This window comes from Mytilus californianus, unplaced genomic scaffold, assembly GCF_021869535.1.
Source record: "Mytilus californianus isolate M0D057914Y unplaced genomic scaffold, xbMytCali1.0.p SCAF_8, whole genome shotgun sequence".
In the NCBI taxonomy this organism is placed as follows: domain Eukaryota; kingdom Metazoa; phylum Mollusca; class Bivalvia; order Mytilida; family Mytilidae; genus Mytilus; species Mytilus californianus.
The window spans coordinates 21,739,423-21,861,875 of record NW_026262734.1 but is presented as its reverse complement, the minus strand read 5'-3'; the positions used below and the strand labels follow the sequence as shown (position 1 = coordinate 21,861,875).

At 32.3% G+C, this 122,453-nt stretch overlaps 4 protein-coding genes across 4 annotated transcripts; 2 read left to right on the top strand and 2 right to left on the bottom strand.

The window, feature by feature from the left end:
* The first annotated feature begins 6,697 nt into the window (after window positions 1-6,697).
* LOC127711810 (4-hydroxyphenylpyruvate dioxygenase-like) lies at window positions 6,698-41,646 on the top strand. Its single transcript, XM_052217964.1, has 12 exons — window positions 6,698-6,740; window positions 6,834-6,860; window positions 14,274-14,336; window positions 18,613-18,763; window positions 20,964-21,046; window positions 22,180-22,373; window positions 23,134-23,211; window positions 24,297-24,459; window positions 25,171-25,242; window positions 25,947-26,063; window positions 27,604-27,726; window positions 37,810-41,646. Exons 1-12 carry the CDS (start codon window positions 6,738-6,740, stop codon window positions 37,882-37,884), a joined length of 1,149 nt encoding a protein of 382 aa, XP_052073924.1. The 5' UTR covers window positions 6,698-6,737; the 3' UTR covers window positions 37,885-41,646.
* On the bottom strand, window positions 35,141-37,475 carry LOC127711814 (uncharacterized). The gene is made up of 2 exons (XM_052217969.1): window positions 36,697-37,475; window positions 35,141-36,127 (listed from the first exon to the last, which is right to left on the bottom strand). Exons 1-2 carry the CDS (start codon window positions 36,779-36,781, stop codon window positions 35,613-35,615), a joined length of 600 nt encoding a protein of 199 aa, XP_052073929.1. The 5' UTR covers window positions 36,782-37,475; the 3' UTR covers window positions 35,141-35,612.
* Window positions 41,647-49,095: 7,449 nt separating the features above from the next.
* LOC127711809 (BTB/POZ domain-containing protein 6-like) lies at window positions 49,096-52,949 on the bottom strand. Its single transcript, XM_052217963.1, has 2 exons — window positions 52,703-52,949; window positions 49,096-50,376 (listed from the first exon to the last, which is right to left on the bottom strand). The coding sequence occupies exons 1-2, from the start codon at window positions 52,891-52,893 to the stop codon at window positions 49,302-49,304; spliced, it is 1,266 nt and encodes a 421-aa protein (XP_052073923.1). The 5' UTR covers window positions 52,894-52,949; the 3' UTR covers window positions 49,096-49,301.
* Window positions 52,950-112,400: 59,451 nt separating this feature from the next.
* On the top strand, window positions 112,401-121,072 carry LOC127711945 (serine-enriched protein-like). The gene is made up of 5 exons (XM_052218102.1): window positions 112,401-112,425; window positions 113,050-113,236; window positions 113,582-113,832; window positions 114,207-114,364; window positions 120,910-121,072. Exons 1-5 carry the CDS (start codon window positions 112,401-112,403, stop codon window positions 121,045-121,047), a joined length of 759 nt encoding a protein of 252 aa, XP_052074062.1. The 3' UTR covers window positions 121,048-121,072.
* Window positions 121,073-122,453: the final 1,381 nt, after the last annotated feature.

Below are 122,453 nucleotides of genomic sequence, written 5' to 3'. Positions count from 1 at the left end.
ATTTGGTATGCAGTTATATAAGCATTGAAACATCTTATTTCTAAGGAGATTATTTTGCTTCTCTCCCACAGTAATAGTCGACTTAAAACTTTTAATTAGTTTTACATGTATAAGTTTGTGATTATGTCAATTGAAAGGGAACTATATAAGTGGTATGTCAATGATACTTGGTATACAGATGTATAAGCATTGACAAATCTCAGTTCCATAGAGATTGTTCAGCTCCAGTCTCAGTCATGATTTATTGACTGAATGTTTTGCATTATTTACATGTGATTTGTGATTAGATCAGTTTAAGATGGAGTGACTTATATCTGATATTTGGTATGCAGTTGTATTGGCATTTGCAAGTCTCATTTTCATAGATATTATTTGGTCCCACTTCCTTATCATGGTTCATGGACTTTGAAACTTTCACAGTTTAACAAGGAACCAATTGATAAGTCAATGGTGTTGGGTATGCAGTTTCATAAGCATTAGCATTTCCATGGTGTTTTTATTTTGCCCTGAACCGTCAGTCATGGTTCATTGCATAGATAAGTTTAAATATTGCAATTTAATTTCAACATTTGCATTATACAACCAAAAAACGCAAGACATATCTCTGTGTCGTCAGTTTATATTTCCATCTCTTGGTATCTTTCAACATGTTTTGAGTTTTAAATGTCACAGAAACTTCTTTGCTAGTTTAAACAAGACTTGAAACAAATGATACTTAGGAATTACATGACAGAAAGGTTCATTGGACTTGCTGATTACCTGATTGGCTGCCAAGTCTTTAAATAGATCTAGAATTCTAAAATGATCTAGTTTATATAAAGGCTCATCAGATACAAAACACAGGGATACAGATCTAGAAGTGGATGCTCCTGATATAAAACTTCATAATCCAGACTGAAGAAGAATGAGTTAATCCATATTTTGTATCGTTTGCCTAATGGTCTGGTTTAATCTGGCATATGAACATTATCTTGATTCCATTTTTAAGGGTATGTGTACATTATTTGTTTTCAAATTAATTTGACAGTTTTTATGTGTAATAAGGACAATTAATTCTCTTATGGTTATTGCCTGTGGTCTATTTCTCACATAAAGAGATATATTTTGTATCACATTGCATGGATTGGGATAAGAAAAAGGTTAACAAAAAATTTGTTAATTTGAGTGGCTTATCCTGCACCATTTGGTCATCATTTAGGTTCCATGATTTGGTCTGTTCTCGGTCAGATTCTCTAGGTCTACAATGTATGGTGTACAGAATGATTGTAATGTGAATAAATTGTCTGATGAGATACATCTGACCTTTTTTTGAAGTGTGGTCAACATTAAGTTTTTATAGACTGCAAAACTTTTGCCATATTATAATGGTGTGGATATGTCGTCATTGTGGTCTGTAGACATATGTTTTCCAGACAATAACTGGAGTACTGTATAAGTGTATAGATCTCAAAGAAATAAAACCACAAGGTCCCATACCATAAAAGGAAGGTATGAATTGAATTTGGGGTTATTGCCCTAACAGTTTAGGAATAAAGGTTAAAAAAAAAGATTTTCTGGGGTTTCCAGACCATAACTTGAGAATAAATCCATGGATTTCTATGAAACTATTATACAAGATTTCAAACCAAAAAGGGAAAGTCGGAATTGATTTTGGTGATTATGGCCCAAACTGTTTATGAATTAGGAACCAAACAAACACCAATACTATGTATACATTATTTGTTTCTTGACCAATTTCAATTTCGATGAGAATCATGTATTCTTTGGGTTCTTTAATATGCTGAATCTGTTACCATGTTTGTGTATTTCTGTTTTCGAATTGGTTCACATGAATTCAGGTCCAAAGGGTCCAAAATTAATCTTAAGTTTGATTTAAACCCAAAATTGAATTCTTTGGGTTTTTTTATATAATCAAACTGTGTATTTAGATATTGGGCCCATTATCAAATTGGTTCACATTGAGGTCCAAATGGTCCAAAATTAAACTTTGTTTGATTTAAACCAAAATTTTAATTCTTGTGGTTCTTTGATATGCTGAATCTACTGGTAACTGTGATCTGTATTTAGATTTTGGATTTTTAGCCCTGTTAACAAACTAGTTCAAATTGAGGTCCAAAGGGTCCAAAATCAAAAAATTAAAAATTGAATTTTTTGAGTTCTTTGAAATGCTGATTCTAACTTATTTTAGATTTTGGATATTAGGGTATAGGTAAATGTATTTTTGAATTCTTAGACCACATTCATTTGGAGTCCGAAACCTATGCTGTGTCAAATATTTTATCACAATCCAAATTGAGAGCTGTATCAAGCTTGAATATTGTGTTCATACTAGCCCCAATTGTTCATGGTTCAACCTCTGTGGTTGTAACAAACTGTGCCCTGCAGTGCATTTTATTATGATTAGGTCAGAACTATAGTGAGTGTATAAAATGATTGTAAGGTGTAGTATGGTTTATATTTGCATCTGACAGAGTTTATCTGAAATTGACCTTATATTCATGGGTCAATGATAATGTAAATGTTCTGTTATACCTAGATTAAAACCTGCATTTTTGGTCTTTCAACATAGAATTCAATTTTCATCAGTTTCCAGCCTGTCTGTTTAGTACAAAGCAGGGTTAATATTCATATAAGATTCACATGTTCTCATTCTTAATATGCATATTAATTTGCAGTTGAACTTAAGCAGCCAATGCCCATCCATCATCAGTTACACGGGCAAGACATTTCCCTGTGAGCATTCCTGATCATTCCTGACCAAGTCATAAAGCCATTTGGGTGTAGCATTCTAATGTTTTCATTGGATATGACGATCACGTGTTTCAAATGTTATTTTACGTATCTGACGCCTTTTTTCTATTTTTACGTATATTGACGCTGTGTTTCTATTTAGGCAGTAACCATTTTCGGGAGGGGGGTGGGGGCTATTGATTTTTTTTGGAAAAAAAAGTTTGTTTCCAGTTTTTGGAGAAAAAAATAATTTGTTTATGACCCTGAGAAAAAAAAATTTTTGTTTCACCCTCAGCTGCCACTATATGTAATGCTAAAATTGAAAGAAAAAAATTGTTTTCCACTTGTCGCCAAAAAAATAGATTGTTTTTCGCCAAAGTTTGTCCGGAAAAAAAATACATAGCCCCCCCCCCCTTAAAATTGAAAGAAAAAAAAATTGTTTTCGACTTGTCGCCAAAAAAATAGATTGTTTTTCGCCAAAGTTTGTCCGGAAAAAAAATCCATAGCCAACCCCCCCTAAAATTGAAAGAAAAAAAATTGTTTTAGACTTGTCGCCCAAAAAATAGATTGTTTTTCGCCAAAGTTTGTCCGGAAAAAAAATCCATAGCCCCCCCCCCCCCCCCCCCCCCCCCCTCCTAAAATTGAAAGAAAAAAAAATTGTTTTCGACTTGTCGCCAAAAAAATAGATTGTTTTTTGCCAAAGTTTGTCCGGAAAAAAAATCCATAGCCAACCCCCCCTAAAATTGAAAGAAAAAAAATTGTTTTTGACTTGTCGCCCAAAAAATTGATTGTTTTTCGCCAAAGTTTGTCCGGGAAAAAAATCCATAGCCCCGCATAGCGGATTATTTTAAAGTGTGCACCACATTTTTTATGTTATATCGAATAGACAGAAAAAATTTTACAGTCATTTCCTATAATTTCATTCTAAATTCCATTTTAAACCAGAGTAAACCATAAAAACACGTTGATGACGTCAGGGTCACATGACAAAATTATGTCTATGAGCTGATAAACATAACAACGTCAGCCAATCAGAAGAAGTGTTACAACAAAAATTAAATTATATAACCCTAAATCCCCACTGTCCTTCAAAACAATAAACATACAACTTGAATATTTTATCTTGTATGTATATATATATACAAGTCTAAATTGAAAACAACGTTCAAACCTATGATTGCGTTGGATAAAAACCGCAATTTGTATACGTGTGCATGCAAAACAAATTTCTTGTTAGAGGGGTCTAAATACAGCACAAATAACATTTTCCAAAACATCAAAAAAGTGAAAAAGTATATTTTAAGAAAACGCATTTGACTAACAGGTCGAACAACAAATGTTCTTAAACCCTGCTGACTGCCATTGGCGATTGCCAAATAAACGGATCACCCGGTGTAATAAATGGATCTTAATTATAAATTTAATACCAAACAGAAAACAATAAACTTGCGGAAAAGATGGTATACCGCAAACAAAAGGTGCAAAGAATTTTTGTACACCATATCCGGATTTCGACAATTAATGTCTCTTCAGTGATGTTAGGATATATATATTTATTTACTTTCCATATCTGATCCTAATAACGTGGCGCATTCTTTTCTGATCAGTTTTTTTTTATGTTTTGACAAAGTGCTGATGTATTTTAACTAGGAGTTGTAAGCAATATAAAAAATTAATGCTTTCGTCTTACAAAATATGTCACGTCACTCGCACTGATGTCTCTTCAGTCTTCTAACTTATCAAATAACACTAAAGCTTTGAAATATAATGAATAAAAGGAGATATGGCCGTATACTTTACAAGACAACAACCCGATGACAAAAATATCCGAAAAAGAAATTTATAAGCCTAAATAGGAATTATTTCCAATGGAAGAACTATTACTGTAATAGTATAATAAAAGTTTATATTTAATTCAACAGGAATTTATTAACGGCAAAATGCCCATACAACCTAAATGAAAAATATGTGTATAAAGACCAACATACAGGTTTCAGTCTATGGAAGAAGCGAATCGATAAAAACGTTTCTTATAATAAATAGCGACATTGTCTTATATCAACGAGTTGCATTGTGGGAAATTTCAGACGAATGTTAACATTTGTATGAAAAACTGAAGATTTCTCGGTATAAAGTAATGAATATTTTCTTAAAACAGGTCGACATTTAACACAAAGTTATTGTGAAACTGCCTATTCTAGAAGTGGCGTGAATCAGATGTGGATACTAAAAAATTCCAAAGATCTTTTAGAGTACATACAATCTAAGACTCTCTCATCTTACAATAGTATTAAAACATTTGACTTTTCTACACTTTACACAAGTATTCCCCATTCCAAACTAAAAGACAAATTGAAAGAGTTGGTATTACTTTGTTTCATTAAAAAGAATGGCGAACGTAGATACAAGTATCTTGTCTTGGGGAGGGATAAATCCTACTTTGTAAAGAATCACTAGTTACTCTGATTCAAACAAAAAATTCTCTGAAACTGACATTATCAAGATGCTTGATTTCTTGATTGACAACATATTTGTTACGTTTGGAGGACGTGTTTTTCAACAGACTGTCGGAATTCCAATGGGAACCAATTGTGCCCCTCTTCTTGCCGACTTGTTTCTTTATTATTATGAGGCTGACTTCATACAGGAACTTCTTAGGAAGAAAGATAAGAAGTTAGCAATATCCTTTAACTCTACGTTCCGCTATATAAATGATGTTCTCTCACTAAATAATACAAAATTTGGTGACTATGTTGAACGAATCTATCCCATCGAACTAGAGATAAAGGATACTACAGATACAGTTAAGTCTGCCTCATATCTTGACTTACATCTAGAAATTGACAATGAGGGTCGGTTGAAAACAAAACTTTACGACAAAAGAGATGATTTCAGCGCAAGTTCCCAATTGTGAACTTTCCATTTCTATGTAGCAACATTCCAGCAGCGCCTGCCGATGATACGGAGTATATATCTCCCAATTGATACGATATTCCCGGGCTTGTATTTCCTATCATGAGTTCCTTGATAGAGGATTGCTGCTCACAAGGAAGCTATTAAGCCAAGAGTTCCAAATGGTGAAGTTGGAATCTTGAAATTTTACGGACGCCATCACGAGTTGGTTGACCGTTATGGAATAACCGTTTCACCGATGATATCGGATATGTTCCTTATGTCGTAACTACAATACCCTTCCCTTTTCACGAATGTGACTTACCGAATTATACTATTTACCGGATTTGTAATAACATAAGCAACACGACGGGTGCCACATGTGGAGCAGGATCTGCTTACCCTTCCGGAGCACCTGAGATCACCCCCAGTTTTTGGTGGGGTTCGTGTTGCTTAGTCTTAAGTTTTCTATGTTGTGTCATCTGTACTATTATTTGTCTGTTTGTCTTTTTATTTTTGGCCATGGCGTTGTCAGTTTGTTTTTGATCTATGAGTTTGACTGTCCCTCTGGTATCTTTCGTCCCTCTTTTAACACGACATACGTCTGCTGTATAATTTCCATGAATTGTGTAATATAATAACAAGCAAGGTGTATTAATACGAGAAAATTGAATTGTTGATTAAATGAAACATGAGCACAATTGAAATTTAAAAAAACAACGGCAGATCTATAAAATACGCAAAAAGATTTCACAAAGATCAGTGTAAAGTACTGATGTATTATCATGTATAGATACTGTAGACTCGAACAACCCAATGAAAAGCTTGAAAGAAAATTTCCGTCACTTTCAAAAAGATAAAAATAAAAAGACCCCGGTTTTTTGTTATTGCCTTTTTGTGGAAGATACTACAATGATAAAACAAGCTTTTCCAGAAAGCTTACACTTTTCCCGTTCGGAGGTGTGTAATGATTCTAAATATTGATTGGTTTGTCTTTGTGCCAACAGCCAATCAAAACTCAGGTTACATTTGCGACTTATTTATGGGTGTGTTATTGATCTTCGCTTCGATTGGTCAATTCGTTCCATGTCAGCCGAGGAGATTACTGAAGAAAAATGGTAGGTTATGTTTTTGTCAGTTATTTTCCCAATCTACAGAATGTCATAAAAATCAACCTGAATTTTCTGTTAAAGTAATGTTTTATTTTTCAGACGTCATACACAGATAAAGGTCCAAAGGTAAGTAAAAAAACATACTTGTAAAGTTTTGTTGTTTTTATCAAGGTCACACAGCACTGCTTAATTTACATCATTAATAATTGTTGTTTATAACCCTAAATTCAATACAAAAAAACATTTTTGCTGCGCAATTAACGTATGTATGATAGTTGACCATTAATCTACAGACTTTGTATTTGAATATCAAAATTATGCAATAGTTTGGAACAAATGAATTATAATGGAACTTCAGCATGTTCAGTTGACAGCAGTAGGGACAAATTATCCAAATAGGATTATCATAAACATGATAAATGTAATCTAGGAATAGTGCTGAAAAGGTCATGAAAGTTGCTTTAGAAATTTATTATCTCCCTAATTTACAAAGGTACATGGTACCTGAGACCTATGATACATTGTATTATCATGATTATACATGTAAATTTCTGGGGCCTCAGTCGTGTGGTTCATAGCCAAGTGTACAAATTATTTAGTACAGAAAAAGCACTTAACAAAGTATAATGCCAGTATAAAAGACTACTAAAACTGGTGAATAAATAAAGCAATGGTTATTTAGGATGCATATTTTCTTTTTTTCGCAGGAAATTATAAGTAGTTATTTGAAAAAAAGGTTTTTTACACAATGTTACTGTCGTAATAACTGTGATTTAAAGGAAGGATCATTCCTCTAAAGTATGAGGGTTCAATAACGATAGTAGACATGGTAGATATAAAAATAAAAAGATGTAGTATGACTGCCAATGAGACAACTCTTCACCAGAGACCAAATGACATAGATGTTAACAACTACAGGTCACCATACAGCCTTCAACAATGAGCAAAACCCATACTGCATAGAAAGCTATAAATGACCTGACAAATGTAAAAACAACTCGAACAAGTCAACTAACGCCTAATTTAGGGGGGGGGGGGGGGGGGGGGGGGGGGGGTAGGAGGGTTTCTGATCCCGAAATCCTGGGCTTAAAAACATGGAATCCCGAGGTCCTGAATTTAAAAAAATTTAAATCCCGACATCCCGAAATTCGAAAAAAGAATTCCCGGATCCCGAAAGGATCAATCCTGAAATCCCGAGCTCAAAAACACCCGATCCCGGAGTCCCGATAAAGGTCCTACCCCCCTATTTATGTACAAAATAATGAGCGTAAACAAATATGAAATACAGCATCAAAAGACAATCACTGAATTACAGGCTCCTGACTTGGCATAGGCATATACAGAATGGGGCTAGTTAGCCTTGTTTTTTGTGCTACACCCTCCCCCTAGCCTGGGACAGTTGTGTAACAGTACGACATAAGAGCAATTTATATTGGCTTCACTCATCAGATCAATACAAAGCACATAAAAATCCTATCACACACACAAAAGACACAAAGTACAGATCTGAGAGTATTGGCAGTTAACTGAAAGCTAGTTCAAAGCCAATAACAACTAATGAATAATCATGTGTCTACATGGTCCAAGACTAGTATATCAATCAGTTCACATTCAACATCTAATGGATTTAGTGTAAAGACTTCGTAGACAGAGAACAAAACATGACCTTGTGCATGTTGTGCAATGGTATTAAATAATTTGTGGTAACGAAATCCTTGACCTATCACTGTAACATCACCGTCCAATACAGTGTTCGGAATCAGTGCCGATTAAGTATTTTTAAAACAGTTATGCCCTTGGAAAAATTAATTATATTGGAAAAAGCATTGTATTTGCTCTCAAGCATTTGTCAAGCCTTCATTTCTCTAAGATGTTTGTAAAAAGAACAAAACAAAAGAAATTTTTCTTAGTTATTGTCCTTGGATAGATAAAATATGTGCATCGCAGGGTACATTAGAACTCTCTTCTTTTATATTTTTATTAAATTTGATTTAAAGATTTAAAATAACTTCCTTTGGGTATTAATTTTGACAGGATATTTAGAAAATTCTTGATGATCATGATGATTATTTAACGAAAAAAAATAATATCAAGATAATTGTAAGTGTCATTGAATTTATTAATTAAATGCAATTTAGACGGGTCTTTACTGAGTTTGGCTATAATCTGTGATTAATAACAGTACAAGAACAAGTCTACTATTAAAGGGATGTAATTGGGGCCCATAGGAATATAAAATGCAACCTGAAAAACTTTATTGCTGAAACATAGGTAAATGTTGTCAAGGAGAAAATTTACAGCTTCAATTATCTGATCACACCACCAATAAGAACCCATATACCATGTATACAGGAATATTCACAAAAGTGAAGCTAAATCAGTTCAAAGGTGCAACATAAGCAGGAGGTACAAATCCTGTTGCTAACCAAAATGTGATAGATTCCGGTATAAATTTAAATGCATTTTAGTTTGCTATAAAAAAACAGTCTGAGTTCTTTAATCAGTGTCACTGTGAAAACAGTTTGGAAGATTAAACGCATCTTGAATACTATCTATTTCCACATAAAAGACTGCTTAAATTACCACAGGGTGTAATAGAGAAGTACTTTCAAGAAGCTCATAGATTCAAATTATGAAAAGTGACCTTTCCAATCAGTTTCCAAATATAGGTGATACTTTTATAATATTAAATCATACCTACATTAAGGTCAGAAACTACATTGAAATGCAGTTGTATGGTGTGTATACACATAATATGTTATTATACAATGTATTAAAATTTACAACTTAGTAGTTAGTGATATAACAAGTAACCAAATTTGACAAAAATCAAAACGGTTGTTACAATGTTATGATTTTTTTTTATCTTTGATGTTGTTTTGTCTCATTAGCCCCCCTCCCCCTATGTTTTATTTATGTTTCATGGTATAGTATCAATAATATTACATTGCTACACCATCCATACATGCCATATGTACTATACACTACAATTCTACACATTTGAGGTTACCATGACATACTTGTTTGATAAAGAGCAGCAAAACAGCTGTTTGTCATGAAGGTTATAGGTACATAAATGAGCCATAAAGGTCAATATAAATAAATATCGGTACAAATTTTTCCTTTTTTTTGTAAAAGGTAATCTGGTATAACACAGTGGGAATGTTTACACAATAATATGACATTAACAGCTCACTGAGATTTTATTTTGCACCAAAACAGCAATGCTATCTATAGCAATATTACATTCAACAGCTGCAACTGTCATAACTTTTGTAACACTTTACTTTCCTGTTGGGATATTGTTCCTTACTATGTCAGCCATTCAGTTGAGGTTTGTTCCAAACTGATGCAATGTTAATTTTGGAATTCAAATACAAATATTGTAGCTTAATGATCTACTATTATAAATTCATGAATTGTGTAGGAAAAAAAAGTTGTATACAACAGATTTATAAACATGTTCAGACGTCATCAAATCTGTTGCTTAAATTTTAAAGCTGTCTCAAGGGAAAACAGAGATGGCTTGCTTATGGAAGCATGTTAAATCTATAATCTCCATTGAAATAAGATGTGCCAATTAAGGCCACATCAACTGCATACCAAATATCCTAGACCTAGCGTAAGTGGCTCCCTTTAAACTCACCTAATCACAAACTTTAACAAATTGTTGATACCGCAGCTCCACACAGCACACCTATGTCTCTTTTTTTTACTTTGTCAAGTGAGGCTAAAACTGAGATAAAGTTAAGTAGATATAAGAAGACGTGGTATGAGTGCCAATGAGACAACTCTCCATCCAAGTCACAATTTATAAAAGTAAACCATTATAGGTCAAAGTTCGGTCTTCAACACGGAGCCTTGGCTCAGCAAGCTATAAAGGGCCCCAAAAATTACTAGTGTAAAACCATTCAAACGGGAAAACCAACGGTCTGGTCTAATCTATATAAAAAAGTATCTATATTCTATATAACTTTATTACGATTTTTTCAGTGTAGTATTGAAATATGAAAATGTGTGTTCTTACCCCAAAAAGACCAAAATGATACCAAAATAAGTAAAGTAAGACATGAACATGATGATGGTATATTTTTCTTTGTATATTTTGATAATGCAAAATGGACTTTGTGTCAAAATATTAAAGAAAAATCAACAAGAGAACTTTCCTGTATCGTATGACCTTGATCACACTGTTTTTCATATTTCAAATAAGGACTAGAAATGTGCCATCTTTAGAGAAAATTAAAAAAATGTTTAACTTCCTATTTTGATAATTAGCACTTTCACTTTTGCAACATCCAAGTAGTTTCATTTTGCATAAATTATTGCCATGATTTCACAGGATACAAGCTCTAACACTGTGTCTCAGATTTCTTGTAACATATCCTCTATTATATTTAATTACAGAATATTGCATCAATCTGTTTTAGTTGTAATGACCTTAAAAGTCACAAATATTCAAATTGATTTTTAACTGGACCTTTAATAAAACATCTGAGACACAGTTTCTCAACATATTTTATGATCGTTTTGATAAAATAAACATACAATTACATGTTGCAACGATTCCCTAGTATCACTGAGTCTTTTGCATGTGAAGTAAAATGCTTATTTGAAACAGGAAGGTATAAAATGTGGTTGCTTTATCAATTCTGCTTTAAGTCAGTGATTCTTGGCTATCTCATCTATATTATGGTACTTCATTTGTGTTTATATCTTTTAAAATGACAAATGTATAGCTATTTAAATGCAAACACCCCAAATTTACCTGAATTACTCAATAAGACTGTTGTGTTGTATGACTATAGTGTTTTCTTACATGTACAATATGGTGACATGATAAACATTGATAAAGTTATATGTCAATGATTTTTGTAACTAGCTTGTTTACAATCTTAATGAAAGTACAAATTTTGAACATTTTAATCATCATGACATCTTTCACATTTGGTCTACTTATCATTGATGTTTGTCTTTAGTTATAGTTTTTAGCTCACCAGGTCCAAAGTGCCATGTGAGCTTATGCCATCACTTGGCGTCCTCCGTCCTCGTCCTCGTCGTAAACTATTACAAGAATCTTCTCCTCTGAAACTACTGGGCAAAATACCTTCAAACTTTAACTGAATGTTCCTTAGGGTATCTAGTTTATAAATTTTATCTGAAGTTTTGATCTATCAACAAACATGGCCGCTGTTGCTAAAATTAGAACATAGTGGTCAAATGCAGTTTTTGGCTTATATCTCAAAAACTAAAGCAGTTAGAGCAAACATGAAATGAGTTAAAGGGATGAATAGGTCAAGATCTTTCTGCTATGAAATGTTCAGGCCGATTGGAGAACCCATTGTTGGGTTACTGTCAGAAGTAGTTTATTTTTAGGAAATTTTACAGTTTTTATACGACCGCAAAAATTAAAATTTTTTGGTCATATATTGGCATTGGTATCACGTTGTCGTCGGCGTTGTCGTCGTCAGCGTCGTCCGAAGACAGATGGTTTCCAGATAATAACTTTAGTATAAGTAAATAGAAATCAATAAAATTTTAACACAAGGTTTATAACCACTAAAGGAAGGTTGGGATTGATTTTTGGGGTTATGGTACCAACTGTTTAGGAATTAGGGGCCAAAAAAGGGGCCCAAATAAGCATTTTTGTAGTTTCCAGACAATAACTTGTGTTAAAGTGTATGGATCTCTCTGAAACTATACCACAAGTTTCCATATTACAAAGGGATGGTAAGGATTGACTTTGGGGGGTTATGGCTCAAACCAATTAGTAATTAGGGGCAAAAGAGGGGAAAAACAAGGGTTTTTCTGGTTAAAGGACAATTGAGACATTTAAAAGCAGTGTAAGGGAGGTAATCCAAATCAATTAAAAGAACACTGTTTGAGTACCTCCCTTACACTGCTTGTAAATTATGTATTAAGAAATGATGATTGTCTTGAGGTGATTAGCTGTCAATTTATTTTTAGCAGTTACTATTAATTAATATTCATTTTAGCCATGACTATGTATGTCATTTTATATTTTGAAACTTTTATGATGTATTTAAATGGGTAGTTATGGTTGCAAGCTCCATTAGAAATTTGAATTGAGATACTGACCATATCTTGAGGGAAACATTTTTTTTTGGGGGTTAATATTCAACAGTATAGTGTATTGCACAAAAGCAAAAAACCGGGGTAAATTTTTTTTTTTTTTGGGGGGGGGGGTCAATTAGCAACAGCATTGTGTATTGCACAAAAGTAAAATATGAATATAAATTCAAATCATATAACCAATTTGAAGTTCTTTGACTACAGTTATTCTGTGTCAGCAACCTATTATGTGTCAAAAATTTAGTTACAATCCAAATTCAGACCTGTATCAAGCGTGAATTTTGTGTCCATTTTGGCCCCAACTTTTCAGGGTTGGACATCTGCGGTCGTATCCAGCTGCGCTCAGCGAGGCAATTTATTGGTTATTATCTTTTAAATTATAGTAGATAGAAAGAAAGTGTAAAATGAGAAAAATGTTCAGCTAAGTAAGATCTACAAAAAGGTCAGCATGATCAAATTATCAATTGACCCCTAAAGGAGTTATTGCCCTTGAAACACAATTTTTTACATTTTTTTGTGCGTCACTTACTTTTTCAAAAATCTTCTCCTCTGAAACTACTTGGCCAAATACTTGCAAACTTTAACTGACTGTTCCTTAGGGTATCTTGTTTATAAATTGTTTCCAAAGTTTTGCTCCATCAACAAACATTGCCACCATTGCTAAAAACACATGAAACAGAAAATAGGGGACAAATGCAGTTTTTGGCTTATATCTCACAAACTAAAGCAGTTAGAGCAAAAGTGACAGGATTATTGAATAGATTATTATAAGATCTATCTGCAACAAAATGTTCAGACCAATTTGCCAGCCTGTTGTTGGGTTATTGTACGAAATAGTTTTTTGGGAGAAATTATAGTTTTGGTTATTGCCATTGAAAGATTATTTTTTTTACAATTTTCTTTTTCTCTGAAATATTTCAAGAGAGATAAATGAACTTATTATGAGATATGGGATCCTTGAGTGAATTGACTCACATTTCTATCCAATAATCTCAAAATGCTAGATACTATCCATGTCCACTCTTGTTTGAAATTATACCTGGACTTTCTATTCAGTATTTAGCTTAGAAATTATATCTAAATATAATGCATTGTAAAACATGGCTGCTATTGCCAAGAAAGAACATAGTAGTAAAATGAAGTTTTCATTTTTTTGTCTCTTAAGCACCAAGGACAAAACTTACAGAATAAATATGATCAACAACTTAAAATCTATCTGCAGTGAGATTGCAGACAAATCATTTTTTTTTATTTTGAAGCAAATATGACCAAAACAAAGAATTTTTAAGCAAACACCGATATACATTAAACATGTTAAAAAGTTCAGGTGAGCGATTCAGGCTCTTGAGAGCTAGCCTCTTGTTTACTTTTTCATATAGTTGTTTTGAGGTCAAATGAAGGTGAGGCTCACAATATTTACAATGATGTTCATGTTTTCTATTTCAGCCAGAATCTGGGAAATTTCTTAGCTTTGCCCATGTAACGTTCTGGGTTGGAAATGCAAAACAGGTTGGTAAACAACTCAATTAAGAAAACAGGAGCTATGTTGGATAGAAATTAACCTTATGTAAATGAATATCAATACATCTGTTATTCAGGTTGAAAAACTCTCTACAGAAAGTCTGTAACTGTTAGAAAATTGGGTTGTATAAGAACTCTACGAAACAGACCAAAATCAGCTGTTATTTGTATTTGAATGTTCTAAAATCAATCAAAGTCTTATACATGTACTTGTATACGTGCACTTGCATAAGGTCAATTTCTATCTGATGTAGCTCACATATTATGTAGTATAATAATCTCTGTGTCAGAGAATTAATTATTATTACATGTATTATGTAGAGATTTTAATTTGACAGGTTAATAAAATTGAGAATGGAAATGGGGAATGTTTTGACAGTATTACATGAATCTGTGATGAAATGATTTGTCCTCAACAAATTCTATGGTATTTAAGGCAAATCATGGTACATATTCATGCAGTATTGATAAATTGTGCATATAATCCTCTTTGCAAGTCCTCGTTTTATTTAGAGTTGCTTCTTTTTGTCGAGCCTTCGACTTTTGTCGAAAAAGCAAGAACTTAGCGATCCTACATTCCGTCCGCGTCGTTGTCGTGGTCGTTGGCGGCGTCCACAAATATTCACTCTGTGGTTAAAGTTTTTGAAATTTTAATAACTTTCTTAAACTATCCTGGATTTGTACCAAACTTGGAAAGAAGCTTGTTTATGATTAAAAGCTAGTATCTAGAAGGAAATTTTGTTAAAATTTTGTTTGATTTTTTCCGTATTTTACTTATAAATGGACTTTGTTTTTCTTCCAGTTAACATTACATACAGTCTGCAGTTTAAGTTTTTAAAACATTTATTAGATTCATGAACTATCCTGGATTTTTACCAAACTTGGACAGAAGCTACTAACAATCAAAAGATAGTATAGAGAGGAATATTTTTATTTATTTTTTTCCTCATTTTTGTTGAGCCTGCGATTAACAGCAAAAGTAGGCGAGACACTGGGTTCCGCGGAACCCTTACGAATTTTTTTAGCTTACTTTGGCCACTAAAACATACAGAAATTCGGGGAATACAAAAAGAACTGCATTTAAATTTTTCATTTTGAATTTTCTTGTATGCCATCGACAGAAGGCTTATATAGGACTTCTTGGTTGCATTCAATATATGTTAAGCTTTATTAAAATTTTCACTAGTGAAACATTGTTAATATTCATGATAATTGAGAAATATTCTTACCAGCAAAGTATCAAAATATATGTTGACACGTATATGGTTCAAGAATGATGATGAATTATGTCCTTTTTTATTTTCAAAAAGTACAAATGTATCATTGTCTCTGTCAGCTCATATCATCTGTAAGAAGTACAGACATCCTTGTCCATGGTAACATTCCTTTTGTTTCTGTCAGCTCATGTCATCTGTAAGAAGTAGGGACATCCTTGTCCATTGTAACATTCCTTTTGTCTCTGTCAGCTCATGTCATCTGTAAGAAGTAGGGACATCCTTGTCCATGGTAACATTCCTTTTGTCTCTGTCAGCTCATGTCATCTGTAAGAAGTGGGGACATCCTTGTCCATGGTAACATTTCTTTTGTCTCTGTCAGCTCATGTCATTTGTAAGAAGTTAAGGGACATCCTTGTCCATGGTAACAGTCCTTTTGTCTCTGTCAGCTCATGTCATCTGTAAGAAGTAGGGACATCCTTGTCCATGGTAACATTCCTTTTGTCTCTGTCAGCTCATATCATCTGTAAGAACATGAAGAAATAGGGACATCCTTGTCCATGGTAACAGTCATTTTGTCTCTGTCAGCTCATGTCATCTGTAAGAAGTAGGGACATCCTTGTCCATGGTAACATTCCTTTTGTCTCTGTCAGCTCATGTCATCTGTAAGAAGTAGGGACTTCATTAGCTCATATCATCTGTAAGAAGTAGGGACATCCTGGTCCATGGTAACAGTCCTTTTGTCTCTGTCAGCTCATGTCATCTGTAAGAAGTAGGGACATCATTGTAAGTAGTAGGGACATCCTTGTCCATGGTAACATTCCTTTTGTCTCTGTCAGCTCATGTCATCTGTAAGAAGTAGGGACATCCTTGTCCATGGTAACATCCCTTTTGTCTCTGTCAGCTCATGTCATCTGTAAGAAGTAGGGACATCCTTGTCCATGGTAACATTCCTTTTGTCTCTGTCAGCTCATATCATCTGTAAGAAGTAGGGACATCCTTGTCCATGGTAACATTCCTTTTGTCTCTGTCAGCTCATGTCATCTGTAAGAAGTAGGGACATCCTTGTAAGTAGTAGGGACATCCTTGTCCATGGTAACATTCCTTTTGTCTCTGTCAGCTCATGTCATCTGTAAGAAGTAGGGACATCCTTGTCCATGCTAACATTCCTTTTGTCTCTGTCAGCTCATGTCATCTGTAAGAAGTAGGGACATCCTTGTTCGTGGTAACATTCCTTTTGTCTCTGTCAGCTCATGTCATCTGTAAGAAGTAGGGACATCCTTGTCCGTGGTAACATTCCTTTTGTCTCTGTCAGCTCATGTCATCTGTAAGAAGTAGGGACATCCTTGTCCATGGTAACATTCCTTTTGTCTCTGTCAGCTCATGTCATCTGTAAGAAGTAGGGACATCCTTGTCCATGGTAACATTCCTTTTGTCTCTGTCAGCTCATGTCATCTGTAAGAAGTAGGGACATCCTTGTCCATGGTAACATTCCTTTTGTCTCTGTCAGCTCATGTCATCTGAAAGAAGTAGGGACATCCTTGTCCATGGTAACATTCCTTTTGTCTCTGTCAGCTCATATCATCTGTAAGAACATGAAGAAATAGGGACATCCTTGTCCATGGTAACAGTCATTTTGTCTCTGTCAGCTCATGTCATCTGTAAGAAGTAGGGACATCCTTGTCCATGGTAACATTCCTTTTGTCTCTGTCAGCTCATGTCATCTGTAAGAAGTAGGGACATCCTTGTCCATGCTAACATTCCTTTTGTCTCTGTCAGCTCATGTCATCTGTAAGAAGTAGGGACATCCTTGTCCATGGTAACATTCCTTTTGTCTCTGTCAGCTCATGTCATCTGTAAGAAGTAGGGACATCCTTGTCCGTGGTAACATTCCTTTTGTCTCTGTCAGCTCATGTCATCTGTAAGAAGTAGGGACATCCTTGTCCATGGTAACATTCCTTTTGTCTCTGTCAGCTCATGTCATCTGTAAGAAGTAGGGACATCCTTGTCCGTGGTAACATTCCTTTTTGTCTCTGTCAGCTCATGTCATCTGTAAGAAGTAGGGACATCCTTGTCCATGGTAACATTCCTTTTGTCTCTGTCAGCTCATGTCATGGTAACATTCCTTTTCAATACCAACTTATTTTTATATCCTGTCAACTTAATAGAAATGGTTGAAATGAAATTTTAAGGATGATATATCATGTATATATGTAGAAAATGTCCACAAGCATGTAAGTTTTAAATGTTGATTTAACATTTTTAACTGCTCTAGTAACTCCGAAATATACTGTCAGACTATATCGACAATATGTAAGAAATTCAGAAAGGGCATTAATTCTTGGGAATTTTTTTTTTTATGCAGATATACTAAGAAGGGTCTTATTATAATTTTTATATTTGTTTCAGGAACAGAAACATCTGAAATAGTTGTAAGCTTTTATTTCATGGTTGGCACCACTAGAGAAAATACATGTTGTTTTCAATTTGTATAAGAAATGAATGTATCCAATGTAAAGTTTGTGATGAGCTCTTTTACATTGTTTTAGGTGTCAGACCACCAATTCAAAATCCCAATCTATTCAACCAAATTTTTGCAACTTTCACAGCTTTTTAAATATTTTACCTTAAGTTTAACTTCATAGAAACCAGGTATATCCTGAATTGTTCATGCATCACCTTTCTACATGCCAATTTTCAACCTATGTTTAAAGTCTTGTAGCGAGATACTAACGTATGGAAGACAAGTACTGCTAAAAATAACCCTTGGTATTCTGGAAATCTTAAATAAGTATACTATTAATCCTTAATCTTTAATGCAAACTCATGGACAAGTAAATTTTTGCTCAAAATGGTCTACATATATTTCTCCTTCAACAAAAGTTTCATTTCTGCAAATTTGTTTGTTAGTTTAAGTAAACAATGACATCAAAAGCACTATTATTTGTCAGGTGATATATGTTCTAAATTGAAGTGGGTGAATTGGTGGTCTGACACATAAAGACTGGTTACCATGGCTTCTTAATTCTAATCATATTCCTACTTTGTAGGCAGCCTCTTATTACTGTACCCGCATGGGATTTGAACCATTTGCTTACAAAGGGCTGGAGACAGGAAGTCGTGAAATTGCAGCACATGTTGTTAAACAGAATAAAATCATATTTGCCTTCCAGTCCATGCTGAATCCAGATGAACCAAAAGGTATTAAGAAATCTATGTTAAATGTACCAAATCAACTGCATTCAAACATTTCAAAGGATTTATCTTGATTAGCCCTCTTAGAACCCCTTAAATTCTCAAAGTTTGGGAGGTCAAAACATGCCTCAGCAATTTTTTTCTGGTTTATATATGCGAATAATTTTTGAATTAGAGATCATCTTTTTTTTTCTCAAGAACTAAACAAAGAAATCTACTGCACACAGATATTATGTAACTGCACCAGGCCAAAAATTGCTTCCTGGAGGCTTGTAAATAAGTATTTGGAAGATATATATATATATGCATGTAACAAACAAATGAGATTTTCATTGTTTATCAAATCATATATTAATGAACAGTAAAGATAACTATGAAGGACAGACAATTTACCATCTCTATTAGAAGAATGTAGTACAGATAAATTCAAGAAAAGAAGAAAATATGACTATTAATTATACTGTACAAAACATCGGAATGTGTAAAGGATATAACTCTACCTACAAAATAATTTACCTGTTCCAGTTGCATATAAGTGTTACCCCTGTATTTTTTGATTGAATGAGGGGTTACTATTTCTTGGTTTATTTATATGGATTTTAATCTAAATATGTAATAAATGTCATGATCTTTTTCTGAAAATAATTGTTGTACTATTGAATAATATTTTTAAATGTTTGACATTTATTTTTGTGGTTTGCTTGAACCCATGAACATGATGAAAACTACAAACAACAAATATTGGTCATGTTGGTAGGCTCTTTACCATGAAATTGGACAAATAAAATGGAATTCTCTGCAAATAAGTGGATAGCAACATAATCAAAAAGTTCATCAAAAGATTAAGTCCCTCTCTCATGTCTACATTTCCTAATGGACATGGAACCTAAGTATTTCAATAATTGAAGACATCAATCAGTTAGGAATATAAAAAAAAGTTGTAATAAGTTATTTTAATCATTATTATTATTTTTGGGTAACTGGAGAAAGTAAATTTATTTGTACCTAACCAAATGACAGCTCTGAGTCCAATGCATTACCTTTCAAAGTTACATTTTTAACAGTCAGGTCATCAACTTTGCCTGGAAAATTTGTCAAAGTAATTCTATCGTCAATTAAAAGAATCAGTCCTTTAATTTTATTTTATTATACCCCTGCTCAGAAGGATAGGGAGTCTACTGTTTTACCTCTGTCCATCTGTCTTTCCGTGAGTCCATCCTTTGAAATATTTGTAGTATTTTTATACGCCTGTCAAAATTTTTACGTATTATGGTATACAAATGTCTTCTGTCCGTCTGTCTGCCCGGCGTAAACATGTTGCACTGTAACTTGAGAACGACTAACCAAATTTCATGAAACTTAACATAGTTTTTTCTTATGATGGTCAAACGATCTGTATACTTTTTGGTGAAAATAAGATTAAAACTTTTTGAGTTACGGGACTTAGTAACTAAAATAGGTGTGTGTTTTTTTTCACATGTCGCACTGTATCTCAAAAACAATTTATGATTATTGCTTAAAACTTTACACACTTCTTAGTTATATTAATCTTAAGATCTGTATACTTTTTGGTGATGATTCAAAATTTTATTTTTGAGTTATTGAGTATTTTGTAAAAAAAGGGGGAGGGGTTTTTCACATGTCGCGCCGTATCTCAAAAACGATTTATGATTATTGCTTAAAATTTTACACATTTCTTAGTTATATTAATCTAAAGATCTGTATACTTTTTGGTTTTGATTCAAAATTTTATTTTAGAGATATTGGTTTTTTTTTTTAAAAGGGGGGTTTTCACATGTCACATTACAGTTTTCTCAGGAAATATGAATCGGAGCTTGAGTATAAAGCTACATGTATCAGTGTAACCCTTTCCACACCAATCACTTATCAACTTCCTGTTTACCAAATGTCTATAGCAAGGGTATCGTTATTGAGCAGTAGCTTACAGTGAGACTTGTTTTTGGCATAATTTAAAAACAGATAATAAGACCCTTATTGTTGTTCTAAAGAAAATATGATAGATGGTGTCTTTGTTGTTTACCATTGAGTGGAAAGAGGAGCAATGATGATGGGGAGGGGACAGGAGAAGGATTGATTTTTTGAGTTAGCCCACATAAATTATACAGATGTACTGTGAAAGTGTAGAAATTTTAACTGTATTAGTAACAGAGAAATTGTATAAATATTATGGTTCTATTTTTTCCAGAATTTGGTGCCCATCTTGTGAAGCATGGTGATGGTGTGAAGGATGTAGCTTTTGAAGTAGAAGATTTACCTGCTATTTTCAAAGTAAGATATCATAGGAGTACAAATGTATTACTTATTAGTGCCAGTCATTGTAAGAATCAGGCAATTTAGAAGAATTTTAAAACATGGTCGAAAAAAACCCACCAATATAACCATCCTATTTTGAAGTTATCCTCATCCTGAATTAGAAATTGTAGGTCTTTTATTTCTGTGTGTTGTAATTCAAGAAATCTCTAGATAACTTTTGGTTAGAATGATAGCAAATTATGGAGTTAGCTCCCTTTAATTCTTAATTTCTAGTGCATTCCAACCAAATTATAACTTACAATGCCAGAACAGTAAAAGGAAACTGATGTTATAGTTGTGCACCATTTTACATTTTGAAATTAATGTAATTATGAGTAGGTTTTTGTTTGTCGTGTTTTCACCACTGTCTGATTCTTGGGCGGATTGGCACTTTATAAGCTTTGCAAGTTACAGACAATTCATTTTTTTATGGATTCAAACATTTTTGTCAAATAAAGTTGAGTTTGAACTAGGAATGGTTGAAGGTGACTGAAAATCAGAATTAGTTATTCTGTTCAGCTTTCTAATTGGTCCTTTCCTTCGAAAAATTATTTCCCAAGTTGGAAATATAATGAATTTCTGAAACAAGTGCAACTATATGCAACATATGTTTTAGAAATGATCCAGTGGCTGTTATCTTGTTATTGTATATGTATAAAAAGTAATGTGTCATGGGTGCATGTATACATCAATAAAACAACGACACTAATAGTTTTCACCTTTTTAAATATTATAAAAACACAATAGACATGATAGAAAGCCAAACAAACCACACATTAATATCTAATTGTATAAGATTTTATCCAAGTTCTAACATAATGCATTTAAGATTGAGAGTTTTGTTAATATTTAGAAAACCTTAATTTTTTTGTGTTGTAAGGTTGCTGTCTAATTGTAAAAACTCATCAAAGATACCAGGCTTATAATTTGGTATACCAGACATGCATTTCGTCTACATAAGACAATTTATCTCATATCTTTTTTGTTCATGTTCTAATATTTGTCTAAACAGCAAATTTCTACCTGTTTTAACATATAATTTCTGTGACATTACATCATATCATTTGTATTCATTTGTTAACAATTAAGTTTTTCTTATATTGTTTTAGAGAGCTGTAGGCAGAGGTGCTTTAGTTGTGAAGGAGCCATGGGAAGAGAGTGATGAGAATGGCACTGTCAAGTTTGCTCAGGTCCAGACGTATGGAGATACTACCCATACATTGATAGACAAATCAAAGTACAAAGGATTATTCCTACCAGGATATCAACCAACCAAATTTAAAGACCCACTCAGTGATATGCTGTAAGTTCAATTGCACTATAGATAATAAGTTTGTTAACAAATTTTCTTTCAAGTCGTCAATGCTATTTTTACTTGACTGGGAGCTATTTGAAATTAAGGTTAAGTCATGAAACTAAAATTGCTGAGATAAAACCTGGGTTAATATGAATTTATTGTAAATAAAAAAAGCTCTTTAACATGTATAACTTGAAAAGAATTAGTTCCAATATCAATGAAATACCCTCTTGAATGGGTTTTACATATAATGTGTATTTTGTTTGATACTGCTTTGAACCTCAAAGAACTTTAACATCCAAAATCGATATCAATAGCACTCATAAAATGTTTCCTCAACAGAATAATTGTACAGCATTGGAAACCAAAACAGTAACAGAAAACCAGGATCAGGGAATCAGAAATCATAAGAAGAAGAAAAAAACGCAAATCCATGGCCAAAAGAAAAAATATGAACAGTCAAACAGTATGCCCACAAAGCACTACACAATACCCTAAAGATTGAGCAACCCAAACCATAAACATGACAAACAATAGCGTTGAACTCAAGGGTAAAGCAGATCCTGCTCCACTAGTGGCACAAGTGGATACTCTCATTTGGAAAGTTGTAGTTTACAGCATTTTTGTCAGCAAATGTGTTGGAATAATATAGAAAAAAATATATTAATGCATTGTATATATAATGGTTTTAGTTATCCAAAAAAAGACATGAAACTTTAAGGATAAATGTAGAGCACAATGATGCATAAATGTTTAATTTTTACAGACCTACAATTGGTTTAAACTTCATTGATCACATTGTTGGGAACCAGCCAGATGAGGAAATGGTACCAGTATCAGACTGGTATGTGTAAACATTGAATTTGTCAAAGCTAGGTGAAATTGTGCAGAGATTCAAACTTGTAGAAAATATCTTAGAGTCCTGATCATTGATAAGCATATCTTTGAAATTGTTTCTCAAATGTTATCAGTTAGTTTGTAGGAAAATAATGTTAAAGATATCGGTAACACTTGGAAAGAAAAGTACAAGCAGTGGAAACCGATATTTGACGTACCAAACTTATCTACTAAATGTTATACATTATTCGTTGTGTTTTATAATTATGAATAAAGCAAATTAGTTTTTTTCAGTACAATGCAATAACATGCAACCAAATTCTTTTTTTTTTTGGCAACACACTTGACAGACAACTAGTGAATATTTAAAATTTTTAAATCTGACATCTTTACGAAAAATAAAAAAAAACCTAACTGGAACTTTTAACCCTGAACATGCAATGATACTCGTCAAACAAATAAATATTACTTGTATTTTGGTATTATGCTATAGAAAAAAAGGTTACTTTTAAGGATTTTATTGATGCATAATTGATAAACATGGCAGACTTTGTTTCAGGGTTGTGAGTGAAAAGTCCAGTTAACACACACAAAAAAACTGCCGTAAAATAAATTTTCTGACTCATTATTCAATACAATGCTGTAGAAATAATATTTAAATAAAAAAAGATTAACAATGCTTACAGAACTATTTCGCCTGTGTAGCATGTGTAGAAATGCATACTCATAATGTTATGAAACATATTCATACAGGTATAAACTATTTGGTTGCCATGACGCTCACCAAAGAAATAAGACTTGCATAACATACAACATTGGAATTTTTTATGTTTGAAATTACTTGTATTGCTGGGTTTTTTGCTGCAAGCTTAATTTTTTTTTAAACTTGAATATATTTATACATATAGCCTAGATACTACACTTTACTGATTTAAAAGAAATGAATTAGCTTGTGAATGTCTGTAAGTTTGACTTCAAAGTGTTAGAACACTTGAAGAACTTATTTTGCAACACCAGTTCCATGAAAAATATTGAGGTCAAGCAGTGTAAGCGATTTCAACATAGATTTTTTTTTTGGTATTTATACAATAGGTATGAGAAAAATTTGATGTTCCATCGGTTCTGGTCTATTGATGATTCTCAATTGCACACAGAATATTCAGCATTAAGATCCATTGTTGTAACAAACTATGAAGAAACTATCAAAATGCCAATTAATGAACCAGCACCTGGTAAGAGGAAAAGTCAGATTCAGGTGAGTCCAATATAGGTTTAAGTTGAAGCATTTCAGAAAAAATTAGAAAAAGGGGCGTTTTATTTCGTATGAAAATGTGTAATAAACCTGAAAAAGAAAAATTCAGAATATTCTACAAGAAAAAATGGTTTTTAAATATTCAAAAAGAAAAATGGTAAATAAAAATATAAAAGAAAATAAAGAAATAGTGACGATCTATTTTGGTTTTACAATTGGATTGAGAAAACAAAAAAGCAGTTGTATATTCATATATTTTATTCATAATATTAATGTGTTCTCACTTTCTTTTTTAAATTTGATATTATTGAATCATATGCACATGACAAAATAAGGGGAGATAACTCAAAGTTTTTCTCTAACCATGATAGTCTCATGGTAAGCACACACCTTTTTGAGTTAAAGCAAGTAGTGGTCAGATTTAAGTAAGAATAATGTTTCCAAGTTGGATAACACTTGGTCTATTACACAGTATTTACCAAAGTCAAATCACAATTAATATATTCTTGTCCTTTAAATATGGAGCGTATCCAATAGATATTAAATATCCATCCATTTACAATGTACATTTCATGTGCATGTTTGGAAAGGAAAAAATGAATAAGAATTCCAAATTAAAAAAAAAAAACAAACAAAAACAAAAAACAATTATGGATTATGTTCTTGGTTTTGTGGTAATGCATGACTTTACCACTTAGCTACTTATGTTTTCAGGAATATGTGGACTTTTATGGAGGAGCAGGTGTACAGCATATTGCTATGCAGTCAGATGATATTATCAGTACAGTAAGTAATGTACCTTATCTTAAGGATCCTTAGATAAAACAGTAAGAAAAAAAAAAGTCATGTATCTATTGCAGTACTGTATATTAATGATATGCAAATAAGGCACCAAATACATAGAAAAAAACAAAATGTGTCCAAATTTTAACATGGATTTTTATACGACCGCAAAATAAAAAAATAAAAATTCTGCAATTAACCGAATTATGCAATAAAGCGGTATGCGATTAAGTGGAGTCTACAGTAGTAACCCTGACTGATAAAAGGCCCCAGGATAGGAAATAATTCAAAAGATAAACTGAATAGCCTAACTTAAGCTATTGACATTAAATAAAAAACTGATATGGTAGACAGCAACCAATGATAACCACTGGAATACAACCTCTAGGCTTGGTACAGGCAAACGAAGAATGTGGCAGGGTTAAACATCTTTGTATGCACTCAATCCTAATCTGTGACAATGCTGTACAAATACAAAATTAGAACATAGTGTAAAAATGTGTTTAAAAGGGTATTCCTTCATCAGAGTACAAAAATCAACTAACAAAATGATATTAGATGCAAATAATCAATCTGTATGCTTGCATGAAAACTGTTGATAGCATTGAAGGAAAGATATCTGTGATCCCAATAACACTTCAGTCTTTATTAGAAATGGAAATTATTATTTAAAATATGTTCACTGTTTAGAGTTTTGATTTTTATAGGTAACTAAGTTACGGGAGAGAGGGATGATGTTTTTAGACATACCAGATACTTACTACAAAAATCTCAGGGAAAGACTGAAGAAGTCAAAATGTAAAGTCAAGGAAAATTTAGATACAGTATGTATTACAATGATAGATTGAGTAGATACAGTATGTATTACAATGATAGATTGAGTAGATACAGTATGTATTACAATGATAATCATAGATTGAGTAGATACAGTATGTATTACAATGATAATCATAGATTGAGTAGATACAGTATGTATTACAATGATAATCATAGATTGAGTAGATACAGTATGTATTACAATGATAATCATAGATTGAGTAGATACAGTATGTATTACAATGATAGATTGAGGAATAATTGACCATTTGGGGTAGTTGGTTGAAATTTTCTTTCTAACTAAAAGTACCCTTAAAATGAAAATTCAGGAGCATTGCATTTGCGCCAATTTTTACAAAATCCAATCTTTCATTTGGACCAAAAAATAAAAACTACATTTGCGCCATTTTACAGGTAACATATTACGGAAAAATTTAAATATTCATTTCTATTTCGTGAATATTTTTTTTAGAATATTCCCCCTGTGTAATTAAGTGAGTTCATCATGCCTCATTTCTAATATAAAACTGAGAGTCACTAAGGTTTAAAATTATATAGTGTTCACGTGTCTGAAATTTCAAGATGGACATTGTCAATTCTGAGATAAACAGGCCGTTAGCTTTCTCAATTGAATTGTTTCATATTTTTCATGTTGGGACCGATTATAGCCGACAATACAGTATGGGTTTTTCTCATTGTTGAAGGCCGAACGGTTGCCTATAATTGCTTATATCCCCTTCATTTGAACTTAAGTGGATAGTTGTGTCATTGACACTTCCTTATTTTTATATAGAGGAAATAAGTCTCTATTTTTGACCACACAAATATAGGTTATCTAATGTACATTGTACATGAGTACATCCTGACCGTTACTTACAAGTCTTGTGCCAGAACAAACATTTGGTTTTACTTCAGGGTATAGTCCTAAGAACTTGTCAGTGTATAGTGCTTTCATTATGGTTATGATGACTGATTTCGGATGAATATGTTTTATTATGCAAACAAAAACTGTTTTAAAGTTATTATTAAAAGTTTCTTTTGAATAAATCTATTGTTTTATACTATTTACCTGTAATTACCTGTATTATTGGTGCAAATGAAATCTTTTATTTTGGCGAAAATGAAAGATTTTTTTGGCGCAAAAGCAAAGCACCGTTAAATTCATAATTATATCCTAATCCAAAAGAGGGGTATACTGGTTTACCTCTATCTACACAGGTTAAGTTCTTCTGTTTTATCAATGACAGTTTTATAAACGAAATTACATTACACTCAAAATTTATTTCTGATAGAAAAAAGTCAATTTCTGACAAAAACGTCATTAAAAATGTCCCATCTTGATTAATTTGATCGAAATTAAGAATTTAGTGTCATTAATTTGAATTCAAAGTCAGTCATGACTGAAATATTTTTCAGTTTCTTGACCCTTGAAACACATTGATAAAAGAGAAAAGAACAAATAATTCTCTGCTTATAGACTTAATTTTTTAAAAATGTTTTTGTCTCTTTTAAATTTCTTTAACAATATTTAATGCAATTTTTTTTCAGATACAAAAACTGAAGATTTTGATTGATTATGATGAGAATGGTTACTTGCTACAAATATTTACCAAGATTATGCAGGACAGACCCACATTGTTCTTAGAAGTTATACAGAGGAAAAACCATCAGGTATACAATAATTACACCTATCAACAGCAATAGTGTTATATTAAATGTTTTAGAAAATTTTGAGAATTTTTAGAAAAAAAACTGACAGTCGATAATCATACAAATTTTAAATACTTACTCCTCGCAACAAAGAAAATTGATAATCATACAAAAAAGTAAAACAGCAAAAATACTGAACTCCAAGGAAAATTCAAAACGGAAAGTCCTTTATCAAATGGCAAAATCAAAAGAAACACATCAAATGAATGGAAAACAACTGTCATATTCCTGACTTGGTACAGGCATTTCCTTATATAGAAAATGGTGGATTTAACCTGGTTTTATAGCTAGCTAAACCTCTCACTTGTATGAGAGTCGCATAAAATTCCAATATATTGACAACAATGTGTGAACAAAACAAACAGACATTGCACATTGTCAAATACCTTTTTTTCTTTATTTTCAGGGAAATTTTTTGTGTTTTTTTTTTAGTTTTGGGGAAAAAAATATTTTAATTTTTCAAATTTATTTTTCTAATTTTTTGTTTCCAAATTAATTTATTTTTTATTTTGCAATTTTAATTTTTTTTTTTCTAATTTTATTTCTTAATTATGGCAAAATTTTTATTTTTTGGAATTTTTGGCATAATTTTATTTGTCCCCAGGTGAACAAGGGTTGGGTGTTATTTACACCCGGGTAATAAACCAATCAGATTGCAGGATTTTTGCTGCATAAGAAATAAAAGACCATATCATGGCCGGACAATAAACTGAAGTGTATAATGGATTGAAAACACTTTAAAAAAGATCTTAAAGTGACAAAAAGAATGCTTCTCCACATGTTGCACCTCTGGTATGTTACTCATTGTAAAATCTGCAAAGAAATCAATTCTGGTCCCTTTATTTGTGGAAAATTTTGATGGTCTTTTTCATACAGATATTCTGTAAAATTGACCAAGTTAAGATTGCAACTGAATAACTTTCAAAGTGATGATTAACAAGATTTCCTCGATTGCAGCAAATTTTTAATCGAGGAATTCTTGTTAGGAATGTGTCAAAAAAGTTTTCTCCTCAAGAAAGACAATCCCAATAATAATCTTTTGCTGATAAATAATAATTTTGATTTTAGGTAAGTCAGTGATGAAAAAAAATAATTTGTAAGAAATATATACATGATTTAGTATAAATGTTTTAATCCATTGATTTTCACTTTGCTTGGATGGTGTATAAATCATCAGGTCCGGGAACACAGTTATCGTCCTTTGATTTTTCGTTTTCTACAAATATTGTCACTAGTGTGGACAGTGTATTACTTGCAATGTTTTTTCATACCCCTTCCAAATTTATTTCTTCATGTTTTATGCCTCAAATAGCAAGTAGGGTGATGAAATTACACTGTAACAAAATTTGGGTTATGAATTTTAAAGTAAAGTAGTGATTTGGTCCAACTGAAAAAGGTTAATCAAAGCACGAAAGCGCTGTAAAGGCAGTTAATTACAGGTTGTGTGTATTTTAAGTCCAGTTATATCATTATCTTGCATAGTACAGTGTACTTATCAGAGGTGGCTTTCAGTATTTAAGATTTAGAGTTCTCTAATGATATTGAATAAGTTTTATTAATGTCATATTCTGAGCACTATATGAAGGCGATTGTTCTCACTTGTTTATGAACAAAGCCAAACAAGTACAAAGTTGAAGAGCATTGAGGACCTAAAATTCCAAAAAGTTGTGCCAAATACGGCTAAGGTAATCTATTCCTTGGATAAGAAAATCCTTAGTTTTTATACAACCGCAAAAAAAATTTTGTGGTCGTATATTGGTATGACGTTGGCGTCGTCGTCGTCGTCCGGCGTCGTCGTCGTCCGAATACACATTAGTTTTCGCACTCTAACTTTAGTTTAAGTGAATGAATCTCAATGAAATTTTACCATAAGGTTCAATACCACAAAAGGAAGGTGGGGATTGATTTTGGGGGTTATGGTACCCACAGTTAAGGAATTAGGGGCCAAAAAGGGGCCAAAAATAAGCATTTTTGTAACTTCCAGACATAACTTGTGTGTAAGTGTATGGATCTCTCTGACATTGTACCACAAGGTTCCATATCACAAAGGGAATGCTGGGATTGATTTTGGGGGTAATTGCCTCCAAATTTTAGGAATAAGGGGCCAAAAAGGGGCAAAAATCAAGCATTTTTCTAGTTTCATGACAATAACTTGTGTGTAAGAGTATGGATCTCTCTGACATTGTATCACAAGGTTCCATATCACAAAGGGAATGCTGGGATTGATTTTGGGGGTAATTGCCTCCATATTTTAGGAATTAGGGGCCAAAAAGGGGCGAAAAACAAGCATTTTTCTAGTTTCATGACAATAACTTGTGTGTAAGTGTATGGATCTTTATGAAATTGTACTACAAGGTTCCATATCACAAAGGGAAAGCTGGAATTGAGTTTGGGGGTAATTGCCCAAAAAGTTTAGGAATAAGGGGCCAAAAAGGGGCAAAAAATAAGCATTTTTCTAGTTTCCAGACAATAACTTGTGTTCAAATGTATGGATCTCTCTGAAATTGTACTGCAAGGTACCATACCTCAAAGGGAAAACTGGGATTGATTTTTGGGGGTAATTCCCTCAAAATTTTAGTAATTAGGGGCCATAAAAGGGCAAAAAACAAGCATTTTTCTAGTTTCAGGACAATAACTTGTGTGTAAGTGTATGGATCTTTATGAAATTGTACTGCAAGGTTCCATATCACAAAGGGAAAGCTGGGTTTGAGTTTGGGGGTAATTGCCCTAAACGTTTAGGAATTTGGGGCCAAAAAACAAGCATTTTTCTAGTTTCAAGACAATAACTTGTGTTCAAGTGTATGGATCTCTCTGAAATTGTACTGCAAGGTACCATACCACAAAGGGAAAGCTGGGATTGAGTTTGGGCCAATGGGGTGATGAATCATAAGGGGGTTCAAAAAAATTTGGGGGATTTTTTTTTCTTTTTTTCATACATGTAAACCTCCCGACGGGAGTACAATAATCCCGTTTTCAGGGGTCTCCTCCCGACCTCGCGTTGAAGAGAAAAAAATCCTGTGTATGAAATCTGCCCAACATATCATCTCAGACATCTGGTGTAACTGACATCACCTGAAGTTATATTTTACCTGTAAATCAATTAACATGCATAATTATATGGCTTCACTTGTCAGCTTGGGTGTCAAACATACTGGTAATCAACGATTTTTACCTCAGGCTAACTGCCGTTGTGTAATAAAAACTTTGTGTATTTATTGGGTTACTTCCCCTGATTTATCCTGTTTTAAGTTACTTTCCTTTAAATAATGTAAATTTTTAAAAGAATATAAATAAAATATAAATTGAACAAATAATCATAAAAGGATGGTAATTAAATGATTTTAAATGTCTTAGGACAAATAAAAAAATAATAATTTGAAAATTATTTGAGGGTTCTATACTTTCTTTCAAGGCTTAAATTGAATTCATATAATAACTATGACCCATGTTAGAAATTTAAATGAGTTTCTGATTATTCAAATAAAATCTAACTGCAAATGCAGATAGGTAAACAAATGATCTGATTGCAATGTTTGTCCTATAGAATAATGATATATAAGATATGAATTGAAAAATTTAAAGAACATACTAAAAAAAAAGAATCTTAGATTGAACATGTAGAATATTAAGATAAAGAAACTTTATAAGTACAAGGGTACTATAAACATAATACATAATACATTCGGATTGAAAGTTGAAGAAAACACACTTTAAAAGACAATTTTTACAGCACACGGTTACATTTACGACAAACTTTATGTCGATTAAAAACCTCCTGATCTGAGTCCTAATCTCCTGACCAAAATTTTCCAATCTCCTGATCTGAGTTTCACAGTCCATCACATGTATGTTTTTTTCTTTAAAATTTTCCATTTTAAATTGGTTATTTCTGATGTACATGTATATATAAAAGCAAATAATAATGATATGGTTTGAATAGGTAAATTAAAAAATTTTAAGTTCTTAGACCACTTTCATTCTGTGTGAGAAACCTATGCTGTGTCAAATATTTAATTACAATCCAAATTCAGTGCTGTATCAAGCTTGAATGTTGTGTCCATACTTGCCCCAACTGTTCAGGGTTCGACCTCTGCGGTCGTATCAAGCTGCGCCCCAGCGGAGCATTTTATTTCATTGGCAATCATAACACATCTCCTTATTTATATAATGATCTATATTTAACGACCTCAGGTACCAAAAAAATGTATGTAACTAAACTATGATGGGAAACCTTTGACTTCTTTCTTTATATAAACTTTTGATTTGGTACCATAGAACTATGTAGAGTAAATGTACATTGCAACATGTCAACTCTTTCAACTCCAAGCAAAATTATATTTCCAAGCATAAAGTAATTTATGAATGAAATAAAATGCTCCGCTGGGGCGCAGCTTGATACAACCGCAGAGGTCGAACCCTGAACAGTTGGGGCAAGTATGAACACAACATTCAAGCTTGATTCAGCACTGAATTTGGATTGTAATTAAATATTTGACACAGCATAGGTTTCTGACACAGAATGAAAGTGGTCTAAGATACTTAAAAAAATTTAATTTACCTATTCAAACCATATCATTATTATTTGCTTTTATATATAAATCAGAAATAACCAATTTAAAATGGAAAATTTTAAAGAAAAAAAAGGAAAAAGAATCCCCCCCCCAAATTTGTTGAACCCCCTTATGATTCATCACCCCAAAACTTAATCCCAGCCTTCCCTTTGTGGTATGGTACCTTGCAGTACAATTTCAGAGAGATCCATCCACTTGAACACATGTTATTGTCTGGAAACTAGAAAAATGCTTGTTTTTTGGCCCCTTTTTGGTCCCAAATTCCTAAACGTTTAGGGCAATTACCCCCAAACTCAAACCCAGCTTTCCCTTTGTGATATGGAACCTTGTAGTACAATTTCATAAAGATCCATACACTTACACACAAGTTATTGCCATGAAACTAGAAAAATGCTTGTTTTTTGCCCCTTTTTTGCCCCTAATTCCTAAAATTTGGAGGCAATTACCCCCAAAATCAATCCCAGCATTCCCTTTGTGATATGGAACCATGTGATACAATGTCAGAGAGATCCATAGACTTACACACAAGTTATTGTCATGAAACTAAAAAAATGCTTGTTTTTTGCCCCTTTTTGGCCCCTAATTCCTAAAATTTGGAGGCAATTACCCCCAAAATCAATCCCAGCATTCCCTTTGTGGTATGGTACCTTGCAGTACAATTTCAGAGAGATCCATACACTTGAACACAAGTTATTGTCTGGAAACTAGAAAAATGCTTATTTTTGGCCCCTTATTCCTAAACTTTTTGGGCAATTACCCCCAAACTCAATTCCAGCTTTCCCTTTGTGATATGGAACCTTGTAGTACAATTTCATAAAGATCCATACACTTACACACAAGTTATTGCCATGAAACTAGAAAAATGCTTGTTTTTTGCCCCTTTTTGGCCCCTAATTCCTAAAATTTGGAGGCAATTACCCCCAAATTCAATCCCAGCATTCCCTTTGTGATATGGAACCTTGTGATACAATGTCAGAGAGATCCATAGACTTGCACACAAGTTAGTGTTATGAAACTAGTAAAATGCTTGTTTTTTGCCCCTTTTTGGCCCCCAATTCCTAAAATTTGGAGGCAATTACCCCCAAAAATCAATCCCAGCATTCCCTTTGTGATATGGAACCTTGTGGTACAATGTCAGAGAGATCCATACACTTACACACAAGTTATGTCTGGAAGTTACAAAAATGCTTATTTTTGGCCCCTTTTTGGCCCCTCATTCCTTAACTGTTGGTACCATAACCCCTAAAATCAATCCCCACTTTTCTTTTGTGGTATTGAACCTTATTTCAAAATTTCATTGAGATCCATTCACTTAAACTAAAGTTAAGAGTGCGGAAAACTAATGTGTCTTCGGACGACGACAACGTCATACCAATATACGACCACAAAAATTTTTTTGCGGTCGTATAAAAAGGAGTTCTTAATTAAGAAATAAACTGATTCGCTGAGCGCAGCTGGATACACCCGCAGAGGTACTACCCTGAACAGCTCGGGGAAAAAATGGACACAATATTCAAGCTTGATACAGGTCTGAATTTGGATTGTAATTAAATATTTGACATATTATAGTTTCTGAATAAATGTAGTCAATGAACTTGAAATCAGTTATATGAATTGAGTTTAAATTCAATTAAAGATTTCTTGCTGTTGTGCAATACACTGTGCTGTTGTGCAATACTTAATAAATCTGTTGCCAGACTATAAACAAATAAAGTTCAATTTCTTCTCTATGTCATATTTGAAATTTATGAAAATCAATAGGGAGATTACATCAATAGCTATAAATAATTCACCAAAGTTTCATGTGAACTGCTTAAAGCATTTTTGAGTTGTTGTCCAAAAACTGGAAAATCCCCCCTTTTTTAATGAATAAAACCCCATAACTCAGAAATGTAAAATCTAAAATTTATAAAATTCTAAAGGGAGCTTACGGATTGATAATTTAGTCTTAGATGCAAGATTTTTTTATCAGTTGTTAGTGGCTTTGAACTAGCTGTCAGTAACTGTGGGTACTCTCAGATTTGTACTTAGTGTCTTTTTGTTGTTTGGATGTACAACTACCCGACCACGTCCACTTGTATTTGTATTTATCCATCTGATGAGTTTAGCCTCTTTCAACTGATTTTTATAGTTCTTTCTTATATTGTACTGTTACACCACTGTCCCAGGTTAGGGGGAGGGTTGGGATCCCGCTAACATGTTTAAGCCCGCCACATTCTGTATGTACATGTATGTGCCTGTCCCAAGTCAGGAGCCTATAAAAGTGTAATTCAGTGGTTGTCGTTTGTTTATGTGTTGCATATTTGTTATATTTGTTCATTTTTTTACATAAAATAGGCCGTTAGTTTTCTTGTTTGAATTGTTTTACATTGTCATTTCTGGGCCTTTTATAGCTGACTGTGCGGTATGGGCTTTGCTCATTGTTGAAGGCCGTACTGTGACCTATAGCTGTTAATTTCTGTGTCATTTGGTCTCTTGTGCATGTGTGGAGAGTTGTCTCATTGGCAATCATACCACATCTTCTTTTTTATATTTACATCAACAGATATAAAAAATTCACCAAAGTCAAGGTGAGACAACAAAACTTAGTTGTAAGATCTCTGAAATTTTTTACAGGGTACGAGTTTTTCTCATTGTTGGAGATTGTACGGTGACAGTAACACCTGTAACTGCTTAAACCCATTTCTTATGCACTTTAGTTTGATAAACTCACTGAATATCATACCACATCTCCTTATTTTTATATGCATTACAATTTACATGTGCATGTAATTGTAAATATATATATATATATCAGAACAAAATTCATTGCGTCACTTTTATTTATGCATCCTTTGGCACAATACAAGTTCTAAAATTACACAACATAAAACAACTAAATGTTATTTCAGATGAAAGTTTTGTTTCAGTTCCATTCATAGGATTTATTAGAATTTTGTATGTTTTGCCAAGTCCAATTATTCGCTCTATGTGACATAGAGACATAGTTGACTAAACCACCAGGTGTCGAACATTCAAGAATTTTCAGTGTTTCTGTTTTTATTTGATGAAAAGGTTGCCTGAGCTCTAGGAGCTTTAGGTTTTATCACAGGATATTCTGTGCTGTCAATAATAATCCAAGTCGTAGGAAACTTTAATTTGAAGTTGGATGGTGAAAAATACCTGACTAAACCACTAGATAGCCAAGTGTTAGCCTCACACCACTGTTTAGACATAAAAACAATCCATGTATACACAATATTCTTAACACTAGATTCAATCTAGAATCTAGACAGTTCAAAGTTGGTTGTATGATGCCTCAATTTCATCAAAGTCATAAAAAAACTGATTTTCAACTGACACCATATCAATTTGAAAATATATGTATCTCAAACAATGTGCTGCTGGACCAAGTGTGGTCAAAACAAATAAAAATTTAGTATACAACTCTAAACTGGTATAAAAATGCATGGCTGTGTCACGTGTCTTCATTTCAAAATTCTCTGCTGAAAACATAGGCATTGATGGTGTTTGCGTAATTCCATCTGTGAAGCTCAACATTAGCTCGGCAGTTGGTGGTGGACAGTCATAAATCCTTTCTGCAGTATGAATGACTTCTTCAGGAAAACCAACTTTACAATCAAAACTTTCCTCTAGATTTCTACTACAATATTCATCAAGTTTAGTTCTTTTGTTTTCACAGGAAACTGCCCTGATTTTTCTTTTTGCGGACGATTCAGTCTCTTGCTTGGTCCAGGAAAATAGGCTGGGAATTGCAGTAGACTTAAGTCTCTGTATGGTGGGTTTGCGCCCTGAAAAAGGTTATAAAGCATTAGTTTTTTTATAATTAAATGAACTTCCATTAGCAATGTAAACTTTGTACTACCTGGCGAAATATTAACTAGATTTATTCATTACAATCTGGATAAAACTATGTTTGCCTGATTCAATGTATGTTATGTAAATCCAAAGGACAAACAATAAGAGACTTATGCAACAAACGTACATTGTTTGTACCAAAATAACTATAATATAGATGAGAGCATGTCATTGTTTTGTTCCTGTTAACATTGTCATTGATATTTTTCAAGAAAGTCTATGAGGCATAGCTTATGCATTCCTGTCATTACTACATTAGCATAATTACTGCTAAAATAATTCTCAGTATGATATACCTCTTGTAAGAAATCATTATAATTGTAGCAATCACCAAAAAATCTCAAACAGATCACATTGAATCGTAATCCAAAAAATTATGACGTCTTGAATTACCCACCCCCTTTTATTCTAAAACGATAATTGCGGTTGTAAACAGACTTTGGTTTATTCGCATGGCGATTACATATATAACTATATATTTCACAAGGAAATAGAGTTTTACCATGAATAGTTTCCTGCACGTAGTCTTTTTCAGTAAAACGTGCCTTGCAAACAACAGCTGATTGAGATGGACTCCACGATATCATCGTGTTCTCGTCCAATCTGCGTATGGGCCATGGCGTTGATCCAAGTTTTCCTTCTTTTTAAGTCATTTGGAAATGCATGTCCTCCTCTTAAATGACATCCAGGTACACAACAACAAGTACTTGGCATCGTTAATTAAAAATATAACTGAAATAGTTGCACAGTGCAGAAACCGGAAGTAGAGGAACAGGATCCGCTACCACGGCGCCACCTATTCAGGAACGATAATTTGCTACTTTATATAACTGCGAAAATAACGTTAGACGGGTTCACGTGCATAAACAGAAATGCGCTTTAAATTGTATAATATAATTCATGTTCAGTCGACCTTTAATTATTATATCAACGACTGAAATGATTTATAAACATCTAGATTGCAGATAACACTCGAAATTAACCCGAGCTCTTTCCACACGGAATTCAAATAATTCTAGTTTGTCAATCGGTTGACTGCTTATAATGCAAAATACTAATATATCAAAAGTTTTTAAAACTAACAAAACACAATAATCGTTTCTCTATTTCCCAATGTAAATGAAATGAAACAAAAAACATTTTATATCGCAATAAGAAGAGGAGAGAATTCAACATTTCCGGATCTACTTGGAGTCTAATGACCCCCCACGTAGATAAGTTGGATATCGCGGAAGGAAGGATTAACCCGGCAACTAGAAAGGCATTAAAGCACTGCCTTTAAAAATTAGTATGTCTGAAGCTGGCAAAAGAATTCAAGCCCCAAAAAATAAAATGTTCCATATTTTGAGTTAGATCTGATGAAGTTTTCTATAATTTTGATATAATTTGTTCCAATAGTAGTACACCACACTGTAAAAATATTATTGAGAAAGCACAGGTGCAATTTTTTAAATTTCATTTATTGTCAAAAAGAAATGCACTACGAAATTACCGTGTTCTCAGGTCTATCATGTAACCAAGACAACTGACCCTAGTGACAGATATGAATAATTCAGCAGCACTTAACTTCAATCTGTTATTTAAGAATTATATATACAACTTCTTTTTATTTTAGGGTTTTGGTGCTGGGAACTTCAAATCATTGTTTGAAGCCATAGAAATTGACCAAGCAGCGAGAGGCAACTTGTGATTTCATGGAGACCAGACAATCTTAACATTCCAGGGATTCTTGAATACACTTACATAACAGTCTGTTGTACCAGTGGAGCATTTAGAAATCTCAACATTGCATAGTACAAAATTGACATGAACCAGATTTTTTGTTTAAAAATTTATAGCTTAAAGACCATTTCATTTCATTGGAGGTTCTTATTACCGAAATACATTTACTGAAATTTAATCAAATTCAACCAAACAAGTTATCAAACATGCTATGCAATAATTCTGTTGTTCACTCCCTCAGGTTAATTCTCAGAAAAAAAAGTTATTGTTTTTGAGAAGATATTGTTTTCAGCTATTTTTAAATGATGCTTCTGTATGACAAATTATCCTAAGAGCTTTTTATTATCTATATTTATGTATTCAGATTTTATTCATAGTTTAAACCAAAGACTTTTCAGTATTTTGTCAACTTTATAAAAAAGGTGAAAACCATTTTCAATAAATCACCAATTTTCATAATTTTTTTTATCAAGAATTGGTTTGCATGTCCATTTTAAAAATTAAAACTTTAAACACAATCACATCAATAATTATTGAAGATTTGCTTGTTCATTGAGTTTTTTGTAACAAATCTTGAAATCCATTAAAATAAGTATTTCATGAATAAAGTTCAAGTGAAGTAAGAAACTGTGTGGTACTCTAAGTCCTTTGTTATATGTGCTAGTCATTTTATAAGTTAAACAAAATATTTGTCTACTTTGTATTTGCATTTGTTTTTATCTTATTTCAAACACTATTGCTTATTTTTGTTAACCCAAGCTGGTTATATGTCATGAATTAACAGCAGTATTATTTTTGTGTTTATTATATCACTATGTACTATGTACTTTTTTTATCACTGGTGACTTTTCTGAGACTCCTCCCCCGTCTTAATTATCTGTATAAAAAAGTAATGTCAAAGTAAGTAATTTTTGAATCAAGATTGCTATCTGTCAATTTATTGACTTATTGAAAGACTGTTTACATGCAATTTCTCTTCTGTAGCAGTAAAATAGTAAGTTATTGATAAGTTTTAACTCATTAAAATTTTATTAAAGAAAATGAAATCCATGAATTCCTATTTCCACAAATTAAAAAAAAAGTATTTACAGGATAAGGAAATCCATTGAAAATTTCGAGAAAGGTTAATAAATATACACTCCTCATAGGGCAGACATCTTAGGATAACATAATGTTGTTGTATTGAGGTAACATTAATTTCATGAACTGTAACAAGTATAGCAAGTATTGGTAAACTTCAAAGATCCCAGAAAATAAATCTCACATAACAATTCAGGATAAGATTTATAAAAAAACCTGTACTGTTGGCCTAGATCCCAGAAAATAAATCTCACAAAACAATTCATGGTTAAGGTTTATTTAAAAATCTGTATCTCTGGCCTAGATCCCAGGAATTTAATCTCACATAGCAATTCAGGGTAACATTTATTTAAAACCTGTAAACATGGTAATGGTAAAATTTGATCTGATGACTTCTGATGATTCTCTAAGATCTGTATGTGTTAAATGATGCTTAATTATTGGCCTGTTAGTCTTACTCCGTCAAGTCAGTGCAGCTGTATAAAAACTTGTGGATCATAAACAGATCAGGGTCCTCATTATCGTTGACTGTAAGAACACTGGCCTAAGATTAAATGATTTTTATGTATAATTGTTACAGTCCTATTGTTTTATTGTATATATTCCAATTTGAAATATATTTCAATATTAATTGAATTTAATTATCAATTTGTGTGCCAAAAGAAATTGCTTTGCATGAAAGGTGATAAAAATGTTGCTATTGTTTAAACAAAGAAAGAATGATATTCAATGTTGTGAAGGATTCAATCTCATTTACTTGTAAATATTGTGACAAGTTTTATTTTATTGTTATTTGAAATTTTATTTTAATTCTGAGTGATGATGGATTTATTCCCTCCCCTGTATTTTCTCTGTATACTGTTTGATATATGTGTGGTTTAGAATTATTGGGATATGAGATGGTTTCTATAGAAACAACAGCCCAATGGTAGGCAGCTTATAATGGTTGTATACAATTTTGAGTTTTGTTTACATGAAAACAACAGCTTTGCATGTGTGCGTAAATATCAAGAAAATAAGAATGGATGTACCCGTTTTTTTATCTGGGAAATGTTTGGTGAACAGATCATTCTCAACTAATAAATTTCTACTATTGAGTTTTTGAGTTCTCTCATAAAAGAATGATTTCTTCAAATGAGATAGATATAAATGATGGAGTTTAAAACAGTATAGAAATGTATAATGGTGACCTATATTTTGAATTCAATTTGAAAGAATAAACTTTTATAAATTTTAGAAAGGGCATTTTTTTGGAAAACATTTAACTTTTGTGCGCCATTTACATTATACATAAACAAAGTTTATTCAGGTATACCATTAATCACAATGTTTGATTTGGTGAAAGATATGTTTGATGATATATTTCATTGATTGCTTTTACAATATCCTGCACCAGGGTAATTTTGTGTATAACATTTGAATGAACCAATTCTTCATGTTATGGAAAAACTCATCAATTATACCAGGCTTATAATTTGAATGGTGTGATGAATATGTTCAGAATTAAATAGATTTGAAAACAGGTGATCCCCCCCCTTTTTTTTCAATAACTACTAATGGTATAAAGTAAATGACCCATAAATACTTCCTTTTAGAAGGGATTGGTTAGAACTATCTCTATTTAAAGAAAGATAATCATTTAATACTGCAAATTGAAAACTGTTAGAAAATTTAACAATTGTACACTCTTGGCTTTTAAATATTTGGCTTTGGGCGTTCCTGATGAAAGTACATCTAGAAAAATTCTTTGGATGCATGAAATTTATAAAGTGTTGTTTTCATGTTTTATTGAGATTACCTGTCTGTAGTAAATTAGGCAAATTTATATATTAATAATCAGAAAAATATTGGAAGAGGAATATAGGTGAATTTCATATTTACTCATGTTTCATACATTTTTGTTTTGCACAATTATATAGACAAGTTGATTGGTGTATAAGTAAAAGGACAGAAGGACAATTAAAATGAATTTGTTTAAAATTTTTTGAAAAATGGTTTTGATCAATGAAATTGTTGATACTTTAATTTTATGCATTTAGAATTTATGTTTATTACTAGGTGCTGTTATTTTTTGTTAAGTTTATGGGCTTTATGATGTTTTGATTTTCAGTAATAAAGGTTTGTTGTCATCTATACAGGTAATAGGCTGAATGACTTTTGTGATAAATTTGACACATTAATTTCTTTTAATGATAGTCAGTTTTAATATCATAATAATCAAGAAGGCCCTGAACTAAAAGACATGTTAACATTTCTCTGAATTTCAAAAGCAAATTCCTTTTATTTACAGTCCCTTTAAATGAGAACAAAGAACAGAATAGAGGCTGGAAACTGCATAGCACTATCTATTGTAAATAAAATCAATGCTCAGACGCTGATAAAAGGTATCATACATGTCATAAAAAGAGTTTATATTTTTACATATATTTCTGATCATCATAGTGCTTTTTATGCCGGATCAGACTTTGCTTGCAGTGCTTGCTTGTTAAGGAATTTTGAAGATCAATTTTGTTAAACAGATCTCATCATTATTTTGAATTTATATGTACATGTTTACTCAGTGACAAACAACTAGAGATTGTTCTATTTAGCATTTACATGTGGGTTTAGTACATATAGTTATTATACAATAAATAAATTTTGAAAACCAGCCTTTTCACTTTTTATATTGACCATATTTGGCTTTTATAAAATATACTTCTTGTATAGAGAAAGGCAATTTTTTATCTGAGTGATTTTTATTCCAAACATATTCAATAAGCTTCCATCACATCCAATTACCAAAGATATTTATATTAGCAACCTTCATACACAAAATTTACTCAATCCTGTCAACAATACTCAATTCAAAATATTAATATTATTCTTCTACCAACATGATACTAAGTTGCTAAGATTTGCCCCAAAAATATTTAACAAATTACTTATGTCTAGTTACCATCCAAATTACTCCATTATAAAGCTTCTGTATAAAATTAAATGAGCACAGTAATTTTACTAAAAGTATGGCATAAACAAGAGTGTGACATACAGACACACAATCAGAACCTACATCTATAATCATCCTCTCTCATTACTGTATAGACACATAAAAGTAACAGAAGCCTCAAATAAACAACAAAAAAGCTGTACCATTTAAATAAAAAGTTGTAGAACGCACACATTGCACATATGTTAACGGACTCATGTATTAGACAACTTTGTCCTGATGAGATAATAATCCAAGCCACATAGGAAATATGCAGCATAAATGCATGAACTAAGTTTAATGAAAATCATGAGAGGTATACAGATCCTCTGACTACTATTTTTGATGGAGTTTGAGAAACATAAAACAAAATGTAAGCCAGTAAGTTTACAACATGAAGTACAAATATTAAGAAAATATCTTATTTTCACTTTACAAAAGCTGAAATTGTCATAGATTCCATATCTTCAACCACTTATCTGAATAATTCAGTAAAGGTAAAAGTAAACTAGTATGGTAATTAGAACCAGCAGATTGGGTACATTTTGTATGAGAATCAAAATTCCAAATTGTAACCAGGCCTTACTTTTGTTGAAGTGGAAATATCAGATGTAACCAAATAAAGCATATACCTCAGTACAGCACCCTATAGTGATGATGATGATGGATGTCTGTTTAACATCTAGGGGCAAATTAAGTGCATATTCAGGAAGAGAACATAAACATGTAATATAAATATTAACCCTGCTCTGAACAAGACCGACATGCTGAGTTGGACTTTTGACGTCCTAGGTCACAAGGTAGCAGTCCACAGAAAGACCCTGTCACCCATTGTTAGAGCCGACCAGTCTTTGCTCTTACTCCTTAAAGCCACTTGCATAGCAGAGGAGCAGCAAATACCAATTTTAAAGTCTGGATTGACCATGCAAGAGTTTGAACATAAGACCTCTCGTGGTCGAGGAGAAAATGCTACCACAAGACCACCGAGGCAGTTTAGCACCCTCTAGTTGTTTACATCCTATAACCCTTTGGTCTCAGATAGATAGTTGTCTCATTAAAAATTTTAAAAAATCTTCTTATATTTATATTAGTTAATAGATATAAGAAGATGTGGTATGAGTGCCAATGAGACAACTCTCCATCCAAGTCACAATTTGTAAAAGTAAACCATTATAGGTCAAAGTACGGTCTTCAGTATGTATATGTTTATGTGATGATTGACAACAGAATATTGATTGATAGATTAATATCTGCTTAATGTCCATCAGCAAATATATAACATGCATATTAAGGAGGATAACATGTTTAAATGAGATATCATTATACCCTGTTTTGTACTAGACTGACACACTGTGTCAGATTATTAATATACTAGCTCACAAGAGAACAGGTAAATATTTCATCCTATTCAGACTCCAACCCAACTAGTCTTTCCTCTTACTCCTAAATCTGTGTGCTGGTGGAGAAGTGCAAATATCAATTTTCAAGTCTTTGATATAATAAATCTGTTGTGAATCGAACCCATGATGTCCTGTACTGCAGAAAACTCGACCATAAGACTACCATGGTTTTTTGAGCAAGAGAACATATAATAGGGACAAAAAATGAGTACAATAGATATATAAAGGTAGAATAACACAAGATTCAAAATAATCTTTTTTATTTCTTTATGCATTATTCCTGAAAAAAATTTTCATAATCTTTTTAACAAGTGCAGCATATATTCATTATATAAAATTTCACAAACACTTTACAACAGCTATATATATACAAACAGTAATTCCATTACTAGAACTCATGATCTCAGTTATAAATCTTAATTCTTAAAAAATATATGAATATGAAGTTGTTAAGTATTGACTATCTGTAAGAACATGTATATTGATATGACAGATACAAATCAATAATTAGGTCTTTCAATCATTTTCCCATGTTAACATAAATGCAGTTTATTTCAAGGAAGTGATTGGAATACCAACTAAACATGATTAGGGTTTTACACTTAGAATGTATACTTTCTTTGATTTAATGAACCATACATAATTTGTGCATACATACCATTTTTTTTGCATTCATAACAAAGAACATCAAATACCATGGATTCATTATTTGTGGGATTCCTATTTTTGTGGATTTAGAGGGTAAAGGTTAACCACCAAATTAAAAGTTCAATGAAGTACAAATTTTCTATAGGCTTGTATGCAGACTTTTGAAAACCGTGAATCAAATATTTAAATTTTCCTCAATCCACAAAAATAACTGAATCTATAGATCATTTTGAGGTTAGATAAGTTTTGTTGTCGAGCCAAAATAATAAAGATAAACAAAATTGATTGGAATAATAATGCCGATGTTTAATAAAAATATGACCTCATGTGTAACTAATATGTACATGTATGCTAAAAAAATGTAGTTTGAAACAACTCTGCTTTGTACACAATGACTAAACTCTGAATATTGCACTAAAAGAATTCAGAGAAAACACTCATATTACATAGATGTTATCTCATTAAATAATTTAAAATTTTGTGACTATGTTGAACGCATCTATCCCATCGAACTAGAGATAAAGGATACATCAGATACAGTTAAGTCTGCCTCATATCTTGAGTTACATCTAGAAATTGACAATGAGGGTCGGTTGAAAACAAAACTTTATGACAAAAGAGATGATTTCAGCTTCCCAATTGTGAACTTTCCATTTCTATGTAGCAACATTCCAGCAGTGCCTGCATACGGAGTATATATCTCCCAATTGATACGATATTCCCGGGCTTATTTCAAGGAAGTGATTGGAATACCAACTAAACATGATTAGGGTTTTACACTTAGAATGTATACTTTCTTTGATTTAATGAACCATACATAATTTGTGCATACATACCATTTTTTTTGCATTCATAACAAAGAACATCAAATACCATGGATTCATTATTTGTGGGATTCCTATTTTTGTGGATTTAGAGGGTAAAGGTTAACCACCAAATTAAAAGTTCAATGAAGTACAAATTTTCTATAGGCTTGTATGCAGACTTTTGAAAACCGTGAATCAAATATTTAAATTTTCCTCAATCCACAAAAATAACTGAATCTATAGATCATTTTGAGGTTAGATAAGTTTTGTTGTCGAGCCAAAATAATAAAGATAAACAAAATTGATTGGAATAATAATGCCGATGTTTAATAAAAATATGACCTCATGTGTAACTAATATGTACATGTATGCTAAAAAAATGTAGTTTGAAACAACTCTGCTTTGTACACAATGACTAAACTCTGAATATTGCACTAAAAGAATTCAGAGAAAACACTCATATTACATAGATGTTATCTCATTAAATAATTTAAAATTTTGTGACTATGTTGAACGCATCTATCCCATCGAACTAGAGATAAAGGATACATCAGATACAGTTAAGTCTGCCTCATATCTTGAGTTACATCTAGAAATTGACAATGAGGGTCAGTTGAAAACAAAACTTTATGACAAAAGAGATGATTTCAGCTTCCCAATTGTGAACTTTCCATTTCTATGTAGCAACATTCCAGCAGTGCCTGCATACGGAGTATATATCTCCCAATTGATACGATATTCCCGGGCTTGTGTTTCCTATCATGATTTCCTTGATAGAAGGTTGCTGCTCACAAGGAAGCTATTAAACCAAGAGTTCCAAATGGTGAAGTTGAAATCATCTTTTCGTAAATTTTACAGACGCCATCACAAGTTGGTTGACCATTATGGAAAACCGTTTCACAGATGATATCGGATATGTTCCTTATGTCATAACTACAATTCCCTTCCCTTTTCACGAATGTGACCTACCGAATTAGACTATTTTACCAGGTTTGTAATAACATGAGCAACACGACGGATGCCACATGTGGAGCAGGATCTGCTTACCCTTCCGGAGCACCTGAGATCACCCCCAGTTTTTGGTGGGGTTCATGTTGCTTAGTCTTTAGTTTTCTATGTTGTGTCTTGTGTACTATTATTTGTCTGTTTGTCTTTTTCTTTTTTAGCCATGGCGTTGTCAGTCTATTTTCGATCTATGAGTTTGACTGTCCCTCTGGTATCTTTCGCCCATCTTTTACAAAGAATTAAGTAAATTGCACTTCGTCTAATCACATTATATGATTCTTTATAACTTTTTAAAAGCACAGATTTTAACTAGTTTTCACCAAATTTAAAAGGAAGAACATCAGGAAGTAAAATAACTGTTTCAACAACTCACAAAAATTATCATTGAAATTATGCTTATAAAAAATATGGGTAAAACATGTTAACCTCTTTATAAATCACATTCTAGAAGCTTGTGAATGAAATGTATATTTTTACAAGAATAATATTAACTAATATTAAAGCAAGAACTTTTACATTCTTGTAAAGCAAAATTTAACATGCAAAAATCATATATTTACATATAAAAACTAACAAGTGATAATCATATTGGTCAAATTCACAGGATTTACCTCATCAGTTAAAACAAATTTAGACACCAAACTAAGTTCCAAAAGAAATTACAAAATGGAGTTGATAAATAATTAGCACTCTCTATCAAAAATACAAAATTTAATTTATTATTCTCTTCCTTTACACATGTTACAGTGATTTTGAATGTCCTAAAGGCATCCACTTTTTCATGTTAGTTTCATATTTTTCTTTGGATAACTGTATCAAATATTACTATAACTGTTGTAGTTAACATCATACAGTTTTTACATTTGTCCCCCTTTTTTGAACAAGTTAAAGATAAGACCCCATGTTGCACCAAACTCATTAGACACTGACTGTCCATCTTCAAACGATAAAATCTATATAGGATCACTGTTACTACAAAATACATAGCTTTGAAAAATAATTGATGTAAAAATTATCCCTAATATGCTTTAGCAGCAATATTCAACATTGTGCTTTATAGCTTACCTATCTGAATCTGTACAACGAACAATGAATTAAAGTTTGCCTGTTTCTTTGGTCATCCATGAAATAAATATTCTGTTCATAATGATTACCTTATATCTTATTTAACAGCAATGCATATGTAATTGTAATATCAGTAGCCAATCAAAATAACTGAAAAAACCTGGCCTATTTATTTCAAGTAATTTTTTATTAGGCTAAGCTTTAGCTAATCCATTCATCATTTTGCTCATGTTACAAGAAAACCTTGACATATTAGGTAAATGTACACAGTGAAATAGTACTGCTGTAATTATAGTACTTATAGTCAGCACTGTCTTTAATAAGTACTTTGTCATTAGCATCAATGAAATGCAATCTGATCAAAACACAGATCCTATGTCCACACTTTGCTTACAAGAACCTGACAACAATCCGTTGTACTTTTTGGAAGTTATTACATAGGTCAATGAAATTTCAGCCTTCAAATTTTGAATGATTACTATAAAGAACCATGTTATCACATCAGCTTTGTCAGAAGACATATAAGTTGGTTTTCATCAATTAAGATAGTATTCAAAGTATCATGACAATAAATGTATAAATAATTATGATTAAAGTTAGATGTCAGGGGCTCTTTTCATAAAAAGTCTTACAACAAAAACCGATCGCAAGAATAATACTGAAATGTTCATTACATATGAGTATTTTCTCGTAAGATTTTTTGTAAATGAGTTGCTAGTTTACATCAACGAGTAAGCAACACAAAAAATAGAAGACATATATAACAAAATTCTTAACAACCAATACAAAAAAGTTAAGCTTACAAAGTTGTTTATAATTTATATAAAGTAATGTTAAGCTTAGGCAAATAACAAATGAATAACAATCAATTGTCTGAAACTTCATACATTATGACCACATTATAGCTAACATAAAGATATGTCTCGCCTTTTTGTAATTTTGATAATGCAAATGTTGAAAATTGAAATAGCAATACTTTTACATGTAAGGTATGCAAATATTCAAAGTCAATGAACCATGACTGAAGGTACATGGCTAAACAATCTCCATGGAAATGAGATGTGCCAATGCTAATACAACTGCATACCAAATACCATTGACTTATCATACATGTCATAAGTTGTTCCCTTTAAACAAACCTATAAACATTAACTTGTAAACTATGTAAAAGCTACAAAGTCAATGAACCAGGATGAGGGAGTGGGGCTATATAATCTCCATGGAAACGAGACTTGCAAAAGCCAATTAATTTGCATACCAAATATCATTGACTTAACATTAGCAGTTCATCTTAAACTAATCTAATCACAAACTAATACATGTAAACTAAGCAAAAGTTTCAAAGTCAATAGACCATGACAAAGGGGGCAGGGCCAAATATTCTCCATGGAAATGAGATGTGCTAATGCTTATACAATTGCATACCAATTAACATTGTCCTACCACTAATGGTTCCCCTTGAACTGACCTAATCACAAACTAATACATGTAAACTACGCAAAAGTTTCAAAGTCAATAGACCATGACTGAGGGGGCAGGGCCAAATAATCTTCATGGAAATGAGATGCGCCAATGTTAATTCAACTGCATACCAAATATCACTGACCTACCACTAGTGGTTCACCATAAACTAGACCTAATCACAAACTATAAATACATTGTTGACACCACCGCCACCGCCGACGGAAATAGCATACCTATGTCTCGCTTTTTGACTCCATTCAGGCGAGACAAAAATGTTGTATGTATATATAGCACATCAATTATGAATGTATTTAATGCCCACAAAGAGCCGCATTGAGTGTTCAATAAGGCTATCAATTATGAATGTATTTAATGCCCACAAAGAGCCACATTGAGTGTTCAACAAAGCTATCTATATATGATTTGTAATATATATGGGCAATGATACCGTATTTATAGAAGATGCAATTGTGCTATTTACATGATTTATAATCAAAAACATTGAAAAATGTTAATTTAGTCATGTTAGTTATGATGCAGTTATACACTAAACATCTTTTATTTTTAGATATGCTACATGTATGTAACAGCATATCATATATCAAATTTATACAATCTTCATAATCCTTCCTTATCAGTAAACTTAAAATATACATTTCTATAGTCACTATATAGCATGACCTGGAAGAGACTGGCTTCATACATATACATGTAGCTAGAAATGATGATGCAACATTAATTGGATACTGATACAATCCTATACATGTACCAAACAGTCAATAATGTTTCATAACAACTTATTCTGAAATGAACCTTACTAAAAATAGCATAAGGTACCGAGGATGCCGTCACTTCATAATAGGTTAAGATAATGTCTCACTTTGCAATTTCTTCAAAGGGAGATAATAAACTGTTATATACTCTCTAAGAAATACTTGAAAGTTTCTTATTATGTATATTCTATTTTACCAAGTTCAATTCCCATGTATTGACCTTGATTGACATCTGTCTGGCTCTGTGCGTTTGCTTTAAGAAAGGTAACTGTAATATCATCTACAGTCACTGTAGGTCTATAGTCTTTACCTGTGTTAAAGAAAAAAAAGTTAGCTGAAATGTCCATCATGAAATGAATGGTGTATCTTACTTCCTTTTTGACTGGTACTGGAATATAAAACACATGGGTAACAGTTTCTGAATGCACACTTGATGTTGTTAAATCCAATTTCTCCATCCAGTTTGTTTTGGGTCTCAGGTTATTTCCTTCAGTGGATGTTATGAGGATGGTCGGGCTTAACTCTGGCAAGGTCTTACCTGTCACCCTTGGGGTAAATATGATCACACTTTTTAAAAAGCAATCTCTGTCAACTTTGAAATCTAAGTCATCATCATATTTGGTTATCCATCTGGCGTTGCGATTATTGTTTACCTCACACCTGAAGAAAGGTATTGGTTTTGGAAGTCTCTTCTCTGTTCTAAACTTGCAACTGGTTAATTGCTGATCATTAAATGATTGAAAAACATTGACTATTTCGTCTTTAGTTAAGATATCTCTGGTGGAAATTTGTCTGGAGAAGTAATCTTGTTTCATGATTGGGAACCTAACAAGGTATAAAAGATCTCCAAGCTCATCTCTTACATTCTTATCATTCATCTCTAGATTTTTCTCTTCCAACTGATGTCCTCCCCACTTTAGAACCGCGTCATACAGGAACTCCTCTAGACAAATCATTACATTGCACTTCAAAATCATCTCGACACATCGCCTGGATAGACGAATAAATTCTGCTGTTGAAAGGCATTCCTCTGGTTTGCAGCATATAATGAACATAGCTTTATCAATAGTTTCTTCTAAATTGAAACTGTGTGCTGTATGTAAAATTGCAACTGCCGTGGTTTCATTCATTTTCATTTTAAGAAAGTGATCACATTTGACCTTTAATTCATCCATCATGTATTTGTCTGCGACATAAATCATGTCATGAATATTTTCATTGGTGATGTTATTTTCTTCTGTGTAAATAAACCTATAAAACATATAAAGAGTGCAAAACTAAATCATGTAAATATCAAGAATTGGTAGTAAAAAAGAGGAGGACGATCCAACAAGGACTTTGGAAACTCAAAGGTCCAAGACAGACTGACAAAACCATGGCAAAAAAAGGAACCCATAAAAAGACAAACGACAATCTACAAAACACCAAATTGAAAACTAAGAAACAACATGAAGCCAACCAAAAGGGGCGGTGATCTCAGGTGCTTTGGAAGGGTACGCCAATCCTGCTCAAAATGTGGCACCTGTGATGTTGCTCATTGCTAAAATTGATTTTATGTCTCGCCTTTTTGTAAATTTGATAATGCAATTTATGTTTAAATTAAAATAGCAATACTTTAACATGTAAGTTATGCAAATATTCAAAGTCAATGAACCATGACTGAATGTACATGGCTAAACAATCTCCATGGAAATGAAATATGCCAATGTTAATACAACTGCATACCAAATACCATTGACTTATCCTTAGTCGTTCCCTTTAAACAAACCTAAACACAAACATTAACTTGTCAACTATGTAAAAGTTTCCAAGTCAATGAACCATGATGATGGGGTGGGGCTATATAATCTTCATGGAAACGAGACTTGCAAATGCCAATAAATTTGCATACCAAATATCATCTAAAACTGATCTAATCACAAAAGAATACATGTTAACTAAGCAAAAGTTTCAAAGTCAATAGACCATGACTGAGGGGGCAGGGCCAAATATTCTCCGTGGAAATGAGATGTGCTAATGCTTATACAATTGCATACCAATAAGACTTGGGGTCAATTACATTGGAATGTAATTAATTAAATTACACATTACATTGCAAAAATGATCAATTACACTAATTACCATTACACAGTTTTTGAAATGTAATAAATTAAATTACAATTACTTTACTAAAGTTATTAATTAAATTACACATTACATTTAATCATAATTTTTTTAAACAATATTTTTTATAGCATATGAAAAAGATTCATGTAAGCTTACAACATAGTTTTAGCATTGCATTTGATCATAATTTGAAGTTTTTAATGTTTTGTCATTTAGTTTGCATCTCTTTGGTCTGTACACTTTGCCAGCAATTCTAAATAGTCTTTCGACAGGAGCTGATGTGGCATGTATTGCTAGATCATATGATGTGTTGATAGAAGAGGGTATTTGTTCTTATTAACTTGCCAATACATTGAGGGATTTATTGACATCTCAGAAATGAAGTAATTAAATTAAACATCATATAAATTAAAAAATTATAAATAAATTTTAAAATGTCTCCATTTTTTTTTTTACTTGACGTTATTAAAAAGTATTCTTGTCACAATATTGAAAATGATATTTAGTACAAACAATGTATAATGACTAAATATTAGCAATATTTTGCTAATTAGATAAAATACATGCAATTGTGGCATTGTCCCTAGGCTATTTTATTACACATTTTAATCGGATTAATTGCTGTTTGTTTTTACAGCTGATAATTTTATTTCTATAATCCTTTTGTGTATACTAATTTGACAAAATGATTGTGTAGTGATTAAAAATTCTAAATGAACTGTGTGATTCTCACTTTTTTTTCTTCAAATTATAAGAGTATTGAGCAAACCATTCTGTATGTCAAATAAATAACATTGAAAAAAAAATAGGGAAAAATTACAGACTTGTGTATTAAAAAAGTATGTACCTGATATATTAATATTTGTAAAATAAATGTTATTTTACAACTTATATTAACATAATGTCTTATCATTATCACCATAAAAGTGCATGTAATTGAAATGTAATTCAAAAGTAATTTAGCATTACATGCTTTTTTCATTGTAATTAATTAAATTACCATTACATGTAATTAAAAGAATACTCAATTACACATTACATTCAATTACATGGAAAATTGTAATGCATTACACTTAATTACCATTACATTTTCAATTACCCCATCCCTGGCTGATAAAATATATGGAATAGAGAATAATGGGCATAAAATATAAAGAATAGAGAAAAATAAACGTTAAAAATTAAAGAAATTCAGAAATGAAGGATCTCCTATTCACATCCTTATACTGTAAACCAACTTATTTTCGCGGATACTTTATTTTGCGTTTAGCCATTACTAGACCATTCAGCGGAGATTTAATTTTGCGATTTTCAAATTTGCTTAATGTAATTAAGTAAGAAAAGATCCAAGTTTTACATATTTACGACGATTTATATTCACGTTATTTTTCTACTCGCGAAAGTCACTAAAATAAATCGCTTTCAAAAATTAGTTGGTTTACAGTAAACTCTATCACTTATCTATACATACTGTAGTAGTTCATTAAAGACATCAGCCTTTACGTCTGGAATTCTCACATTGCCTTTCTCAGCCACTGCTCCATTAAACATGTTAAAGAATACAGGACTACTGCTGGCTAACATGTATTTATGTGCTTTAATAGGAGACTGATCATGTCCTACTATGAAGGTAACATCACACATCACCTGATTGGTCAGCATATGTTCATTACGTTCCAAAACAGACTTGCCAATCTGCCAATGGTTATTGTCCTCCATTTTACCTGCAAAAAAGTTTCGATGACAAAATGGTTTCCATTTGATATCTTAAATCAATGTCTGAATGAACACATGCATATGATTGATTGATTGTTGGTGTTTAATGCCACTTTCAGCACTATTAATTGCTATATTGTGGTGGTCATTTTTTTTTTGGTGGAGGAAGTCAGAGACCCTGGAGAAAACCATCAGCCTTCACCAGTAAAACTAAGAATCCAAGTAAATAAAGATTGAAGTGGAACACACCGGCCATGAGCGATGTTCGATGCACAACCTCATTGTTGACAGGCTATATATATATAGCTAGTGATACAGTAGATAAACTTCTTAGACCATCCGTCCACTATGGACCAAAAGACCCCCCTTGACTAACATAGTGAGAGAACTTGGTTCAGCAAATACTACAACAGATATTTAATGCTTTATTTAAGACTTTGATTAAGATTTTTATTTTAAATTCAGATTACAGTTACTGTCTTTGGCTATACATTTTGTTTTGGTTTGACCAGCTCTTCAATTTTTCATATAAGGTTTGGGTTTTGAAATATTTTGGCCTCAAGAATAGTATCACTGAAAAAACATTTGTTGTCGAAATGCACATCTGGTGTATATAAATCAAAATGTACCTACATTCATATAACTTAATGTTAATATGCAAATTGAGGAGTATATAAAGCATGATAAAAGCCTCCAACAAAAAGTAGTTCATTCTGACCAATATTTTACGCTGCATTTACTTTGATTAAGTTTTAATGTTTTCTGTTAGATCACAGCTATTTAGTGACCTATACAATCATGTAAATTTGTTTAAGGAATTGCATTGGGACTTTGATAGCTACTTTACTCCACTGTGTGCATTCTTACACTCAGTAATATGATTGTAGGTCATTTAAAGTTTACAAGATCTGAATTTAGAAATAATGCTTGATTTCAGTAAAAAAAGTGGGCTTTACTTGTCAAATTTATGTTCACTGATTTGACATAAATTCTCACATTTAATTATAACAATAAACCTACACTTCTATTATTAAACTGACCTCTTATTCATGTTATTAAAAACTGTAAATTTAGAAATTATTGCATGTATTTAAAATTGCAATTTTTGAAGAATGGACAAATATCATTAATATTGCAGATTAATTATTGTGATTTCAGAAAAATCTACATACAGATATATGCATCAGATATCAGAACATGAGTTCTTATTATTGCATTAAACATGTTAATCACAAAGTCAAATTATTTGCATTTATAAAAACCTTGCAATAATTTCTGAATTTACAGTCAATGATTATGTGACAGTACTAAGTTTTGATTTTAACTGAATTTGTGCATTTTTGTGTATCAAGAATCTTCAATCTTTCAGATTATAAACCAATGGCAGTGGGGTGAATAAAATACATGTATAGCGACTCTAAATCACTCAAAAGCAAAATTGATTAGAAATATCAGGGGAGATAATTTTGCTAATTTTAAAATAATAAAGCAATTCACTGACACCTTATGAGAAAAATAATATCAATTCTATATAAGCTCAATCATTTCAACCAAAGACATTTTTTCTCTATTTCAAAAGCATCACAAACATAATATCTACATGTGAGTGAGTGAGGTTTTCTCACAATTCAAAATCTCAAGAATTCTTCCTTGAGTACTTAGCATTCCTTTGTTTCTTTAAAAGAATACTTTATCTTAAATATTTAAACACTTACTTAAATAAACCTTGAACTCAATATGTTAAAACTTGTTTCTAATTAGTCTTGCTTGTGGAAATGTTCTAGCAACAGCAACTGAAAATACATCAACATCAAAAGTTAACTAGAAGAAGAAAACATATATATTAGTGCAACACAAGCATTATAATATTATGACACAACACACATTGACACAGTAAAATAGTGGAACAGAAATACAAAAAGTCTTATTTCTATTTTCAAAATAACCACTTACCATGAAATACGGGTGAAAACAAGTCATTTTCTGTAATCCAAAGTTATTTGAATACCTGGCCTGTATTAAAAAAATCCTGTGTGGAAGGGGAAATTCATGGGTGTTACCCGCAGAATACAGGTCAGTTCACAGGTATGCATACTGTCTTGATATGTTATCACACACAGAAAAGACTGATCTTTGGATAAGAAATTAAAATCATGCGCGATAACTCGTACTGGCTTACACTGAGGAAAATAGTTGGCCATGTGCATGCAGAGCTTAATCACTTGAGATATTCAAGTCTCAAATGACAAACTCCTCTAGCAAACCAATGTTCAACAATATTGTTTTTTAACAAGTTTATTTCATGCACAATTAACTTGCCAGAATATTCAAACCTGTTGAAAATATGTATTATATGGCACCTGAGTGCTTAATTATTATACTTTATTCATTTTACTTTATAATGGTTTTAAGTTTTGCTAGTATTTTTATTATATTTCCTCTATTCTGAGAACATTGACCTTGGAATATTAGAAATCAAGTAAGCTATATATATCTGCTTGCATTATATTTGCATGCCCTTTTTAGTTTTATTTATTTCATTTATTTGTATAAAATTAATGAACATGCAGATGAAGTCTTTTGCTTTTTATGTATATGCTTACCCATGCTTATTTAGTTGATATTATTGGTTTGAACTATCAGCTATAAAGAACCCATGTTAGATGTGCCATTTTAAACAATCGACAACACCTGATAATTGAATCTTAAAATAGATAGATGGATTTTCTCTGTGTATCAACGGGACGTTTAGGAAGAGAGAAGAGAAACGAGTATTCGTATTTCAGAGACATATATGTCTCTGGTATTTCAACTTTTCTTATATATATATTGTAAGTTTGTACAAATTGTAATTTGTACAGTGTTTTTGTACAAGTTATAAGTTTTTGAACACATACCTTTTTGTACCAGGTGATACAAGATTATCTTCTAAAATTTAAGTGAAAATTTATCAGCTTAATGTCTTAAATTCAAATTTTTATACTTCAACCAGAGACATATATACACATGTCTCTGCTTCAACCAAACACTGATTTAGTGCTATTTTCCTTGTCCTAAAACAGGAAATGAGGACACCTGAATAATTTAAATTCTATTTTTATTTTTCTCCTTATACCAAAATCATATCCATAAAAAGTCTGTTTGTTTTCTTATAAGTTTTTTTTGTATCAATGCTCAGTATTAGACTGTATCATGTAGTCATGGAAATATGACAGAAATATCGGAAACAAAAGACTGTGTGCTTGTATCATCCATTTGTGTTATGCGGTTCATAAAATACTGATAACTTGTACAAAACTTCTGTACAAATTATAATTTGTACAACATTACAATTTGTACACAACATATATATTACATGCAGTTTGATTTCATTACAGTTACTACGCTAGTGTGTGCGTTGAGCTTGAACAATAGACAAGTTGCCCTTTTAGAAGCTCTAAGTCGCAGACATATCATTCTACTACTATTACCACTAAACCAATTTGACGATTTTTTCACAAATTTTATATATCGGTCAAATTTTCAAGTAATTTGCGTCCTGAACTCCTTTCATGGCATTCTGTAGTGAATCAATTGTAAGTAAAACCAGAGACATATAATACTATGTCTCTGGTAAAACAGATAAACATTTAGGAAAAAGCTCTGAGATTTATATTAAACAATCACATTTTAGATAGTGAAACATTGCTGGGTGTAGCTCAGCCTCAGATGCCCTCCCTTAAAATTCTGCACCCATGTTTTATATGGAACTCACTGTCTGAAGGCTCAACTTTCAGAAAAGAAAAAATGTTAATCAAGTAAGATATTAAATTGGAATGGAAATACCTGCAAACCTTTAAATTCAAATCTACCCTCTGGTCTACCACAATCTCCTCACTGACAGAAAACATGGACACCATATGTCAAGTTAAATAAATATAAATATATGGCCACATGAGAAGTGATCTCCGTTGCGGTTATTACACCTGCTAATACATATTTTTACATTATCAAGAGCACAATTCGTAGAATAACGAATAACTAGGAGTTCAAATGAATAGAGAGATGTTGTAAAGTTACGGATGTAATTTCATATATTCGTGAAACAGAAATCTAAATTCAGCCGTATTAGGAAAGAAAAATAATGTTGAAGAGACACACTAACAAGTACTTAGGAGAGACTCAGTGGAAACAAAATAAAAAATCAAAATTTCTCCCTACTGACTCATGGAAAATTTTTAAACCGAACAAAGATCAAATCAAGTATCTGGTAATGTAGGGATTTACAAGTAAATGGTGAAACAAGGAAGTACTGATATGTGCTCAGTGGAGGCCAGCATATTTCCAAAAATCAATCAAAACGCTTTGGTAAACCAAATATGCAATAACTTTAATTTAATAAATCTCGTGTAACAATAAATATTATACTTCACAGTTTAGACTTATAATCGATGCTCATACGTTTATTAGGTGCAAGCGTTTAACTTGACTAGAACATACGTGAAACTTTGACCTGTAAAATTTAATTTATCAAAAAAAAAGACATATGACGGGGTAAACAATTTTATATCAATATATATAGTTCAATTTACATAAAACGTATTATGGAACAAAAGAACGTGTTAAAAATCATAGTGACTGAAGATTTCAGTACTGCTTTATCTATTTGTTTGATTTTTGCAATTGGATTTATAATTGTGAAACAGGAAATGGTATGTAATATTTATTTTGTTTATGGCAGTTGAAAAAATAGATTTTTTTATTTTTAATTTTTCTCAATTTAAAAAAAAAATACCACGGGCTTTTCAGGGATAATGAATTACTTTTGCCCTATATCGAAAAGTTCCCAATCTTAATGAAATTAAGAGGAATGAGTAATTTCAACAAAATTTATTTGGCACTATGATCTTTTTCAACAAGTCCTAAAGTACTATATATCTTTATTCTCACAAACCAAATTACAAAGGTATAGAGATAATTATACATATTTCAATACAATTACATAAATAAATAATGTACGAAAGTAGATAGAGGCATTCACAATTCTTCACCCAGAAAAGTTCAATTTGTTATTGATCTCCTTAATAAGTTTCATAGTTCGTTCAGTTCTGTACATTTTTTAGAATTCATTAAGTCATAAAACTTCAATGTGTTTGGTCTATTTCTATAGTAAAATGCAATACATTGTTTTCTACAGTTATCAAAAGCTGAACAATTAAAAATGTAATGGTATTCATCACCAATGGCATCTGAATTACACAATACACATTTTCTGTTTTCTCTTTCTATGTTTTGCCATCTTCCAGTTTCTATTGGAAATTTCTAAAGTTCACAGTAATTTATTTAACACTATGATCTTTTTCAACAAGTCCTAAAGTACTAAAGTTCACAGTAATTTATTTTCATTCGTACATTTTAAGCTGCTAACAATCTCACGCGGTTTTTATGAACACCATAACAATTAATGAAAGCATAGATATATCATGTATATTGCATTAAAACTTTGCATGATCTTACGTAGAAAATGAAAAACTGTTATCTCATAATGAATAAGTAGGAAACACAACACCAAAACCGATATTATATCAAGTGTATAGCTTTTTGCTATCAATCAAATACAAATTCCTGCATGAGCATCGTACTTTACAAAATACAAAAATAAACAAATGTTACAATAATATTACACAACGGTCAACCAAATCATGATGTTACCCCAAAAGTGTGAATTTGTACCGTGTTTGAGACCTCAGTGTAACTTTGAGATGGAGAACAACAAATTTACCTATTGTATAGTTTGTCTATTGTGTATAGTATTTTTGTGTCATGTGAATTTTGTATTATACAACGTATAATTTCTTTCTTATTTTTACAATCGGAAAGTTGAAGTCACGTTTTTTAAGTGTCGTTATAAGCTGACACCCACTGTCAAGTTTTAGGTGTAAGTCTTGATATAAGCAAACCTTACAACTGTGGTATATTCTTTATGTTTGGCATTTCACTATCGGTTTCTAGGTGTATATCAAGATGATATCCTATTTAGCTCACATGGCCCAAAGGGCCAAGTGAGCTTTTCTCATGACTTGGTGTCCGTCGTCCGTCGTCCGTCGTCGTCCTTTACTTTTACAAAAATCTTCTCCTCTGAAGCTACTGGGCAAAATTTAACCAAAAGCTTAGTAGTCACAATCATCATTAGTTTATCTATTTTAAAAAAGGTGTCCGATGACTCTGCTTGCCAATCAACATGGCCGACATGGCTAAAAATAGAACATAGGGGTAAAATGCAAGCTATATCTATTATATCGAAAACCGCTATGAACAGAGAAAATTTGACAGGAGCAGACATGTTCAGAATGATGAGATCTACCTATTGTCTATTTACATCAAATTTGCCAGACGACTTATTATAAGAATTATTGCCCTTAAATAACGTTTTTTCTTTCTCAATTTTTTTTCATTTTTACCTATTATCTTGGAAAGTATTAAAGATAGAGAGAAAAAAAATTAAAAGCAAAAATGATCAGCCAGACAATATCTGCAAATAAGTCAACATGGCCGAAATCGTCAAACGACTCCTTATTCGAGTTATTGCCCTTTAATGACGATTTTTTATAATTTTTATGCGTTTTTGCCAATTATCTGAAAAAAAAACTAAAATACATGTAGATAGAACCTTAATAAGCTAAATTGATAAGCAAGACAAGATCTACAAAAAAATTACATTGTTGAAATCATCTGACGATCCTTATTGGAGTTATTGCCCTTTAATGAAAATTTTTACCATTTTTTTTGCGTATTTGCTGAATATCTGAAAACAATAAAAGATAAATAGAAACATAAAGAAGATAAATTGATTTGCAGGTCGACAAGATCTATAAAATAAATTAACATGGTTGAAATCTTTTGGTGGCCGCTTATTGGAGTTGTAATCTTTTAATAACGATTGCTTACCATTTGATGTTTACCGACCGTGCGAGGGCTGTAAAGCCAGTCAAGGTCGTTAAACACTTCCATCATCATCACCATTTGATCTACAAATAAGTCAACATAGCGGAAATCGTCAGTTGACTCCTTGTTGGGAATTTTTGCTTTCAAATGACGACTTTTACCAATATTTTACGTTTTTGCCTATTATCTTGAAAACAATATAAGACAGATAGACACTTTAAATAACAAAACTGACCAGCAAAACAAGATCTAAAAATAATTCAAATTTTGCCGAAATCGTTAGAAGACTCTTTATAGGAAGCCCTTAAAAGACTTATTGTTTAACATTTTTTGTGTTTTTTGGCAAAAAATAAAGACGATAGAGAGAAACTATAAACTGTTAAACTGATCAGCAAACAAGATCAACAATAAAAGAGATTTTTGTCATGATTTCTATTTTAATCCACAATGTTGGAGAAGGTCCATTGTGGAAGGTGCACATAGACCTAGCTAGGTGAGCATACAGTTTCTTTAGAGCCTCTAGTTTATTATTATTAAAGTTCAGTGAGATAGTTGAGATAAAGTTCGTCACAATACTTAAATTAAGTCATCTTCTACACTGCGGAATGTGAAATAAGCGAATAATGCTAGTCTCATTTCATTCAGCACAATCGGTATTCGCAAGAGTGCAGAATATTTAATATAAAAAAAATTCCATCAAATGTAACAGATATGCTATGTCAACCGAAAATCAAGCATCTAGACGATGCCAGTTTTAAGCATTTTTTTTCTAGAATAAATTGCAACGTATTTTTTGTCCCTTTCTCAAAATTATATTGGTATCTCTACCTGGCAATTCTTTTTAATGATGCAAAGATGTTTTGATGAGAAATACCTCTATAAAAGGTGCAGGAATCAACTGCTTTTATATTAAAAATAGCATCAACTTATATTATCAGCGTATACAACTGGGCAATACCACGATTGTCGCACGCTAAACAAATATGACATACTTAACTTTCCGGAGCAACATATATCGATCTTGATATTGATTTGGAATTCTTATTGCTGAAGCTATACCTTAAGTGTTCGTATATATGTCTGGTCTGATGTGTTCGTATATATGTCTGGTCTGATGAGTTCGTATATATGTCTGGTCTGATGTGTTCGTATTCGTGTTTGAATCTGAGATTGGTAAAAAGTCATTTGAAATTATTCACCCAAGGTATTCATATAAGTTTTTTTTCATATACCAAACAGGTATTAAACAAGTAGTTTGTATCCAGTAGTTTACATGTGTACTCAAGACGTACATGATAGATGGCAAGCAAACAAGATACAGATCTAGACACAAAGGTAATATGCCTGCTTGCGGACATTACATAAGTATGAACATGTTTGCAGTGGAATTATGTAATATTGATGATGATTGTGTTAAGCATTGTATCTTAAAAAGTATTGAATCATTTGCTGACTATTTTTACACATTACATGTACTTATTCTGTAATACAAACATTATAGGGGTAAATGAAAATCAATAAAAGACCAAATTGTGTTTAACGTTCGTTTAATAGACTTAATTTTGAAATGGACACAAAACGAAAAAAATAGCTTTGTAGGAACATGCTTTACAATCTATTATTTTGCTGTGACATCATTCAACTATAATCTTTCAGAGGCTAATAGAGTTTGTCAAAGCTAAAAAGTCGAAAGAGGTTTTATTGTTGCTCCAGCAAAGTGTTGATGTCAAATATACCGATCAGGTGAGAATTTTAGGTTCAAGTTTTAATGATCAACTAAATATTCCACATTTTCTGTATAATTCCAAATGTAATTCTTGCTGACACGTCAATCCGTTTAAAAAGAAGAAAACCGCTGTTTCAATATGGTAGATTCAAACTACAACATCTAAAACAAGCGAATAAAGAACTACTCGTAGTTCGATGATTTATTTATCACCCGTTGTCTGTTTGATACTCATTATTTGCATATTTTGTAAATTGTTTGATTATTACATTAAACGGTACCACATTGAAATGAAACTTTTGTATAAAGTCTAATAGAAAGACAAGTTTGGTACTAATTGGAGCGACTGGTGAATACCAGACGAACAATAAAAAAGCTCGTAAGATATATACTGAAGTTGATATTGAATGAAAGTGGAAATAAGAATGATGTGAAAATATTAAACTTTCATTACAACTAACTTACTTGTGTATTTATTTGTTACATTTTGATTAACACATTCTAAAGACTGGTTGCACAGTGCTACATTATGCTGCATCAAATGGTCTCGTTGATGTAATAACAGCAATTGGTGAGCTGGATAAGAACAGGACAAAAGGTTTTGACGCCAAAAACCATGTAAGTATACAAATTAGGCAAAACAGACAACTGAGCACTGCACTTATTTATATCACCACTGTTGAATGTTGTTAAGGTTAAGTGTACAGAACTTGATCTACTTCACCAAGTACATTATTAGTATTTGTTTTCTAATTAAATTTACAGAAGGTTTTTTTTTTCTGGAACATTTTTTAAAGTAGAAATGTTTACTCTTTTTATAGTTTTTATGTAAACGTTTCATAATATTAATATTTAATAAGGAAATGTGGTATGATCACCAGAATTCAAATGACTTTGAAGTAAGAAATTATAGGTCATCGTAAGACCCATACCGTATAGTCAGCTATAAAAGGCCCCGACATGGAAAAAAAACTCAAGCGGGAAAACGAACGACATGATTTATAACAATTCAATTAACGAAAGAATGTGAGTACTCAACCCTTCCCTAACATGGGACAGTGGTGTACATGATGTACAGCATAACATAAGAACGAACTGTAAAAGTCAGTTGGAAATGACTTATCTCAATAGTGAAGTTATGTACCAGTATAAAATAATTGAGTAATTTTGCATTTACAAGATAAAGAATGAATTACTCATTATAAAACTGACCTTGTTCATTATTCCAACAGGAAGGAGAAACTGCAATTTACTATGCTGTTAAACATAATCAGCTACAAGTGTTGCCTGCCTTGGTTGCTTTTGGAGCTGATTTTAATATCAAGGACAAAGTAAGTATCAACATAATATATTACAACGTCGAAATCGCATTGGTATAAGACACGGTTAGAGATAATGCTAAGCACCACTTGAAAGTTACATTTGCGATGAATCAATATAAAAATAAGAAGATGTGGTATGATTGACAATAAGACAACTATCCACTAAAGTTCAAATAAAGTGGATGTAAGCAATTATAGCCAAGTATGGTTAACAAAACAGTTTAAAACCGCAAATCAGCACTTAAAACTGTCATAATAGATTAATTTCTGTCGATGTAACTGTGATGCATAGGATCTCTCAGTATTTCAAATAACTTAAACTGTATAAACATACAGTAACTGAATACTGATATTTTTTAATTTTAGAATCATAAAAGCCCATTTTCTCTGGCTGTAGACAAGAAGAATATCGACATCTGTAAGTTTCTGTGCGATGTCGGTGCTGAAGTAGATATCACAGAATGGGGTTTGGCTTTGATGAATATAGGCATGCTCAGAGGACAAGACCGCACTATACTTGAACTGGTAAAAGAACATAATACCAGAATGAAGGCACGAGCACATGGGTAAACTATAGTAGCATTTAATTCTCAAAACCACATATTGGAAATTAAATAACTTCGGTATGTTGGAATTTTGTATGACTACCACAATGTTAATGTAACGATTGTTGGACTGTAAGTTGAATAAAGTCTCAAGTGCTTCTGTAACTTCATGGTAATACTTTGATGATTGTTGGACTGTAAGCTTAATAAAGTCCCAAGTGCTTCTGTAACTTCATGGTTATACTTTGATGATTTATTTCTATGGCCATCCTGATCATGCACATGGGATTCATAGCATAAATTGTCCCTCTTTTTCAGGTTGATCCGGTTTGATTCTCTCTTATTCACGGATTCTGTTTACCAGGTCCACCAAGAAATAAAGTTTAGAAAAGCACATGCAGTGTATCAAATAACTTAGTACCAGTTTATTAAGTCTTTAAAACGAAGTTTGGGAAGACTTATTGTTTTTGCTCAGTTCTTATTATTTTTCTTCTTCTTCTTCTTCTTCTTCTTCTTTTTCTTCTTGCGCCGCTTTTAAATTTGAACTTGTCAGCATCCGTTCTCCAAAACCGCTGGTCAGATTACCTTAGGGTTTCACAATATGTTAGACTAACAAGTCTAGTGGTACAATCAGGGTTTTGTTTGTGCAATGGGATTTGTAAAGGGGAACTTTCAGGGGAAAAAAGGAAGGAGGGGTTTACTAAAGAACCCTATGGGATTTTATTTTTTTTTTATTTTTTAAAGGTTAAAACTTGAAAACAGTTAGTGATAGACACAATCTTTATAATTGAAAATGTTCTAAATGATAAAGCACATTAAATGAAATAAAAGTTTAGTCCCAAGGGGTAACCCCCACCCCCTGCCATTTGAGAAAGTTTTAATATCTTGTAAGTGGTCAAGATCTCCACCCCTTAACCATATATATTCTGGTTTGTCATGATAAAGCACATCAAATGAAATACAGGGTTAGTCCCCAGGGGTCACCCCACCCCTGTCATTTGAGAAAGTTCTAATATCTTGTAAGTGGTCAAGATCCCCACCCCCTAAACCATATATATTATGGTTTTTCATGCCAAGATGATTTGAATGATAAACAGGGTTAGTCCCCAGGGGTCATCCCGATCCCCTGCCATTTGAGAAAGTTCTACTATCTTGTAAATGGTCAGGATCCCCACCCCTAAACCATATATTCCTGTTTGACATGATCCAAAGATTTTAATAATATATAGGGTCAGTCCACAGGGTTCCCCCACCCCAAATGTTCTAATATCTTGTAAACGGTCGAGATCCCCACCACTAAACCATACATTTTCCTGATCGTCATGTCAAAAAGATTTGAATGATATATAGCGTCAGTCTCAAGGGGTCCCCCACCCCCAATGTTCTAATACCTTGTAGATGGCCGAGATCCCCACCCCTAAACCATATATATAGATATAAGAAGATGTGGTATGAGTGCAAATGAGACAACTCTCCATCCAAGTCAAAATTTATAAAAGTAAACCATTATAGGTCAAAGTACGGTCTTCAACAAGGAGCCTTGGCTCACATCGAACAGCAAGCTATAAAGGGCCCCAAAAAATACTAGTGTAAAACCATTCAAACGGGAAAACCAATGGTCTAATCTATATAAAAAACGAGAAACGAGAAACACTTATGAACCACATCAACAAACGACAACTACTGAACATCAGATTCCTGACTTAGGACAGGTGCAAACAATTGCAGCGGGTGTAAACGTTATACCAAACCTTCACCCTTATCTGAAACAATAGTGTAACATCACAACATAGAAAGACACACTATAAAATATCAATTGAAGTGGCTTAACTCAATCAAAAGACAAATTAACACCAGTGAACATACACTGAACAAATAAATTTGATCTATGATACAATGTAAATACAAAATAAATAAACTAAGGGAAGAATAATTAAAGTAACATGTTATACCGCTGTGAAATGTTAAACAATTTAAGAAAAACAATATGCCTGAACCAAAATATCAGCCATTTGCAATTACTTTAAACACAGGTAAATGAAAATAATTTTGTTGTTAGGTATACGTGTACAGTTCAAATGGAGAAAGGAAATACACCTGTTTGTCATTTCACGAAGATTTGAATGAAATACAGGGTCAGTCCCTATGCATCACTAATACATATCACTTTACTGGACCAAACCAATTAGTAATTGACTTTGTCCAATGTCAGGCGACCATGGGAATGACGAATAATGGGAGCTTCGTTTGGGAGACTTCGCAACAGCATCCTGTTACAATCATTTCTTGTTCAATATGAAACAGAATTTAAAGAAAACCAACAAAATCTTATATCTTTGAATAGACAGTCGTCACATATCTGAAAATTGCAAACATTATTTCTTTTATAGTCGCGATGACACTTATGTATATTGTTTTTGTTTTTGTTTATAATATATAAATATTAGTTCTCCAATCTTGTATTGAAGATTGATCAAACAAAAGTTGATTCATGTCGGAAAGGACTGTGATAAGAGTATACTGTCTGGCATTGGTGCTGAAGTGGACTTCTCTACAAATGGTAACAGTTTTTACTTTTACATTTCAAAAACATCTCCAGATTATAGCCCAGTAGAACGGTATCTAGAAAACAAGCAACGGATTTTCAGTGACATTTATTACACTAAATGTTGGGGAAATGCTAAAATGTCAACAAATATGAAGATAAGGGTACCTGGCCAGGCCAATTGTAATGAACGTCTTTCTGTTGTTCCAGTGGAAGGGAAACAAAAAGTTACATTGAACAATGTAACGAATTCAGAGGATCAAAAGAATCCGGTGAGACCAATATTTATTATCAATAAACTGCATGCTTTTCTTCAAATCCACACGTGTAACTCATTGTATCAAATGCCGTAAAATCAATTAATGTTTCGCTGAACGTGTGATTCATTTGAAGAAACACATATTAAGGACAAATAAATTACTAATAATTTGCCTAAATATATTTATAGATATCTGAATTTCTGTTATATAGAAAGAAGTTATATAACAAAAATATCGAACTCGAAGGAAAATTCAAAATGGGAAGTCCTTTATAAAATGGCAAATTCAAAAGCTCATACACATCAAAGGAATGGAAAACAACTGTCATATTCCTGACTTGGTACAATTTGACTTGGAAATGTGAACTATTCGATACTATTAAACATGATTATTGTACGAATTGAGTAATTCAAATGTCATGACATATAGCTCTAAATGTTTTATCTGATTTACCTGAAACTTGCACGGTGGATTGTTTTACAGATAACAGAAATGATGGTTAGTCAAACTTATGGGAAGGACGAGGACATACAATTTGTTACAATTGCGACGATATTGCCAGAAATCTTCAAAGTACAAAAGTCTGGAACCAAGATTGAACCAAAAATGGAACCAGGGTCCTGCATTAAAATATCAGAAGGAACATTTGAATCTGAAAAACTTATGAGTGTGAATGTATGTAGATACAAAGTTCTTCTTTATTTTCTTATCATGTTTAGTTAAGTATAGCTTTGCAAATTTTGTATCTCATAAAGTAATTCGACTTGAATGAAACATTGTAAAAATTCTAAAATGACATCAGCATTAAATTCCCGTCCTCTGTCAATTCTAGGCTTATTCTATCATCATTTGTATGTATTAATGGTGTTTTGGAAAGGAAAAGCAAAGAGCTAACAAGGACTATAACTAGTACGACAGAGAACGTAGACGATTTAACTCATTTCTTATCGAAGGACGTATTACCTCTAGATTGATGAAGTTGCATATTTTGGTCTCATTTACTCGAAAAAGACAGTCTTGTAATCTTTTTATTACAAAGAGCTTGAAAGTATTGACAAATACAGATATAGATTAACTTATCACCTGTGATGTTTTTTATGATTGTTATTCAAATTCAATCGAATTCAAATGGAGACATATTTCTTATGTTTTTTAAAAACATGCAAAAATCTCAAGGTTTTCATGAGGTTCGTGTTGCTCAATTTAATGTTTCTGTATAGCGTTATGTTGTTTGACTTTTTTCTTTTCGTAGTGGTCTGCGTTTCGTCGACTTGTTGTTTTCTATTGCCCTTGGTATCATCTTCCTTTTTGTAGACCTCTTATTACAGCATAGGATATTATTCAGTGTACCCGTAATGATGTATTTGAAATAACAGAAAAGTTCACATATCAAATTGTAGATAAAAGATTCATGTAACACATGTTTGGAATTATTATTTAGATAGCTGAAAACTATGATTTTTTTTTTAATAAAATCGTTATCTCCCTGTTTAGTTTTTTTCCTAGACCGATACATGCGATATATGGTCAAAATTTCAAAACATGCTGAATTTTGTATATCCTTCAATATGTATATTTGATATATAAAAGTATATTACAAATGAAAAATAATGAAAAATAAGAGACATTTCAAGTTCTGCTTCTTTATTAGAGGTGTCGTCATATTTATTTAGTGGAAAGCTAAACAAAAAATTTAACCATAATTATTCAAATATATTTAGGTAGCGGAAACATACGACTGGAAAACTGATATATCCGGCAAGTCTGATGTACTGTACACAAACGTTTTAAAGGTAGTTATTGAAGGAGGAGCTCAACCAAAAAAACCTGTTATAATGACATTACCTTTACACTCTGAGACAATGAAGGAATCCGACATTGTTATCATTTCTTCAAGTAAAGCAATGCCAACGGAAGAGGGCGATTGGCAAGTTGTTGAAAACGCCAAGGCAAAGATTGAGAATGCCAAAATAGTTTTTGAAGTGTCTCATTTTTCGTGGTAAGCATTTGCGTTCATTGTATTATAAAATCATTTTATTTATTTTTATGGAAATCCAGTTGAAATATCTAACATGTATGTAATAAAACGTGTAAAACATACTAATTTTGTCTTATTACTAGTATTTTGTTTTATTCTCAAATTGAAATAAACGTTCAGTTTCGCTGTGGCTTCATTTCGTTTTGCGGTTTTACACTATCCATTGACTTCTTTTTGGAACTATTTTTGTTTATTTCTATAAAAGAGAGGTAAAAAGTACCAAAGGGAAATTAAAAATCATAAGTCGAAAATGATTTGACAACGCCATGGCGAAAAACGAAAAAAGACATAATGCTTATAGGTTGATAAGCATAACGCACTGTTTGTGTAAACTTAACAGAAACGACAATTTGTATTCTATTCTACAGGAATGTTGCTGTTAAACAACCCAGTCTGTTTGAAGGTATTGTTCAAGCAACGAAAGCAGTAAATGGAGAAAGACAAGTAGAAATATATGCCATGTTAAAAAAAGAATCAGAAAACAGTTTCCATCTTGTCATAGAGTGGACAGTGCTGAGGAATGCAAAAGAAAGAAAGAAATATTGGAGAAAAAGAGGCTATGAAGAACAATCTTCTAAAACGTTAACAATACAAAATAACCGTTGCTACAAGGTTAAAAAAATTGAAATATTTACCATAAGGTCGATGGAATTGTTGAATTTTTATATTTATTTGTAATTCAAAAGTTTGTGTAGATCACAACATGAACGATTGTACATGCACTTAATAAAAGTAAATGACTTATGATTGATAGAAATCGATCTGGTTTTTTCCCGATTACCTCGCGTCCCACGTCAAATATTTTTCTAGTCATTTTTGTTCTCGATGATATTCCTAGATTTTAGATTAAATCTGTTGAATTGGTTCATAATTAATTTGAAAGTCTCAACTTTGAATGACGTTCGTGCAAACCAGTGTTCCTGATGATGTTTTATACATGAAAGTGTATAATGATAAGTTGCAGATCTAGTATTCGTTTCGTCGTAGATGACCATTGTGCATGTCCAGACCTCATACGATGATTTACAGATTCTGACATTTTAACTATTCAGCTGACCTACTTTTAAATAGATTATAGAGTCCTTCTACCTGTCTTATTTTATTTCAATTTCTTTTTAACTTTCATGTTTTATTTCTTTTTTTTATCTTTTTTGTTGTGTTTTTTGATATGGTAAGGATCAGAATTTTAAAGATCCGATACTATATTTAAAACAATACTAGGAAACAAAAGGATCAGCGCAGAAAATCAGTTCTGATCTAAACAACACCTGTCTTAAAAAAGATAATAAAAATGCTGTGAAATACAGGACCGTAGAGGAAAGATTGTTTAACAAAAAACATCAATATTAGCACATATCACAGAAAAATCAAGAAACCAATGGAGTTGTACTCAATTATTTATCCATAGTTTTATAGTATTCTAAGGAATGTTGAACGAATCGTCAATAATTGAAACGATTTAAATTTTAGATATTGCCTCTTTAATTATATATCATGTGCATTTTTGCCTGCATTTTTGTCTATTATTGATTGTTTTGATAACTTAATGTTATTTTTTTCCGTTCTTTTATCTTTATTTTTCTAGTTTTGTTTTGAATTTGTTTTGCTTTTTGTTTTCGGACTGAAATCGAATTTACGTTAATTTATTGATTTCTTTTAGATGTCATTCTCAGAAGATCTCATTGTCGATGATATTATGTTAAGTGAAAACATGATGGATATGTATTTTGATAAAAACAAGGAAAGAAGTAGAAAAATGTTTCATTTGCTGTCATCAGAAAAACCACCAACAGGAAAAGTTTACATCAAGCGACAAGTCACTCCGATACAAGAAAATGACTTCGAACCAAAAATTGAAACTGTAGAGAACAGTTGGATGAAGAATATTAAAAAGCCCAAAAAAATAGAATATGAGATATGCTTGACATTACCGATTGGCATGCAGAACACTGACATTTCAGTCAAAGGTATTCATTGTTGTTTTATAAACATGTATAGGACATAAAGCAGATAAAAAAAAAATAGATACACTCGCCATATTTTTAGTTCATATTATATTCATATATTTATGGTACAATTCAAGCTGATGCAGAGAAAATGAAACCTTAGTATTCATTCTTCTATTTTCAAATCTGTATTTCATTTATTCATACGTTAACTTGTGTGTTTTTAATCGATGATTGTTATTCGTCATCCTCTCGCAACATCCCTACAAGATAAAAATACAAATTCTAAACAATTCTAACTTCTTTTTCGCTCTTTGTAGATGGTGGCAAAGGAAATACGGCGACTCTTCAAATAAATGCTGCTGTAGACGGAGGTAATGCACAAAGACAAATGTTCTGTTTTTATGTTTGTTTTGTTCGTTCTGTTTTTTGTTCTGTTTGGTTTTCATTTTTCACCAAGTTTCACTAGATATATAGATACTTTATTCTCTAAAACCAATAAACAAAAGTAGAGAGAAGGAAACATAATAAATTAACGCACAATGCTTAAGGTGATACATGGCTTAAATTTATACAAAAGACAATACAGAAATAGAAAAAAACCACCACACCAAAAAAAAAAAGAATAATAAACAAACAATCAAGAAACAAACAGAAACCCAGAAATATGATTTTGATAAACAATTAAAAAGTTAGAAATAGATACATAATAGAATGTTCATTAGCCAGAGGAACTAACTTTTACATTTATTACTCTAATAAATTTTACACAGTCTTTTTAACGTTAAAATCCTTTTTTCTTTTAAACAGAGAGTGAAATTTAGCGGTATTTGGTCTTGTGTAATAATATGATGGGAGGAGATTTGTCCTTTCGATTTCCATAGAAGAGTTTTACAATTTTGTCGAACAAACCAATTTGACATTTTATTAAAAGATTGTACGTTCTACCTTTTTTTAATACCCCCGTACATAGCTTTTGTAGCCTTTTCAGTTAGATTTTTATAAAGATAGCTTTGTTAAATGATCTTGTTCTTTTATGAAGTTTGGTTGTCTTCCTTTGCCAAAGATCATTACTTTTTTTTGATACATTCACTTTTAATTTCCACATTTTACAATAATCGCTAAAGCATTGAAGTTGCCTTTGGAGATCGTCTTTCGATTTTGTCATTAAAACAGTATTATCTGCATATAGAATAACAAACAACTTGACATATTTATACAGGTCCTTTTCAAACGTGCATGAAATGCTTTCAAGACCTTTAATATGATTACTGGATCAGAAGTTTATCATATATTTGATATATAAAGAAAATAACAAAGGATGATAGATTTTCCCCTTGACTTACTCCAGTGGTACTTAGTACATGGAAATAATTCCGATTTTTCGTTATTATAGATAACTCTTGATTTGATGTTATCATACATATTTCTTATTACTTTATACATTTGTGGTTGAGAATTAGTTTATTCCAAAGTCCATTTCTCCAGCTGTTATCAAAGGTCTTTGCAAAATCAATGAGTGCACAGTAGAGCTTTTTCTTTCGATTTGACATTAAGTTTAAGATTGATTAAATGATGCATACATTATCAACAGTCGAGTTGTCTTTCCGAAACCCACTTTATCAATCAAGGAAATTTCATAAGTGAATTTAGTTAGTCTTTCATTTAGTACAGAAGTAAACAATTTGCCAAAACAGCTCAATACAGTAATTGGTCTATAATTATTTGGATCAAATTTATTCCCTGTGAAAATCGGATGTATGTTTCCTGTTAGCCACGCATTTGTTATGTGCCAATAGTAAATTCGATAAGCACAAAATCTACATACGAAGAGAGTACTAGTTATCGAAATTCTATTTCATTTATTTGTTAACCTCACCTCATAGTATGTAAATAATCTTGAACGGCTATTCATTTTTTCAATGATAACAACAATAAAACTTCTATTTCGTTGCTTTTAGATGACAGTAACGGAGTTAGAGCGATACACCAGGATAGTTATGCAACAGGCGAAGGTAATACACATGTTAATAATGAATCCCTTACATTTAATATTGCTGCAGTCCAACAATGATTTTTCAAACATGTCAATACGAAAAGACAAATCTATTGCTTCTTCATCCAGTGTATTTAAGTACACGATACGCTTTTTTTCTAGTTTCTTTTTAATAAGCGAATGTCAAGTCGCTTTGATTTTTGATAGTTTGTTGTCAAAGATGGGACCTAGGACTTTTATGTCAATTTTATTTTTTGACGTCGTAATTTGTCTCTTTAATTAACCGATAAGAGATCTGAAACAGAGCTTAGACGCTATTAAATAGTAGGTGTAATCTTACAAGAATGGTCGTAAATGAAAAAGATGCAAGACATATATATATATGCGCTGTTGTCACGGTATCCCAATAGCATGAGTTCGAATCCCAGCGAGGGAAGAACAAAATTTTGCGATTTTACATTGTTGTGCTGATATTTAGAGTAATTATATATATATATATATATATATATATATATATATATATATATATATATATAAAGCTTTATAATTTGTAGGATTGGTTATCATCAAATTCACTTGATCACTTTTTACCGTCATTTAAATTTTAAAAAGAGGGATTTGACAGTTTTTTTAACACAATTACACCAAATTAAAATTGTGGAATTTATTATTTCTGAAGTGAACACAACCTTTTGGATGATTTAGATAACTTGCGTACTTTTTATGGTCCTTTCAGTTCGGTTGCAAGTCTTCAATACAATCTGAGCAAACTGAAGCTTTCTTGTTCAAACAAATAGTGTTTTTGAAACTCATACAAAGCCGCCCTTTTCTTAACGAAAAAACGAAAAAAAATGGTTAGTATGCTAGATAAACTGACTGGAACTGTGATAAGATGATTAAAATTGTTATTCTTTCCTTTACAACATCTATGCACGTTTCGGCAATAACGTTTAGCGACAGGTTGCAGGGTTTCCTATTAGCCTTTTATTTGCTGAATACTTGTTACTGTGTTGTTATCAATTACAGTGTAAATATAGCCAAACTCCGTCAAAATTCCGTTTAATAGTACAATTTAACATTTACCGGTACTTTGGATATTTTCGCTTCCTATTATCAAGAACACTCTAGTTATATTACGAAAATTTACTAAAGAGACATTAAATAAATGTCCTATGAAAAATCCATGGGAAACTATAAAACTACTATTCCCCTTTCGTACGGTATTGTATATTTCTCAGCTTGTTCTGTAGTGACGTTTTAGATTTAAATGTGCATAATATACGTGTGACTGGTAAAATATCAAATCAGGGTTCGCGACCACAAATTACATGAAACCTTAACTAAATTCTTTCATAGATGCAAAGACTTGATTTGGTTTGGATATTCGACGCAACTTGTAGAAATCTAATAACAAACAGGTTATCGCATCCTATTTTTTTGCGGAAATGATGTTTAAAGAGCCCATCATTTTAGATACTATCTGTAAACACATTGATTCTTTGAATAAACTTATTTTTTTATTCTTAAAAGTTTTCAATTGAACATCGCATACATGTTTTGAATATTGTTTTATCAGTACTTAAATTAATGTTGTTGTTTTTTTTATAAAATAAACATTACTGAATATTTATTGATATAAACTAATTAAGTCCTACATCCAGTTTGTGCAAATGATCTGACATTGCATACGTTCAAGTTTTTCTCAGACTGAATATGACGTCTTTACACTATATAGCTATTGGATGTATACTGAATGATACTTTAGTCTAGGAGAACATGTTTTATCAATGAGTTGTAATTGGCTTTTCACTAGCTTTCAGTAACTGTGAATACTGTTAGATCGTTACTTTATGTCTTTTATCTTTACATTAATTGTACAGCTTCTTTTTTGTGTTTTGCTGTTAAATAACTGTTCCAGGTTAGGGAGATTGACCGCTCACTTACACATTTAACCACGCCACATTCTTTATGTGTCCTTCCTTTGTCAGCAGCTTGTCATCTAATGGGTTTCATTGGTTGATGTCTGTCATGTGTTTACCGTTTATTGTTTTGTCATAAATAAGGCTGTTTCTTTTCTTGGTTGAATTGTTAGAATTGTTTTCAAGTCAGGAATATGACAGTTGTTGTCCATTCGTTTAATTGATGTGTTTGAGCTTTTGATTTGATAAAGGACTTTTCGTTTTGAATTTTCCTTGGAGTTCGGTGTGTTTGTTATTTTACTTTTTCATGTCGAGTTCTTTTATAGCCGGATATACGGTATGAGTTTTACTCATTGTAAAGGGCGTCAATCTCATTTGATTTATAATTGGTGGATAATTGCACTATTGGAAATCATACCTTACACTTTAAAACGGATGGTTACAAGATACCTTCTTGTCAATATATGGATGATTTGATGTTATGTGAAACAATTAAAACATGTAGAAGACATTTTCATTGTAAACTGATAATCGAAACACATACGAAACGCCACATTTGAAATTATTGTAGCGTCCAATCAGGATAGTATTTACTGTAGCAACAAAATTAGACTTGATTACAGCACTCTTATTTTAACAAAGAAAAACACCTTAACTTATCTTTGCCGATCAGTGGGATAACAAAAGGTGTATTGATGTATTATCACTGAATATGAAATCACTGGTTGTTAACATTTGTTATTGAGGGCATAGTACAGCTTTCCATTCAGAAACAACTGCCTAAGCCTTTTGTTAGGATTTATATGTGATGCTTTATACTTTGTCTTATGTTAAAGGTGTTGTGTAAGGTTTTTCTTTTCTACTTTTCTACTTTTACACCGTCTTGTCTGTTCGTCTTTGGTTCATGCGTTTGATTGTTCCCTGATTTCTTCATACTAAGTACTTTTTTTAATTTGTTTTGCAGATATTGACACCAGCAAAAGAGTACTAAAAGAAATTACATGTGAGTTCTATAGCACAAATGAATGATTTCAATAATTGCGATCTTTTTACCATCATCATGATATCTCCGGATCTTGTTTGCAAAATTAAACCTAAGGAATCTTAAAATATGTACATCATATGTTAAAAACGAGTCACCGGACAAATTTTCGAGGACATGTGCAGGAGAACTAATATACAACCCTACAAATCTAAATGAATATGTATGTCTACATGTAATATAGACTATAGATTTTAGAATAATAAAGACGATATCGATTAGCCTTATTTTAACCATGCACCCATAAGACAATTGTACAATAATGTTCAACTATCAAACTGTCCGTGTAATCCAGTGTCAGACGCTGTAATCGTGAATATTGTAATTTCTGTTTCAGATAAAAAATATAAAGTGAAAGTTGACCCGGAAGACCCGCAGTGTGAGTTAAACATTTAAAAGTTATTCATACTGAACCAAAAAAAGTTAAGAAATATTACTTTCTATTTTCTGTCGCGATTGCATTATAATTTCCAACGGAAGATGTACTCTTAAAATGAAGCACATAAAGCCGCTTTTTTAAACTTACTTTTGTGCTTTGAAAACTTGGTCGTCGGGGTATGAAAGCAAATGTTATTTGAATCATACCATCTGTTACTCAAGCAAGGCTAACACACTTCAATCACATCAATAATGTTTAACACAATTGTTATTATTTTTCGAATTTTTTTAAGAAGACATTTTTCATAGATTAGGAATAAAGTGTGTTTCCAAATTAAAAAAAAAAAGTCTAATAATTTGTTTTCAAAAACCATATGCGGATTCAATGAATATATGGTCAGTTAACATGGCTAATGACAAACTTAATAATTTGAAAAGATCAACAAACAAAAGAATATCCAGTCACTGAATGACATTACTATCATATAAACATCTATGCGATATTCAACATTTTCCATCAGTAAGATTTGACACCTTACATGTCACTCGTTTTTCTTATTTGAGTAATTTTATATAATGCAGTTTACTAATGAAAATTTCAGCTCGTTGTACCTTCTGAATTTTTGTTTTTGTTTTTTCAAAACATTACATAATTATCAAACAAAATCTGTTAAAATGACAAATCTTAGAGAACAAAAATATCTGAAGTTGAAGCATATTATTCTGACTATATATTGGACTGACCATTTTTTTTAATCCATAAAAGAGAAGCAAAGTGACATTCAAACTCATAAGTCCATAATTAGCTGACAACGCCATGGCTAAAAAAGAAAAAAAGACCATCAGAAAAACAGAAAAATAACAGTACACAAAACACAACATAGAAACCTTAAGACTGAGCAATCACGATAAAGTGTTAATTGACGGAAATAACCAGTCTGCAAAATGTTTTTTCTTGCACTTTAAGACCTGGCATCACTGACAGATGGTGAGCTCAGGTACTCAGTGAGAATAAGGATATCCTCTTTCAATAGTGAGAAATAACTCATCACTGAGATGAAATTACAGCAACAATTGTGAACGCTTATCGCAAGGTACACAAATAGCCACGTGTTTGTAAGAAATCATTAGTAAAAGAAGGTTGACAGTATTATCGAAAAAGTAAGCAAGGAAACTGTAATAAGAAGTGTACTAACATAATTGATTTAGCACCAAATACCACACAAAATCATTAAACATAACATTTGGTATTTCCTGCACGTCAAACAAAATAAAAAGCTAACGACTGTCATTTTCTGAATCGGGTACATTAATTTATGTTATATTATACTTTACCAGACGAGGTTAATTACAAATATGCTTTAACTTGCAGTTCATACATACATTTATACCATGACCACGTATAATTCAATTTAATATGCATGCCATTTATTGTTTTTTTTCTCTTTTTCTAAATTATACAGACAGATTAAATAAGATTTTCAAGAAGGGCCGAAAGTTGACGTTTTTTGTTGGCTACGCATGATGTTCTTTTTGTGATATCTCGTGTACTTGTACAACTGCGATACAAAACAAAAGAGCTTCGGAAAATTTCAAAGTCGTAAAATAAAAATAAAAAGTTCATATAAGCAATATTAACATTATAAAAGGTACTAAATGTGCAATATGTTCTCTAAATGAATAGAGTATAGATGAAGGTTATTACTATAATCGTAACTTGTCAATTCGACAAAAATAATGAAAAATATAGAAATTTTTATTTGCAAAGAACATCGTACTGTTTTAATTTAAACATACTGCGCAACGACCAATCATCAATATTTTCTATCAAAATTTGACAACATTGCGTAATCCACAACGACAATGGCACTCAAAACATCAGCAATACATTTACAATTTTAAAAGCTTTAATGATAAATCTTTTTTCATATAAGGCAAACCATTTACGGTAATGAATTTGATTTTCATCACGATTTTTTTGCAAAATGAGACCCTTTAATAAGCCTGCCCCTATTAATTACGTGTGTTTTTTTTAACTACCCTTAACACGTTTATGGCATCATTACAATTCGTAGTTTTACTTGTTAATTCGTCTAGAGCTGAACACTGTACAAAAAATGTCTATTATTGAGAACAGTATGTCAACCTGTAGATATATGATTGAGTAATGTTGTATAATTGACAATGAGAGCAAACTATAAAAATGTAATCAATTACAGATTGCAGTACGGGCTGTTCTATTCTTGCCTTATTGTGTTTTTATTTTTTTCATACTTTTGCTATTTCGCACGAGCCCCATTGTTTTTGCACCTTTATAAAATATCTTCCTCTTGTTGTTAAAATTTCGGAGGAATACCAGACTGAGTACATTTTACCAATACATGATTTAATTATATACTATCATATACATTAACATCGGCTTTTCAACAAATTGAAACTGCCGGTAAATGTCATGATGGTAAATGAAATATTAACCATAAAAAGCATGTTTCAATACTTTAGGTACTATATATGTACTCCGAAAAAGGTCTTTGAGGAGAATTGGAGAACTTTTGACGGATGAAGAATGTTATGAACTTGGTAAATTGTTGCGTTTAGAAAAGCAAACTCTTGATCAGCTCAAAAAAGGAAAAGGAAAAATTCAGCACAAGGTTTTCGAAGAATGGCGAATTAAGCACAGCCTTCCAAATGCATCTTTGGTAGAAGTACTTGAAGACGCATTAGAAAAGATTGGTAGAACTGCTGAGGCAGAAATTGTAAGGACAGCACACAGTGATAAATCAGAATTTAACACTGGATAAAAACAAATATGCAATATTCTATTTGGTTTCTTTTAATTTTCACTACGTTATTCTAGGAGGCTAGCTTTTCAGATTTTGAACATCACTTATATTTAAATAAATAACAAATATGACATGTTTGCATAAATTATATTTATCTTGCATAGTTTTCAAATAATAAATAAAATAATAGTTATTAAGATAGTCTCGAGTATTGCACATACATGTGTGGTGTTTTCCATCTTCCACTAAATATCTAAGTCAATATAAGTTCCCCCCTGATTAAATTTGTCTAATGAACAAAATTCAAAAGTCTTAATCTTACCAGTGTATATTATTTTGTTTATATTTTACACGTACTTATCCGGTCTACTTTTGAACATTACTAATGTGTGTTCACATCATCTTTTCAGCCAGTAGGAGATTTGATTTGTACTTTACTACCCGTAAATCTAATTTTAAAGAACAATCATATTATCGTGTGTTATATTTAATGGCAATTATATATATATATATATATGTATATTAACTTTGTTTTCATTGATATCTGTTTTTATATTCTTTTACATTTTCTTGAAAAATTTCTTGCAGTGAATGTTTTAAGAATTTGATGGATTCGTTTTTTGCAATACCATATTTTGTATGCCCTTTTCTACCACTGCAATTGTATAAACCATGTCTTCATCTGATATCAAAATATGTGTAAATAATACATAAAAAGGAATCAACAAAAATATTGGACAGTACATCAATCACAAACATCCGACTCCTCCGGAAAAAAACCAGACGTACAAACAAAGACAAACAACTCGAACAACACAGGGTCCAGTTAGCCTAATTTTATACACACGAAATTGGTAGGTTTTAAGTAATTTTTTGCAATCTTTCCATATTTGTAAAAAAAAATCAAGTTTTGCGGTTGTGGCCTAATACATTTGAATAGTTGAACATTTAAGACACAATTTGTCGAGAAACATTTTACAGGTTGTTTGTCTAGTTATTGTCTTACTTTTTATATCGTTTATGTATGTTTTACTTCGTTGCATGCATCATGCAAAGAACTGTTTATTATTAAATATAAAATAAGGAGATGTGGTGCGATTGTTTTTTCTTGCAAATCCACCAACATGGCAGCTGTGGTTAAAAATGAACTTAAGGGTAAAATAAATTTACTGTCTTTTATCTTTAAAACCATAATAAGGTAGAAGTGGTCATAAAGTCAAGATCTACCTCATTCATTTTTCCACCAAAATTATCAGGTGTCATTGTCTAAAAATCGTGATTTTTAATCGATTTCTAGCTTTTGCCCTTTATCTTGAAAACTGTAATAGAACGTTAGATTTTGAAAAGATACAAGATCAAGTAATGCCAATATGACCGGCACCATCGGATTAAATCGTAAAGCAGTTGTCAGATAAATGAAGTTTTTAATAAATAAATATGAAATATTATAATTAACAAACTAATTGTCGAGTTTTTGTCTTTTATCTTCAAAACAAGTAGAAATTGGAAAAAGTAAAACATATCACAATTCAAGATCTACAAGTATTCGAAAATAACCAAAACTTCCATATGACCCCTTAGAGTAGTAATTGCCTTTTTTTGACTGATTTTTTTTTCATTATTGGGAAACTGTGGTGTACAGATAGAAATTGAAATTAGCAAAAAGGATCAACAATGCAAGATCGACGAAATACCAATATGACCGATGTCAAACAAAGATAATGTTTGCCATGTAAAGGACAAATTTTACAAAATGACTTTAGATCATTTTCAAGGTTGTACAGGATGGTTACAACACCATGACCTAATGTCGTCTCCCCTTTGTAAATTTATGTAAATGAAGACAGTAGTTTACAAATGTTCAAATCTCATAAATTGATTAATAAGAAAACTCGAGGTAGCAAACACAAATTGAGGTATTCGCATGAACTCCAAACGAAGCGAACCTATAGTTTACAGGGCAAGCGTCTCTCGCTATGCATACATCAACCGCATGCGTATTCAGATTCAATTCCTTCCACTGACCACGATTCAAATGGTAATGTTCATGTTATACTTATATTTAATTTTCTGATTCGAAACAGTATATTTAATCATTTTCTTCCCAAAGAGTTCATACCATTCAATGGCTGACGATCCATTCAATTGTGGTTGTTATGAAGCCAAAGTAGAGTTGCCATGCGCATTTTGTATGTAGAACGTAAACCTATGACGGAGAATTTTTAGTGATAATGACCTATGTTCATGTATGAACTTAGGTCGATTCTTGTGGGACGTTTTGAGAACGTTACTATGAAACTAAGAGACTGAATCACTCATCTGTCAAAAATTGAAATAATAGGCAAAAATAACTCGCGTAGGGAGACAGCCGATTGTTTCAGTCATATTGACTTTTTTGTAGATCTTGTATTGATTAACCTTTTTGCTCATTATCTACTTACCTTATAGAGTTTTCTAGATATACAATTATTCAAATTGTTATTAAATCACAATACCTACTATGAGGAGTCATCCAATGATTTCGGTCAATTGGCATACCTGTAGATCCTGCATTGTTTATATTTTTTGCTGTTTCTGCAGATTCTGCCTATCTTTTATCTTTTTCAACATAAATGGCAAAATCTATAGAAAATTGGTAAAAAAAAATCTTATTGGCAATAACAGATATACGGAGTTATCCGATGGTTTCGGTCATTTGGCATGTTTATTGATCTTGTACTGTTGATAATTATTTTGTTGTTTTCACTTTCTATCTCTTACAATTTTCCGCATAATAGGCAAAAACTCGATCCCAGTCAAAACTGTTATATGTCGTAACAACAATACCCTTCCCTTTTCACGAATGTTACCTACCGAATTAGACTATTTACCGGTTTTGAAATAACATAAGCAACACGACGGGTGCCACATGTGGAGCAGAATCTGCTTACCCTTCCGGAGCACCTGAGATCACCCCCAGTTTTTGGTGGGGTTCGTGTTGCTAAGTCTTTAGTTTTCTATGTTGTGTCATCTGTACTATTATTTGTCTGTTTGTCTTTTTATTTTTGGCCATGGCGTTGTCAGTTTGTTTTCGATCTATGAGTTTCACTGTCCCCTCAGTTTTATTAAAAGACAATAGCGTCTACGAGAAGTCATATAATTGTTTCGGCCTAACAGCATTTGTAGATCTTAGATATAAGAAGATGTGGTATGAGTGCCAATGAGACAACTCTCCATCCAAGTCAAAATTTATAACAGTAAACCATTATAGGTCACAGTACGGTCTTCAACACGGAGCCTTGGCTCACACCGAACAGTTAGCTATAAAGGGCTCCAAAAATTACTAGTGTAAAACCATTCAAACGGGAAAAACCAACGGTCTAATCTATATAAAAAACGAGAAACGAGAAACACTTATGAACCACATCAACAAACGACAACTGCTGAACATCAGATTCCTGACTTAGGACAGGTGCAAACAAATGCAGCGGGTTTAAACGTTTTAATGGTACCAAACCTTCACCCTTTTTCTGAAACAATAGTGTAACATCACAACATAGAAAGACACACTATAAAATATCAACTTGTATGGATTATCATTTTTGTTGTTTACAGTTTCTACTTAGAAATCACTGTTTTCAAGATAAAAGGAAAAAAATCGAAAATCGGTCAAAAACCGTCATTTAATGGCAATTACTGCTGTTAGGAATCGTCTGATAATTATGGTGGAAATAGGAAGGAGGTAATTCTTAACATTATGAACATTTCTTCCTCTTCATACTTTTCTGCGATCTAATATGTTTTACAAGATATAAGACTAAACATATAGTTTACCCTTATGTTCTATTTTTAGAACACAAAACACATACACATTTCATATTAGAAATAAAGGATCTTTCAGTTTAAGCTTGGTTGTCATTGCATGGTCAAGCGGAATTAGAGATGTTTGTAAAAATTACGACGACGACGACGGACGCAAAGTGATGTCAATAAATGGAAAAGACTACAAAACATTTTGTTATACTAGTCGTGTATATGTTAAACAAAGAAAAGGATTTCTGTTTGTTGTGTTCTGCATTTTTACACAAAGGAGGGTCAGGGTGAACTACGTTCATTAGAAAAAGGGAATTTAAATATATTCAGCACTATTATACAAAGATCACTGGCTTTGGATTAGTGTGTTCAAGTTCATATTCGGGATGTTTATATATGCGCTTCATACAAAATGTGCCTCGGTCAACGCTTTTGTACCCCATTGAATTACAAAAAGAAGCATTCAATTCTTAATTCAGAAAAGCTACATACAACATATTTCATCTTGATCTTTCAAACATTTGAAAATTTCAATCGAATCTGTTGACGTGTTTTAAAACTATGTTATGACAATAAACAAAAAATCAGACTTGCAGACCTGGGTTACACTTAATGCTCTCAACACTACTCGCAATATAGCGTTTCAGTGTTCGGTGAACCACAAAAACCCTAATTTGACATATATAAAAAAAAAAAGGAGATGTGGTATGATTGCCAACGAGACAACTATCCACCCAAGTTCACATGAACTGGATGTAAGCAATTATAGCAACCGTTTGATCTTCAACAATGCAACAAAAAAAAAACTCATACCATATAGTCGGCTATAAAAAGCCCCGCAATGAAAGATATGAAACAATCCAATTGAGAAGACTAGTGTCCTAATTTATAACAAAACAATTTACGAAAAATAAGTATGACAGACATGAACCAACGACAACCACTGAACTACCTGCTCCTGATTTGGGACAGCACATAAAGAATGCGGCGGGTTTAAACATGTTTGTGAGTGCTCAACCCTCCCCCTAACCTGGGACAGTGGTGTTACAGCATAACATAGGAACAAAGTATTAAAATCAGTTGAAAACGGTTTAACTCATCAAATTCAGTGTTGAATTGGTAACCTTTTAGAATAAGTTTATTTAAAGGATTGATAAGTTTACCTAGATCGTATATAAATGTCCAGGCTCGGTAAACAACATCACCTTAAAATTGAGGATGTGCTATTCCGTCTGAAATAAGTTTATTACAGGTACAGTCAAACTTGCAAACCAAATCTTTGTATCTATGGAAGAATTTCGTAAAGGTTTTAAGTAATTTGTGGTAACGAAATCCCTGACTTAATAATTTACCAGTAATACATAGATTACTCTCATTGAAATCCAAAACGTCAATACAGACACGGACAGAGCGAACGAGTTGTGATATATATTATGTATGGTTAATGTGACCACGACTTTAAGATTGATAAGATAAACTTATAATTTCACCTGAAGGAAACACGAGCGGTTGGACATGACTTATGAAAGAATGGATGAACAGACGAAAAACAGTATGAATTAAAAAGTCAACTATTCATGAACAATTGAAAGGTCTTTCTTTTTTTCTTTTATTAATAGCCTTCTTAGTTCAAAAATATATGGTTGCTAAGGACGTTTATGTTCATAACAAGTAGTTGTTAAGGACAAAAATCATTCCTAAGGATAAAAATATTACTTCCAGTATTAAAAATGTCATATACTATTCATAGTCTTTCAAGTTTAAAAAAAATAAGGGATTGCTTAGGACTTATATGTCGTTGCTAGGGACAAAAATGTCATTTCCAGTATTAAAAATTTCATGTTTATATTATTCATAGCCTTCTATGTTCAAAAATATATGGTTGCTAAGGTGTTTTATGTCGTTGCTAGGGACCTTGACCGACCTCTGATATTGACCTAATTTTATAGATCTTATTATGCTGAACATTTTTGCATTCAAAGTTTCTTTCTATCTCTAACCTCTTTTGTGTTATAAGCAAAAAATCATCATTTCGGACCCGAAAAATAGTTTTGATGCCCTAGGTCCAAAATAGTTGGTCCAAAAATTTTGAACCCAACATAACAAATGTAGATCTCGCCAAGACATACATTTTATCAGCCATCTTTTACGGTTATTGAGTAAATCCGATAACAAGCTAAGGTCAAAATCTAGGTCATGACCTTGACCTTTGACCTTAGGTCAATTTTCATGGTCACGTGAATTGGTGATCATTGGTGAAGATTCTAGGTGGCTACAACTTACGGTTTCTGAGTTTAAGTGGCCAACCGACGTTAGTCAATTTTCAAAGGGGCATAAACCTTCCAATGTTACGAAGAACCAGGGTCTGCTCCTGGACAAATTCCACCCTTTGTTTTATTTCTACCTATTATGGTTATGGAGTCAGAATGATAACAAGGTTTTCGGTGTTAGGGGAGATAACCGCTATAAAGGAAATGTTACGCGGTCGTGCCCTCACCACAAGATAGCTTTTGGTCAACCGATACTAGATACCTAATATCATTTTAACATGTCGCGTTTTCCCAAATGTCGTTAAAGTTTGGCGGAAAGAATAATAATAATAATAATAATAATAATAATAATAATCAGAAGAAATACAGTAAGGTCTTTCCTTATAGTGAAAGGAAAGACCTCAATAATACTTTCGTACGCATTGCATAAATATTCAAAATCAATCTGTGGTAAATCAAGAAACCAATTTTTATGCACCGTAGAATTTATTATTTTACAGGAAAAGAGAAAATTCTTCAAATGAAATATGAATTTTTGCCGTGTATTCTGATATGTTCCTTTTAAATGCCCTACTCAATTTTACTTTCATAGTAAAAACACTCGTAAAACAGATCAGACTGTGTACAAATTTAATAAGCAGTTTTATTTCTGAAATTGCTTTGTGCGAAAATTCTTCTGGAATAAGTATCCTCTCTTTCCCGAATTTCAGATGTTCTGTTGACATCATTTTACTCTGGTCCTCAAAAACATGTATAGAAACTAAAACAAAAAACAAAAAGAATAACACAACTAATTCCCAACATCTTATCATTGAGAAAGTGATAAAAAAAATCTGTTAATTGCAATTTCTGTTATCGTACATAGACTATTTTTCTGAAATGTGGCAAAACATTGTTAAATAAGACAGTGTCACGCTTTCGGTGATAAACATCTTTTGTACATTTGAATTTGCGATATAATTACGGCGTATCTATTTAAAAAGTAGCTAAATAATACATTTTTAAACATGCTGAAAACTGATTTTTTTATATATTTTTTCAAAATAGTGAATAAGAAGGATAAAGAGGGGTCTAAATACAGCACAAACAACATTTTCCAAAAGACCAAAAAAGTGAAAAAGTGTATTTTAACAAAACGCATTTGACTAGCAGGTCGAACAACGGATGTTCTTAAACCCTGCTGACTGCCATTGGCGATTGCCAAATAAACGGATCACCAGATGTGACAAAATGGATCTTATAATAATTTATTACCAAACAGAAAACAATAAACTTGCGGAAAAGATGGTATATCGCAAACATGAGGTGCAAAATTTTTTACACCATATCCGGATTTCGACATTTAATGTCTCTTCAGTGATGTAAGGAACCGAAACGGTATTTGGAAGGCCATATAATTTACCTCAATTAAGGATAGACTCTTGAATTTTGAAAGAGTGGAAATAGGGTGAACCTGATCATATAAACCCGAAGGCAAATATAATACAAGCCCAAACGAAAAAATATAAACAAGTCTGAATTGAAAACAACGTTCAAACCTATGATTTCGTTGGATAAGCACCGCAATTTTTATACGTGTGCATGCAAAACAAATTTCTTGGTAGAGGGGTCTAAATACAGCACAAACAACATTTTCCAAAAGACCAAAAAAGTGAAAAAGTATATCTTAACAAAACGCATTTGACTAGCAGGTCAAACAACGGATGTTCTTAAACCCTGCTGACTGCCATTGGCGATTGCCAAATAAACGGATCACCAGATATGACAAAATGAATCTTATATATATATATATATATATATATATATATACAAAAAAAAGTTTCTTTTCAAGCGGTGTACAGAATTATATATTAAAAATTAAATACACAAAAAGAGTTTTAAAAGCAGCATTGTCTAGCGCTTTCATCCATCTTGGGACTTTTCAAGACTATGAACGTCGTTATGAACGTCGTTATGGGGAACACATTAGTAATATTTCAAAAACGGTAAGAAATTTACAGTAAACGCAAATATGACTTGCAAATCAGAAAATTTACTCTATTGTATAACATGTGTCAACTGTAAAGAAAACTACATAGGTCAAACAGGAAATAGTGTGTGTGTGAACGGGTCAGGATCCATAAACAGCAAATACGGCAACCCAAGTACAGACAAATTCCGTTGAGCGAACATTTAGACATTTGTGCGGGAGGAAAATTCAAATTTTTCCCGTTCTTCAAATGTACGGAACCAACAGAAGAATACCATAAAGAACTAGAAAGAAAATTCATAAAAGTGTTTGACGCCATGCTTAATGCTTAGTAGTTAAATGAACAATAACGTTGCGTCATACTACTTATATGTTACGAACAATGACGTTACGTCATAATACTAATGTGTTCCCCATAACGACGTTCATAACGACGTTCATAACGACGTTCATAACGACGTTCATAGTCTTGAAAATTCCCAAGATGGATGAAAGCGCTAGACAATGCTGCTTTTAAGGTAGATAGGGTGTCTTCCTCCATCTTGGATTTTGAAATACCAGAAAACAGTCGGTCTAGATTTATAATAAAAGGTGCAAATTTTGAGAGTAGGTGGTAATTCATGTGTAAGAATATTCATTTCAATATAGAAAATGACATATTTTATCATATTTATGGTTGTTTTTTTACAAAAAAACAGAATACTTTTGTTTGATTCTATTTTTTCCAACTTTGCCACATAAGGGGAGGCAACTCAAATGTAAGGGCAGATAATTCACATAATGTTACTTTTACAATAGAATGTGTTAGGAATTTACCTATTTTATTATGTAGCAAGAAAACGGGTCCGGTGACCCCATTTTTTCTTTTTCTTATCTGAAAGCATACTATAAGACCTATCTTCTCATATTTTATCTCAAAATTCTATGGTGTAGTTTTCATTTTATGGCAGAAAATTGGGTTTTCCATGCATAATCTTTACAAAATCTGTCAATTTTTCACAACCTGTAGCGTGAAAATAAGGCCCGTGACCCATTCTTTTTATTATTTTTTTTAAAAAAGCATGATATAAACTACATTTTGGCAAATTATTAAAAAATTCTATGGATTATAATTTAGACACCCCATCTACCTTAAAACTCTTTTTGTGTATTTAATTTTTAATATATATATATATGGCAGTCAGCAGGGTTTAAGAACATCCGTTGTTCGACCTGCTAGTCAAATGCGTTTTGTTAAAATATACTTTTTCACTTTTTTTGGTCTTTTGGAAAATGTTGTTTGTGCTGTATTTAGACCACTCTACCAAGAAATTTGTTTTGCATGCACACGTATAAAAATTGCGGTTTTTATCCAACGCAATCATAGGTTTGAACGTTGTTTTCAATTTAGACTTGTTTATATTTTTTCGTTTGGGCTTGTATTATATTTGCCTTCGGGTTTATATGATCCGTTCATCCTATTTTGACTCTTCAAAATTCAAGAGTCAATCCCAAATTGAGGTAAATTATATGGCCTTCCAAATACCGTTTCGATTCCTAACATCACTGAAGAGACATTAATTGTCGAAATCCGGATATGGTGTACAAATTTTTGCACCTCATGTTTGCGGTATACCATCTTTTCCGCAAGTTTATTGTTTTCTTTTTGGTATTTAATTAATAAGATCCATTTTTACATCTGGTGATCCGTTTATTTGGCAATCGCCATGGCAGTCAGCAGGGTTTAAGAACATCCGTTGTTCGACCTGCTAGTCAAATGCGTTTTGTTAAAATATACTTTTTCACTTTTTTTGGTCTTTTGGAAAATGTTGTTTGTGCTGTATTTAGACCACTCTACCAAGAAATTTGTTTTGCATGCACACGTATAAAAATTGCGGTTTTTATCCAACGCAATCATAGGTTTGAACGTTGTTTTCAATTTAGACTTGTTTATATTTTTTCGTTTGGGCTTGTATTATATTTGCCTTCGGGTTTATATGATCCGTTCATCCTATTTTGACTCTTCAAAATTCAAGAGTCAATCCCAAATTGAGGTAAATTATATGGCCTTCCAAATACCGTTTCGATTCCTAACATCACTGAAGAGACATTAATTGTCGAAATCCGGATATGGTGTACAAATTTTTGCACCTCATGTTTGCGGTATACCATCTTTTCCGCAAGTTTATTGTTTTCTTTTTGGTATTTAATTAATAAGATCCATTTTTACATCTGGTGATCCGTTTATTTGGCAATCGCCATGGCAGTCAGCAGGGTTTAAGAACATCCGTTGTTCGACCTGCTAGTCAAATGCGTTTTGTTAAAATATACTTTTTCACTTTTTTTGGTCTTTTGGAAAATGTTGTTTGTGCTGTATTTAGACCACTCTACCAAGAAATTTGTTTTGCATGCACACGTATAAAAATTGCGGTTTTTATCCAACGCAATCATAGGTTTGAACGTTGTTTTCAATTTAGACTTGTTTATATTTTTTCGTTTGGGCTTGTATTATATTTGCCTTCGGGTTTATATGATCCGTTCATCCTATTTTGACTCTTCAAAATTCAAGAGTCAATCCCAAATTGAGGTAAATTATATGGCCTTCCAAATACCGTTTCGATTCCTAACATCACTGAAGAGACATTAATTGTCGAAATCCGGATATGGTGTACAAATTTTTGCACCTCATGTTTGCGGTATACCATCTTTTCCGCAAGTTTATTGTTTTCTTTTTGGTATTTAATTAATAAGATCCATTTTTACATCTGGTGATCCGTTTATTTGGCAATCGCCATGGCAGTCAGCAGGGTTTAAGAACATCCGTTGTTCGACCTGCTAGTCAAATGCGTTTTGTTAAAATATACTTTTTCACTTTTTTTGGTCTTTTGGAAAATGTTGTTTGTGCTGTATTTAGACCACTCTACCAAGAAATTTGTTTTGCATGCACACGTATAAAAATTGCGGTTTTTATCCAACGCAATCATAGGTTTGAACGTTGTTTTCAATTTAGACTTGTTTATATTTTTTCGTTTGGGCTTGTATTATATTTGCCTTCGGGTTTATATGATCCGTTCATCCTATTTTGACTCTTCAAAATTCAAGAGTCAATCCCAAATTGAGGTAAATTATATGGCCTTCCAAATACCGTTTCGATTCCTAACATCACTGAAGAGACATTAATTGTCGAAATCCGGATATGGTGTACAAATTTTTGCACCTCATGTTTGCGGTATACCATCTTTTCCGCAAGTTTATTGTTTTCTTTTTGGTATTTAATTAATAAGATCCATTTTTACATCTGGTGATCCGTTTATTTGGCAATCGCCATGGCAGTCAGCAGGGTTTAAGAACATCCGTTGTTCGACCTGCTAGTCAAATGCGTTTTGTTAAAATATACTTTTTCACTTTTTTTGGTCTTTTGGAAAATGTTGTTTGTGCTGTATTTAGACCACTCTACCAAGAAATTTGTTTTGCATGCACACGTATAAAAATTGCGGTTTTTATCCAACGCAATCATAGGTTTGAACGTTGTTTTCAATTTAGACTTGTTTATATATATATATATATATAAAGGTAGGGACAATTCCCTTTAAATTTATTTAACAGCAGGGTTAATTTCAAAATGTCTTTCAACCTTCATTGTAAGATGTCAATTCTGTAATTTTGATATGTTTTGGCAATTTCAAGTCATTTAAAACAAGTGATTAAGATTGATATTCTTCACCAAAACCGAAATGCTACCGTAAGTAACGCTATTTTTTTTGGTCTTGTCTTTGAAATACTAAACTAATGTTTAAAGGGTGTCATTTGATTTGAAGTTTTACAACAAAAACCAAAAATGATTTGCAATAGTTTACGTTTTATGTTTTCAACAGCAATGCATCGCGCTGAATAACATTATGGTAAAATGAATACATTTATATGTGAAATTGCTATAAAAATCTTTTACGTTTATGTTCCCGATTTTGACCACTTGAGTAAAACAAGAACAGGGGATATCGGTTATACGTTTTTATTTGTTTTGGTTAAAGGTGTTCTTTAAAAACAATGTCTTTGTGGACGAGGCAACTGACAAATATAAAGCTGTGAAATGAGAAATGTATTGCAGCCAGTTTGAGGTAAATACCTAAGTTGAAATCTCGTAAATCTATTTAGAATACGCAATTCCAGATAAAAAAAAAGTTACTGGGGCAATAGATAATGTAAGCGTCTCCTTCTATATATGCTTCATCCGCCATTCGAATCCACTCAGTAAATAAAGGCAACAGTAGTAAACCGCTGTTCAATAGGAAAAGGAAAAAACATTCTTACGTATAAAGATCTAAGACCGCGACAACATTCATCTTATGAGTTGGGAATCGTATCGGTCAACCAATTCGCAAAACATGGTTAGTTTCGATTTTTCTAGTTCTTCCTCTTTACCCTGCGGAAGCAGTTTCTGCATCAGGAGCAAATCTCTGTTAATTTATTCAATATACCGTAAACATACATGCCTAGAAAAGTAAAGTTGACAATGGAAAGGCTGATGTCACGGTTGGTACTTTATGTATGGGATATATGAGATGCAAGCACTCACTGAAATGATGGGTTTTTCAGAGATTGGCCGAGGACATAATCAATATATTTTAAAATAAAATTAAAGAATTTGGCAAGATACCTTTATTTCGTATGTTTGCAGAGGAACCATGGCTGCCTTAGCCGTGTTGCAATATTTGCAGATTTGTATTAGAAAAAAACATTTTTTGAGTCATTTACTTATTATTTTTGTTTTTGTATAAAACCTGTTAAATCTGCTGATTATTTATTTTAAATGATGAAAAACGACAACCATGCCCAGATTTCAGTTTATAATTGCTAGTGTATCCTTGGCCTTTGGCTAAGTGACCCTAAACTTAATAAGGCTGATTTACACCCCAAGGGAAACTATTTAAAAGATATTATCCGGAAACCAAAATTTTGCCAACCTTTCGGTCTATCAATAGCTGATATAACCTTAACATTTCACCTAGTGGCTTCATATTTGGTAGAGAACTGATTAATGGCTCATACGATATAGTCTGGATTTATCTGTTTCCTAAATTTCAATCAATGTATATGAACTGTGACCATGGTGTTTTACATAATGACCCAAAACACAGAAGGGTCTTGTCTTTTTTAAAGAAACATTCTCCGGTTTGTTTGTGAAACTTTGGACAAGTGCTTCACGAGATATCTAGAAATCACACTGCTGACCCAATATCAGTTTGTCAATTAAGGTTGTTACCTTGACGTTTGACCTAGTGACTTCAAAATCAGAAGAGTCTTTTTCATCCCAGTTTGATAAAAGAATGATATTTGAAAATCAAATGTTAGCCCAAAATGTCCGTCTGTCAATAGTTGTTTGATTTAATAATCCCAAAATCAATAGGGTCTTCCTCTCACATTGGGTATTATAAAACCAAGAAGATTTTTCTTAAGCGTTTGTCCGGAAACCAAAATGTTGACGTCCGGAGGCCCGACACATGGAAGGAATTTGTCGTATTAAAACCCGAGTTCTACTTCGTCGCCATTATGTTGAAAAGGACAAATAAGAACAACAAACGTGATATTCTTACGTGATGAACTTATTTCTATCCAACTACTTAATGTAACAGGATACATGCTTAATTTTATATCCTAGCTTCACATGTTCTTATATTTATTTTGAAGGATGAAATATATATATAAAAAAAACAGATAACGTTTTTAAAACATGGATAAACAAATGCTAAAAATAAACAATATGTAATCTTCAAAGAATATCTTTTAAATGTCACGCATAGTGATTACATTTGATGTCCAATTTATAGATTTCATTTCAAAAACTAGTTTGTTTGTACAAAAGGTATAACAATCTTTATCTACGACAACGAAAGAATGCATTGCGATATTAGCAATACTATGATTCAGGAAGTGTTTTGGGAGTATGGGTCAAAATAGGCTTCTTATTACATATCCTGAACTTAGAGCTGTTGCACTAGAACATGTATTGGATGTTGTACCTGTTGATCTTGGTAAGAAAACATTTGTTTTTTTTTATTTTACAGAATATGTTTTTAAGTATTGATTGCTACAAATACAAATACACATACATTATATGTAGTTCATCATGTCTTATGAAATTCTATGGGACTGTCATACAAACGAGAGGTTTAGCTAGCTATAAAACTAGGTTTAATCTACCATTTTCTACATAAGGAAATGTATGTGCCAAGTCAGGAATATGACAGTTGTGTTCGATTCGTTTTTGCCATCTGATAAAGGACTTTCCGTTTTGAATTTTCCTTGGAGTTTGATATTTTTTACCTTTTGTCATACATATATAATATTAGATATCTTTACTATAAATTACTCTTTACTGTGTCATTTTTATTAGTCACTGGTAAGACCAAACAAGAACAGCCAGATAAGTATCGCCTATATACTGCTGTACCCCTATTTTTGACGTTTTTACCTATTATGTTTGTTTGTTTTGCTCACACATTATTGTCAAAATAATGGAATTCTATGCAACTGTCATACAAGTGAGAGGTTGAGCTAGCTATAAAATCAGGTTTAATCCACCATTTTCTACATAAGGAAATGCCTGTACCACGTCAGGAATATGACAGTTGTGTTCCATTCGTTAGATGTGTTTGAGCTTTTGATTTTGTCATTTTATAAAGGACTTTCCGTTTTGAATGTCCCTTGCGGTTCGGTATTTTTGTTATTTTACTTTTTACAGTACAGTCCACAATACCTAACTTAGAAAACTAAAGAATGGGCAACAAGGACCCCTCCCCTTCAAGCAAACCTTCAAAAACAAAAATAAAAAAAATTAAACCGGGGTGAACTCAGGTGAAAAAGAAAGTAAGCCGTTCATGTCCCATTAGTGACAAATCGAGTTACCCCTATTAAAATCTGTTGATGAGTCATAATCAATAATAAGGTAATTTGCAATAAAGGATTGGGGAAAATAATGATTATGTCTCTTTTCTTACCCTAAAACATATCTAAGCATAACAACCATCGGTACACGCAAATTATATAACCCTTTTCATGGGCAAAGGTGAAATCTTGAAATGAAATCAATCTTTATAAGAAAAGACATTTACACCTAGCTCATGTATTGAACAATGAAATATCATAAAATAAAACAAACAAAAAATAAATAAATCAAAAGAAACTCGATTGTGTTAGAATGAATATTTACAGGACAGAAGTTATCATTTATATTCCATATCAACAGACTCCAGGATCCTCGAAATTGTTAGCGGGAAAAAAAACTTATTTACTTACTTACTTACATGTGCTGACAGTCCAGTTGAAAACTATTTCATTAAGTCTTATTTCATATGTTCAGGTTTTGAAGTTGGATGTGCTGGGATTAACAGGATCAATATTACTTTAGATGGAGGTACGGTTTCTTATCTTTTTGCTATTTGCTTCTGCTTTTGTGATACAGGGGAATATCATATATAAAAAAAAAACTTTCCAATAAGTAGCCTATCGTAATAACTTTGCGTTTGGATCAAGTTGGATAACGTAATACCTCACTAATTTACGAATTCTAACCCGATCTATACCCTTTTAATGAATTATTATTAACTCGTTTAACAAATCGCAGTAACTCGCATACCAGTACTCGTCTTCTAATCGCAATTAATGATTATGCATGTTGGCTTCATTGAACGTGCTGACATACGTCTATTTTAAATGGAGAAGGTTTTCCCGCTCTAAAATGTGTTTACCACACCATATTTCTCACTTAAATTACAAAGTCCAACTATCGGATTCTGTGCCATATGTTGTACGTTGATACTTGTCTTTGTCGTATGTCTATTTTTGAAGAGTCGGATGGCTTTTATCCATTTTAATCCATCCGGAGGATCTCCTTTATTATTCATATGCCTATTCAAAGTCCGGAATCTCGTCAGCGGTTGTTGTGTCATATCATATTTTTCAATTGATCTTGTTTTAACTTGTATTTGATAGCAACGAACTATTTTTGCAACTACCTTCTGAAACAAATAATATTTTTCAAGAAACATCAATTGAAACAATTTATTTTTAAAAACAATTACCTTCCCCTTAAATACACACACACACACACACACACACACACACAACAGACGAATGATCAGTGCTAACTGTAAAGTTTTAAAATTTATTAAAGCAACTTATTAATTTTGTTTTCACTGCAACGGAATCCATACCAAATTTGTTGATTGTTAATTCCTCTCAGAATCATCTGTTTTGACACTGACATACTTTGCATATACAAGGTATTTGATAAGTTCTCAATGTATAATTTTTATAGAAACTTACTTGCCAAATCCCTCCCTCAGAAAAAAAGCTTTTTTACAGCTTTCGTTAATTCAAGTCTTATTTAGATCTTAACCTCTTTACTTATAAATCTTTAGCTTCACAGACTTTTGCTTTAACGTTCTTGGTGTATGTTTTTCCCAACAAAAGAGACAAGGACTGAAATATGTAATATATTTAAATCTGGTTGCTTTTTTCTCTTGTTTATCAAACTAACATTTCCATTCCCTCCCATCAGAAAAAAAGATTTATGACAGCTTTATTTACTCTAGTTTTTTTTCATAACCTCTGTATTTATAAATATTTAGTTTCACAAACTATAATTGCTTTTAACGTTCTTTATGTATGTTTTCCCAACAAAAGAGACAAGGACTAAAATACATAATATATTTGAATCTGATTAATTTTATCTCTTGTTAATCAAAATATATTATTTGGAACTGTATGCAATAATAAATCGTACAATGTTAATACTTCAGGGAAAATATAAACAAAAGACGATAATTGTATTCATATACGATGCAAATACATTTGTTGATCTGAAAAAAAAAAAGAATATTCTATTACCTTTTTGTTGAAATATGAAACTAAAGAAGCTTTTCCTAGATAGCCATCCACACACATTGTTGTCAATATAATGGACTTTTATGCGACTGTCATACAAGTGAGAGGTTTAGCTAGCTATAAAACCAGGTTTATCCAACATTTTCTACATAAGGACATGCCTGTACAAGTCAGGAATATAACATTCGTTTGATGTGTTTGAGCTTTTAATTTTGCCATTTGATAAGGGACATTTGACTTGTAAACAAAACCTTTCTACTATTGTTTCATATTTGCTGATGTTTGAATCGTTTGAAAAGAAGATAATACATAAAATTGACAAAAAATGTACTTTTATCAGAAAATAGAATGTTAATGAAAGTAATTGTGAATGGTGGACAGGTTCAGAATTTCCTTAAGATGCACAACGAGACACACAACTGCATTTCACAATTTGTTACAGTGGTTCGCAAAGTTAATGTTTTACTCGATAAATTTTTATGGTGCTCTATACAGTATATGTAAGTATAGTAGTTTCATAACTGTCTACTTGATATCCCAAGGTAGCTTCCAAAAAAGGAAACAAACAGAAAAGAAGGAAAAATTAGATAGCGACATTAACACATACAAATCTAGAAAATAATTTGGAATTAGAAAAACGTGTGGAGTAAGCGTAAACGAAGCAGCAGCTCACCAACACAAAAAATGACCAAAATCGCTTTAGAGGCCACTATGCATTCGTGTTTTGCAAATTGTGTTATTCATTTCAGTAATTGAAACGTACATAAGAACAATCATAAATTAAGAGAAAAATTGCCCTGTAAACGCATCATCCTTGAGGGTTGTAGTATGATATATATGCATGGGTTATGCTAATAATATCTTATTTAGTTTGAAATAAATGTTGAGTAAAAAAAAACGTTAACAAGCTTAATGGCTCTTTGAATTTGTACATTATTTGAAAAACATCATTGATTGTGTTCTCTTACATACAAACTTTACATGAAAAGAAACCTATTTTTGTCGAGCAACCTTACAATAAAACAAGTGTACATGGACTTTCTTGGAAAGAAATCCTTTATCTTCAGAAATGTACTGCTATTGCATTATTGTTTTCCCGTACTCTAATTCGTCAATAGCTTTTTCGTATGCAGTGACGATAATCATGAGCCCTTTTGATATAACCTCGGCAACCGCACAGTGCCAGTGCGAGGGAAAACCCGCGTGCATTGGACTATAAATAGTATTAAGGATTCCGAAAGAATAATTTAAAACACCAATTCATTTAACAACTATTATGGCAAAGTTTTATTATTACTGTATAAACTCACTTATTGTTCATGTGCTCCATGACTCTGTGTTTATTGTTTATCAATGTCACGATCCGGTAAACTTCGGCAACAAACCCGGAAATTAATTAGCTGGTATGTGCGATCAACAATCATTGAATGAAACATTTTTTTTGTCTATTATTCGTAATAGAGGACTTAGTTAAGTACATGTATATATGCATGCATTTGTTCAATAATTTCCTGAAAATTATAATTACAGAAAACTCGTCTCTTGTGACTTTAATGCTTGTGGTACTCGATCAGTTTTTGCAGTGATACCGATGATCGATACAGGTTTTTTTTCCACTTTTAATTTTTATTATACTATTTTGCAGTTGGACGCCATGTGGTTTCCGATACGAAATTCATGATGCCAGGTCGAAATACGTATTCTGTATTAAACCAGATCCTGAAAATTTCCAAAATTTTATAGTAAGTAGTAAAAAAAATAATATAAGAGAAAAAAAATGCTTCAATTTAAAACTAAACAACATATGAGAACATAGCAACAAAGGAATAATGTTTTGATAGATTTTCAGTATTGGCCAGTGGGATAGACCTGGAGATGGCATTATATTTAGTATGCAGACCGTTAGTTTTCCTGTTTGAATGGTTCTACACAAGTCATTCTTGGGGCCCTTTATAGCTTGCTGTTCGGTGTGAGCCAAGGCTCCGTGTTGAAGGCTGTACTTGGTTTACTTTTACAAATTGTGACTTGGATGGAGAGTACATCTCATTGGCATTCATACTACATCTTCTTATATCTATTGAAAGAAATTGCTGATCAACAATGTTTAAGAAACAATAATGGCACCACAGGAGATCATATTTTTTTTGCGTGCATTTCGGGATTTGTTATATTAAAGATTGCGCGCAATATTTTATAAAATTTGCGCGAGCTTATTTTTAAAGGTAGCACGTACAGGGAAATATAAAGATATGACTCCGACATCTCAGCTAAACTTGTCTTAGATTCTTTGAAAAGTAAACTTGTGGCAGACTTGTAAATGGCAAAGTTGAGGACATACAAAAAAAAAATTGTGTGTCGAGTCGTATATAAAAAGGCATTTTAAAAAGGACTCAAAGATCCGCAATCGCTAGAATTCGCTGTAGTACGTTCCCACTAGAAGTCGAACGAAGACGCGATAGAAACATTCAATCGAACAACGAGTCTGCAAAATGTGCAACTCGTGATATATTGAAGAGGAGAAACACTTCATTCTATTCTGTGTTCGTTACTCTGTTTTTAGAAAATAACCATTGACTGCATTGACCTCAGATCCGTCTTATTCGCTACAGATGAATGAACTTCCTCCAAATGCCGCTTTAAATGATCTGTTATCTAACAACAACAATTACATAGAGAACTTTATCTTGGACTGTGATCGTATCCGAAGAGAAATTCTCGAATTATTTTACCTTAACGGTTGCATTTCTAATAACGTCCAAAAGTTTTTGTTATTTTTTATGACCCCGTCGTGGCGGTGTTACCCTTGTCCATCTGTACGTCCGTCCGTTCGTCCGAAATTGGTTTCCGTTCTTTAACTTTAGTTTGCCTCAACCAAATGTTATGAAACTTTTACACAATGCTTATTACCACAAAACACAGATCAAGTTCGCATTTGGGTGGCGTCACTTTAACAGTTCTTGAGTAATGTCCTTTTATCACGTTATATGAAAGCGGGGGCATCATCCGTGTCCCATGGACACCTTCTCTTTTTCTTTTCAAATATATTGCGTTTCAATTTAGCAGTATATCGTAAGCCATTTTGGCTGGCTGTAATGTAGTTTATAACAATTTTATTTGCTCAAAGATACAAAAAGGATCGGACACAAGTTTAACCAACTTATGAAGTCTTCTCCTTTACATAATATTACAATAACAATTATACAGAGCATGCACACTTCAGTGGATATATTAAAGGTAATAGTAAAATGAGGTATTTTTCACAGTCTGAGAAGAAAAAAGGCCTAACAAAAGGATAGAGAATTGAGAAAAAAAAATATAAATAAAAGAAAAAGAGAAAAATAAATAAAATTAAAAAAAAAATAGATAAATAAATAAATAAATGAAATTCTGTGGACACGGTGTTTTTGTTTATTCATATCTTATTCTTATTTGATTATACTACAAGGAATATTTTTTATTTTTTATCATGCGGCAGTAAAGCTGCATTATGCTACCACACTAGATTTGTGTTCTTCCCACTGAATGGTGTAAAAAGTTCTATTGTTATTATCTAGCTGGCTTATATGTTATTTATAACTAATTGAGCACTTTTTTCATACTTTCAATTCTGGAATAGAAAAAATATGACCAAAAAAACCTTAAATGATCGTCGAAGTACCCAAAATTTTTGAAGTTGTACATAGGAAGTAGTGCTCAAAAGAAATCCGTACGTAGTGTATTATCCCATGTGCTTTTGACTAAGATGTCAAAGAACAATTGTATGAAATATTTCATCGCCGAAAATCTCTAATTACAAGTCGTTTATATTTCCCAAATGGCAAAAGGCGCAGGAATGTTGTTCATGTACACCAAATCTCTATGATAGAGGAAATAAAGTTATAAATATATAGAAGTCTCAGTTGGCGGTAATTTCAACTTACACGAACCTAAGTTCGTAAGCTAGTAAGTATTCTGATGTTATAAAGTAAGTTTTGTTAATCATGATGTTCTTTTCGTTTAACATGTTTAAGAAGATTGTGATTATTTAATTGATTTCAATTAAATGTATGCACAGTTAAATTCCCTTCTTTTATTATATTATTCCGTTAAATAATATCACTGACTTGCCTAAGTTGTTATTGTTTATGAATAAAGTTTCAGATCCGAAAATCGACGTTCATGGGATGTTTTACGAAATGTCGACAACTCGTCCCCGAGACAAGTCGGACCGAGTCCACTCGGACTGTCTAAAAAGACAACTCGAACCGCTTGTCAGATTTACTTAGGGTTTCATAAAATGTAAGACTAACATTTATAGCGGAGCTATCAATCTTTCGTTTGTGCATTGGGGTCTATTTAGGGGTATTTTGAGGGGCCTTAATAACGGAGGGGTTTACTATAGAACCCTATGGGATTTTTTTTTTTTTTTCAATTTTCAAATGTCTATTACTTGAAAATAGTAAGTGATAGACACACACAGTCTTCAGTAATGATAACAGGACAATAGAACAATACAATAAAATATAGGGTGAGTCCCTGGGGTCATCCCACCCCCTTCAATTTGAAAATGTGCTTTTATCTTGTAAACGGTCGCGATCCCCACCCCTAAACCATATATATACTTGTATGGGACAATAAAACAAATCAAATGAAATATAGGGGGAATCCCCAGCGTCACCCCACCCACTTCTATTTGAGAACTTGTAAACGGCCAAGATCCCCACCCCTACTGCATATATTTTCTTGTATTGGCCAATAAAACAAATCAAATGAAATATAGGGGAGTCCACAGGGGTCACCCCACCCCTTCTTTTTGAAAACTTGTAAATCGTCGAGATCCCCACTCCTAATTCGTATATATTCATGTAGGGAACAAAAAAACAAATCTTATGAAATATAGGGGGAGTCCCTGTGGTCACCCCCACCCCCTTCTTTTCGAAAACTTGTAAACGGTCGATATCCCAAACCCTACACCATATATATTCTTGTATGGGACAATAAAACAAATCAAATGAAATATAGTGAAGTCCACAGGAGTCACCCCACCCCCTTCTTTTTGAAAACTTGTAAACTGTCGAGTTCCCCACCCCTCAACCATATATTCATGTATGGGACAAGATAACAAATCAAATGAAATATAGGGGAGTCACTGAGACAGCCCAACCCCTTCTTTGTGAAAACTTGTAAACGGTCGAGATCCCCACCCCTACACCACATATATTCTGGTATGGGACAATAAAAATCAAATCAAATCAAATATAGGGGGAGTCCACGGGGGTCATCCCCACCCACTTCTTTTTGAAAACTTGTAAATGGTTGAGATCCCCACCCCGAAACCATAGGTTGAGATCCCCACCCCGAAACCATATATATTCTTGTATGGGACAATAAACTAAATCAAATGAAATAAAGGGTGAGTCACCTGGGGATCACCCCCCCCCCCCCCTTTTGAGAACTTGTAAAACAGTGAGATACCCACCTCTAAACCATATTTATTCCTTTTCGTCATTTCAAGAAGATTTGAAAGACATACAGGGTCAATCTCCTAGGCGTCACATATGCATATCACTTCACCAGACCTATCCAATTTGTACTGGACTTTGCCCAATGTCAGGCGACCATGGGAATGACGATGTATGGGATCTCTGTTTAGAAGACTTCGTAACAGCATCCTGTTACAATTATTTCTTGTTTATTTTAAAATTTAATTGATGCAAAAATAAGTCTAGGTTAATTGAATTTACTTTAATTATTTTTTTAATTATTTCTGGGCCTATAAAATTTTTCATTTATGGCCCATTTCAAAGAAAACATATAAATATTTCAAGCAGCGTAAAGCCCAAGAATGTTTGACCAACTGTTTTATAATAACCTGTCATTTTATTCCAAACTTGGGATGGAGTGACATCATGGACTTGGTGAAGGTAAGGGTCATTTACATTTACTATGGGCAGGTCAATCAGACTTCACCTTTGATCCCTGTAGTAGTAAACCTTTGGCTGATTTGTGTCTCATAACTTTTGTACTGTAGAACCCAAACTCAGTGTTCCTGCCAGGGAAGCAAGTCCATTCATACTATTACAATCTCGTACTACGTCAACTTGTACCACTAAAAGTCAACTGGTACCAACGTTAACTACCAACTAGAACAACTGCAATCATTGCGAACTTGTACCACTGCAAACTCATCATTAAAAATATGCATTGATATATGCATTGCTTTTGAAAATCTTGATAAAATATTAATTCAATTTGCCTTAATAATCAATTCATTTAATAAACATACATGTACAATATACGAATGTTTAATGTTTGTTCTTTCAAATCTTTAAAAAAAAATGATGCAACACTGCCACAGTTTTCATAATTACGTTTGCCTTGGTTTTTGGTTAACTGCGTATAGCGCTTACAGTGCTTTGATTTATATATTTAAAGACTTCTTTAAAGCTTCACAGTTTTCCTCGTATGTTAAAGTTTGGCTACCCTCAGTGAGCAACTGTAGATTTATTGTCACTTGAAAACGATGCATGTTGGTTAATAGATCGTTCCTCATATCGGTGTATTTATAGCAATTGAAAAAGAAATGAAATGAATCCTCACGCGGAGCGCCACAAGCACAATATGGACTTTGTATTAAATTTGCTTCAAATAGGTCGTTTTTTAGAAATGAGGCTGAACATCGCAGCTGTGTTAAAATTACACTCAATTTCCGTGGACCATACATACAAGAGTGCACACGCTGAAATGTCTCGCCTTCTTTACTAATCATTGATATTATGTTGATAGTCCTAAATATAAAGCTTTATTACAACTGTCACATAAACTTAACATTAACCAAGTAAACTAAACATTGACCAAAGAACCATGAAAATGAGGTCAAGGTCAGATGAACCATGCTAGGCAGGCATGTACAGCTAACAATTCTTCAATACAACAAATATAGTTGACCTATTGCTTATAGTTTAAGAAAAACAGACCAAAACACAAAAACTTAACACTGAGCAATGAACCGTAAAAATGAGGTCAAGGTCAAATAAACCCTGCGTGACTGCCAAATAGATCATAAAACATTTCCATACACCAAATACAGTTGAACTATTGCATATAGTATTAGAAAAAAAGACCAAAACTGAAAAAACTTAACTTTGACCACTGAACCATGAAAATGAGGTCAAGGTCAGATGACACCTGCCCACTAGACATGTACACCTTACAATCATTCCATACACCAAATATAGTAGACCTATGGCATACAGTATAAGAAAAACAGACCAAAACACAAAAACTTAACTATAACCACTGAACCATGAAAATGAGGTCAAGGTCAGATGACACCTGCCAGTTGGACATGTACACCTTACAGTCCTTCCATACACCAAATATACTAGACCTATTGCTTATAGTATCTGAGATATGGACTTGACCACCAAAACTTAACCTTGTTCACTGATCCATGAAATGAGGTCGAGGTCAAGTGAAAACTGTCTGACGGGCATGAGGACCTTGCAAGGTACGCACATACCAAATATAGTTGAACTATTGCATATAGTATTAGAAGAAAAGACCAAAACTCATAAACTTAACTTTGACCACTGAACCATGAAAATGAGGTCAAGGTCAGATGACACCTGCCCGCTAGACATGTACACCTTACAATCATTCCATATACCAAATATAGTAGACCTATGGCATACAGTATAAGAAAAACAGACCAAAACACAAAAACTTAATTATAACCACTGAACCATGAAAAAGAGGTCAAGGTCAGATGACACCTGCCAGTTTGACATGTACACCTTACAGTCCTTCCATACACCGAATATACTAGACCTATTGCTTATAGTATCTGAGATATGGACTTGACCACCAAAACTTAACCTTGTTCACTGATCCATGAAATGAGGTCGAGGTCAAGTGAAAACTGTCTGACGGGCATGAGGACCTTGCAAGGTACGCACATACCAAATATAGTTATCCTATTACTTATAATAAGAGAGAATCTAACATTACAAAAAATCTTAACTTTTTTTTTCAAGTAGTCACTGAACCATGAAAATGAGGTCAAGGACATTGGACATGTGACTGACGGAAACTTCGTAACATGAGGCATCCATATACAAAGTATGAAGCATCCAGACCTTCCACCTTCTAAAATATAAAGCTTTTAAGAAGTTAGCTAACGCCGCCGCCGCCGTAGCCGCCGCCGCCGCCGCCGGATCACTATCCCTATGTCGAGCTTTCTGCGACAAAAGTCGCAGGCTCGACAAAAATGCTTAGGTACAGTTTTTGCTTCGTATGTATTATTCAACCAAGAGCGTTTGAACTTAGATAGGGTATCAAGTGTACGGATAGAATTATCAAGTTTGTTCCATTCTCTGATGGACGAGGGAATAAATGCAGAATTTGTTAAGGAGAGTCGACAAAAGGTGGCTATTAAGTCATTGCCATTACGCAGTGGATAAACAGTTGTACTTTGTATAATTTGAGGAATTAAATCACATAAATATTGTGGAGCGAGACCATTGTACATCGTATAAAATAATTGGAGTTTTCTTCTGTGCCTCCTACTGTGAATGGGTTCCCAGCCAGTCTCAGAATATAAATATTCGATTTTAGTAAAGATTGGCAGTCCTTTTATAATCCTCGCAGCTTTCAGTTGAAGTTTTTCTAATTTGTTTGATTAGTAAATACCACAATTGTCCCACACTTCGCAAGCATACTCAAATATAGGACGAATATATACCAGATACATTTTTTCTAAGTTCTGTCTTTTCATCTTAAATTTTAATTTTCTTAAGACTCCTAAATGCTTTGTAATATTTTTGAAAATATTTTCTTCGTGTTCATTCCACTTTGCGTCCTGAGGGAGAGAGACAGCTGTAATGTAAAACTGTACAAATATGTATTTGTTGTATATATACAGGTTGCACAATAATAAACCATTCGTTCATGTTTCATACATTTATATGTTGAGATTTGCTATGCTTGAATTCTGAATTTTAAATTTTATAGTTAAATTTGAGAATGGAAATGGGAATTATATGAATAAATACAACTTTCCTTTGTTTAGCTCTAAAGGGAATGCGTTCAAATGTAATTATTTTTACTCACAATGGTAATGCGCGTTAATATCATGCACCGTTCCAGGTATATCCTACTTCAGTTTGAACTGTAGTTAAATCCTCCTATTCAGTGTTAAATACTTTAGATACACTTTATAAATGTCATTTCACAAAATAAGACGATATCGACAAAATATTCAAATATCTTAAAAAAAGGAATTATACGTGCAATATGAACAAAAATAACCAAAAATTAAAAAACCGACAAACTATATTACTCAAAAAATTAGATAGAAGATCAAAAACGAGATACTCAAATACAACGTAAACTGGGGCGCACATTTCAACAATAAAACGAGTGAGTGAACATGCAGAATAAATAAACCAGGAAAATAAATACACAAATGTTATTTTTCTTTTGGAGTCCGATGATTCACTATAAAATTGAGAATGGAAATGGGGAATATGTCAAAGAGACAACAACCCGACCAAAGAGCAGACAACAGCCGAAGGCCACCAATGGGTCTTCAACGCAGCGAGAAAATCCCGCACCCGGAGGTGGTCCTCAGCTGGCCCCTAAATAAAATTGTGTAATAGTTCAGTGAAAATGGACGTCACACTAAACTCCAAACCATACAAATGAACTAAAATTAAAAAAACATAAAAGACTAACAAAGGCCAGAGGCTCCTGACTTGGGACAGGCTCAAAAATGCGGCGAGGTTAAAAATGTTCTGTGAGATCTCAACCCTCCCCCTATACCTCTAGCCAATGTAGAATAAAGAAACACATAGCAATACGCACAGTAAAACTTAAATAGTATATGCAAATGGCAAATGTTAAAATGGTTTAAATACACTTGTAGATTATAATTTTAAGAATTGATAAGTGGAAAATTGAATTTACTAGTAAGGTGTGGTTTGTTAATACGTGATACAAGACTTAGACTTTGTAATAATATGTACAGTACCTATTATACTGCACCAGATGAGCATTTCGACAATAACATAATTTTGAAATTCCTAACTTTATTCAAAATTTGAACAGCTTATCAAACAAATAAGGACAAAGGGTATAGCCAAAGAAAAGTAAGGAATCAGAGCTTTGCATTAGGTAGATATATTCCTTGATTTAATATGATTTCCAAATATTTGTAACATCAAATTAAATAGCACAATATCCGTATTTGCATGCCAGTAAATGTCGGAATACATAATTTGAAAGCACACTGAAAAACAATGTTGGTTACTTGAATTTTTAGAGTAACCATGGGTTAAAAAAAACTATGACCATTAGAGGTGGGTAACCGGTAGTGTTGTGTTTTAAACTGATAAACCTTTAAACGAATCATTAAAGGATTAAATACAATTCCTTTTACAGGTGTTAGATAATAGAAATGAGAAGAAATATGAGATTAATGTGCAAGAAAACAACAACCTGCAAATCACACGTAAGTTTAATTGTTTCAGATTGAACATTCGTGTTTTCTAAATTTGACTGTTAAACATTTTGAAAATATGGACTTGAATGTGTTTATAAATTAGTGTTGCCGTAACCATCTAGACAAAAACAATGTACAATACGGTTAGTTATAAAGTTAAACTGTTTACATTATCATGAATGGAGCAGAAGGAATTACACTTTTTCAGAATTTTGATGTTTTACCGCCATTTACCAGCCACGATGGGCACGTTCATACATGTAGTTAAAGGAAACCTTTAAAACTGATTTTATAATCTTCAAAGAATTATTTTTTTAACAATAGTACTACAATGATAAATTGACTTTTTAAGGTGAAATTTGACCACCCTATGCATATCAATGTCAAAACATCATGGAAAATACATTCCGTAAAACTTGTTAAGTGTCGATTTCAGTCGTTCTTCCCTATAACTCTGTTGGAGCAGTTTTTACGTTTGGAGCCTATTCCTGTCAATGGAGTTCATTTAATTCGAAAATGCATATGCGTAATGTATTAATTGAGATAAGTAAACATCATACTATGGAACAAATAATTTTTCGTCACGATTGCAATTGGGACTTGTTTAATGTCGTCCATCTGTCTCAATTTGAAGAAAACATGATAATATGAAGGCGACCATCTTGTTTTAGTGGTATCCTTAATTTCATGAGATAAATGTGATACAAGTGCTCACTGAAATATGGGTTATTGAATTCAACTTATTTCAGTATTGTGCTGTCACACCCCATGTCCTAGGTTATGGGGGTGAGCGCGCACAAAAATAATAACAACGCCACATTCTTCATGGGTTTTTCCCAAGCCGAGCCTGTAGTCCATTTGTTATCGTTGATTGTCGTCTGTAAAAAATATACCCCGCTCTAAATAAGTGGAATACTGTCAACCCCCTGTCCGTCCGTAAAATAAATTTTCAGTCGCATTTTTCTCCAGAAATACAAATCAGAGTTTTCTTAAATTTGTTAAAGCTTCATTATTTACCGTGTGAATCATTTTAACATTCATCACTCGTCCATTTCCTGTTTTCCGAATCCATTTTCACTGAACTAGTACACATTTTTGTTTAAGGGCCAGCTGAAGCCCGCCTCCGGGTGCGGAATTCTCGCTGTGTTGAAGTCCATCGGTGACCTTGGGCTGTTTTCTGCTCTTTGGTCGGGTTGTTGTCTCTTTGAAACATTCCCCGTTTCTATTCTCAATTTTATTGTATATTTTTTTTCACAAAATAGCCATGTATGAAAATTCCGTCGCAGTATTCACAGGAAATACAAATCAAGAGCTTCCTTAAATTTGATAGCAAACTTTCAGGGAGTATGCTTTTCCGTGGGACGCATTTCCATATTCATCACTCATCAACTTTCTATTTGCCACATACTTGGTCGCTTGGTATACTATTATACAATTCTTCACAATCTTTATAATTGTGTAATTTTTGTATTCGACATAAAAAAAGGGAAGATCTTCGCCCTCTTTCTGATATTTATACCAAAAGGAGAAAGAAAAATTTCAATCATATTAATATTTACATTTTGCTTCTATTTGACGACTCAACATGTCCATTTACGAAACGCTCGTTAAACTTATATTCAATAAATGAATATGCTTTTATTGTAGAACAACTCGCATCTCTCTTTAATCGGCAATGAGGCAGCAAACCAGCTCAAATAAAAAATATATATATATGTAGATAAAAACTGTCACGATGGTTTAAATTTTACGATTCATGCGTCGTAACACTAACTTATTGTTAAATAGATAGTTTGTTCTGTGTCATGTATTTCAAACGAAGATTTGGTTTTAATGTAAGACAATCAGAAAAAGTTTTATAACAGCACTATTTTTTTTTTTATTTCAGCTGTAAGAAGGGCAAATAATAATCTAAACATTGAACAGATACTGACTGAAAAACTTTTGCTCGTGTGTGCTTCAGTACTGATAAACAAACGAGATAACAAACAGAGGATATGTTATTGCAACGTTAACTGCAGTTTGCGAAAACAAACCATTATTATTTGTATTGTTTTATGCTTACTCTTTGTTGTTTGTATTGTTTCATTTTCTTCTTGGAGCTGGAAATGATAGGATTTAATGAGCAAAAAAACGGATCTAAAAATGTATGCCTTTTCAAACGAATATTTAAAAAAAAATGATGTTTGACACCACATTTCTGATATCTACAAGTATTAAAGGTCGAAAAGCAATGATATCAGTAAAAAACGACATTAAAAAAACCAGAGAGGGGGCATCTGTGCAATGTCACTTCGTTTTATTTTTTGTAATTCTTACAGTTGGTTAATAAATCTATTTTTTTTTATAATGACCGTTAAGTAAGCTTGATGTCAATTCGTTGTTGGTCAAAAATCAGTTATGACGTCAAAATCGTCAGATATGAAGTACACGATCTTTCTGCAATTTTCTTGAAAAAAAAAGTTTGGATACAAATAATCTAAAAACAAAAACATAACAGAAACAGATTATAGAAAGAGTTATATCACACTCAATACAGTGGTAGAATCTATATATGTCTTGCCATCATCGAAGACTTATTTATTTCAATACTGGGTAGCTTTAACGTCAAGATACGTGGATAAAAATACTGTGTGCTATAATTTATAGATCGTAGTCCTCAATAGTACAATATTTTAACCTTATTTACTGGAACATGTCTCTTGTAGATTTTGTTAGAGTGATTCTTGTTTTTTGATTTTGTAATGTTTTATGAGGTGAAACATAAAAAATATATTGTCTTGTCATTCAGTATACCAATGTTGTTATGTTGTTACAGTGTCTTGTCATTCAGTATACCAATGTTGTTATGTTGTTACAGTGTCTTGTCATTCAGTATACCAATGTTGTTATGTTGTTACAGTGTCTTGTCATTCAGTATACCAATGTTGTTATGTTGTTACAGTGTCTTGTCATTCAGTATACCAATGTTGTTATGTTGTTACAGTGTCTTGTCATTCAGTATACCAATGTTGTTATGTTGTTACAGTGTCTTGTCATTCAGTATACCAATGTTGTTATGTTATGTTGTTACAGTTTTTTTCCTTTTCCATTATTGATACTCGTTCAACATTTCCGTCCTAATAAAACCTTTTATGACTATGTATACATGTTTTGATATTTTCCATCATTTGTGACAAACTGATACGATGGTTTAAATGTAAAATAAGTATCTTTATATTTTGTAAAAAAAAAACATATGAAAACAGTGGAATTAACCATTTTTGGAGTGTAAAAAATTCTTTGGATGTTTTAGATAAATTACGTGTTTTTGGTGGTCCTTTTGATTCGATTGACAGTTTTGACTTTTTCCCTCTTTATACTACACTTCCACACAATCTTATTAAACAAAAGTTTTCCTATCTAATTAAATGGTCGTATGATAAATCTAGTCGCAAATTTATTTGCTGCAATTCATATAATTTAAAAGCCTTTTTCTCTAATGAGAAAGGTAAATATGCTAGATATACTTATTACTGGAGGTGTGATGAGATGATTAAAGCACTAAATTTTTTCCTTAACAACATTTATGTACGTTTCGGCAATAAAGTTTATCGACAGGTTGTAGGTATTCATATGGGGCACCAATTTTGCCCCTTTAATAGCAGACTTGTTCCTTTACTGTTATGAATCACAGTTTATGGCAAAACTCAGTAAAGAACCGTCTAAATTCCATTTAATTGATTAATTCAACAACACATACCCTTATCTTGATGATATTTTTTCGTTGAATAATCAAGAATTCTCTAAATATACTGCTGAAATTTACCCAAAGGAACTTACTTTAAATAAATCAAATAATAACAGCAATAGCTGTCCTTTCCTAGATTGAGATATTTCAGTATTACACTAGAAACTCTACACAAAAATTTACGACAAAAGGGATGATTTTTCTTTCCATATTGTTAATTTTCCCTTTTTGGACGGTGATGTTCCTTTGGCACCGTCTTACGGTGTTTATATATCACAACTCGTTTGCTATGCTCGTATCTGTAGTGACGTTTTTGGATTTCATGAGCGTAATCTATGTATTACTAGTAAAGTATTAAGTCAGAGATTTTGTTACCACAAATTACTTAAAACCTTCACTAAACTCTTCCATAGATACAAAGATTTGGTCTGCAAGTTTGGCTGTACCTGTAGAAAACTTATTTCAAACGGTATAGCACATCCTAAATTTTACGGTGATGTTGTAAACCGAGCCCGGAAATTTAGATACGATCCGGGTAAACTTATCAATCCTTTATATAGATTTATTCTAAAAGGTTACCTATTCAACACTGTAATCAAATCATTGAATATTGTTTTTATTGGTATAAATATTGATTTTGATCAGTAAATTAAAACCATACTAAATATTACACATATTTACTTTCACGGTATTACATTCTGTCGATACTTATAATTTTGCATTGTACAAGGTCATGTTTTTCTCTGACTGTTAATGACGTCTTTACACTAAATCCATTGGATGTTGGATGTGTACTGATTGATAATTTAGTCTTAGATACATGATTTTTTTTATTAGTTGTTATTGGCTTTGAACTATCTGTCATTAACTGCGAGTACTTTCAGATCTGTAGTGTCTTTTTTGTTGTGGGGATGTATAAGTACCCGTCCACGTCCACTCTGTGTTTTTGTTAGATGTATTTCTATTTGTATCCATCTGATGAGTTAAGCCTTTTTCAACTTATTTTTATAGTTTGTTCTTATGTTGTACTGTTATACCACTGTCCCAGGTTAGGGGAAGGGTTGAGCGCTCACAATTATGTTTAACCCCGCCACATTCTTTATGTGCCTGTCCCAAATCAGGAGTCTGTAGTTCAGTGTTTGTCGTTGGTTCATGTCTGTCATATTTGTTTTTCGTAAATTGTCTTGTTATGATTTAGGCCGTTAGTTTTTTCAATTGAATTGATTCATATTTTTCATGTCGGGGCCTTTTATAGCCGACCATACGGTATGGTTTTATTTTCTCATTTTTGAAGGCCGTACGGTTGCCTATAATTGCTTACATCTACTTCATTTGATGGATAGTCGTCTCATTGGCAATCATACCACAACTTGATGCTATTATGAAGTAAATAATTTGTATTGTGTATATTATATTTTTTATACGTATTTAAACAGTTTAATTCAAGATCGGCTTATGACAAATATAGATACATATTTCTCCAAGGAGATATTTGAATCTAACGTGAACTGGATTTAATAAGAAAAGAATTCGACTGTCAACAATTTGGAATTGGAATTCCCATTTGTTAATAAGGATTTTGCATCCCACTCAATTCTAGTTTGTACTGTAACATTTGTCATAATCGAATCAGAACTACGACCGTATATCAATTGAACATAATCAATGTATCCCGTATATGTGTCAGTGAAAAGGAAATGCATGTATATCAGATACTATTTAGAACTTTGGCATTGTACACATTTCACAGCGAACGTATACGTATTCAAACTATCCAGGTTTTAAGACAATTTTGTACAAATACTTTTCCAACAGAGAGATGCACACAAAAAAAACGTATTTGGTTGTAGAACAAGGGGGTATACTGAGTGAAACATCATACGACGGCCAATAAATGCACACGAAATCTATTCTTGATTTTTTTTATTCTTTCAGACTATTTGCCAAATTAGGTAGACAAGTTTATAAATTGCTCGGTTTCCCAGTATTGAGTAATTCATAATTACAAATGTACATGTATATGCTTTTGAATTCTTTGTGACAATAAACAATGAATGTTTTGCTGAAAAATTATATAGATAAAAAATTAAATACAGTAAACATACGTGACGCACTAATTTGCTTGTTTATCTTTTCAATCGCTCATTTTATTTATAAATTATTTAATTTAAGATGCTCAGTATTTAAACAGACAGTAAAATTTTTAAATTTTACACGTGTCTGGTCTATTTATATAATGATCTACAATTGTTAGTATCAAAACAATATTTAGCGGATAAATCTTAATATCCCAATTTATCGAGCTTTCGTATCAAATCGTGGATTTCATTTTTGTTTTAATTTGAGCTGCGTCGGATAGAAATCGGCCTTGTGCAAGTGCACGTAAACAGATGCACGTATAAAACTTTGATTGATTTTAGAAAATTCAAATACGAAATAAAAGATGAATTTTGGTTTTTTTTGTAGGGTTCTTATATCAACTCATTTTTAAAACGGCTACAGACTTTGTATCAAGATTTTTGTCATGCCGAAATAAGTTAACGGTTGTATTAATATTTATTTGCATAAGATCGATTTTTATCTCACGCAGCTCATTTTTTGTTCAGTACAGACAATACAAATTATCCTTAAATGAGGTTTGGTAAAGAATTTGTCTTGTGAAAGGATCATTACAGAATTAATCAGTTCGAAATATTGTTGTTACAACACCAAGCTGAGTACTGTCGATTTTATATTTTTATAACAGAGTACATACTTAATCTCTACTCGTTATAAGATTTACTTAATAATCTCTACTCTTTAAAAGATTTACTTAATTACATAAACATTTTTTTTTATTATAAGTATGCAACCAATTTTAATGAATTCATAAACTGTCTTCATACTCAGTCCTAAAGATAGAAAATCCATAAATATTACAAACATGTCTTACAATCATGCATTCCAAGGTAAGTAAATTATATTCAAAAATGCGATCTTTAAAAAAGAATCTCTAATAGACTTTTAATTGAAATTTTGTCATATCTATTTATTCAAATATTACTGCAGTCAAAACTTTCTAAAAATAAGAATCAATACAGCTTAAAGCAAAGAAAAAAATGTTTTATTTCATTTTTCATAAAGTTTAACAGTTTATATATATATCAGAATGAAAAAAGTCGGCATTGTTCAATTCAAAAAAAGTGTTTTACAAAATATTATAATATGCATATCTGTTGTATTCGCATAAAATTGTTATTTTAATATATTAACAGTTGAATAAGTTAAATGAGCTCAACATTCCCTATTCTTATTAAAATCATACAGTTTCAAGATGTACAATTAGAAAAAAACACATCATATATTCATACTTTATTAAATCATGGTTTAATAATGCAAAATCATAAAAAAAAACGTAATATCAACTTTCGTTTTTACCAGCAGACACATTCATTTAATTCATAATACAATTTTTATTCGAACAATGCCTGAAAATATTTTGTTGCAAGCATTGTCATGACTTGAACTTATTAATTGAAAATATTGAAATTATTGAAAACGTCTAATTAACGTTTACATATCTTATGTTTTAGATGACTTTTATACTTCCTGTACTAACGAAGAAGAATCTAAGTTGATGGTTTTGAAGGATAAGCATGCCTTGTGTGAAGATCTAAAATATATTCTGTCCGTTCCTGATCTGTGTGATGTTACATTTCTTGTTGGTCAAGAACAGTATCCCGTTCACGGACTGAGGGCGATATTAGCTTCCCGTAGCAGGTAAAAAAGTTATTTGTATCTTATAAATGTTCATCCTTCAGTCAACTTCGTCAAATAGTCAAAATTTAGTGTAATCTAATTATCATCTATAATTAAATTTTACCAGTGGCCAACATTACAGATATTTTCATGACAATATAAGAGAAACACATTATTTCATCTCTTGTTCTAAGTGAGTTTCTTGTTGCTCAATCTTTAGCCTACTTTGTAATGTTTTTTTCCCGCATCAATATGTACTCTCTCTCTCTCTCTTTCTTTTGCTTATGGTGTTGTCTGTGTTACGATAGTTTATCATTATGTTCTCTTGTTGTCTTTTATGACAATTGTTTTTATTGTTTATTGCAGGATATTCTACTTGATGATTCTTGCAAAAGAAAAGGAAATAAAAATCCAAGATTCACAGAAGAAAATAGGATTCATGAAGAAATTGAAACAAATACGCAAACTGCTTATCTCCAAACCGTCACACAAAACATTAAAATCCTTACCAACAAAGTTAACCATTTCTGTAGAAGAATATGAAGTTAGTGTATTTGAGAGGTTGCTACGTTACATTCACTGCGGTGTAGTCTCGGTCGATGTATTTACTGTAGTAGGTAAGAACTGTCTTCACAATATTATTTGATAAAGTTAATTCGTTTTGTTTAACATTGCCGTAACTGTGTTGCCTAGGAATATTTTCAGCATAAACAAATACTACCATATGCATAGTTAATTTTAATCAATATGGTATGAAATAGACAAAATGTTTGCAAATTTGGAAACGTTTTCTAAAATCGAAAGAAAGGGTTTGTCCGAATCACAATGTAGAAAGTATCAACAGAATTACGTATAATTGAGAGCACTATCTGAGATATTCAAAAAAATGTTTCCTTTTCGAACATTTTTTTTTCGTCACACAGTTTCGATCTATTAATGTCACAGTTTTACTTTTGGATCCTTGTATTCATTTACATGTTTGTTTTTGTAGGACTGCTGAATGCTGCTGAGAATTTCGAATTGGAATGCTTAAAGAATGCATGCTGGGAATTTGCTGTTAGTTGTATCCGACCTGATCTTGTGCACGATTTAATTGCTTCAGCTAATGAGTACTCTACCAGTAAACTGACCAATCAACTTCTCAAAGAGGTAAATTGATAATGTGTTCTGCTTTATCAAAATATAATCAATGTTTTAAATTAGTCAGTATACTGGCAGATTTTGAGTATTTTCAAAACAATATGTATATCCTATATGTTTCTATGAATTCCATGCGAGATCAAAGACATTTAATAAGTGTATCAATGCTATAGATTTTGTTGACACTATCTCAATACCAATCTTAATTATCATTAATACAATATTTTGGCTTATTTTGTTTATCAATTGACAAGTGTGAAGTCATTTTCTTAAAAATGTGTATTCCGTAATTTTCTATTTGACCTTTCCAGTTTTTAATTTGCAATGTAACCAAAAACAACTTGTCACTCTAACATAACTATATTTTTTCTTATATACACACTTATTATATTTACAGATTCAGGAAATATCATTTAACCAGCCAGAATTGCTATATTACACACCACGTTCCCGGTCATGCAGCACACTGGACCTCACTGATAACAGACGGAATAGTAAAACTACCAACGGATTCCTAATGAGAACTGTGTTATAGATTGTACTACATAATAATATATACTTATATTTCTTCAATTGTAAATAATTATACAATTTGTACATACGGATGCATATCCCATTTTATTTAAATTGCATATTCAAATTATAAAGTGCTAAATATGTAAAATAAATAAAACAGATTAACCAGTAGTATTATTGTACTTATTATACGCATTATTTTGTTATTATGTTTGCTGTTACACTCCCAGACATTCTTCATGTGCTTGTCCCAAGTCAGGAGCCTGATATTCAATGGTTGTCGTTTGTTGCTGTCTGTATGTGCTTGTCCCAAGTCAGGAGCCTGATATTCAATGGTTGTCGTTTGTTGCTGTCTGTATGGGCTTGTCCCAAGTCAGGAGCCTGATATTCAATGGTTGTCGTTTGTTGCTGTCTGTATGTGCTTGTCCCAAGTCAGGAGCCTGATGTTCAATGGTTGTCGTTTGTTGCTGTCTGTATGTGCTTGTCCCAAGTCAGGAGCCTGATATGCAATGGTTGTTGTTTGTTGCTGCCTGTGATAATTTGTTTCGTTTATTATTTTATACATTAACCAGAATTCATCCCCGGTTTTCTGGCTTGTTCTGTATTTTTTTATCTATAGGTTTTTAATTGTTTCTGAGACTTTTTTTCGTTTTTAATTCTTTTGGTCTTATGGCGCTGTTTGTCGTTTTTCCATTTACAATTTTCGACTGCCTCCCTAGCATCTTTTTAATTTCAGTAGTCTTAATTTGGCTTTGACGATAATAGGCTTAAAGTATGAAGGCTGTCGAGCAGACAGGAAGAAGAGAGTATCTGCTATGCGTATTTTTTTATATATTTAACGAAGTGACATATTTTACATCAATGTCATTTGTTTCTTGATGGATCTTCTTGAAAATGCATGACATATAAGCCACTGAATGTTAAGCACAATCAACAATCAATCAATCTCTGGTGGATAGTTGTCTCATTTGCAAGCACACCACATCTTCTTATTTTGTTGAATTTAAGGACGAACCATGCCTTACAGCTTGTCCAAGTTATGGAGTCGAACCTCGAATCAATGGAAGAGTCCTTACGTCTATGTGCAATATAATGAATTGTTGTTGATTGCTGTTTTAGTATCTATTTTCCGTTTGTTGTTGTAGCATAAATCAGGTCGTTAGTTTTCTCGTTTGAATTGTTTCAAATTTTGTCATGTTGGTGTCTTGTATAGCTTAGTTTATGGTATGGGTTTAGCTCATTGTCGAAAATCATTCATATCCTTTTGTTCTTTACATCCTCGCCATTGGGTAATTTTTGTGGATGGCTGTCTCATTGGCAATCATACCAAATCTTCTTAATATTTTATCAAATAGTTGAAACTTTCAATTGATATTTATTCTTGCGATTAACTTTCTTTTGAATTTTATCAGAATACTTAATCTGTCTGAAAAGGATGAAATGTCTTTCTTCGAAAATAAGCACGTTAATAATTCGGCCCAGTATGTCGGTCTTGCACAAAGAAGGTTTTATATTAATCTCATTTTAACATGTTCTCGTTGTTATTATATGTCTGATATATTTGTCACTGGACTAAAACACCCATTTATCATCAGCATCATCATCGTTTTTTTTTATCAATATGCAGCAAAAATTTCCATTTCTATAAAAATCATAGTACTGCACTTTTAATGCATTTGTCTTGCATGTTTATTCCAAAATGCACAGTAATACAGTTACTTTTTTTTTTTTTATTAATTTCATGATTGATAAGTGCACAGTAAGGATATACCTTTTCGGTTGTTTTCTTTGAAAAGGACAATTTGTCTATTTAACTCGTTCTTTTAACAGTTAAAACATACAACATATATTCATTAGACTGCTGACTCGTCCAGAACACATGATAAGACTGCCGACTCGTCCAGAACACATGAGACCATACACGGTTATCTGGCTTGTTCTGTGTTTATCTATCTATAGTTTTTTTATTATTATTTCTGGGACTTTTTTTCGTTTTTAATTCTTTTGGTAATGTTCTGTTTGTCGTTCCTCCATTTACAATTTTCGACTGCCTCCCTAGCATCTTTTTGACGTAAAATGTTTTATGAGGTGAAACATAAAAAATATATTGTCTTGTCATTCAGTATACCAATGTTGTTATGTTGTTACAGTGTCTTGTCATTCAGTATACCAATGTTGTTATGTTGTTACAGTGTCTTGTCATTCAGTATACCAATGTTGTTATGTTGTTACAGTGTCTTGTCATTCAGTATACCAATGTTGTTATGTTGTTACAGTGTCTTGTCATTCAGTATACCAATGTTGTTATGTTGTTACAGTGTCTTGTCATTCAGTATACCAATGTTGTTATGTTGTTACAGTGTCTTGTCATTCAGTATACCAATGTTGTTATGTTATGTTGTTACAGTTTTTTTCCTTTTCCATTATTGATACTCGTTCAACATTTCCGTCCTAATAAAACCTTTTATGACTATGTATACATGTTTTGATATTTTCCATCATTTGTGACAAACTGATACGATGGTTTAAATGTAAAATAAGTATCTTTATATTTTGTAAAAAAAAACATATGAAAACAGTGGAATTAACCATTTTTGGAGTGTAAAAAATTCTTTGGATGTTTTAGATAAATTACGTGTTTTTGGTGGTCCTTTTGATTCGATTGACAGTTTTGACTTTTTCCCTCTTTATACTACACTTCCACACAATCTTATTAAACAAAAGTTTTCCTATCTAATTAAATGGTCGTATGATAAATCTAGTCGCAAATTTATTTGCTGCAATTCATATAATTTAAAAGCCTTTTTCTCTAATGAGAAAGGTAAATATGCTAGATATACTTATTACTGGAGGTGTGATGAGATGATTAAAGCACTAAATTTTTTCCTTAACAACATTTATGTACGTTTCGGCAATAAAGTTTATCGACAGGTTGTAGGTATTCATATGGGGCACCAATTTTGCCCCTTTAATAGCAGACTTGTTCCTTTACTGTTATGAATCACAGTTTATGGCAAAACTCAGTAAAGAACCGTCTAAATTCCATTTAATTGATTAATTCAACAACACATACCCTTATCTTGATGATATTTTTTCGTTGAATAATCAAGAATTCTCTAAATATACTGCTGAAATTTACCCAAAGGAACTTACTTTAAATAAATCAAATAATAACAGCAATAGCTGTCCTTTCCTAGATTGAGATATTTCAGTATTACACTAGAAACTCTACACAAAAATTTACGACAAAAGGGATGATTTTTCTTTCCATATTGTTAATTTTCCCTTTTTGGACGGTGATGTTCCTTTGGCACCGTCTTACGGTGTTTATATATCACAACTCGTTTGCTATGCTCGTATCTGTAGTGACGTTTTTGGATTTCATGAGCGTAATCTATGTATTACTAGTAAAGTATTAAGTCAGAGATTTTGTTACCACAAATTACTTAAAACCTTCACTAAACTCTTCCATAGATACAAAGATTTGGTCTGCAAGTTTGGCTGTACCTGTAGAAAACTTATTTCAAACGGTATAGCACATCCTAAATTTTACGGTGATGTTGTAAACCGAGCCCGGAAATTTAGATACGATCCGGGTAAACTTATCAATCCTTTATATAGATTTATTCTAAAAGGTTACCTATTCAACACTGTAATCAAATCATTGAATATTGTTTTTATTGGTATAAATATTGATTTTGATCAGTAAATTAAAACCATACTAAATATTACACATATTTACTTTCACGGTATTACATTCTGTCGATACTTATAATTTTGCATTGTACAAGGTCATGTTTTTCTCTGACTGTTAATGACGTCTTTACACTAAATCCATTGGATGTTGGATGTGTACTGATTGATAATTTAGTCTTAGATACATGATTTTTTTTATTAGTTGTTATTGGCTTTGAACTATCTGTCATTAACTGCGAGTACTTTCAGATCTGTAGTGTCTTTTTTGTTGTGGGGATGTATAAGTACCCGTCCACGTCCACTCTGTGTTTTTGTTAGATGTATTTCTATTTGTATCCATCTGATGAGTTAAGCCTTTTTCAACTTATTTTTATAGTTTGTTCTTATGTTGTACTGTTATACCACTGTCCCAGGTTAGGGGAAGGGTTGAGCGCTCACAATTATGTTTAACCCCGCCACATTCTTTATGTGCCTGTCCCAAATCAGGAGTCTGTAGTTCAGTGTTTGTCGTTGGTTCATGTCTGTCATATTTGTTTTTCGTAAATTGTCTTGTTATGATTTAGGCCGTTAGTTTTTTCAATTGAATTGATTCATATTTTTCATGTCGGGGCCTTTTATAGCCGACCATACGGTATGGTTTTATTTTCTCATTTTTGAAGGCCGTACGGTTGCCTATAATTGCTTACATCTACTTCATTTGATGGATAGTCGTCTCATTGGCAATCATACCACAACTTGATGCTATTATGAAGTAAATAATTTGTATTGTGTATATTATATTTTTTATACGTATTTAAACAGTTTAATTCAAGATCGGCTTATGACAAATATAGATACATATTTCTCTTATAAATGTTCATCCTTCAGTCAACTTCGTCAAATAGTCAAAATTTAGTGTAATCTAATTATCATCTATAATTAAATTTTACCAGTGGCCAACATTACAGATATTTTCATGACAATATAAGAGAAACACATTATTTCATCTCTTGTTCTAAGTGAGTTTCTTGTTGCTCAATCTTTAGCCTACTTTGTAATGTTTTTTTCCCGCATCAATATGTACTCTCTCTCTCTCTCTTTCTTTTGCTTATGGTGTTGTCTGTGTTACGATAGTTTATCATTATGTTCTCTTGTTGTCTTTTATGACAATTGTTTTTATTGTTTATTGCAGGATATTCTACTTGATGATTCTTGCAAAAGAAAAGGAAATAAAAATCCAAGATTCACAGAAGAAAATAGGATTCATGAAGAAATTGAAACAAATACGCAAACTACTTATCTCCAAACCGTCACACAAAACATTAAAATCCTTACCAACAAAGTTAACCATTTCTGTAGAAGAATATGAAGTTAGTGTATTTGAGAGGTTGCTACGTTACATTCACTGCGGTGTAGTCTCGGTCGATGTATTTACTGTAGTAGGTAAGAACTGTCTTCACAATATTATTTGATAAAGTTAATTCGTTTTGTTTAACATTGCCGTAACTGTGTTGCCTAGGAATATTTTCAGCATAAACAAATACTACCATATGCATAGTTAATTTTAATCAATATGGTATGAAATAGACAAAATGTTTGCAAATTTGGAAACGTTTTCTAAAATCGAAAGAAAGGGTTTGTCCGAATCACAATGTAGAAAGTATCAACAGAATTACGTATAATTGAGAGCACTATCTGAGATATTCAAAAAAATGTTTCCTTTTCGAACATTTTTTTTTCGTCACACAGTTTCGATCTATTAATGTCACAGTTTTACTTTTGGATCCTTGTATTCATTTACATGTTTGTTTTTGTAGGACTGCTGAATGCTGCTGAGAATTTCGAATTGGAATGCTTAAAGAATGCATGCTGGGAATTTGCTGTTAGTTGTATCCGACCTGATCTTGTGCACGATTTAATTGCGTCAGCTAATGAGTACTCTACCAGTAAACTGACCAATCAACTTCTCAAAGAGGTAAATTGATAATGTGTTCTGCTTTATCAAAATATAATCAATGTTTTAAATTAGTCAGTATACTGGCAGATTTTGAGTATTTTCAAAACAATATGTATATCCTATATGTTTCTATGAATTCCATGCGAGATCAAAGACATTTAATAAGTGTATCAATGCTATAGATTTTGTTGACACTATCTCAATACCAATCTTAATTATCATTAATACAATATTTTGGCTTATTTTGTTTATCAATTGACAAGTGTGAAGTCATTTTCTTAAAAATGTGTATTCCGTAATTTTCTATTTGACCTTTCCAGTTTTTAATTTGCAATGTAACCAAAAACAACTTGTCACTCTAACATAACTATATTTTTTCTTATATACACACTTATTATATTTACAGATTCAGGAAATATCATTTAACCAGCCAGAATTGCTATATTACACACCACGTTCCCGGTCATGCAGCACACTGGACCTCACTGATAACAGACGGAATAGTAAAACTACCAACGGATTCCTAATGAGAACTGTGTTATAGATTGTACTACATAATAATATATACTTATATTTCTTCAATTGTAAATAATTATACAATTTGTACATACGGATGCATATCCCATTTTATTTAAATTGCATATTCAAATTATAAAGTGCTAAATATGTAAAATAAATAAAACAGATTAACAAGAAGTATTATTGTACTTATTATACGCATTATTTTGTTATTATGTTTGCTGTTACACTCCCACACATTCTTCATGTGCTTGTCCCAAGTCAGGAGCCTGATATTCAATGGTTGTCGTTTGTTGCTGTCTGTATGTGCTTGTCCCAAGTCAGGAGCCTGATATTCAATGGTTGTCGTTTGTTGCTGTCTGTATGGGCTTGTCCCAAGTCAGGAGCCTGATATTCAATGGTTGTCGTTTGTTGCTGTCTGTATGTGCTTGTCCCAAGTCAGGAGCCTGATGTTCAATGGTTGTCGTTTGTTGCTGTCTGTATGTGCTTGTCCCAAGTCAGGAGCCTGATATGCAATGGTTGTCGTTTGTTGCTGCCTGTGATAATTTGTTTCGTTTATTATTTTATACATTAACCAGAATTCATCCCCGGTTTTCTGGCTTGTTCTGTATTTTTTTATCTATAGGTTTTTAATTGTTTCTGAGACTTTTTTTCGTTTTTAATTCTTTTGGTCTTATGGCGCTGTTTGTCGTTTTTCCATTTACAATTTTCGACTGCCTCCCTAGCATCTTTTTAATTTCAGTAGTCTTAATTTGGCTTTGACGATAATAGGCTTAAAGTATGAAGGCTGTCGAGCAGACAGGAAGAAGAGAGTATCTGCTATGCGTATTTTTTTTATATATTTAACGAAGTGACATATTTTACATCAATGTCATTTGTTTCTTGATGGATCTTCTTGAAAATGCATGACATATAAGCCACTGAATGTTAAGCACAATCAACAATCAATCAATCTCTGGTGGATAGTTGTCTCATTTGCAAGCACACCACATCTTCTTATTTTGTTGAATTTAAGGACGAACCATGCCTTACAGCTTGTCCAAGTTATGGAGTCGAACCTCGAATCAATGGAAGAGTCCTTACGTCTATGTGCAATATAATGAATTGTTGTTGATTGCTGTTTTAGTATCTATTTTCCGTTTGTTGTTGTAGCATAAATCAGGTCGTTAGTTTTCTCGTTTGAATTGATTCAAATTTTGTCATGTTGGTGTCTTGTATAGCTTAGTTTATGGTATGGGTTTAGCTCATTGTCGAAAATCATTCATATCCTTTTGTTCTTTACATCCTCGCCATTGGGTAATTTTTGTGGATGGCTGTCTCATTGGCAATCATACCAAATCTTCTTAATATTTTATCAAATAGTTGAAACTTTCAATTGATATTTATTCTTGCGATTAACTTTCTTTTGAATTTTATCAGAATACTTAATCT

Bases quoted from the DNA above. Each gene is read 5' to 3' on its own strand.
- LOC127711810 (XM_052217964.1), top strand. The intron at 26,064-27,603 runs GTATGTATTACA...ATTTTTTTTCAG, and splicing joins TCAAGGAAAATTTAGATACA to ATACAAAAACTGAAGATTTT. The intron at 27,727-37,809 runs GTATACAATAAT...TTTTTATTTTAG, and splicing joins TACAGAGGAAAAACCATCAG to GGTTTTGGTGCTGGGAACTT.
- LOC127711814 (XM_052217969.1), bottom strand. From the start codon at position 36,781: ATGATATCGTGGAGTCCATCTCAATCAGCTGTTGTTTGCAAGGCACGT. The intron at 36,128-36,696 runs GTAAAACTCTAT...AACCTTTTTCAG, and splicing joins CGTGCAGGAAACTATTCATG to GGCGCAAACCCACCATACAG.
- LOC127711809 (XM_052217963.1), bottom strand. From the start codon at position 52,893: ATGCTGACCAATCAGGTGATGTGTGATGTTACCTTCATAGTAGGACAT. The intron at 50,377-52,702 runs GTATGTATAGAT...TATGTTTTATAG, and splicing joins GTCTTTAATGAACTACTACA to GTTTATTTACACAGAAGAAA.
- LOC127711945 (XM_052218102.1), top strand. From the start codon at position 112,401: ATGTCTTACAATCATGCATTCCAAG. The intron at 113,833-114,206 runs GTAAGAACTGTC...TTGTTTTTGTAG, and splicing joins CGATGTATTTACTGTAGTAG to GACTGCTGAATGCTGCTGAG. The intron at 114,365-120,909 runs GTAAATTGATAA...TTATATTTACAG, and splicing joins CCAATCAACTTCTCAAAGAG to ATTCAGGAAATATCATTTAA.